General features: G+C 42.8%; 1 protein-coding gene across 4 annotated transcripts; it reads right to left on the bottom strand.

Moving 5' to 3' along the window:
• Positions 1–31,797: 31,797 nt before the first annotated feature.
• Prelid2 (PRELI domain containing 2) lies at positions 31,798–118,860 on the bottom strand. Of its 4 annotated transcripts, none has more exons than XR_008219153.1 (8): positions 118,487–118,844; positions 104,812–104,869; positions 102,331–102,404; positions 99,664–99,824; positions 79,654–79,759; positions 50,138–50,207; positions 36,323–36,371; positions 31,798–34,043 (listed from the first exon to the last, which is right to left on the bottom strand). XR_008219153.1 is itself a non-coding variant. In XM_052742088.1 (7 exons), the coding sequence occupies exons 1-6, from the start codon at positions 118,559–118,561 to the stop codon at positions 50,148–50,150; spliced, it is 534 nt and encodes a 177-aa protein (XP_052598048.1). In that variant the 5' UTR covers positions 118,562–118,844; the 3' UTR covers positions 31,798–36,371; positions 50,138–50,147. The 4 variants fall into 4 exon arrangements, 2 of the variants coding, with proteins under 2 accessions (XP_052598048.1, XP_052598047.1); XR_008219152.1 differs by lacking the exons at positions 31,798–34,043; positions 36,323–36,371 and adding exons at positions 43,815–44,093; positions 66,501–66,586 and having other exon boundaries at positions 118,487–118,860; XM_052742088.1 differs by having other exon boundaries at positions 31,798–36,371.
• Positions 118,861–121,896: the final 3,036 nt, after the last annotated feature.

Raw genomic sequence — 121,896 nt, forward strand, 5'->3', positions numbered from 1 at the left:
GTTTTCCTGGGGGCCCTACTTTTATGATCTAATTTTCACCCAGAGGCTTTATATCCTAATATCATCAGACATCAAGTTGGAGACAGAATTTCAACTTATGTCAGAATTTTGAAGATGACACAAAGATTCGGCTGATAGGAACAGGATATGTGAAGACCAGAGAGTTCAGTAAGAGAATGGCATCTTCAAACACTGAGAATGGAAAGGAGGAAATGAGGTCTAAGTGAAAACCCAGAAGAGAATGTGGTGATATTTCATTTGTGCTGAAATGTGATATTTTATTTGTATGTTAATAAAGTTTACCTGGAGATCAGAGGTCATAGCCATAAACAGAAGTCAGGCAGTGGTAACACACGCCCTTAATCCAATCACATGGCAGGCAGAGTCTCTGTGTGTTCAAGGACACAACCAAGCATGGTGACACACGCCTTTAATCCCAGTACCAATCATAGAGACCTGGAGGTCTGTATAGACAGGCAGTGACAAGGAAGTGATGTGGCTGGGCTTAAAGCCAATGAGAAGGCAGAACAGGAAGGCAATAAAGGCACAGGTTAGACAGGAAGGAGCTCTCTCTTGGGAAGCTACAGCGAGGAGGTAAGCTAAGGTTAGTTGGTGGCTACTGCTCTGATCTCTACAGCTTATACCTCTATGTTGACTCGGTGTTTCTTATTTAATAAGGTTGTTTAGAAATGTGTCTACAAGAGAAGGAGAGCAAAGCCCTGTTTTGTATAAGTATAATCTTTGCCACAGTGTTCATATCCTAGAGTGTCAAGGTACGGTATTTAACACTTGCTAAGCTGAATATTAGAATTACAACCTTTCTATACACACACACACACACACACACACACACACACACACACACACATGCAAATTTGCACATAAGCAAAGTAAAACTGAGTGATAGTGCTGATTTATCCATTTGCTCTTTGAGATTGGTAGCTAACCCAGGCTGCCTCTATTGCCCAAGATACACTGAACAAGCTTGCAAAGCCTCTACATTTGACCTAATTCCCAGGTCAGCTTATGAGACAATGGACTACTCCAAGGAACAGCTACCATCATAGCTGTACAATTTTGTTTAAGATTTCTAAATTCATAAAGAAAAATGTCAAAAACTGTCATTTAAACCAAGCTAGCCCTGACTCTCCAGCACTCTAGCAGCCCACCCACTCTCATCATTACTACAGCCACTTCGCAAGCATCTTTGCTTAAAGGAAAACATCACCGACGGTTTCTTGGCTCTCACAGATTCCAAAAACAGATTCTCATGTTCAGTGAGATGGAATTGTCCCTCTGATTGGCTGCTCATGACAGGCGTCTCACTTCCTGAGGCTACAAGGCTGGACTCAGGAAGCCACACGTAAGTGCTACAGGCCCCTAAAACCTCCCAAGAGGGAATCCATTTGCCTTTTAGAGCAGCCACAGGCATGGAGAGACATGGCCACGTTTCTATTTGTGTTCCTTTAATTGCCACTTGACATGTGAAAAAAGATGATGGAATGACAAGATGTGACCCCTGCGGGTCTAATGGCTATTTACGGGAACCCTGGCATGACCAGCATCTCTATCCACAGCACCATTCCTACCTACCTCCCTCTCCTGTAGACACCAGCCTGGGAAGGATGTGAGACAAGAAGGCCTACATCCCAGTCCCAAAGCTTCCACAATGACTATTTTGTCTGGGGCAACTTAATTATGTACCTGTGTTTCCATTTTTCTACAACACATACTAAAAACAAGTACTTTATTACATCTCCATTCTCCCCTACTTTTAAGCCCAACACTGAGGCTTGATACATAGCTGTTTGGGGGTTGGTTTTTGGCGTTTTGTTTTGTTTTGTTTTATCAGCAGGGCCGTATCAGTTTATTAAACACTGAGGTGTATTTGGTTTTCCATAAACAGCAATTACTTCAAACTCTCCAGGGAATTCTTTACTCACACCCCCAAATCCCTACATCCCCATAATCCAGTCACAAAAGGGTTGCTAACTAGCACATCCCACACCTCCAGGACCCCATAGCTGGTATCCTTTCTCATTTGTTGCCCAAGACACTCAAGATACTCCAACATATCTGTGCTTGTTTCCTTCTGTAGATTCTCCTTACTATTTCCAGTGGCTAACCATGTATATAGGGACCACTGGGTGAAAGCTTCCACATCCTGCAGACAAATACCAATATCCTTCACCTGCTACTTGGCTATCACCTTTGCCTTAACCTGCTCTCATGTCCTCACCTGGCAGAGACAGGAATATTCTTGACAGTAGGTCAAGCCCCAAACGTCCCCCTAGACCACTAAAGCTATGACTGCCTACCCAAGGCCCCAAATCCCCTGGATTCCTTTCCATGTGGCCACTTGTGAAATTTAAGACACCATAAGCCAAGTCCAGCAAGAGCCAGAGAGAAATGGAGATAACAGATGGCTGAGTCAAGGAGAAAAAGAACCATTGCAGGCTAAGGCCAGTTGGGAAGCTTCCTGAATGACACTCCCAAATGATGGGGATACTTTTTCAGAGGCCTAGACATATCATTCTGTGTTTTACAGATAAAGAAACTGAGGGACAATGTAGTTGGGTTTGTTGTTGTTGTTGTTGTTGTTGTTGTTGTTGTTGTTGTTTTACTCTTTACTCTTTGGGGCTGCCATCCAGCTTCCAAACAATCACACAGAGACTTATTCTTCCTTATAAATGTATTAATGCCCGACCTCATCTTGGCTTGTTTCTAGCCGGCTTTTCTCAACTTAAATTATCCCATCTACCTTCTGCCTCTGGGCTTTTATCTTTCTCTGGTCTATATGCTTTACTTCTTACTCCATGACTTTCTGTGTAGCTGGATGTCTGGTGTCTGGAATCCTCTCTCTTTCTTTCTTCTCCTTCATCTGTTCTTTCTTCTCCCTCTTCTCTTTTTCTCCTTCTATTTATTCTCTCTGCCTGGCAACCCTGTTCATCCCTCTCCTGCCTAGCTATTGGCCATTCAGCTCTTTATTAGACCAATCAGGTGTTTTAGGCAGGCAAAGTAACACAGTTTCACAGAGTTAAACAAATGTAACATAAAAGAATGCAACACATCTTTGCATCATTAAATAAATATTCCACAACATAAATAATGTAACACATCTTCAACTAATATTCCACAACAGGACAAGGATGTATTTACAATATAAGTGGCATGCCCAAAAGTACAGGCTTTTGCTACTGCTCTTGGATATATACCAGAATTTAATAGTAAAACCCTATGTCTGAAGATACCACACATGTTGGTTACAGTACATGAAGGAATCAAATTAGTGCTAACCAGTAAGTTTCCTCTCTGCTGGCTAGATTTCATAATACCAGAAGGTGCTATTTAGGCCTCTGCAGGAGAACAGTCTTATCTGGCTGTAAACTCTATGAATACAGTCATGACTGTGACTGGTGTAGTAAGATATGTCCATGGGTGGGATACTGACCTGAATGAAATGGGAGTAGTCAACCACTTTCTGATTGAATTTAAGGTTCACTCCACAGGAGGAAACACATTCTTGGTACTATAAATGTGAACAAGAGCCCATGGCTGGGAGCTCATAGACCCCAGAGGTGGACCTACTATTATTCTGCTAAATGGACTTAGTATGAAATAGGACTCCAAATTTGTATCTCTCTACTCATAGATCGGTGAAGCTGTTGGTCCTCATTCAAGAAGTTTCTGTGTGCAATGGACAATGGGTGGTTAACACAGAAACCCACAACTGGCCAAAGTGAAGAACTCAGCCACAGTGGGGACATCTATGTCATGTCCTCTTTCAAGGTCAGGGATAATCAGGGAAGAGTGGTAGTAACATGGATAGAGCCTGAGGTTGGAGAAGACCAAGGTGAAACTTTCTCCCACACATCACAGGACTTCTACACTCATGGAATCATGGCAGCTGTAGTTGCCCACATAAGACTGACCCAGTTAGCATTAGTCTGGAGGGGAGAGTTCACAAGCCCTCCACCCTAACTGAGGAGCTAAGGACAGGTGATGGCTCCTGGAGTAGGGAAAATGTTTTCTTTAAGGGTGTGGCTCTCTCCAGTGGATGACCTCACATCCAGGAATATATGGCCAGCACAAATTAGATTCAATTGATTATTTTTTAAATAATAATAATAATAGGAGACAAAGTTTGGGAAGTTGGAGAGTGGGGGTGGATCTTGAAGGAGTTAGGGAAATGAGGTTGAATATGATCAAAATAAATTGTGTTAAATTCCCAAAGAATTAATAAAAATACTTTTTAAAGAAAAACATGTGAGCGACCAAGTGTGGCTCCACACCCAGGCACCCTAGCAACAGAGGTACATGCTTAACCTTCACACTGCACACCTCTCATTTGGCCTCAAGTATACTTTCAGCTTAATTAAAAATGACATTCCAGTAAGTGATTTTCATAGCTTACTTGATAAGAGGGAATTTAGCCACATAAAATTTTAGGCAGCATTTACAAAAGCTAGAAAAGAATTTTAATGCGATTGCTGAGTTCAGCAGAGGCTCAGAGAGGTCTCAGAGCCATGAATAATATTACTGGTTTTAAAAGCAACTCTGTTCCTTAAGACGACAGAGCTCTTGATGACTATGCACTGAACAGAACAGAGAGACTGAAGTACAAGCTGAAAGCCCCTGTGCCCAGTCACAAAGTGTTACTTAACAACCAACAACTCTGCCATCACATCAGAGCCACAGTTCCTAAGAGTTAACAACCGATCTGTAAATCATGAGCATCTTAATGAACTGTGTGTCTCGCAGTTTAGACCATTTGGTAGGTTTTATAAGTTTAGACAGAGAACACAAGAGAATACATTATTTACTTCTTTTCACTTATTTATTTATTGGTTTTTCAAGACAGGGTTTCTCTATGAGGCCCTGGCTGTCCTGAACCTCACTCTGTAGACCAGGCTGACCTTGAACTCAGAGGTCTGCCTGCCTCTGCCTCCAGAGTGCTGGGATTAAAGGCGTCCACCACCACACCCGGATGATTTCTTTTCATTTCTTGCTTGAGCTATACACGAATTTATATCCTTAAAATGCTTATTAAGTATTTTAATGCTATCCCTGCATATACACATAAAAAGATGTTTTCTTAAGTGTGTATGAGAGTGAGCCCATGAACTTATGATAATCTATGAATAATATTCAAGTACCACTACTTTACAAAATAGAGCTCTCCAAATTCAGCAATCACACAGACCACTCATCTCATCCATGTCTGAGGATAGGGCCGTGCACAGAGAACCAGAATGGCCAGATAAACCTAAAAGAGCCACTGCAGATATATTTAGATGTCTTTTTCCTTTTCTCTTTTTAGGCTCCTTAGGGGAACCAACAGCTCCCTAATTCGCATGGTCCTGACAGACTGCATCAGGATGCTTTCTGCGACACAAATTAAGACATAAAGAAAACTCTTGACAACCAGCCAAGAAAGCTCACACAAAAAGAAGCCTCGAGGTACAGCAATGCAAAATCCTCTGTTCTTTAGAGAGCTGAGAAGCCTTTTCCTGAAAGCATCCCCCACCTCAGCAGACTCCCTCCCAAGTCACAACCAGAGGCCAGAATTGGCATGTGTGCAGCTCAGAGCAAACACACACATAGGGGAAGAAATTGTGCTAAATGAAGCAAACTCGTCAAACTGCCCATTACCGTCCACAACATCCTTAATGAGACTTCATCAGTTGAAAGTCAGAGAGAAAACTATTTGGGCTACAGCGCTACATTCCCTTAAAAATTTATAAAGGTAGACCATAAGGAAGAGAGAGAGTCATTTACCATACTGATTATATAGTTATTTCCCCTTCTATCAAAAGGCTGCAAATGCCGTCAAATAAAGCAATTATCATATCTCAACCCTGACAAAAATGCCCATTAGTCATGCAAACAGAAAGCTGGTCTATACCAGGATCTATACTTGCCATTTCTTTATATTTCTGACCCATTGACCATCAAGAGACTAGTGGGCCAAGCATTTGGAAGAAGCCATTCAAATTGTCAAGCGAGCATCTATTCAGAGTAGGTATTTAGAGATGTTAAATATGAGATTGGAATCTGTAGCAAATAGTTGAAAGCCACTCAAATGGATTAAGTAGTTGAGTTACAGTTTGGGAGGGTCTTACAATGAAGCTTGCTGGCTCAATCATTTAAGCAATATTTCCAGGGACCCTGGGTGTCTTGATTTCTGTTGTTGTTGTTATGGCTGTTGTTTCAGACTCTGCCTTTTACAAGTCAGCTTCATTATCAAAACCCATTTGATGGATATTCCATAGTAACTTAAGCTACACCATAACAACAAAATAGAAAAATAGCTGCCTCTGTTTCGTCTCACATTTTTATTTGATCCATGAAAAATAACATGTCAGCTCCACTGGCACATATCCACGTCTTGGGATCTCTTTCCTCACCTTGAAATAGGTCATTTGACTCAACAAAAATTAATACGGGAGACCAGAGGAAGAATTTGCAAATCGACTTGGGTCAATCATCGCCTATTTCTGGATCTGTGTGTGGGATCTGTGCCACTCAAAACCACATGACAAAATAGAGGATGTGTTGAGTTTATAGTTAGACGAAAACATGGAAGGGATGAGTGTGGGAGTAATCAGGCAACTCCTAGCACACCTGCTGTCCATGCTTCAATGCTTCCCTGCATAAAGAGATTTTCCAACAAGCTTCCAATTCCCAGGACTATTTCAGACAGAGTGACATTTTACAAAACCACATGGCAAGTTTTACTCATTCAACTTGAGAGAAATGAATCCATAAAATCGTGGCATATTTTAATAACAGTATCCCAAGAATGGGATCCACGGTACCAGAGGCCTCCCCAACAGGCTCTGGCACAGGGTTGTGGCTGCATCTCTCCCCGATGAAGCATCATGTCAAACAGTTTCTGATTCATGCTTACTGGACTGTAACCATTGCTAATTGAGCTTGGAGATTTAGTTACTGGCATTGAACACAAGATATGAGCCTGGCTAAATGATAAGATGCCAGCCCAGATTGGCATGCAGATCTTTTTCACTCAATATCCTTCCATTGATGGATCAAAGCACTCTGGGCACAGCAGTTGACCAGGAGGAGATTCCAATACCTGTGTCTGTCCATTGTCTCCAAGCTGTAGCCTGGCAACACAATCAAAAAAAAAAAAAAAACACACAGAAAGAATTCTTACCTTCCAGTGATCTACCAAGCAATGAGATGGGAAATGAGCAACACAGAATCTACAGACCAAATATAATGTTGCTATCATAACTTCTCTGTAGTCTTATCTATCCAAAGTAAATATGACCTCTGGAGGGAGTCTATACATTTATACTTGAAAATGACTACTTGAACAACTCACTTGATGGCCATACAATTTAATTGCCTACTCTGAAAACTAGTAGCAACATAGTGGCATATCCACCCAATCCATAGTTACACCCTGTCTTAGTTACTCTTCTGTTGCTGTGAAGAGACACCAAGACCAAGGCAAGTTATAAAGGGAAGCATTTAACTGGGGGCTTGCTTACAGTTTCAGATGGTTAATCCATGATCATCAAGACAGGGAAGCAGACAAGCATGGTGATAGAGCAGTAGCTGAGAGCTTTACATCCTGATCCACAGGTATCAGGCAGAGAGAGAAAGAAACTGAGACTGTCTGGGCTTTGGAAACCTCAAACCCCACCCACAGTGACACACCTACTCCAACAAGGACATGCATCCTAATCCTACCCAAACAGTGCATCTGTCAACTGGGGTCTAAGCATACAAATATATGAGCCTATAGGGGCCATCCTCATTCAAGTCACCACACCCTCTTTTCAGTGCCCTCTAACACACAGAGGCGCTGATATGCAGGTTGTGACCATTGTAAGTAAAACCTGGCCAAAGTTGATACACTCATTTTTCTCCCTGTAAGTATATTTTAAAAGGCTAGGAAGTGAAACAAGTTAATCTCTATTAGAATAGTGAGTGAGCAAAATGCCTTCTGTCTGTGAGTACAGAGTCTCAAGATGCTCACAAGCCAGAGTCTCATGCACTGATGGACAGAGGAAGACTATGCAAAAAACAAATGCCTAGAATGCAAAGACACAAAGGAGCTGAGAGGAGACTAATGGTGTCTTTACCACTCTCCTGCCCTTCAAATACCCAAAGGAGTCCTGTCCAAAGTCTCCACAGCAAACCTATGTTCTCTAAACCAAACTTCTTCCCATCAGCTCTACTTGTGTAAGACACTCTTTTTTGTTTGTTATTTGCAAAGAATTTTAATGAACAAATGACATCTAACTCACTGGATGACTGAGAATTAACAGTAATCTATAAATGAAAAGCAATATTAAAAACTAATAAGGGCTGGAGAGATGGCTTAGTGCACTGGCTCTTCTTTCAGAGGACCTAGCTATGATTCTCAGAAGCCTTGGGAAGCTAACAACTGTCTAAAATTCCAGTTTCAAGGTATCAGGCGCCCTCATCTGGCCTATGTGGATACTGCACTCATGTGATGCTTAGATATACATGCAGGCAAAACACCTATATACACACACACAAAATAAATTTTAGAAAAAAAATGAAAACTAATAGACACACTAGATCTGGATAAATGTGCAATTTTTCATTTACAAATGAAATTATTTTGGAGAAAACTACATCCCTGTATAGAAAAGTGTCTCCCGTAAATTAGATAAAGTTAATCAAAAGATGTTGGTTTTACATCCTTAGGCATCAGGGAAATGCAAATCAAAACAACTCTGAGATACCATCTTACACCTATCAGAATGGCTAAGGTCAAAAACACTGAAGACAGCTTATGTTGGAGAGGATGTGGAGAAAGGGCAACACTCCTCCACTGTTGGTGGGAATGCAAAATTGTACAGGCACTCTGGAAATCAGTATGGCGGTTTCTCAGAAAGTTGGGAATAAGTCTTCCTCAAGACCCAGTTATACCACTCTTGGGCATATACCCAAGGAATGCTCAATCTTACCACAAGGACACATGCTCAACTATGTTCATATCAGCATTATTCGTAATAGCAAGAACCTGGAAACAACCTAGATGCCCCTCAACTGAAGAATGGATAAAGAAAATATGGCACATATACACAATGGAGTACTACTCAGCAGTAAAAAAACAATGATATCATGAAATTTGCAGGCAAATGGATGGATCTAGAAAATATCATCTTGAGTGAGGTAACCCAAACTCAGAAGGACAAACATAGCATGTACTCACTCATAAGTGGATACTAAATGGGAGGGAAGGGATGACCAGACTGAAACCCACAACTCAAGAGAGGCTAGCTAACAGGAAAAGACCCTAGGAGGGACACATGGATGATCCTGTGAAGGAGAAGTGGATGAGATCTACATGAGTAGATCTGGGGGGGGGGGGTGGCAGAAGGTGAGGAGTGGGGGAAGAGAACATAGGGAAATGGGAGGGTCAAGCTGGAACAGGGACAGAGTGGGAGGGCAGGGAGGAAGATACCATGATAGATGAGGACATCATGGGAATAGGAAGAGGCAGGGTGCTGGGGAGGCTCTCAGGAATCCACAAGGTTGACCCCACCTTGGTCTGCTGGCAGTGGTCCAGAGGGTGCCTGGACTGGTCTACTCTGGTGACCAGCCTAGCAAATAACCTAGCTGTCATCATAGAGCCTTTGTCCAGTGACAGATGGAGGCAGATACAGAGATCCACTGCCAGGTACCAGGCTGAGCTCCGGGAATCCAACTGATGAGAGAGAGGAGAGATACTGCAGGCGAGGGACGTGGAGATCATGATGGGAGGACGTGCAGAGATGACCGGCCACACTAGTGGAAGCCCATGAACTGTGGACTGGTGACTGTGGAGCCCCCATGGGACTGGACTAGGCCCTCTGAATATGGAAGACAGTTGTTTGGCTCAAACTGTTTGGGGGGCACCAAGGCAGGGGGATCAGGATCTGTCCCTGGTCTATGGGCAGGTTTCTGGAATCCAGTGCCTGTGGTGTGACACCTTGCACAGCCTTGGTGCAGTGGGAAGGGGCTTGGACCTGCCTAGGCTCAGTGTGCTGGGCTCTGCTGACTCCCCATGGGAGACCTCGATTTGGGGGATGTGGAGTTGCGGGGTGGCTTGGGAAAGAGGGCTGGGGGTGGGAGGAGGGAGGAGGGGGTGTTTGTGGATAGTATGTGGAGTGAGTAGAAAATTTCTTAATAAAGAAAAATGAAAAAAAAAAGATGTTGGTTTTATCACCGGTCTTCAAACTGTTGCAACAGAGAACCAGACAGTAAACAGTGAAGCCTGTGAGCATTTCAGCTCAACAAAATTGTTCTACACCCGGGGTGTAGCCATAGATAAATTGCAGATACTAATTTTTTCCAATAAGATTGTACTCGTGGACACTGAGATGTGAATTTCAAATAAATTTTAGATGTCACAGAATATTATTATTTTTAATTTTTTTCAACAATTTACAAATATATAAGGTATAAACTACATTCTTATCTGTGGGACACACACATAAACAACTTTAAAAAATCTTACTTCAAAATGTTAGAAGAATTTACCCTCAAGTGTAGGGATCCATGCCTGTAATCCAAGCACTTGGGAGGCTAAGGCAGAAAGATGAGTTCAAGGCCGGCCAGTCTAGGGGACATAGTGAGATCTTGTCCATTAGGAAGAAGGGGCGGGGAGGGAAGATGAGAAGTTTGTAGTTATATGTTTCAGAAATACTTACTTTTTTCATCATCCGTGTTTCTTATTTTTCTGTGTAGGCAAGTTTGCCATTACTTATGGAATTATTTTTAGGTAAATTTTATAAAGAAGAAAATGGATTTTGAAATGCTGTTCAACTATCATGCCACTTGTGAGTACACATATGATAGACTTCCAAGTCAACATATCTCAGAGATATGTGCGTACCCACGGCTACAGCTACGCTATTCACAAAAGCCAAAAAACAGAAGTCTGGATGCTCATCCACAGAAGAATGGATGAAGAAAGAATTTTGTTCGACTACAAAAAAAATGAAATGATGAGATTTACAGGAAAATGAATGGTACTGAAGATAATTGTGTTAAGAGAAATAAGCTGACCTCAGAAAGAAAATCTCTGTTTGCTTTCTTTCACATACAAACGCTAAATTTATATGGAAGGGGTGTGCGTGTGTGTGTGTGTGTGTGTATGTGTGTGTGTGTGTGTGTGTGTGTGTGTGTGTGTGCGCTCTCTCTCTCTCTCTCTCTCTCTCTCTCTCTCTCTCTCTCTCTCTCTTTCTCTGTCTTACAATGTAAAAAATAATAATAATAATTTGTTTTTTAATGAAGGAACAGACTCAAACAGACAAAGTGTTTTGCCCCAGACAAACTGGAAAGGCAAGATTCAATCACATGCCAAACTCTAAAGTCATGAATATTTATGTCCTAAGTCTTTGAATGTAGCTAATGCTGGAGAGCCTGGTCAAAGCACAGAGCCTCAGACCTCCCTTGCAGACCTGCTTACTGTGTGCCTTCATGCCCCTATTAAGCACCTTCGAATCAGACACTTTGCCACTTCCATATCAGTGCTTCTCTGTCCTCAACGAGAGTTCTGCTTCCATGCTTGTTACAGTAATCTGTACTGGAGGGGCCTAAAACTCAGGGTAGTTAGATAATTTGCCAGGGATTTGCAACCGGTAAGTGGCAGAGCCAAGATTTGTCCCCCTTGCTCATAGTAACATCTGTCCTTCCTGCTTTCATGCCAGGTCCAAAGGTATGTATGCAGAACCATGTAGCCAGCTTCAGAAAGGGCCAGCTGACTCAAGATGTGAGGTTAGCATTAATGTTGGAAAGAAGATAATGTCTATACTATGGTCACCCTGCTTATCGACAGTTTTGCTTGCCAGGGTTTCAATTACCCACAGTTGGCTGTCAAAGAAAGAGAGAGAAGAAAAAGGAAGGAATGGGCAGAAGGGGAGGGCAAGGCAGAGAAAAAATACTACATGAAAAGTTCCACAAATAAGCATTCATACATTCTACATAATGTTCATTATGTCATATTGTTATATATATATATATATATATATATATATATATGTATATATATATACACTAACATGGGACTAGCTATTGTTATTATTGTTATTAATTTCTTACCCTACTTCTTTTCCAAGGTAGCTTTGATCCCAGATATGTCTAGGAAAGCCATAGTACTGATAGAGTTTGACATTAGCCACAATTTTAGGGACCCACTGCAGGTCTAGGAACACACCTTTTGTGAATAAGAAGAACCACTGTGCAAACTTCACCTTAGGATATACTACATTAGGGACAGCAGAAGCAGACACTATAATTGTGTCCCACAGGAATGAGACTTCCTTCATACTCTACAAAAGGAGCATGCTCATTTTGCTTAGGAGATTTATCTATGGGGTGCTGATGTGATGGCGGCGGTCATAACAAACTCGTCTTCTCTAATGAGAGTGGTCCAAGACACCTACCTACTCCACTGCCAGCTACAGAAAAATGATGTGGTGAGCACTGAAGATATGGATGACTTCTAAACAAAGAAAAAACAAGAAGTACTTGAGTCAGAAAAACACAAATACCAATTTGGATGTTCTTGGGTTGATTTGTGCTCAGAGTTGTCTATGACTCAAATTACATGGGCTATCCAGACCTGCAAGAGAAAACGTCAGCTGGGACCTGAGCTACAGACCCTTGAGACCCTGTGGGAAGCCCCCAGCACCAGACTGCATGCCTTGACTCTCCTGTCAGCTTTGCTCAAGGCTGTATTTATCTTACCTGGAAAGATCCCTGGTGCATAATACACAGTTAGTAAGTAGTCACTGAATAACTAAGAATACCATCACTAAAAAGGAAAACAAACTTTTTGAAAACAAGAAAAGAAATGATTACTCAAAAAAGAATGAAAATGGAGCTGGAGAGATGGCTTAAAGAGTAAAGCATTTTCCTTGCAGATGTGAGGACAAGAGTTCAGACTCCCAGAACCCAAAGCAGTTAAGTGTGGTGGCACACCTGTAATCCCAGCACACAGGGAAAGAGAGAGGGAATCCCTGGAGTGAGCTCTCTATCCAAGCTAGCTGAAACAGTGAGCTCTAGATTCAGTGAGAGACACTGTCTCAATACATAGGTGGAGAGCAAGGAAGACACCTGACATGAACCTCAGGCCTCTACATCCATGCACACAAGTGTGTACATACATGTGAACTCAAGTATGTACATGTGCACTTATCTACATGTGCCCACAACGTTGGAACATAGATCTATTCTAGTTTCCTTTCTGTTGCTGTGATAAAGCACTCTGACTTAGAGTAACTGTCTTAGTTAGGGTTACTAGAACTGTGATAAACACCGTAACCAAAAGCATTGTGGGGAGGAAAGGTTTTCCACATCTCTGTTCAATCATTGAAGGAAATTAAGAAAGGAACTCAGTCAAAGAAGGAACCTAGGGCAGGAGCTCATGTAGAGGACATGGAAGAGTGATGCTTACTGGCTTTCCCCTTATGACTTAACTGCACCTATTTTCTTATAGAGCCCAGGACCACTAGCCCAGGGACGGCACCACCCACAATGGGCTGGGCCCTCCCACGTCAATTACTAGTTAAGAAAATGCACTGTGGGCTTACCTACAGGCCATTCCTATGGAGGCATTTTTCTCAAATGAGGTTCCCTTTTCCCAAATAACTCTATCTTGTCTCAGATTGACATAAAACTATTCAGCACAGCAATGCAGGGGGAGAAAAGATTTTTTGGTTTGCACTTCCAAGTCTTTGTCCATAACTGAGTAAAGTGAGGGCAGGAACTCAAGGATAAAAACCATGGAGGAACACTTCTTGGTGACTTGTTCTCAGGCTCATGTCCAGCTAGTTTCCTAATGAATCCCAGGACCACCTGCCAAGGGAATGGTACTGCCCACAGTGAGCTGTGCCCCCCCCCCATATCAATTAATAAGCAAGACAACTCTTCACAAACATGCCTGCTGTGGGATGTTCTGTATGTTAAATGTGTTGTGCTGATTGGTTAATAAATAAAACACTGATTGGCCAGTAGCCAGGCAGGAAGTATAGGCAGGATAAGGAAAGAGGAGAAGTCTGGGAAGTGGAAGGCTGAGGCAGAGAGACACTGCCAGCTGCTGCCATGACAAGCAGCATGTGAAGATGCCGGTAAGCCACGAGCCACATGGCAAGATATAGATTTATAGAAATGGGTTAATTTAAGATATAAGAACAGTTAACAAGAAGCCTGAGCCATTAGGCCAAACAGTTTAAATAATATAAGCATCTGTGTGTTTATTTTATAAGTGGGCTGTCGGTCTGCCAGGCTTGGTGGGACCCGTAAAGAAAACTCTCCAGTTACACATGCCTATGGACCAACCTAATAAAGACAATTACTCAGATGAGACTCTTTTATTTCCCCCAGGTGATTCCAGGCTGTGTCAAGTTGACAGTTAATGTCAAGTAGGACACATACACAACACCCACACCATGTGCACATACAAATGGACGGGAAATAAGTTGAATCCAATGATGTAACCCTAACACTCAGAAGGCTAGGGCAGGAGGACAGAGAGTTGGACTATGAAGGGAAACTGGCCTCAAATAAATAAATAAATAAACAAATAAACAAATAAATAAACAAATAAATGTCAGGGAGGGAGGACAGGAAAGAAAAAGGGACAGAAAAAAATGAAAGACTTTAGTCCTAGCATTTATTTTTTAGCTGTGTGGCCTTGCACGAGTTGCTCCGCTTCTCTGGAGCCCACTTATATCACTGATAAAATAATTTGATGAGTTGGATTAATTACAAGGTCCTTCCCAGATTCAAAGTAATGCTACTTTAATTAGCAGTCAATTTTATTTATTTCTTTTTTATGTGTTTGTGTTTTCTGATTTGTTCTAAGTTCTTTTCAATGGGCGTATACTTTCTATATAGGAAGGAAAGATTTACTTTCAAAGACTTACAAATTAAATTAAATTAAACAAGGACAAGTCCCTCCCAAGTGTGCCCTGCATCTGCATCGCTTTTAACAAAAGCTGGATGAGATGTTTTTCACAGTCTCACCTAGGGGGAAAAGAACTTACAATCATGCTGTAGGGAGAGCTGAAGCCTTCAAAAGCAAGCGAGACTTAAGCTGTTCTATTTCTGAAGCACAAAATAAAATCAAACAAAAAAGGGAAAATAAGCTGCCACTTGGCCAGTGCCAAGTCTCCTCATGCATAAACAGAGATCCATCCAGAAAAGCAGCATTCTCAGTCGGGTGAGACAAATCCCCGTGCTTTGTGGAAAATTCCCCCGGTGTGCTGGCATCAAGGACACTGTCTGCAGTGTGTGTCACTGTGTGCAGCCAGAAAACCAGAAAGGGTGGAAGTATGGCCTGCGCCCGGAGAAGGAGAGTCTGGGTGACAAAACTGCCCTGCTAAGTCCCCTGCAAGCTTGTGGCTGATACAGAGCTGAATGTAAGAGGCTCACCCACCACCACCTCAAGCAGAGCAAGCCCTGGAGATGAGGGCTGGGGTTAGCCCTGCATCTCCGTTCGTCTGTCTTTTCCTGATCCACCAACCTACCTAACTCCAGTGAGACCCACTGTGAGTTGTTGCTACTGTTGTTTTTAAATGTGGTCTCTTGTAACCAGGGTTGGCCTTGAACTTGCTATGTAGCAGAAGCTGTTCTTGAACTCATGATCCTCCTGCCTCCACCTCCCAAGTGCTGGGATTACAGGTATGCATCACTGTACCTATCCCACTTTGAGTCTTAACATGGCATGCAGGTAGGCCCTTTATTCCACAGAACTATGATCCATTGACTCTCTCTTCTCTCTTATCTATGCCTCCCTTTGGAAGGGACTCAACCCTTTTAAAGCGTAGATGACATTTCCTGCAAGCCTTTGGCTGCATTGAGAACTGAGGGCCGGCTTTTCCACTTGTGGCATTTCCAGCTGGTGAGGTTATAGGCAGAGTAGAACTTTGCAGAGCCATCTGAAACCACACACCAGAGCTGCCTTAACGCGCACGAGGGCAAAACTGCCCTTAGTCAGTCGCATGGCTCCAGTCAATAAAATGGAAGAAAGCCTGAGGGGAATAAGAGAGTGGTTCTAAAGACAGGTGCAGGGGCAGAGAGTGCTTGTAATCCCAGTACTTGGGAGACTGGAGACAGGAGCGTGATTGAAAGTTCTGAGCCAGTCTGACTATACAGTGAGTTCTAGACCAGCCTGAGCTATACTGTAAAACCATATCACAAAAAAAAAAAAAAAATGAGAAAGAAAGAGAGGGAGAGAAAGACAGAGGGAGGGAGGGAGGGACGGAGGGAGGGAGGGAGGGACGGAGGGAGGGAGGGAGAGAAAAGGAGAAGAAAAAAGAAGAGAAGAAAAAAAGCCAAAAAGTCAAATGCAGGAGACACACACCTGTATTCTAGGTGCTCAGGGAGCAGGAGGATTGTGGGTAAGCCCAGTCGGTGCAACAAAGCAAGACTCCATGTAGTCCTAGGTCTGGATTTTTGAAGACAATGAATGAAGAATGTCAATAATTACTGCCCAAAACAAACTTAAAACTTCTTGAAGATGGGAATTTTACATGAAGAGACAGGAATCAAAAATAAGTCAAAGAATTTCACACTCCTTGTTCCTGTTCACATACAGTGTTTAGCAGGGAGGTACAGAGCACCTACTCTGCACATAGCCCTCCTCTAGATGCTTGGGTCCCTAGGCTGTGGCCACCACTCCCAGGCTGTGTAGCTGAGGGACACTGTGTGATTGTACAGCGAAGGCTCTATTGTGGCATCCTTTTGGTAGAGGAACTTTCTGATCCACAGAATTTCTGTCCCCAGAGAAAGTGTGACCCAGTGTTACGGTTTCCTTTTGCCTTATTTTGAAAGGAATTGAATAAGGTTCTCACCGGTCTATTCAAAAATTAGTACTTACTTAGTTTTTTATGTTTTGTTTTTGAGAATTTTATACATGAATATTGCATTTCTATAATTTCTACCCTTTCCTCTTTCTCCTCCAGCTCCTCCTGTGTCCCTCTCCAATTCGTTCTCAAATTTATGACTTCTTCTATAATACACACCTAGAAATTAACCTAAGCAATAAAGAGCAATTCCTTTCTACGAAACAGTTTTAAAATCTAGTAAAGACCAGCAAAGGGATGAGAGATGTAGTTCAATAGCAGAAGATTTTCCCAGGATGAGCAAGGCCCTGAGTGGGCTACCTCCATCACCACAAAATTCAAACTAAAATTAAAATGATAGTAAGAATGATGAGAACAAGGGAAAGATCATTTATGATTTGTGTAAAATTAATTATTAATTATTTTAGGGTTTTAAATCTTCCTATCACTAACCTTTAAGTTCTCAAGCTTCAATCTGAATGTATTTGAGAAACTTAAATATATCCTAAGACCACTAAGGGAAAACAAAGGTCCAGGCATAACCAAGTCAGCTTTAAAACATTGAACTAAAACTAGGCACTCAAATATTATGAAATATTCTTATTATTCAATCATAGACGAATGGATCAACGGTGTATAATAAGCAACTTAGAAATACAGTTATGTCTTTGAGTACTTCATCTATTATAAAACATAAATTTTGAAGAAAATATCTGAATGCCCAGTAACATGTATTAGGAAGCCCTGTTTTTTGTACATAGGGAAATAAAACTAGTGATACATTCCCGTAATTTCAATACTCAAGAGCTGAGGCAGGAAGATCACAGTTTGAAATCAGTCTGGTATACACAGAGATCTTGAGTGACTCATCCTGGAGTCACCAGTCTAGCCACAGATATTTAAAACCCTGGGGACCATCTTAACGGTCAGGATGACAGGTCACAGTCCCAAGCCAGCACTACCCAGCCGGGTTTCCCCTAAGGTCCTGAGATGTGTGTTGGCCTGTGCTGTTTTCAGTAGTAAAGGGCATGTACAAAGCCCTGGGTCACTCACACAGCTGGCAAGGTTGTTGCTGGCCTGTGGAAGGTCATAGACTCCCATCATGTAGTCCCCTTGAGAGTTACCTGAGTGTTTTCATAGCATGTAGCTAGATTTTACAGGACAAGCAACCCAAGAAAACAAAACCGGAATGGTAACTACCTATTTTATGTATTATCTGATTGCCACAGTGTTCCCAGGACAACTGTCACTTATCAGCTAAAAACTTGAAAGTTTAAATTAAAAAAAAAAAAAAAAAAGAAGAAGATTGGCAGCTTTAAAAACACTGACTATAAAAGGCAAATCAATTAGAAAGCCACGTTTGTGGTGCTCCTGTCAGGAAAGGAGAAGCCAGAAAGAAAAGTTCCAGCATGAAAAAAATAAATGATGCTTTTAATGCCACATGCTGCAATTCAAAGTGTTCAGCATCCGTCCATCAAGTGACACAGCGGCCATTTTTATAGAGCAGAAACTACAGAAGAGGCACACTAGTACCAGACTGCGAGGACACTTTCAATCTTCCACAGGACAAAGTAACACAAAAAGGGCTACTCGAGACCTAATCCATGTCTTCAGGAAACACATCAGACATTAAACTCTGATCTTGGAGGATGTGTTATCATGCCAAGAGTGACTAGAACATTTGCAAAACTGGTCAAATACTAGGTAACAAAGGAAGCATTGGTATGTGATGGGGAGAAGAAATGCATTAAATAACAATCTCTGATCATAGCCATAAAAGACTAATAGCAACATTTTAAAATAGCAAAACACTTACCTGGAAATTAAATTTTTTTCTTACATCTTAACTGAAGGGGGAAATGCCACCCACCCACAAAAATTTTTATAATTTTGACAATGTCATAATGAAAACTGTACATATAAGAATCTGTGAGAAACATTTAAACTAGTCAGAAGAAAAATAGCTGACATTCATATCAATAAAAATAAAATTATGAAAAAAATAACTAAATTACAAATTTAAAATGTTTTTTCAAACAACAAAGTTAATCAAAAGTCAGCACAAACAGAAAAACCATAGACAAAAGTGAAAGTCTTAGTAGAACAGAGAACTTATAGAAAACCTGGTTGATAAACCAAAAAGCCTGCTTTCTTAAAGAATATTAATAAAGTAGGCAAACTACTAGTTTACTTAATCAAGAGAAGAGTGTAGCTAGACACAAATTGTATACAATAAGAAATGATAAAAGGGAAAACCATTGAAACAGAAGAAAGCTTTGTGGTTGGTATGTGGAATGAATTAAAAATTCCTTAATTAAAAAAAAAGAAAAAGAAAAAAGATACTGAAATTGTACACCACCATGCAAATAAATGTGAAAATCAGTATCAAGGGAGCAATGTTTGAAGAAATACAGGTTGTCTTAATTAGGGTTTCTATTGCTGTGATGAAACACCACGACCAAAAAGCAAGTTGGGGAGGAAAGGGTTTATTTGGCTTATACTTCTGGATCACAGTCAATTACTAGAGGAAGTCAGAACAGGAACCCAAGCAGGGCTGGAACCTGAAGGCAGGAGCTGATGCAGAGGCCATAGAGGGGTGCTGCTTACTGGCTTGCTTCCCTGGATTGCTCAGCCTGTTTTCTTATACAGGACCATCAGCCTATGAGTAGCACCACCACCATGGGCTGGGGCCTTCCCCGTTGATCACTAATTGAGAAAATGACTTTCTGCTGGATCTCATGGAGGCATTTCCTCAATTAGGGCTCCTTCCCCTCTGATGACTCTAGCTCACACAACCAGCCAGTACTCAGGTTATCAGACTTACTCAACTTACAAAGCTAAAATGAGCCAATTTTTAGAAATTAGGAAAAAAAAGTTAGTAATCCTTCTCACATGGACAACACACACACACACATACACACACACACACACACACACACACACAAAGATTTTATAAGAAAATTTTATCAAACCAAACAGTATGGTAGTTTCAGTGTACAAAAATTGTCCCAAAGGAGAGAAAATAAAAACTTTCAAAATCTTTTTATGAAGCAAATATAACATTCATCCAAAAATCTGATTATCTTGATTTTAGATAAATGCCTAAATCCAAACAAATTTAATAAAATTGTAGAGTAATACAGCTTTAAATATTAATGCAAAAATATTAAATATTTACTAAGAAAAGCACAAATCATTACCACACTGTGAAAATAATACATAATGACCAAGCAAGGATATAAGATAAACTTGCTTTAGAAAAATCTGTGGAGCAAGGCCTGGTGGTATACGCTTTTTAATCCCAGTGCTCAAGAAACAGAGGCCCTTGGGTCTCTGTGAGTTCAAGATCAACCAGTGCTACATAGTGAAACCGAGGCTCAGAAAAAAGGAAGACAGGAAGGAAGGAAGAAGAGGAATGGAGAGATGGGGGCAGGGAGAGAGAGAGAGGGAGGAAGAATCGGAAGAAAAAATCTATGAACAAGTGCTAGTTAAAAGTGACCCAGTGGTTAAGAGAACTTGCTGCAACTTGGTTCCCAACACCCATAGTGGGTGTCTCACAACCACCCATAACTCCAGCTCCAAGAGAGTCAATGCCTCTGGCCTCTGTGGACACCTGCACTCATGTGCACATACCCACACACAGGCCTACTCACATACATATAATTAAAAATGATTGCATAAAGAAAAAGAAAAAACTGATGAATACATATATAAAAACACATACAAGCACATGCACACATGTGCATAGCAGTGATTTTGTATGCCATAATCATACTTAACATAAAAATATGTGCTAGGCCGGGCGGTGGTGGCGCACGCCTTTAATCCCAGCACTAGGGAGGCAGAGCCAGGCGGATCTCTGTGAGTTCGAGGCCAGCCTGGACTACCAAGTGAGTTCCAGGAAAGGCGCAAAGCTACACAGAGAAACCCTGTCTCGAAAAACCAAAAAAAAAAAAAAAAAAAAAAATATGTGCTAGAATGGAAACACATGAACTATGAACCAATGGCTGAGGAGTCCCCAAATGAATCAGGCCCTCTGGATAAGTGAGACAGTTGATTAGCTTGATCTGTTTGGGAGGCATCCAGGCAGTGGGACTGGGACCTGTCCTCAGTACATGAGCTGGCTGTTTGGAACCTGGGGCTTATACAGGGACACTTGGCCCAGCCTTGGAGGACGGGACTGGACCTGCCTGGACTGAATCTACCAGGTTGAACTCAATCCCCAGGGGAGTCTTTGCCCTGGAGGAGATGGGAATGGGAGGTGGGCTGGGGGGAAGGCGGGGGTGGAGGGGAGGACGGGAGGGGGGAGAACAAGGGAATCCGTGGCTGATATGTAAAATTAAATTAAATTATAAAATAAAAAAAAAAAATATGTGCTAGATTAGTACCTCCAAGATGACCCCAATGATCCCCATTTTTCACATGCTCACTCTTTGTTGATCCCTCCACGTTGACTAATCATTGGGCAGTCTTGACCTGCACACATCCAAATATTGTAGAAATGCTGTAATGTGGCATCTGATGTCATGTGGTGCTTCCATTCTGTTCTTTCTTGGCTCACTTTGCCCAGTGGAATTCAGTTACCATGCTGCAAAGACACTGAAGCAGTCCTGGAGAGGACACATGGTGGGAAACTGTGGCCTCTGGACACAGCCCAGCTTCAACCTACCAGTTATGTTACTGATCCATTTTGGAAACATCAACCTATCCTCGGATGTTCGAAGCCCCAGTCACCATCCTGGCTGCTACCACTTCCAAAGCCAGAACTGCCTAGGTCAGCCTCTCCTGAACCACTTACTTACAGAAACTTTGGGAGATGATAAATGTATATTGGCTGGAGGTATCACTCAATAGGAGAGTGTTGAGGGCTTGCCTGGCATATGTATGGCCCTGGGTTCAATCCCCATGTCACAGAAAAGAAAAAGAGAATGAATGATTATTGCTCTTTTAAGCCACTGGGTTCAGGCATCATTTGTTAAACAGGTGTAGAAAATCTGTGTTATAACACCAGACAATGGGATCTTCTGACACAGAAATAGTAAAATGAAACCAAACTACATTTTATGAATAAGACAAGCAAATCTTCAATGGAAGCTGGGATGGCTTTACCTGCAGGGCTGAAGCAGGCTGGCACTGAACAAGCTTTCCTGAGAGTACTCTGGATTTTTGTTTGCTTTGGGGAGATGCGCTAATGTTGGTAATTGTCTGCTAGTTGTATACATGGTCAAAAAATCTTTTCCTCCTTATATGCAAACATTCTGGCCTTGTACTTGGCTAAAGGGCAGTGAATGGACTCAGAAAATGCTAAGCCTCTCAGTCTTGCAGTTTGATCTGGCCCTTACGATATATGCAAAGGACACAGGGTGCTTGAGTGGATGAGAAAACCAAAGGCAGAGTGTAGGACACATGTATTCACTCCAATGGATATGTCTGCCTTGGAAAAGTATTTCTCAGTCAACAAGTCTACTAGCAGAGTTAAGTAGAGTCTGGTGCAAAGTAGAAAGGGGACAGACAGACATGAGTATGGAGACCAAATCTATGTCATTAGTGTCTGCATGAAGTATCTCTAGACACTGGTAAAGAATAATCCATTGGTAAAGAGACTCTAACAAAGATGTATCTGCAGTAAAGTTAGAAGCTAATGATGTCTTAGTTCTCTATGTGCCCTCTAAAATGGGTGACCTTTGGGTTGACTAGGGGACAGTGAAGCTAGAGGGTATTTGTTTTCTTGGGTAACAGTTCCCTCTTGCCATTGTGTGTCATTGTGCATCTTGAACCCCACTAGTCTGAGCTTGGCTAAGTCATCAGGGGCTTTTAAACTGTAACTCTTACAGCCTTGTGACCCAATCTGTTGTTTATGGCAAATCTAATGTTTAAGGGTCCACTGTTTACCTGCCCTCTGTCCCCTTGTGGAGGTCGTGTTTCAACAATGCCTTAAACACTACTGAAAGACACAAACATAACTTAGAACCAGTGGAGAGTTAGCCCTTATTCTCAGACAGGAAAAAGTAACAAAGTTAAGAGATTCTTCTCCCCACACTAATTCACACATTTAAGATAGCAATAAAAATGTCAATAAACTTTTCTGCGAAGCTAAATGTGCTGCAATTAAAGTTTGTATCAGGAACAAACACGGATCAGTAGCTACAGAAATACTCTCCAAAAACAAGCTATGTGAAGGGGCTAGCTCCACCAGATACTAAAAACACTCAGCAGTGCTTCTGTGATCAAAGCAGTGTGGAACCCACTCATGAATAAGCAGATAAACCAAGACGCCTGGACCCAGGCACGAAAGAAAATTAACCTCTAATAAAGGCCTTTAGAACACGGACGAAGACCTTTTTTTTCTCCCTTTGTTGATTATTCCTAAATTTATTTTAATTTTTTATCATTTGACAGTTTCCTGCCTCTATGTAATGATTTTTAGTCATTTTCATCCCTTTCATCATTTCCCTCCCCTGAGATACTCCCAACAAGCACCCCGCTCACTTCCGCGTCGTTTTTTTTTTTTAGTGTGAGAAAACACACAACTAAGTCCATTAATCCCACTCTACACAGAAGTAAGTTCAATCTACATGTAAAAACTAAAAGCATGAAATATGGAATTTATCTGTAGCTTGGTATTCTAACTAGGAATGGAAATCTGGTTGCAAAGGGAAAAAAATAAATTTAACCATATGAAAATGCATACAGTTCATGCAAACAAAGTAAAATGACAAGTAGCCAATGGGGTGAAATATATGCAAGATATATCATAAATCCAAAGCTATTGTCCTTAATATATCTGAAAATTTTAAAATAAAAGAGAGGCTGAGTATTATGGCACACACCTAACATGCCAACACTCAGGTGGCTGATGCAGGAGGATTGTTCGTTTGAGGCTAGCTAGCTTGGCCTACAAAGAAGAACCTTGTCCCTAAAAGTAAATAAAGTAAAATAAAGTAGGCAAATTCTTAGTAGAGCAATGAGCTAAAGACACACGTGATGCCTAAAAGGAGCAGGCAGTAATCATAAATCATAGGAAACCATTTCACTTTCACCTGTAATAAGGAATTCACGTAAAATTAGCCTGACATACCATTTCTTTTTCATCAAACTGGAAAAAAATTTAAAAGCTTGGCAACATATTCTTTCTGTTGGCAAGGCTGGGAGGCAGCCTTGCATGTTGCTGGTGGGACTATAAACATCACAACCCTTATGTTGAGGGAATTTGGCAATCTCTAACAAAATTACATATGGATTTTCTTTTTAACTCAGAAATGTCCATTCTAGAAATGTGCCCTGCAGGTACATCTCCAACAACAAGAAAATACATTTGTGTTTGGTAACTCATTACCACACTGTTTAAACATCCAAAAAATTGGAAACAACCTAAATGTCTATATCCAGGCAGTTGGTAGAATAAATTGTGATATATGTAAAAATAAGAGCTGGGCATTTGGAATAAAGAGAAAAAAAAGGAAGATTTCTATGAGTGCAGCCAATATTGATGAGAGACAGAGCAATAGCACACAAATATATTTGTATTTCTAAAATATGCAAATATAGTCCATTACAAAAGAAGAATTGGTTCTTGGCAAGCTCACCTTAGTCATGTGAGGTTACAATTAACACCTTCAGAAATTGAGGTGGTTTGAATGAGAATGGCCCCTGTAGGGTCATATGTTTGAATGCATTAGCACCAGTTAGTGGAAATGTTTAGGAAGGATTAGGAGGTATGGCCTTGTTGGAGAAAGTATGTCATTTCCAGCGGACTTTTGAGCCTTCAAAAGCCCATGCCAGGCCCAGGCTCTCTCTCTGCCTGCAACTTGTGGATCAGTTGTGAGATCTCTGCTATTGCTCCAGTGCCATGCCTGTCTGTCACCATCTTCTGTGCCAGGATATTCATGGACTAACCCTCTGAAACTTTAAGTAAGCCCCCAATTAAATGTTTTCTTTTATAAGTTGCCTTGTCATGGTATCTCTTGACAGCAATAGAACAGTAACTGAGATAGCAGTGGTACCAAGTAATTTGATAAGCTTGTGGCCCTGATTTGACATCTGAGAACACATGTCCTTTGTGGATATACATATATATGTATATATAGTCCCTCAGCTCACTAGCCCATAGATTTATGCATACAGATATACATAACCCATTGATATATACAAATTCATATATATAAAAAATCATTAAAAATATCAGATACCTCAAACTTACCAATGATCTGTAAAACATACAAAATATTACAAAAGATAACCCCAAGGGACACAGAGAAAGAATGAAACAAAAGAGACATAGATGATTGATAGATAGATAGATGATAGATAGATAGATAGATAGATAGATAGATAGATAGATAGATAGACAGACAGATAGATAGATAGAGCTGCGTCTAGTAGAACACCACACTTTGGACTAGAACCTGGAAGTTGAGATCCAGTAAGAAGCCTATATATGGAAGAATTCATGGAATTATGGCTGATAACAACTGTGTAGATTAAGCATCAGTTGCCTTCACTAGTCTTGAGAACCTGACCCAGGTTTGAGAACAGCTATAATTTTCCCACAGAAACAGCTTTCCGCTTCAAGCCCATAGCATGCACCTAAGAAAGGTTCAGGGGTTTTCCCTAAGTTTAGAAGCATACAGCACACAATGAATACGCTGTGTGCTGGCTCTAAAGACTTCTCTCTAGAAGAGCCTCATTTATCTTCTAGTAACATTTCATTGGCCAAAGTAATTCCCATAGTCATGTCTAATTTCAAAGAGTGGGAAAGAAGTATAGTTCTACCATGTATCCAAAAGGTAGGGAGTAGGTGAATTTTAATAATTAGTGTTTATGACGAGTGCAGCCCCAACATGAAAATCTCAGCTACTATGTTTGCAAGAAGATCCATTTGCAGGAAGATCCGTAAATGAAAGCATTTCTAATGTTGCTGAAGCATGGATTTGAATCAAGCATACTGTAAGCAGCCTGTCGGGCAGGAACAGGAATATGCTAAAAAGATACACGTGTGCCTCTGTTTGACATCAGACTATTGAAACAAATGAGCCCAAGAAATTAGAATTTCTCCAGGAATTTCATACTGGGGGGAGGAAAAAACACCTAAACCTGGGTCTGTGAAAGACCTTTTCTCCAGGAAAGAGATCTGCAACTTCTCAGACCCTCTTACAGAGGAGTAGAGGAATGAAACCAAAAAATGGCAGGTCAATGATGTCAAAGGAAACCAGAACTGCCTAATCATGCATAGCTCTTTCCTTCTATTCACAACCAAATTTCACACTGGAGCCTTGATGATGGACTTTGTGAAGGGGGTGGGGATGTCACTGGAACTTTTCGTCCCTCACCCCAATGTGACCACATTAAATAGACCTCCTTTTTCTGCTTTCTGCTATTAATCTGGTTCTTTAAATTGGCTAATTGCAGATGGGTACCCAAGCTGGGCTTGTTCGGGATGCAGGGGCACAATCTCTGACCCTCAGTGTCTCTGATAACAATACTAATGAAAGCAAAGCTTTGTAAGGAGACGCAAGTTTCTAAGCTGTGAAGGAGACAAGATTGCAACTTGGCTGTTGTCAGCTGTAGCATGGATGAGACCTAAGCATTCTTGTGCATAGTTTGGGGCAGTTTTGTCCAACAGTGTGTTCTACATGGATGAGCACATTGTCTCTCTTCATTGTCTAATACAGCAGCAGCCACTAAATACGTATGCATGGCCATTAAGCACTTGAAATGAAGCTAATGTTGCTGAGAACATTTCAATGTAATATAATCTTAAATAATTTAATTTGAATTTAAGTAGCACCCTGAAGCTAATGTTCACTGAATTGAACAGTACAAATTTAGAGCAAAGTTTCTGGACTTCCAGTGTCTCGGATCATCTTCAGAAGATGCATAAAATCATCTAGAATTATAGATGAGATGTTGAGTATGCAGCAATAACTGTTTGTCTTTAATAATACACAGCTACTCAAGAACCAGTGTTAAATAAATTAGGGTGGGTGTCTATGGGGAGAGGGTATAGGGTGAAGATAAGAAAAGGAAAGAGAAAAGAAGAAAGAAAAGAGAAAAGAAAAAAGGAAAGCAAAGCAAAGCTTTGTTCAAACCAAAAATGATAGCAAGCCAAGAGTTGAAGGAAATAACTTAATTCTTTGTACCCAAGGTACTAAAAAGAAGCAAAGATTTCATTAATTTTCAAGATTGTTCTTAGCTTTCAAAGGAGTCTAAGACTCCCACCAAAACTGGAAGAATCACTGACCAAAATCTATTCTCTAACCTCAGAACAGACAGATCCAGAGAGGAGTGAAAATCAGATTAATTCTAGGAGACTTGACATAATTAGGATTGGCAGTTGACTGGTTAACCCACAAAGTGAAATATGTATATGTATACTTATATGTATGTATGTATATGAATGTGTGTATGTGGTATGGTGTGTGTGTGTGTGTGTGTGTGTGTGTGTGTGTGTGTGTGTGTGTGTGTAAGGTCTTAATACATGACTTAGGGCTGGTCCCAAACTCACAATCCTCCTGCCTCAGTCTCCCAAGCGCTGAGGCTATATGTGAGCACCACCATATCTACCAATACTATTTTTATACAGTATTTTATTAATTCTTTGAAAATTTCATACAATACATCTTGATCATATTCACCACACTTCTCCAAGAGCCACCCTCCACCTCTCCAACTTCATGTCCTTTTTTTTTCTTTAAAATGACTAATCAAGTCCAATTTGTGCTGCCCATCTGCTCATATGAGAGAGACAGGTGGGTAGGGCAGGGAAGGGCTTGAGGAGAGAGAGAATAAACACTAAAGTGTGCTTGAGAAAGCCGCATGGAAACCTACAGTTCTATAAATTTATCAAATAGACTTTTTTTTTTTTTTTAGAAAAGAGTTTAAGGGATAATGGTACTCCAGAAAGCCACAGGCTGCAAATGAAAAATCCAGGGCCAGGTGTGTAGGAACCCTCCTCTCAAGCTGTTGGTCAGGGTGTGACCTCCTCAGAGCAATGCATTTCCTTGTCACTGCTCTTGGTTACCACCACAACACCACGGTAAGGCCCTGTCACTGAAGACCCCACACATTTTGTTCACAGGACATGGAGGCATCAAGTTGGTACTGACTAGGGAGCTCCCTTCCCGGTGGCCAGCTTCCACAGCGGCAGAAGGTGCTGTGCTGGCTGCTGGTGAGGGAGGGGTGACTCACCAGCAGTCTTACCTACCCTGCTGTGACCCCTGTAGACTGTAGCAATGACTTGTGTGGCAGGAGAGCTCCTGGGTGCAACTGTGGCCTGTCAGTTTTCTATCCTACACTGGGAAACATTGTTCTGAACAGTCTTTATCTTCCTCTATGTCATCTTTCTTCCATAAATCAAAAGCGTGTTGTATCTCAGTATTTACAGGTTGTTTTTCTAAGTGCATCAAGAGCATACACTTCTGAAGGAATCCGGGTGCAGCTACACCAGGGAGTTTCACAGCTGCCCCAGATGTTCGCCTTCACGTAGCCCACGTTTAATTCAAACGCAATTTTTCTTAATTTAATGTAACAAGTCTTTCTAAAGGAAAAAAAAAACCTGTAATTCATGAAAATAGTCATTCATTCTCTGTGGTATGTCCTTCTCTCCCTGCTTCTTCCCTTCTCTTCTCCCTGGCCCTCCTCCTCCTCTCTTCCCCTCCTCAAGTGTAGTCGTAAACCAAATAATGTCCATAAAAGATGTCCTCGGGATCTTTAACAAGTTACTTGTTATGATAAAGGAGTTTGACTTGAGGAGATTATCTTGGATTATGGAGTGGACCCAAGCTTAGTCCCAGGGTCCTAACTGAAAGGACAAATGGAAAGTCAGGGGACAATTTAAAAGTGCTATGCTGGTGTCTCTGAAGCTGGAGGAGCTGAGTCACAAGCAAAGGTATGTGTGGCAGAGGGTGGGGGTGGGTGGGGAGGGTGGGGAGGGAGGCAGGTGGTAAGGAAGACATTTCAGTCCAGAGAAGCCCATTTCTGCTCGAGTGCTCGAGGAAGGTAATACATTGTGTGGTTTTAGGTCATGGAGTTTGTGATGGTCTGTCAGAGTAGCGACAGAAAAGCAACATACCAGTTTACTTCCCAGGCATTACACAAAATAAATACAGGAACAATAGGCATGATCCTTCTGAAAAAGAACTCTTGGGACACACAAAACCCCATATTTTAGACCCCAAACCAACAGGTTGAAGGAGTGGATTATTAAGAATGCTGTATTAATCATCATATTTTGTAGGAAACTGGAAAGCGTTCTTGAAGAAGTCATGATTAGTTTTCTTTTGTGGATAAGCAAATGAATTCAGAGAATTAATTAAGCTGTCTGGTCACATCAGTAGTCCATGGCAGGCAACAGCCAGCACCTGAACTGTGATCCCTTTCATTGGAAAGGTCTTTTTTATTTCTCAGATGTTAATCCTATTTCATTTTTCCAATAAAATCTTACTTAATCTAACCTGCCATAGCTTTATTATTGTAATAGTAAAAAAAAAATCACAGTAAGAAATAACCACAATGGGTAGTTAATGGGAATTTAATGAAGGGATTTTTCCCATAGCCATATTTCTATACTTATTCAATAGTACACCATGGAAGTCCAGATGACATATCTTTCTCCTCTAGGAAAGAGGACAAATGAGACTGCACTATAATGACATGACATCATTAAAGAACACAGTATGTCATAATCTGAAAAGTTCCACGTTGGTGGACATGCTAACATGGGAGGTGGAAATCCCATGAGGCCCCACACATAGAAAAAGAACTCTAGGCAACTAAGGAATGGTGAGTGGGAAAAAGTCTTCCCCAGGGAAGAGTCCCCTAATTTGCTATCTAATACCAAGTTGTCAGCTATGAAATGGTATACATACAAGTAACATTATACAAACTGAGTAGGTTGTATTTCTATATTTAGGTGTGTGTGTGTGTGTGTGTGTGTGTGTGTGTGTGTGTGTGTGTGTGTGTAAAAACTAGAGAAAAAGAGTCCATGGTCTTGAGAGGGATCAAGGGTGATGGAGTACATGGAAGGGTTTGGAGGGAAGAAAAGAGAGGGGGACACAATGTAATTATATTTTAATTTAAAAAATTAATAAAGGAAAGGCAGGTTAAAAAAAAGAATAAGTTTGTGGCAGGAGACATAAGTCAAACGCCATGCAGACATTCATCTTTTCTATCGAAGGAACTTACTATGCATTTGCTTTTGATGTTTGCTGGAAGTATGACCATGCAGCCATTTAATAACCTCATTCTTGGATAAGCCACATAGCCCCTGTGAATCTTAGGCTCCTCATCTTTAAAACCTCTGCTACTATCTTCAAAAAGTTCCTTCCAGGGACTAGAGAAAATTACACACACATGACACACACACACAAATACTTAATACACTCAAAGATCCTGCTCAGATAAGAGGAATTACCATGAGGAGTGAAGCAAGCAAAACAGTGATTGGCATGCCCGGCAGCACTGTGAGAAGAACCCATCTATTGGCCCCCTCCAAAGTGAAGCTTGAGCTCATCAGAGACTGATAACCTTTTGTTGAAAGCCTTGCTGGCTTCACAGGATTGTCACCTAGGACCTCTCATCACTGCCTCTGATGTCTGGGAAATGCGAGACAAGCATCATTTTAGAAGAAAACAAAATGACAAATTGAAGAAGTCCAGGCAGGTTCCTTTGCAATTGCAGTCTAACACTCACCGCAACTTGTTAATAAATAAAGTTGCCTGGGGGTCAAAGCTAATAGCAAGCCATCTCAGAAACTGGGTGGTGGTGGTGCATGCCTTTAATCCCAGAACTTGGTAGGCAGAGCTAGGTAGATCTCTGTGTGTTCAAGGATGCAGCCAACATGGAGACACACGCCTTTAATCTCAATACCAACCATAGACAACCTGGAGGTCTGTACAGACAGGCAATGACTAGGAGGTCATGTGGTTGGGTTTACAATCAATGAGAAGGCAGAACAGAAAGTCTTTATAAAGACAGACACACAGGAAGTAGCTCTCTTTCGGAGAAGTAGGGCCACCGCGACAGTGAAGGGTAAGGGTTTTTTTTTTGTTTTGTTTTGTTTTTTTTTTTGGTTTTTCGAGACAGGGTTTCTCTGTGTAGCTTTGCGCCTTTCCTGGAACTCACTTGGTAGTCCAGGCTGGCCTCGAACTCACAGAGATCCGCCTGCCTCTGCCTCCCGAGTGCTGGGATTAAAGGCATGCACCACCACCACCTGGTGCATGGTAAGGTTTAGCTCTTAGCTATTGCTCTGACCTCTTGGCTTTCATCTCTGTATTGGCTTTGTGTTTCTTATTTAATAAAACGGTTGGTTACATCTACATTTGGCGCCCAACGTGACAAGAATCCATTAAAAGCCGCTTGCCTTGGCTTGGCGGCAGGTCCCGTTTCCCCGCCTGGGCGGCCCGGCTCCCTAGCTTGGACCCAGGTCGGCTTGGTCTCAGGCCAGACTGACCGTAGCCCCAAGCAGTTAGCTGCAGCTGGAGCTACTTGCTTAAAGCCAGTGTTGCAAACAACTCAGGCCTGCCCTGCCGAACAGGGCCCCTGCCTGTAAAGCCAACGCACATGGTCGGAGCTTAAGGAAGCCGGAGCCCAGGCTTGACTCGACTCAAGTGGGAACACGTGGCTGGATTTAAGCTTTTAGCCAGAACTTTTGGCTATGCTTTCTTGTGCGTACTTGCTCTCTCTCTCTCTCTCTCTCTCTCTCTCTCTCTCTCTCTCTCTCTCTTCACACCTTGGACACTAGGTGGCTGTTTTGAAATTCCCTCAGATTTCTACTGTTCTATGCAGACTTGATAAGTCAATTAAGATATCAGATATTTTAAAGGAAACTATTTAAAAGAGAAATTTTTTTTCCACACACACAAAAAAATGGGTTTTATGTGTACACTGGAGGAGAAGAAAATTGGGCTTTGTTTGAAATTTTAGGCAGTCTGACAATGGAACAACTATATGAGAAGATTAATATTGATCGAATTACGCACTTTATTACTTTTCTTATCCTCATTTTACTATTTAAAAAGATAGTCAATTTAAGTGCCAGGATAAGAGTTTTAGAAAAACCTGTTGAACCTGTTAAAATGAATTATAGAGAAATTCAAATTCAGACCGAAGGAATTAACAGTGAAGTTGTTTCAAGATTGGATCATAAGGTTACAGAAAGAAAGCCTGTTTTCACACAATCACCCTTAATTTATCCGGTAACCGTACAGCAGTTACCTGATCAAGTGAATATACAAAATATTTGGGCTCCAATTGAAATGTTAGATTTACGAAGGTTTAAGGAGGCAATAGTATCTTATGGCATGCATTCCCCATATGTAAAGCAAATGTTAAACATCTGGTCAACATATAATAGGATTATACCACAGGACTGGCAGGAGCTGGCACAGGCTGTTCTGGAACCTGGTCAACGGCTCCAGTGGCAAATGTGGTTCAAGGAAGAGGCAAAAACATAGAAAAACAATGGAAGGATAAAGGAATACAAGTCTCCCAGGATCAGTTTGTTGGAGAAGGCCAATATGCTGCAGTACAAACACAATGTTTATATGATATACAAACCTTAATTCTATGTTGAATGGCAGCCTTGAATGTATGGGACAGAGTTGAGGAACCAGGAAAGAAAACTGAGTCATTTACAAAGGTTATACAGGGCCCAAAAGAATCTTTCACAGATTTTTTTTACTAAGACTGGCTTCAGCAGTAAAGAGAATGGTCCCAGATTCAGAAGCTAGTCAGATAATAATTGAATCTTTGGCCTTTGAGAATGCGAATGCAGCATGCAAAAGAATAATCAGGCCATTAAAGGCAAGATCTGCACCCTTGGAAGATTGGATTAGAGACACACTTAATGTTGAGTCTCATGACCAAGATGATATGTTGGTAGGAAAAGCAATTTCAAAAGGTTTGAGGAATGTTAGATGTTTTGGATGTGGAAAGCAAGGACATTTGAAAAGGGACTGTAAACAGGTCATTCCTAGAAACAATGTTTCTTCAAGGAACACTGGCAACAGAATGCCCCTTCCTTCTGGAGTATGCAGAAGGTGTGGTAAGGGAAAACACTGGACCAATGAATGTAGATCAACAAGGGACAGGCAAGGTAATCCTTTGCTTCAGGCTTCGGAAAATCCCAGAGAGGCCTCAGGCAGGGCCCCACAGCAAATCCACTTCAAACCTTTCCTGCAGTAGTAGAGGAAACCCCTACTCAGAGCAATTAAATAACCAAATGCCAAATTCTGTAGATCTCTGAAGGGTTTGAAGATGACCTGTCTATCTAAAATAGATCTACTCAATTTTGAAAACATACTAATATTACTACAAGTTCTATTATAATGTCTAACTACTAACTTTCATTTCTTTATAACCTAATAGTTGGTAATAATAACATTCAAGGATCAGAAAATTGCATTACATTGTTAAATGAATGGTATAAGTACAATTAGAAATATACATATAGCATTTTCTAACAATATCAATTTCAATATACATAATTTGTACAATCCAATCCAATGTAAAGTATTTAAAACTAGTAATTGTCTTTTTCTTTGTCAGCTTAGTGATATTATTATTGTCCACGTGGAATTGTTGTTGTGGGGCCCCATCTTCTTCCTGGAGACTTCAGTTGGTGTTAGGCCTGGCTGTGATTTCCTGCAGAAACTGATAAGAGACTCGAACCCAAAGACATATATAAGCAGTTAATTGAAGCCTTTTTTCTAGAATTAGTACCAAAAAGAAAAAAGAAAAGAAAATGGAAAAAGGGAAAAGAGAATCAAAGAAGAGGGAGATAAGGAAACAAAAGAAAGCGTTGAAGGAAAGACTAAATTCACCAACTCTGGCTCCTTCACTTATAGACTGGGACTGACAAAGGTGTGACAGGGACCCAGTCCCTTCCACAGGCTCGGAGAGTGTCCCAGAAGAAGCCGCTCCATACTGAGACCTGAAAGGTAGGACTTCCCCAGAGGAAGAGGCTGGAAGACGTCGGATTAGAAAAAGTCATGGACAGAACTGGAGAAATGGCTCAGTGGGGAAAGTGCTTTCGGTACGTGAGAGAGAAGCCGAGTGTGGATCCTTAGCATCCACACACAAGTCAGACATGGTAGCACGTGTCTGCAAACACGCCACAGCTGGGGGAGGGAAGGGGGTAGACTCTCCGGAGTGCTCCAGCTGGCCAGTCTGGTTGAAATGGAGAACTCTGGGTTCAGTGAGAAACTCCTTCAAAAAACAAAATTAGGTAAACAATGATGGAGGAAGAATTAGACATTGACCTCTGGACTGTACACGTCCATGGGTGAATACTCTCTCTCTCTCTCTCTCTCTCTCTCTCTCTCTCTCTCTCTCTTGTCTCTCTCTCACACACACACACACACACACACACACACACACAAAGTCAGCGGTAGAACAACTGTAACCCATGAACAGCATATATAAAACAAACATATGAAGTCTAAAAAAAAAATAGCAGTAGAAAAAATGAAGCAGAGCTGGTGCTTTGAGAGATCAATGGAATATGAAATTGACCAATATCTACCAAGACACGCTTCAGGAATAAAGGGGACTATGGCTAATGACCAGAAAAGCACCAGACGAGCACCCCAAGAAACAAGAGGAAAATGCAGATGACGTGGACCCATCCATCTTGAAAACGGCCACAACTCCCTCAACATGCAATAAAACCCTGGATTTGCCCTCCAACCATGAAGTAAACGAAATTGATCATTTGAAATCTTCTCAAACAGAAATACCAAGCTTCCAAGAACTCCAACAACACAGCAAGCACATGACATTTCCAGGATTTGAGCTCAGCATCTGGTCCTGGGTCTTCCGTCTCATCCACCATGACATGCAGAGTTAACTAAAGAATTTGGTCCATAGCCACTTCTCAAGGGACATTTGGATCCAACCAGATGCAAAGATTCCTAATCTATTACAAAATTTACTTTTCAAATTTGACTTTTAAAAATGGAAATTCAAATCTCAACAGGAGACACTGTTTCAACAGAGAAGCTCGGGCACTACTGACGTTTTATACTTCCCATACATGTATGCATTGTTCAAATAAACAGGGAGGCTGGGTATTCCTGCCAGCAGCTTCCATGCAGTTCACTCAGAAGACAGGTAAAATGTACTTGGGAGAACACACCAGATGGGAGGTCTGTTATCTGGAAAGTGAAGAGCTTCATGGAGGCAGAGCCAGCTCTACCACTATAATTACAAGAGCCAGGAATCAAAATACTGTTTCATTAAATTTCCCTCTTCTTCGGGTTTTCACACCTTCGAGACTAATTATACCGTGGGGTGGTTTGAATGAGAATGGCCCCCATAGGCTCAGGTGTTTGAATGCATGGTCCCCAGTGGGGGGAACTGGTTGGACTAGGAGGGGTGGCCTTGTTGGAGGATCTTGCCAGTGGCTGTGGGCTTTAAAATCTGTAATTCATTGCAGCTTTATGTTCTACAAGGTTAGGGGTTTGTTTTAATATTAAAATTTTGAGAAGAGCAGATGCCTCAAAGGGCTTCTTCATACACATCTCAGAGATGGTCCTAGGTCTCTAAGGGAACAGGTGTCCTATTCTGAGAATCACCGGCCATGGGCCACAGGAAGACTATCAGAGGGGAAAGGTAACAGTCTGCCTGCTTCTGCTCTCCTGTAATTTGTCTCCACAAACCCTGTCCCTTCGCTAAACCTAAAAACATTGTGAACACTCCTTTCTCCCGGGAAGTCATTCTTATACCATTTGACGGAACAATTAACACCAAAGGAACAGGTTACTGGGCCAGTTTCTGACTTCATACATAAAGACTATTCTCTATGCTACACTGGCTCCAGTTGTAATCTTACCCGTAATGTTTAATCTAATTTAAAACTGTAATTAAAAATTGCAGTAAGCCGGCACCTATCACGTGACTGCAAATTTTCCAAAGGCAGATAGCCAGTCTGCAAGACACCAGGAAGGAAACTGCCTTGAACTCTCTTCTGCTGGCTCTAAGGATGTGTTGCCTGGAGTGAGGTGGGGGAAACCAAAAGGGAAGACATGATTGAGCATTTTAAACCTTCCTGCCAGAGCCTGAGTGTCTGAAATGCTATTTGCAAAAGAAAACAACGGACAATAGGGTTCCCTCATAGCCAGACAAATCTAATCAGCCACAGGTATGGCCTCTGCGGGGCATCCCTCACAATCTCCAACATTCCATTTCCATTATGATAAACTGTACTCTGGGGTCATTCATTCATCAAATTCTTTTCTTTCTAGCATTATAGGGGCTTTTAATCTCGAAAAAATACCCATTCACGACCATGTATTGAGAACAATGTTTCAGTTTCTCTTATAGCTTCTGTATAACCCACACCTGAGCATGTTTTTTATATCTTGAATTTCTAGCTATCCACTCCCCTCCAAAAGCTCCTAACCTAAAGACCAGAAAGACTTTTTTTTTCTTTGACTGACAGGGACAACTTTAGTTTCAAAAGATCAGACTACTAACCACATACTTACACACAAATGACAGTGGGCTTCCATCCAGCAATTAATCTCCCCCAAACCTCTAGAAAAAAGAGGGAAAAAAAAAAACCAGCAATGTGTCCATTTCAATGTCTGAACAATTGACAAACATCCGAATGCAAGGAGACACCTGAACTCCAAACAGGAAAATAAAAACATGCAAGCAAATAGCATTTTCTCCTCTGTCATCGGATCTAAAAGTTCATCTTGGCACCAACACAAAGAAGTAATGATTCCATCAGCAACTACCAGATGGCAGGCACGAAATGGCTGTAACCTTCTTAGAGAATGCTGGAGAATGGCTCCGTGGAGTTTAATTTAACAGTGGCTGCCATTTCCTCTCTGCTACTTCTTGCACAGCATGTCAGGCCGTAGTTCACAGGTCTGGCTATGCAGTGACTAAGGTCAACACCATGAGACATGCAAGAGGAGTTGGGAGGCATTTGTGAGACCTCTTTTTTTCTTTCTTTCTTCCTTTCTTTCTTTCATTACCTTGGATCTTGTTTTTAGAAAATGCAGGCCGAATTTCTGGTCATAAGAAAATGGGTTGCCCATCGTGGGATATTTTTTACATCACTTTTCTTCTATTGGTAATTAGGAGACATCGGAGCATCTTTTGTCATTAGCCAGTAAATCGACCTCTTAGTAAGGGACCACAGGCAAACACCGAAGGGAAAGGTCTTCATGAGACTTCCTCCTCAGCTAGCTCCTTGCAGTGCCCACCCATTTAGACCATTCCTCTAACGTTGGTGAGAATCGCTGCCCAGCTTATGACCACCTGTGGTGCCTCCTCCAACCCTGGCACAAGGGCTGCAATGCAGCCATAAACCAGAGTCTTCATGGGTGAGGCCCAGGCATCAGTCATTTTTCAAATTCCTCAGGTGGTCCCAGGTTGGCTAAGGTATGCAAGAAGTAATACATTTGAAATTTCTACAAGTTTCTGTAAATTGGTTTATAGAAAGCTAACTTCTGTTCCTTAACTTCTACCCTAGGTCACCCTGGCATTGGTTTGTTATTCTTGGGATGTTCCTTTCCCACTCTCTCTCCCCCCAAGCCTCCATCTCTCCAAGGTTTTGTTAAAGTTATGGGGTTTGGAGGTCAGCCTGCAATAGTGAACATGGGGTCCCCTCACCCCAGGGAGACACTGTTCTGGCACCGCAGCTCTAATCTGGAAGGCGTCAGACCAGGCTGCTCATACGAGTGTGAAGGTTAAAGAGGCTCACGCCCGAGTGTCCCTTCCCCTTTAACCACTGTGCACTGCAAAGCTCCTGGCTGTGGTAAGATGGTTGGGGGAGGCTGCTCCACCCTTCTGTCTATGCGGCTGGACCTACAAGAAGCTGTCTCCTTCTAAGATGCCACATGACCCACCCTAACTCAGGCACTACCCGCAACCGTGCATCCGACAGTGAGCTTTGGGATTACCAACCTATATGCTTTTGTGATGTGATGATTTCTGCACAGTCCATCTTATGCTGACCTCTCTTTCCTGTGTCCCTTAAACTAATAATCACAACTTGCTTTACCTAAGAAGTGGCAGCATCGGGTCTTATTGTCAGTCGGAACCTATCAGTGTTATGTCAGTATAACAATGCTTCAAGCCTTCTAGTGACCTGCTAGTTCAAGTCCAAAGAGATTTTTATTTTACACATGACAAGTACTTGGTAAATGCTGGATGAACCAGAGTCTACTCCTAAAAGCAAGATCATCACCCAACCCTGGCTCTAGCAAAGGAAAACATCATAGCGTCTAGACAGGCACTTCAGTAACAAGGCACAGAGATCCACTCAAATACATCCAAGTGAAAAGAGACAATGTGCAGGAAGCAGAGCAGAGGTTCAGGCCAACCAGAAGCGGCTCTGCCCCGCCCCCTTCCTCTTTGGTGCCGTCCAGCTCTACTATGGACAGTGGACCTCATTTCTTCCCCCTAAAGACTCCAGTCCTTTGCACTTGGCCTACTTGGGTCAACCACTAATGGTGGCCTCTCTTTATATCTCAGAGAAAGTTTATTGGCTCACCTTGAGGGAGGGAGGAGTGAACATCCTGTTACCTACCACCTTCATCTGAAGCAGATGGCAAAACCCAGGATTGCTACTACAATCACTACACACACATTATGTTGGGAGATGTGATGTCCTCAAGAAAGTGTTGTGGGATATTTTGATCTCACTCTGACACTCCTTAGTCTGCCAATAAAGTTAAACCATGAATCAGAGGGCAAGCCAGAGACTAGCTGACCAGAATTAGCCATAGAGAAGCCAGGAAGTTGGATAGAGAAGACCTAAAGGAGGAAAGGGTGGGACTACAGCTTGGCACAGGTTTTTGGTTTTTTGGGATGAGGAAGAGATGGACTCTTGCTGTGTGTCTGGCCAAAAAGCAAGTCCAGCTGGTTGCTTCTTGGCTTCTCTGATCTAGCAAGTTTTCACGCTCACATCTGATTTTCGAGAGTCTTTGTTGCTAAATAGAACAATAGAGACTTAGTTTAAACCTATACATCACAGCTGAGGCAGTCTGGCTGCCAGACTGGAAGATCTCCAGGCAGCAGCCTAAGTGGGCAGTGGGCCGCTGACTGGGTGGCTGTGGGGCCTCAGACAGTAATTCAAATATCAGATTCATTTGCAGCTGCTAAGCTGACAGAAAAACTATAGTAGTTTTTACCCATAAATACTCGTTGAAAAAAACTGCCTTTATTTCTACAGGACAGTATTTCATAGCTCTAACTCACAGTAACCCTGACTTTAAAACACTTCGTCCTGTATAAAATCCTAGTCGGAGGTATTTCCGTTAGGATTTTAATCCATGTTGTTTCACATTATAGAGCAAAATACATCTGAAAATGCAAACACAGATGGGGAAAGGGTTTGTACAGCAAGAGAAATGAGTTTGAGCCACGTCTCGCCTGCCTTGAGTTCACAGTGTAACAGCTGTGGTTGAAGACAGGAAATCAGAAGGCCATTAAGCCACTGAAATAGTGTCCCAAGTCATGACAGCCACGCTCATTCACTTTAATGTGAGCAAGGCAGCGTGCACAGCCTCATCAGATGCTATTCACTGCTATTTGACACAAACTGTGTAGTCACATGACTTCCCGGACCCCTGGAAAATGAGAGGAAGGCTACTAGAGGCTGACACAGAAATGGTGCAGGAAATGTTGAGGAAAAGGAAAACTCACAAGGCACCCTAGAATCCAAGGAGCAAACCCTGTCTAAACGGGGGCATTCACAAACCTGAATAGGACCCAAAAGAGTTAAAAATAAAATGACAGCCTTGAAGAGCCTTCCTCGATAAGTTCCAGTTACAAAAGCAAGAAATTGGGGGGAGGGGTGATGTAAGTGGCTTTTTAAAAAGATGTGGAGTGTAAAAGAATGGCCTCAAGTTGTTTATACTATGTGCCCCCACAGTGTCTGAGAAATGTGATATTAATTCATACGCGGCACTGTCTATGAAATACACAAAGTAATTCACATGAAAAGAACATAGTAGCTTTTCCATTGGCCAATGATTGAAAACCTAAGAACCCTCCTGGTGAAAACCACTCAAGCTAGCTTCCTTCTTTCTAAGAACATTCTGAGTGATCACATGCGCTGATCAGTGGACTCAACTGATGCAAAACCTTCTTAAAGGGCAGGAGACATAGAGACCAAAAACGCTCTCCCCTCATCTGTCTTTCGCAAAACATAGTCTGTGTTACAGAACCACACATGTCCTGGAGAACTTGCTTCAAAATGTAAATCCAGAGTCCCAACTGGATATTACAAGAGTCAGAGTCTGTCGGAGAAGGGTTGAGCCTGCACTGCATGGTAGCAGAGTTCTGGGGAGGTCTGGACAGTCTCCCCATCACCGTACAAGGTCACCTTGAAGGGAAGGCTCAGCAACGCAGTCAGGAAGCCAGCCAGGTCTGTGAATTCTTGTGCCCAGTGTGTCCAATAAGGCCACACTCCTGACTTTGGCATTTCTCATCCACCTCAGTAGATGACCAAGTGCACACTTTGATAAGATATACGTAATTTTTTAAACTAAAGAATCCTAATTAACTCTAAAAAGATGAAGATTTTTAAGGATTTATTTTTATTATTTTTACTTATATGTATATGTGTGTTTGTATGAATGGATGTCATACGTATGTGAGTAGCTCTCAGGGACCAGAAAAGGGTATCAGATCCCTTGAAGCTGGAATTACAGGAGGTTGGGAGCCTCCTGATGTAGGTGCTGGGAACCTAACTTGGGTTCTCTAAAATGGCAAAAAGTACTCTTAGCTTCTAAGCCATCTCTCCATCCCTAGCTCCGTAATATTTTTATAAATATTTTATTTTTCTTTAAAACTTTCTTTTTAAATATGTGTCTGTCTGGGAAGAGGTATGCATATGGATGCAGTGCCCTCAGAGGCCAGAAGGGGGCATTGGATCACCTGGAATTGGAGTTACACATGGTTGTGAGTTGCTAGGGTGGTTCTCAATCTGTGAGTCACGACCTATAAGACCATCAGAAAACACAGATATTTACATTACTATTCATAACAGTAGCAAAATTACAGTTATGAAGTAACAAGGAAAACAATTTTATGGTTGGGGGTCACCACAACATAAGGAACTGTATTAAAGGGTCGCAGCACTAGAAAGTTTGAGAACCACTGCTCTAGAAGCATGGGCTCAAAAGTACTGGCTGGCAAGCATGCATGGCAAACAGAAAAGTTTGAGCAGTTCAGAATTTGTTGTTGACACTTAAAGTTAAAAGGTTTCTCCTCCTCCTCTCCATCCTCCTCCTCTCCATCCTCCTCCTCTTCCTCTTCCTCCCATTCTTTCTCCTCCTCCTCCATCCTTTCCTGGAAAGGTAAGTATTGCAAGAACCACATAAAGCAGCCATGTGGCCAGTCACAGAAGCTGGGGCTTAGCAGCAGCACTCCCACCTTCAACCACGTTCTACGGCGACCTCAGCCTGCTTCACTCACCACAACAATTGTCAGGACCCGCACACCTTTGCACCAGACACCCCAGCTTATAGGAACCTGGCACAAATTCAGTCTCTCTCTGCCTCACCCTCTTGCTGAAAATTCCTGCCACAAAAATCCTTTCTTGCCTCGCAGATGTTAAAGAAGAAATCAAGAATTGAGCCAGGCGGTGGTGGTGCATGCCTTTAATCCCAGCACTCGGCAGGCAGAGGCAGGTGGATCTTTGTGAGTTCGAGGCCAGCCTGGTCTACAGAGCGAGATCCAGGAAAGGTGCAAAGCTACACAGAGAAACCCTGTCTCTTTCGAAAAACAAAAACAAAAACAAAAACAAAAAAACTCAAGAATTGGCTGAGGCAGGACAGCTGCCACAGTTGAAGTTCAGCCTGGAGTATGTGCAGCAAGTATTGGACCAGCCTGAGCCGCAATAGTGAGACCATATCTAAAATAAATGAGTAAGTAAGAAAATAAGAAGAAAGAAGACAGATAACGTATGCAAATGGCCCAGACTTTGGGCACAACTGAGTTACTTTAAAAGTAGTGATCCCAGGATTCCACATTCAGAGAGTCTGACTTCTCTGTCTGGGGTGCACCCTGCTCTATGAGATGGATTGGAGTCTCCCGAGTAACCCTAACAGGTAGCTAAAGAAGAGAAGCCTGGCTTTGTGAGCTTTTGAGTGCAGAGAGCTGTATTTACTCCAGCATCAACCCCCAAGTAAAAATTTCTTGTCACTCTCATCCATAATAATTCACTTACTTTTGGAAAAGGAAAATTATTCTAATGCCATTTACTAACTGGAAAACAAGGTCAAAATCTACTCTGACTTCTACCATTCAGTTTCCTTCCAACACAACGGAAGAGTAAAATGCTAAGGAAATGAAGGGAAATTATCCCAAGAGATAAAACTCAAACAGCACAAATAGCTCAAACACAATAAGAGGAGGCTCACAGTGGCAGGCTTGTATGCAAAAGCACAATTGCTTTGAAATTCATCAATGCACAAAGCAGAGAAAATTTCAAATACTGAAAAAGAAAAAAAAAGGAACAATTTCCTTAAGTCTTTTCAATAATGGCCTAATTTTTATCTTAAGATGAATTCCAAATTATTACTTCCTTTCAAGCTTTCTGTTAGACGGTATGCATTTATATTTTGGCTTCTCATCATGGGAAATGCAAACTAATGTCATCGAAATTTCAACCACTAATACCATCTACATCACAGCTGAAAAGCAGATGCCCAGGCTGGGTATGTAACGCCATTAGTACAGTGCTTGCCAGCATTCACCAAGCTCTGAGTTCAATCCTCAGCATCCACCCGTCATCCCAGCACTCTGGAGACAGAGGCAGAAGGATCAGGAGTTCAAGATCATTTTTGGATACATAGAAAGTCTGTGTCTCAAGAAAAAAAAAGTAGACAACAAAAAGAATACAGAAAAGCAAATGCTCAAAAATCATTTCACATAATAATAGATCCTATTCAATATTTTATAAACTATCTTAAGTCAGTCCAATAACCTCATTTATACCCATTACCTCATTGCACAATTTTTATTTAAATTAGCTGTGGAAAGGTTTAAAAATGATGTGCACATCCATTAAATAATCGGTAGCAGAACCTGGATTTAATCCACACCAATCTGACTGGCCCCAAACCTGTGCTCTTCAAGCTAAACCCACAGATGAAAGAATCGTGCCTGATTGCTCCCACTTTACTAGTCAAAAACAGAGCTGTATAGTTTGTGCCACATCACAAAACAAGTTAGTGGGAGCCACAGCCAGACTCTTCATACTCTTCACTACATGTTCTTGCAGAAGAACAAGCCAGAGTTTACACGTCATCTCCTAAAAACTGTACTGACTTCTGAGAATCTCAAATATTCATACATAGGTGGCTTAGCTAATCATGGTATACATGTGGTTAGTTGACCATGGTATACATATGGCTTACCTGACCATGGTATAGATGTGGTTAGCTGACCATGATATACGTGTGGTTAGCTGACCATGGTATACATATGGTTAGTTGACCATAGTATAGATATGGCTTACCTACCTGACCATGGTATAGATGTGGCTTACCTGATCATGGTATGCATGTGCTTAGCGGACCATAGTATACATGTGCTTAGCGGACCATGGTATACATGTGCTTAGTTGACCATGGTATCCACGTGACTTGGCTGACCATGGTATACATGTGATTAGCTGACCATTGTATACATGTGGTTAGTTGGTATACATGGGGTTAGCTGAACATGGTATCCACATGGTTGTTAGCTGGTGTACATGTGGTTAGCTGACCATGGTATATATACATGTGGCTTAGCTTCACCACAGCTCTGGTACACTGCCTTTCTATCCATCTCTCTGGAAAAAGGTACCAGGGTGGACCTCTTTATGTGTCCCAGAATCCTCTCCTGGATCCTATGAATGCTGATGCTGACAGCCAATGAGTATAAGGTGCCTTCCCAGACCTCCATCCTGCCCTTGGCCGCCCTGACACCATCACATGAAATCAGCAGAACATCTTGAGGAAGCATAGATATCATCTGATATGTTCTCTCCCTTTATTCATAAGATTGTAAAGAGACCATGTCATAAAATCCAGCTGAAAGGTCTCATCTCCATGAGTCCCATGATTTGAAGCAGGCTCCAAAGTAGAGTGTCAGTCTGTGCTCGGCAGGAAGGTCTGCTTTTCTCTAAGCCACAGATTCTGTGTCCTGAAACTTGTATCCAATAATTGTGCCTATGATGTCGTGGCCAAGAAGGGATTCTCAAAAAAAAAAAAAAAAAAAAAAAGAGTAAACACAGCAGCAGCTTCCCTGCAAGAGAAAGAAATAGGTTTTATCACCTAATAAACACGTCTCACCAATCAATACTTATTTGGCCTCTTTTCTGAAGCAACTCCCAAGAGTCACTTGAATTCTCTCACTATGGATAATTCTTGAAGAAATTGCATTCCGACCTCCTAATGATCTTCAAACAAAGCAAGCACCTCATTTTATTAAGTGCAGCTACCTAGAGGAGCTAGTTCAGAGTGGAACTCAAGATACAGCTAAAAGTGAGGTCTTAATCATCCCGATGAGATAGAACTCTACTGTGTTATCAAACCTCAAAGCCAGTCTCCTGAATGCCAGTGGCAAGAACAAACAGATGTCAGGGCTATTTGTTTTGTTCAAAAGTGACAGGAAATCAAAAATCCATCAAATAGATGTGCCAGCAGCAACGCCACAAGCATATTGGCTAGTGAAATTTATATGCCTCCGTTTTGGTCCATGAGAAAATTACCTAAGCTTCCTACATTTGCAAATGCCCACTTGGACACACGGGTCAGTGAGTTCATGAATGTTACTTTTGATGCTAGGTGCCATGAAAAATGTAGGCATGTGTTACATGAATTTAAATCCTACATTTTTATATTTTTGTGGGGGTAGGATTAGCCCTGACTTGCCTGGAACTCAGAGATCTGCATCTTAAGTGCTGGGATTAAAGGCATGTGATGTAAAAATATGAAATAATATCTCCTCTGGCACATTTGTGTAACTTGCTACAAATTGTCTTTTAAAGACAGAGAACTGGGCTGGAGAGATGGTTCAGAGGGCAAAGGGCCCACTACACAATCGTGATGTCCTGAGTCCAAATGTCCAGAAACCATATGAAGTCAAATGCAATAGTATGTGTGCCTATCATCCCAGGACTCAGACAAGATTGCTCCCAGGCCTGGTATACACAGCAAAAAAAAAAAAAAAAAAAAAAAAAAAAGCAAGAGACTCTATCTTGAATAAGGTACAAGGTAAGAATCAGTACTTCAGATTATCATCCCCTCTCTCCTTCCCTCCATCTCACACACACACACACACACACACACACATGCACCTGCATTTATGCATATAAATGCATACATATACATATGCACATATGCAAAAAACAAAAGAAAATGGAGAGTTGCGGAATTCCAAAGTTGGTACATCAATTGAATTATAAACAGTGCCCATATTATTACCATGCTACAGTGACATTGTCTGTGTTAACAGAATGCCTGTATTTCTATTGCATGTGCACTGGACCTCTCTGAGTGCGTCAGTGACCACTGTTGATGGCACTTTTAATGTCGTTGTTGTTAGCATTTAAATATCTCATCATGCCTTAAGATAGCATGATGTGAGTCTTCACTAAGTGAGGCTGTTAGCACAAATGCAGAGGAGATAAACTGTCAAAAAATAAAGAGCAGAGGTATGATGTGATCCATGTGATAGTTTTCAAAGGCCACACAATCACCACCACAATCCTGGACATTAATTTATGAAACTAACTCAGGAGACAACAAACTTTGCCCTTCTTGTTTCCAACAAACAACAAAAGGAGAATAAAGTAAATAATTTAGGCTGTAAAGGCTGCAAGGTCTCTGTCAAAACTATTCAAGTCTGCTGTTGCAGCTTTGAACGTAGCCAAGAGCACAGCTGTGTTCCAATAAATCTTAATTTATAAAAAGCAGCAGCCTGGATACATTTTACGGCTACAGTGTTCTGAACTCTATTCTCTGTGTGGTCCCTCCTACCCATTATTATATATTTATTTACTTTTTATTTTACTTACATCTCTCTCTCTCTCTCTCTCCCCCTTCCCTCGCTCTCTCCGTGTGTGCGTGCACACATTTGCATACACTGCACATGTGTGCAGGTTATGGGACAACCTGTGGAAGTCAGTACCCTCCTTCTACTACCTGTGGCCACAAGACTGAACCCAGACTACCAGGGTTAGGGGCAAACACCTTCTCTCAATGAGCCATCTTTTCAGACTTTGTTTTTAGTTTCGAAGCGGGTCTCACTCCATAGCCCAGGCTGCTCCTAAACTCTCAGCCACCCTGTCCCAGCCCCCCAAATGCTGGTTCCTTCCCGTTTAATTTTATCACTTCACAACTCAAGAACAGTACACGCCCCACCTACAACTTATTTTCCATAAAGCTATTTTTGAGAAAGGAAGAACGTTCCATAAAAACAGAAGCATTTTAAACTACAAAAGCTTTGTAAAAATTGTCAAGAAAATGGGAAGGAGAGAGAATAAAGCTGTGGCTGGGCTACAACACCAAAGCCTCAAAATTCTCCGTCTGATTTGTAGTGATGATTACAGAACTATTTATTTATACTTCACAAAATGGAATCATCAATTTAATTGTATATAAGTAATAACTCAATGAAGTTGATTGGAACAGCTTAAAGCTTAACTGGTAGTCTTCAATTTACAGTAATTGTAGATGCATATGTAAAGAATATATATCCCTTCCTTTACATTTACTCCTTTGAGAAAATGGGTTATGAATTATGACAGCCTGCTCTATGCGTATAACACAGGAATTCTGTGGCACCAAATGCTACTGTCCCACTCCAAAGTCCTGGCACTATGCAGACCTCGACCACTTAGCTACCTGAGATGGAGTAAGCTGCTTCTTATACACCAGGATAAGCCCAAGTCATAGGTTAGTCTCACATGGTAAAAAGGAAAAAAGACAATCCAAGTGTCCTACCTCTTGATACAACAGAAACATTATCATCTACAAAGTTCATACTGGAGAACTGTGTATCAAGTCATACACACAGGCTAAAATCATCATCATCATCATCATCATCATCTCCAAAGTACTTGAGTTTATTATTTTGTGCTAAGCTGCACTAAGAGATGTCATGGGCTTCATGGGCCACAGGCTGGGCATGACTGAAAGACAACAGGCCACACTGTAAACTTTTTAAATTTACTCATCTTTACTAACAACACTTTACATCCAAACTGACTTAGAACCACAAGCTGGCATGAGCCTTGACTCCTTGTTTTGGGTGAATTTGCTCTAACCTGGAGCTTGTCTACATTACATTCAGATAATAAATGAATGAATGAATGAATAATGCAAGAAGAGGCTTTGATGAAAAACAATCAGAGGAGAATACAGGATGCAAACCATTGATAACTGATATAAAGGTAAACGTATACCCAAAGATGCTAAAAGCCCAGTTACCTGCTTTCTTGGTGTCCTAGCACTTGATTGCCTCCATCATCTCTACCCAAGATGAGCTCAGGAGACCCGCTCTTCCACCCCCCACCCTCCCACCCCAACCCCCGCAAGACTTGGTCAACCAGAACTCCAGGAGTGGGTCCACTAGTCTATGCTTTAAAATCCTCCAGCTGTTCCTGATGTTGACTAAAATTTCAAGACCACTAATTCAAAGCTTGGAAACTAGCAAGCATTGCCTTTCCAAAGTCCCTCATGTAACTTAGAGCTGACTTCAGATCTCACCCCCTGGGTAAGTCGGGATCAGTGCCCAAGGGCACACGCGCATTAGTACTTAGTTAGAGTGGGGTCTATTAAGATGGAAGCAGCCAAATGGAAGCCATTAAAGATGCCTCTACCTGGGACTACAGTAAAGCAAAGCCATTACTGCATCCCTGGGGAGATTGTGAAGATGAGAGCTACCATCAAGGCCACAGGGGTGATGGCTCCAACCATATCTCCATTTAAGTCTATTTGGCCTGTGCAGCTGGTGGACACTGGAGAATGACAGTTAACTATTGTGAGTTGAATCAAGTGGGAACTCTAATCATGTACAAGCTGCACTTGCCTTGATTGAATAGATTAATACATTTCCTGGTATCTAATATGTGGATGTCTTTTCTTTGTATCTGACCATAAGACCCATCAGAAGCTACTGGTTTGTTTTTTTTTTCAGTTGGTATCTTTTACTACATTATGAGATGTATTTAGAAGATCTCATAATGTATTATGAGAGGGCCATAAGCCCTTGAGGACTAAGGGTAGAATGTTACAGTTCAAGATGTCTGGGTGTCACATTGATAAAGGATGAGCTTGTTTGTCCTCGCTGTCAACTGACTGGATTCAGAGGTGGTTGGGACATACAATTCTAGGTGAGGCTGGGAGGATATTTCCAGAGAAATTTATCCAAGAAGGGAAGACATGCCCAGAGTGTTGGTGGCATCATGGCATGGGTTGGGATTCTGAATTTAACATAAATGGAAAAAAGAGAAGACCGAATGAGCACCAACATTCATATCTCTCTGTTCCCTGCTAGGAAAGCAATGGGACCAGCCACCTTACAATCCTGCCACCACACTGTACTCCATCTCTTCTTAAAACATAAGTAAAATAAATCTTCCTTCCAGCTTTGACCTGGAAGTACTACCCCCATTGAGGCTTCCATAACTGTCACACCTACAAGGTGGGGCCGAGACAGGAGCCCTTAAGACCCGAGATCTGGATGTGCCAGCTCTCTTGGTTCCTGGATCCTGGATGCTGGAGGTAGACCGAGCAGAGTTCTCCAGAGAACACCGCCGGACTGCGCTACACCTTTTTTGGATCCTGTAACCTATCCCTTCACTTGTAAGTTACCCCACAAAATAAACCTCCCTTTTAACTATGTAGAGTTGCCTTAATACTACAACCAATAATTCCTTAAAGTTGCTTCTGTGAGGTATTATATCAGAGTAGTGAGCAGAGTAACTAATATAGTCATCCTCACAGACATGCCAGCCTAGAAAAACAGGGAGATGTAGCCAAGTTCTTTATAATTTGTTTAAGGAGCAGGATGGATATAAGAGCAAACCATACCTAGATTCGATTCTAACACTCTGTGAGCACCTACCACGTGCCATGCCTGTACTAAATAAAATTATCTTGTTTAGTCCTCCAATAACATTGCAATCTACTATATGTCAAGTGTATACAGCTAAGTAGTCATCAGAATGGTGGGCGTACAACTTGCAAATCAACAGAAATGCAACTCTCCAACTAGTGTCCATTCAGAGGCATGACTGGCATGCTTTGAAACTCAAGGTACTTGTACATGAATGGTCCTATCATTTCTTCTTTGGTTAATTGCTCTCAGAGTTCATTGTATGCCACAATTAAAACACCAGGTTGTTTATAGAAAACTATGTGTAGAGTGTCCTTTTAAGCTGTCCTAAGGTAATTATGGATTGCTAGTCTGTGCCCTTGACAAACACTCCTAATCACCCAAGGCACTCAAGCCGGAGCCCATGAATTATTCCTAAGGTTCGGATTCCTTCTGAACAGCATTTCAGGCAGTGGAAAGTATATGCTTATTGCGTATCCCTTATCCAAACTGCCTGGATCCAGAAGTATTTTGGATTAGCGAACTTTTCATATTTTTGCAATATTTGCACATATATAATGAGATTCCCTGGGATTAGAACCCAAGTGTAAACACTAAATTCATTTCCTTTTTATATAGACTGTATACTTATAGCCTGAAGATCATTTATATACAATACTTTCAGTTTACCTTGTTTGGACTGCTACCCACCACATAAGGTCAGGTATAAAGTTTGTCACACAGCACTTTAGGTCAGTATTAAAGAAGTTGTATACTTAGGAGAATTCCGTGGTCTTGGGGATTAGTTTCCAGACTAGTAAGATGTATTTGTTTTAGTTGGCCAATCAACACGTTCCTTTTCTGTGATCCTTCCTGCCCCAATTACAGCTTTAAGTCTCCCTTCTTATTGTTCTGAGAACAATAAGTAAGCTTCAGTTAATCCTGAGAGCAGCCTTTACAAATCTCTGCCACCCCAAGGGCCTCAATCATGGCAGATTAGACCGAACAGTTTTAGCGATTTGAAAGCAGTTGTAACTCAGCGCATAGTACAAAACTGCTTTGAAAATCAGAGAGCCAAGCAAATAAAGCTGCTGAGCAGATAACAAAATGCCTGTGAAATAGTATTCTATGGGTATCACTGGGAAACGTACAGTGAAGAGCTCAGGGAGGCTGATTCATAATGCCAGGTTTATAAGCATGGAAACATGGCTTGAGTAAATAATTCTGATTTTGCTTTTGATACTCACTGATGATTCTTTATTCCATGAAGGGGGCACCACACTGTTCCTTTAGCAGCATCTCCATTATTCTAATTCCCTACAGAGAGAAGAAAGAAAAATCAAAATGCCATCTTTCATAGACAAGCACCATTACATTTATCACAACCTTTTCCCTTCAGGGAATCCGGGTCCCGACCATATATATTCATTGAAGAAAAGTGGGCTCAGTCATCCCTGACATTTTTGTAATATTTCACTCAGCAATCCCCCTTCTGCTTTCCCAGCATGTTCTCGGAGCTGTTTAGGAGGTGGGCAGAGCGGGGTTTGGAATCTGCTTGCAACATCAGAAGGCAATCCAAGCCAAGGTAAGCAATGTCTCACAAGTGGCACAGCTTGCCAGAGTTGGGATAATGGCAACTGTAAATGTTTGCTAAATGGCGACAATTGTGCTGGCTTCACTGCCAAGGTTCATGCGTGCTGGTACGGGCAGCAGGTGCTACCATACCCCACTGAGATGCTCTCCAAGATGAAGGCACTCTTTCCCCACCCACAAGAACCTATTATGGACCGCTGCAGGCACAAGGACATCTCAGCCAAGGCACATCATTACCTGAGGTCATGCCCTCTCTCCAGTGCCAGCCCATATCCTATGACTGGTGGATATGAAGACATAATGACTCTCTTCTCTCAATCGCCAACAACTGTGAAGGGTATGCACCCCCATGGCTCTCCGTGGCATAGCTGAGACCTCTGCTGCAGCTGTATCTCAGCCAGCCTCCCTGGTTTCCCTCCTTACAGAGATGCTCCCCACAGCCCTCTCCAACACACTCTATACATACATCCCCACCCTGACACCTTGTTTGATACAGACAAAACCGCTTTCCTGGTTAGAACACAGATGTTCAAAGAGGTTTAAGTGTGCGCCCAAAGCTCTCACGTCATGATGCCAGGGAAAAGCACAGGCACTCCACCCTGGTTTCAGCCACACACACCAGTCTTCTGCACTGTACATTCCATGACTTCCCATGCCACCTTGCCCACCCTTGTTCTTAAAGGAAAGAAGATGGCAGATACCCCTGTCCTACTTTGGAGACCAGTTCTGCAGGCTAGAGATTAGCTTGCAGGGAAAGATGGGGTTGAGGCATAACTATGAGGTAAGGTCTTAAAGACTGCACAGCTGGATCCAGAAAGAAAGGGGCCTGCTGTCCACAGAGACTAGAAATGTCGAGAATCGTAGCAATGAAAAGAACTTTAAAAAGGTTCCCCAGGCCTCTCCCAGAAAGGCAGGTTTAATGGGACTCGGGTGGAGCCCCAGTGTTCTGTACCTTTGACAACCTCTCACATGATTCCCTTAAGTTCAAGCAGGGCTGGGCAATGTTGAGTTGGCCTACAAAAGAAGGGCTGGGACCCACCACTGGTGCTTGTGTGAGACAGGAGACAAGGACTGGAAGGAAGCAAAGGCATCACTAGTGAACACAATAAAACAGAGGCTTGGAAAGTGACTGCGTGGCTGAAGTGCTTGACGAGAGAAGATGGGGACCTGAGTTCAAACTCCCAACACATTCTTTTAAAAGACCAAACAAACAAACAAAAAACGGTGACCACACATCTGTATTTCCAGCACTGGGAGGCAAGAGAGCAGAGACAGAATTGTCAATTCTAGACAAATCCATGGGCTCCAGGTTAAACAAGAGACACATCTTGAAAAGATATGGTGGAAAATGGTCGAGGAAGATGCCTAACAGCAACTTCTGACCTCCACATGCATGCATATACATGTGAACCTTGTGTGCACATTAGCATACCCACATGAACATGAACATACATCATACACACACACACACACACACACACACACACACGCACATGCACACGCACATGCACACACACACGCACACCTTTCACACCAAAGCAGAACAAATGAGATATGATTCTGAAAGACCTTCCAGCTCTGCCAGGGCCATCACCCCAGACAATGCTGCAGTATTAAAGGATCATGACAGAGGCTAAGAAGAATGGTTTGTCAGATGAACCAGGAGAGCAAACCAAAGGACCAGTAACAGTCATCTGAGCCAGGAGACTTGGACCCTATTTACAGCTCACAGCCTTTCTAAAGCTGGGTTCCTTCAGATGGTCACTTTTACCAAGAAGTGCCTTTGACTACCAAGGTCAGGGACTTTGAGGCCATCTACTTCCAGTATACCAACTAGGGTTACTCACAATAGAGATTACAGGCTCCTCAACTCCAACAGTGACTTCCATCAGAATTCCAGTGCCAGGGCCTGGAACTGTGCATTGATAACACCCTTTGGGAGATTCTGAAATGCAATTTCCAAGGATTTGTAAATAGTAGCTTTGTAACATTTCTAAGGTCCCCTCCAGCTCTGCCCATCTGGGCATGATGAAGCAGGCTCTCTGTAATCACACCTGGAGATGTTCTCTCAAACTTTACTTTGAAAGTTAGTCTCCTGTTGGGGCCAGAGAGATGGCTCAGTGGCTAAGAGCACTAGCTGCTCTTTGTAGGGGAACTGGATTCAATTCCCAGCACCCACATCAGGCAGCTCACAACCTCCTGCAACTCCAGCTCCAAGGGGACCCTACACCCTTTTCTGGTCTCCTCAGACACCTGCACTCACATGCATATATGCTCACATACACATATAACTAAAAATAAATCTTAAAAAACAAACAAACAAACAAAAAACTAGTCTCCTCGAACACTGGGGAAGAAGTGGGGACCAAGGGTACAACAACTAGTAAGATAAAATCTACCAGATCAGGATAGTGTTCACTTCCGTGTTCATTTATTCAACAATACACCTGACTAATATTTATTGTGTGCCTACTATGTGCACTGGATATTAAATGGTAAACAGCTAAGAAAAAGTCCCTGCCCTTTACAGGGAATTTTCTTTCTTGTTTCATTTTTTTTTTCTTGTTCCAACAATCCCTCCTAAATAATTACATGTCCTCTTGTTTCCAGAAAGAATAAAAACTGCCACATAAATTCTTTTTTCAAACTTACATTTTTCAGAGTAGCTGTACACATCTGGACAGTATGTCTTTAAAACAAGGAAAACACGTTCTTTCTTGGGAAGAGAGAACTAACCCGTAATCCATCTCATCCGTCTAAATTAAGACCTCCACCATTTACCAGGCCACTAATTGACGTAAATAAAGATTCCAAGGTTTGCTCTGGGAATTCAAAGACGATGTTTATTGAATCAATTATGTTCACAATGTGACAGTTGATTTTTCTTTCCCTCTCTCCCCCTCTCATAGCACTTTACTCTTAAGAAGAATGGTTAGATATAGAAAGGGGAGCGTGAGGGCAGGGGAAAAGGCTTATAAAGTGAATTAAGAAATAGAAAACTCTGAATAGTAGGCTAGCCATTATTTGGCACCTCTCTTGGTAAGGAGGGGCCAAATCAAAGCCCAGTCGATAGTACTTTCAAATAAAGTTCATTCTAACACTCAAATCTCACCCCAGAGATGCGACTTAAAGAGGCTAAATTTATACCCCTTATCACACAATGAGGCCTGCATGCAGAGTAAACATTAAGTGCATCCACCTTTCGGATATGCTTTAAAAGCTTTCTGGGCTGACAAACCATAAACCCGCTTGATTTTATTATCTCTCTGCCCTCGGAATGGTTTTTCCTCTATTACTAGGCCATCTTTCCCCATTTGTCAATGCACAGGCAAGTAAGCCATCTCAGGGCCTCATGTCCTAATGTCAGGACAGCAATGCCTAAAGGTACTCCCATTTAGTCTCAGAGCCTTTCAGGTTGGAAATCCTTCACAAAAACCCTTCTCTGTTTCTGAGAAATCACTGATTATTACTGCAAGACCAAACTGTGTCTTCAGGAGAGGTAGAATCAAAGATGGCTAGATCTAGATAGGGTGTTTATTTTATAATCAAGTTGATGCTCCCTTAATGAATGTCTGATTTACCTGGGAGGCTCCAAAGGGAGTCATATTAGACCTTACAAAAATTACAGACACCGGAGCAGTTCCCCAAAGGCATACCCATGCCGAGCTCCTAATAAGAGAGCTGCTCACTTAATTATCACAGTAATAAAAATTGTGTCAAAGACCCCACTGGAAAGAACTTCCTTCTTGTGATTCATGGCTTTAGAGCAAATACTGCCTGAGCTAGCTAAATTTTTGTCAACTTGACACAAGCCAGAGTCATCTGAGAGGAGGGAACCTCAATTGAGAAAATGCTTCCCTAAGACTGGCCTGTAGGCAAACCTATGGGGCATTTTCTTGACTGGTGATTGATTGATGGAGAAGGGTCCAGCCCATTGTGGGTGGTGCTATTCCTGAGCAGGTGTTATTAAGATATAAAAAAACAAACTGAATAAGCCATGAGGAGCAAGCTAGTAAGTAGCATTCCTCTATGGCCTCTGTTTCAGTTCCTGCCTCTGGTTTCCTGCCTTTAGTTCCTGCCCTGACTTCCTTCCATGATGGACTGTGATGTGGAAGTGGAAGCTAAGGAAACCCTTTCATCCCCAAGTTGCTTTTGGTCAATGGTGTTTTATCATAGTAATAGCTAACCTAATTAAGACACTGTCCATAGTACCAGCTGCCACTGTGTGTATGAGGCTTCATCTAGCAGCACAGAGATCCAACAGGACATGATGGATCACTCAGGATAGGACACAACAGGACACACACTCAGAGGTCATGGTCTCATGGAAGAATGAAAAACAACTGAGAGGCAAGCCAATCTCTGAAAAGTGTTGCAACTTATAGAAAAGGGGAAGGAGTGGTCAGGTACACAAGAAGAGACAAGTCGGAAGAACAACCAGAGGAGGAGAGATATGAGTAAACACCAAAGTAGCTTCTGAGCCACAGACACCAGAGAAGGTAAGAGGGACCCCAAGAAGGTTAGGAAAAAGCCTTGGAGCAGGGAGCTGCATAAAGCACTTTCGCTGTTAAGCAATTACCACAGGAAACTGGACAGAATAGGGAAGGAAACAGGATGATTATACAACCCATCTTCCAAGTTCCTGGTTCCCCACCCCCCCACACACACACATATTCTCCTTAGCTCCACTTCTTCCTGGAAGAGACAATAGCACATAAAACCTCCTATGTAGCCACAAATGACACTGTAATCAGCTAATGACTCTATTGGAGACATTTGGGTCATATCCAAGTTTGCTGTGAAACTTGGTGCAAAATTTAAAATTCTTTATACCTTAACTCCCTCCTCTTTGAATAGAGATAGCAACATGGGCTTGTTTTCAAATTTGGGTAAAATCATGCCTAATCTGATTACCATAATTCCTAGCGTTAAAATGCTAGTTTATGGTAAACAGCCTGCAATTAAATAGCTGTGCTTCCCCTAAATCTTCCTGTAATCCTGTGAGGCTGGAGGCATAGCTTCGCTGGTTCCCAGCATGCACAAAGCTCCATCCCCAGTACTGCTTAAACCATATGTCTGCAATCCCAGCATTCAGGAAGCTATGGAAGGGGGATCAGAAATTCAAGATCATCTTTGGCTACCTAGCAAGTTCAAGATCAGCCTGAGATGAATTCGATCCTGTTTAGAGGGGGGTGTGGCTGATGAAGAGGCTTAGCAGGTAAAAGCACTTGCCATGAAGTCTTGACCACTCAAGTTTGATCCCTAGAACACAGGTAAAAGGTGAAGAGACTACTTCACAAAGTTGTCCCAACCTCCACGTATACAGCATGGCATGTGATACCTCCACCCCCCAACTTCCACTCCAACACACAGAGAATTATAACAAACAGGTAAACAAACAAGGATGCATGCATCTTGTGGAAGAGGACAGCCTTGGGACACAGGAGACACAGCATCACTGTCCACTGAATGAATGCACTAGTTAACCAATCAATAATCAATTTATATTCCTACCACTTTATATGAGATGGAAAGGTACACACTTAAGTTACAAGTTTAGCTTATGTTTCAATCCCAGCACCTTCGGCAGAATTCAACACACAGTAGGTGCTCAACGCGGATGGGCTGTAAAACTTACCAACATATGACTTACGAATGCTAGAATAATGAGTTTAGGAAGAACTGCTCTGAATGAATCTGCCTCATGTTCAGCATCCATGAAGTGGAAGTGGGAGATTCAGCATCACAAGAGCTGCTGCAGAGATGAAGGGACCAAATAAGGAAAGGATGAAGGCATGAGAAGAAGAAGAAGAAGAAGAAGAAGAAGAAGAAGAAGAAGAAGAAGAAGAAGAAGAAGAAGAAGAAGAAGAAGAAGGAAGAAGGAGGAGGAGGAAGAGGAAGAGGAAGAAAAAGAAGGAGGAGGAGGAGGAAGAAGAAGAAGGAATGATGGAGAGAGAGCCAGGAGCACATACCAGGTCTGGAGAAATATGGATTAGTCAACAAATATTGAGAAAGAGAGATACTTTTCAATGTGAAACTTTGCATTATAAAATCATGGGCCACTTAACAGAAAGCTTTGCATCAAATTTAGTTTAAAAACTTCATTACCCTTCCATTAAGATGGCTTCTATAGAACTTGTTCAGAATCATCTTGTTAACAATGCAGAATTCTGAAGACATGAATAAAGTAAAGAAATAACACTTGGTTACCTCAACTCCCAACATGACCTGTGGCCCTAATCATACTCATCAGGCTCTGTCTGGTCTGCTTCCTTCCCAGTCTTCCAGCCACAGCCCTCTGCATTCTCCTCTGACCATGGACACGACCCACATGCCTGCTTCCTACTCAGAAACATATCTGTGCCTTCTTTCTTACCCACTGTTCTCTCTGAGGAACCCCAGGTCTTTAAGTGGCAGTCCTCCTGCAGCATTCACAGCTCAGTTGACCTACCCCCTCCTCAGAGAATGCCTACTCCTGTGGCCATCCCTGCATATACAGCCAAGCCAGTCTAGGTCCAATCTCCACATGCCACTATCTCTATAGTAACCATATAGCAATCCTCAAGCTTCTAAAATATCTGTCACCCCCATAAGACGGTATATTTCATGAAATCAAAGAAAGAGCCCATGTGTGTCCACTGCTGAATCCCACATACACTAGAACCCAACAGGATGGGCTTCATTTGTGAAGGAAAGGAAGGAGAGAAAGAGAAATGGAGGAAGGGGGGATAAAAGGAGGAAGCTATCTGTATCCAGTGTTCTCATCAAAATATGAGAAACACTGAGCAAAGCTCTCTAGAAAGAGATACTTTATCACAATAAAGCATCTTTTAATCTGATGCCCAATTCTTTTCAACTTAGAGCTACTTTCATCTGTAAAACTGGAATAGCGCCAAATAACAATAATAAAAATTTATTAGCCCATGCAGTGTGCCAAACACTGTGGGAGAACCTTCCCAGAGCAAAGCTCCTCTACCCTCCCTCTGCACTAAAGGATTGTTATTTGTGTTTGGGGATGACACCAAAGCTCAGAGACATTAAACATCCCATCCAAACCCACACAGTAACTAAAATTCAGAGCCTCCATTTGACTCAAGGCAATCAAGCAGAAGAGCCTAGAATCTGGCTAGGCTGGAAGTTCTAAGGAAAGTGTGAGACCCCTATTACAATGCTGGATGTGTACCAAGAGCTTTTCTCCCTTCCCTGTTTGACTATGGCTCAAAAATTCTGATAAACAAATCAGACATTTTAGTCCTGTTCCCAAACAAAATGTCATGAATTTTAATATCTGAGTCAATATCTAATCATATCTACAAATTATCTCAAATACAATACTTTTCAAGTAGGAATAGTCAGATATAATATACAGCTTTGATATAATTTTCCCAATAGTAATTGATACATTCTTCAGTAAGATTGATTTTTATTTTCACTAATCACCCCAAATCTTTAGGTATAACTGCACAATATTAACTGCTACAATGATTCGCAAACCTCCGCTTCACATTATTAATCTTTCTCTCTCCTGAAGGAGAATATTCGATTTTTACAACTTGCAACAGGAAATAATATGTCCCCAAATAAGAAAATCTAAAACTTGGGAAAGATCTTATATTTTCTGAACCAGAAAGAAAACCCTCAACAAGGGGTTGAAAATGGCCCATTTGATTTAGAGAGCTCGATAGCCAAGTATCAGGAGGAAAGAGGACACTGTCATTTTCATGGCCCCCTTTCCTCTTGAGCCCCACCTGACAAGCATCAAGTCTCTAGTGTGCTTCTGTATTTACGTTCTCTCTCCACTGTCCAACATGACTCGATCTGTCTCAATTTTGACTGTCTAGAAGTGTGAACTGTACACGGTTTTATTCTCCTGACTTGAACTTCATGTGAAACACAGCTTTCTTTCACTATTCATCAAGGCCAGCCTCTCACACAGAGCCACACCCCACCTGAGACCATCCCGCTACTGAACACTCATCTCTGCTTAGAAGTCGCCATTCATGAGGCACATTCACTCATGCCATCTGTGTCTGTCCTAATAACAAGGCATTCTCTCCTATCCTCCAGCAGAGTGGCTTCAGCGCCTGGCACCAGTGGACCCCATTACCTACTCTTGTTGTGACAAACTAAAAAGTAACAAGCCTTCTATCGAGTCTCTTTTAGTAGAGTTTTTTGTTCCTGTTCATCAAACTTGAGCCGAAACATAGCTTCTCCATTTTCCTTCCTTACTCTGAGGTAAAATAGAGAGCCAAAGTGTCTGTACATTTTATCAATGAATTGTCTCTAACAGAATGCATAAAAATCTAACTGTTGCCCAGGAAATAAATAAATCCAACAGATTCCTAGATAATTCTCCTTTTGCTTTTATTTCCACCCCTGCCCATCACCAGGCTTCTGTGTAAATCAATAATATTTGCATGCACGTCTTCAAATTAGGTGTTTCCTTTGAACAAACTATCATTTCCTAAAGCCATACATTAGTAAAAAGCCCAGTTTACGAAGTCTCAGCAGCATCGGCGTTACTGCAGACGTGTTATGGGCTGACTACAAGCCTCTGTCTCACCCACATCTTTAATGTTCTCCACAGTCTTACGAGGTGAGCTGCTTTCACTCTCCTTGTCTCCAGGGAAGGAAAGAGTCTCAGGTAGTGAGAACATAAGGCCACACGGTTATCGAGTGGCAGGCCTGGAATTTCACCCTGGATTTCTCCAGCTCCTTGTAACAATGAGCACGCACCTCAATGAATTTGTTTGCTTGCCTGCGTAGAGAGAGCAGAAGAAGCATTTTGCTTTGCAATGCTATCTTTAAGAATTAAGTGAGACATCTAAAGCCACTTGCATACAGCACACCTGTGTTAACAATGCTTAACCTTCCAGTCTCCCTGTGGACTAAAGACAAGTGCTGACCTCTGCAGATGGAGCTGGGGGAGGGGGGAATGATGGGGAGGGGAAGGTGAGGGGGGGATGTCTCTCTCACCACAAAGCTCTCTTCAGTCAGTGTCCAGTGCCTCACAGAAAACGCCTCCAGCGACCCACCTCGAGCAGCTTTACATTCACAAAGTGTAGTTCACCCCCGTAAAAAGACACTGGTGCTTCTGTGGTGGCTGACACACAGCAGATGGTAAGCCAGCCTTCCTGAGGTCACAGCACTGGTCAGCAGCAGGAACACAACTGGAATCTGGGTCCACTGAAGAACTGGTTCTCAGCAGGTGGGCAAAGCCCTCTGCTGTACCACGCTGAGCACACAATACTCCTGGACTCATCAAATTCTCACGCCCAGTCTATGAGCTAGTCACACGGGTAAGTGACACTCAGAAAGGAAGTTCGTCAGTGGTATGCTTAGCTAGAAAGCAGCAGAATCTAGTGACTCTCTCAGTTTCCTAATGCCTTTAAAAGGTGTGTGTTCATGGCCTAGCATGGTGGTACGCTGCTATAATCCCAGCACTTGGGAAGTAGAGGCCATGGGATTAGTAGTTTAAGGCCAGCCTCCACTTCACAGCAAGTTCAAGACCAGCCTGGGTTCCACAAGATGCTATAGAAGGGAAAATGGGATGGGATGGGATGGGGAGGAAAGATGTGTTTGTAGCTTTCACCTTGTGTCATGTCACTTACTTCCATCTACGTGTATGTGGTCTTCATTTTCTAAATTTAGGAGAAGCAGAATGAGAACAAACCACAAGCAGTGTTTGCAATATCCTCAGAGCAAAACATCTCACCACACCTGGGCTCTAGAGAAGTCAAGCACACCCACAGGAAGCATTTCTGCTCCAATAAGTTATCTATGTATAGAGCGTCTTGGTCAGCTGTCCAACCAACATTTTATTTCCCACTTGCATCGGTGACTTTTTGTTGCTGTGACAAAACACCATGACCAAAAGCAACTTCAGGAAGAACAAACCTGTTCTTTCTTACAGATCCAGAGAGAATCAGTGATGGCGGGGGAACACATGATAGAGCAAAAACTAAGAGATCACACCTTCAACTCCACACAAAAAGCAAAGAGAATTGGAGGTGGGGCTATCAAGTCACAAAGCCTGGCCTCGGGGACATACTTCCTCCAGCAAGGCTCACCTAAAGGTTCCCTAAGATCCCCAAACAGTGCCACCCACTGGGGACTGAGTACTCAAATACCTGAGGTTATTGGCTATCAGGGGCATTTCTCATTCAGAACACCAAATCACTAAAGGTCTTTTGGTGCTAACCATGCCCATCATTTCTTGGGGGACAAAAACCACAGATGAGCAAAGTGCTAAGTCCCTTTTTGGAGCTACAGTGCCATAATTAACGGCAACATACTCATGATGGTGGTCTTCATCATACACTCTGTAGAGGGGCACAGGAGTAAGCCGTGGAAAGTTCCAGAAGCAATCATTTTAAAGTTCTAAGCATTCCACATTTAAAAATCAACCAACTTAGAATAAAGACAACATTTAGGAAAGCTCTTGTGGAGAAACTCATGTGAAATCCTCAAGGTGGGGGACAATTCTTTGATTGATTTACCTCATTTGGAATTCAACTGACCAATTCAGCTTCTTTGGAAAATAACTGTTACAATGGTAGATATTTGTTAAAGATAAAAACAAAATCTTTCTATAAAGATTTAAAGGTGAATGACTACTAACTTTGCTTGTTTGGCTAGTTAGTTGTCTTTTGTTTGTTTGTTTGTTTACTTGTTTTTGTTTTGTCTTATTCTGTTTTGTTCTGTTTTAGATACAGGGTCTTGCTATGTAGCCCAGTCTGGCTTTAAACTTGAAATCCTCCTGCCTCAGTCTCCCAAGAGTTGGAATTATACCTGCATATCACCACACACCTCTTGTTCACCTCTTGCTTTCAAAAGACAAAAGTCAGGCAGTGCTTATGCATACAGATATTTAAAAATCCCCAGGTCCTGTTAGAAATTAGTAAGCGGTAAAGGAAAGTTGAAGGACCGGTCACAATGGTGACAGGCTGACGGTTTGGAAAAGTCACTCCACCAAGTCAACTAATTAAGCAGGCAGTGTTTTAACTGATTAATTCCTAAGCCTCTGCTTAGTCTCAGATATATCTCTACGGATTAATAACTCCCACGTGGATGAAGCTCTAAACCTATCTTTGATGTGAAAAAATATTATGAAATTCTTTCCTTTGATAAAGTATTTAAAACTTTTTCCTTTGATAAAAAGGTATTTAAAGAAATTACCTTTAAAACCAAAAATGGAAAGCAATCCCAGCTCTTGTGGAGAAACTCATGTGAAATCCTCAAGGTGGGGGACAACTCTTCGGTCTATTTACCTCATTTGGAATTCAACTGGCCAATTCGGCTTCTCTGGGAAATATCTGTTACAATGGCAGACAGAAAGACTTGGGCTGCTAGGAAAGTAAAATGGGGAAATGGGGTGGTTGTCTATCTTAAAGCCACTTAGCCTAGGGCTGGGGGTGTAGCTCAGGGTCAGAGCACTTGCCAAGCAGGAAGCCTTGGGGTTAATCTTCAGCACTGTTAAGACCAAGACCATAATTTTTTTTTTTAAAACAGAAACACAGCAATAATAATTTTTCCTATTTAAAATCAGACATGTATGTAGCCTGCTCTTCAGCGTAGCGACTGAGATCTAATAACTGATTTGAATATGGCACTAAGTGTTGGCCCCTGTGTGGTCTTAGGCCTGTCCCTTCTCATCTATTACATACTCATGAGGGTACCCCCACACACACAGATAAGTGTTGAGCCATCTGAATGAGACAATGCATGCAAAGTACTCGGGCTCCAAAGTCATCACCTAGAGATATTTGCACATCCATGTCTACTGTTTACTATTTGTGATAGCAAAGGACCAGCCTAGAGACCCATTCAACAGCTGAGTGGAAAAAGGAAATGTGGTACATACATACAACAGGGTTTTACTCAGCCATAAAGAAGAACAAAATTAAGCATTTTCAGGAACATGGATAAAAATGGAGATCACTTGTAAGCAAAACCCAGGCTCAAAAAGACAAATATTGTATGCTTTATCTCATATGCAGAATGTAGGTTTAAATTATATGTATGTGTATAGGTATATGTTATACAGACCATAAAGTAAAAGGGAGACCATCAGAAGGGAGGAAAAAGTCTAAAGGGGAGATAACAGAGGGTCATGAAATATGTGCGACATAAAGGCAGAAGGGGGAATTATTTACAGGGTGAAAGGGACCCAATAAGAGGATAGAAAAGAGGATGAGGAGAGAAGATTGTGGTGGCCCAAATAGTAACAAAATATATACATTCCCAGGTATGAAAATGCCACATTGAAAACCATTCCTTTCTATACTAACTAAAAATCAATAAATAATAATAATGGCAATAAGTAAAATATTTTTTTTACCATCCCATTGGTTCTGTATTTGAAAAGAAACTACTTTGCTTTAATATTAACTCAAAATAGAATAGAATCATAAAATTATTACCAGTTCTGGAAAATAATTTAATAATGTGTTCATTAAGTCAATAAGTATCCACTGAACCCTGAGAAACTTTTGGATCCTGAGGGCAGAGTAGTGTGAAGGTCTAGACTTGACTTTACAGGCTCCATCTTAAGAAAAGGGCCACCTAGACTTGACTTTACAGGCTCCATCTTAGGGAAAGGGCCACCTAGACTTGACTTTACAGGCTCCATCTTAGGGAAAGGGCCACCATCTCAGACCACCTGCTGTACTCAGTCTCAGGAAGAATCTCAGGAATGTGCCATGACAACTTGGACAGATACAGGGCAGTAAAGTTTAACACAAGATCCAGATATTCCTGCAGACATCCTGTCTGCGATTTATGGCCCTTGAAGATATCTAGATATTCCTGCTGAGCAGTCCAGATTATCCTGTTCAGCGGATTGTTGTCCACCAAAAGTCTAACCCAATGGTTTCAAATGTGGTTTCCCGCCCAAAGTCTAGACCAATAGTTTCATAAAATCACCTTGCCGCATATCCCTTCTACCCAATCCCAAGCATGTAATTCCCGGCTTGTGGTTTTTCCCCTATAAAAACTCTCTACATCTGGGCTCGTGGCCGCCACCACATTTCCTTCCATCTGCCATGCAGTGGCCCAGGTTGAACCTGAATAAAAGGACCCTTATGTGCTTGCATGGGAAACAGGCTCCTTGGTGGGCTCTGGGGGTTTCGTGAAATGGATGCAACAGTAGTGCATTCCATCTGGAAGTCACTCAGCAAGAAACATGCAACTTTACAAAGCCCAGGGAAACGATTGCACATGTAGGAGTTCTTCAGTTAATCTTTTCTAAGACAGTATTACAAACACGGAAGGTTCTAGACTCCAGAAGTTTCACCTTGTGTCTCTTTGCGACATTGTAACATTGACTAACATTGGGAGTTAGAAATAACCTCAATGCTCAGTACTAAATAGCAAAGTAAGCTATAACTACTTAATGAAGCTTATGTAGTTAGTATAAAAGGCACTTGTGATGAAAATGTTATTTGAAAAAATATGTATAATTGTACTAATAATGTGGACATCAATGTTTGAAATATGCAAATAAAGACTAGATGAAAATGTACCAATTTGTGTTGTTGGCTTGTTTTACTGTTTTGTTTTGGGTTTTCTGTTTTGTTTTGTTTTTTGTTGTTGTTGGTGGTGGTGGTGTTGGTGGTGGTGGTGGTGGGTTTTTGTTTTGTTTTGTTTTTGTTTTTTGCCAGTCTTGCTATATAGTGTAGGCATGATTCTCCTGCCTCAGCACCTTGAGTGCTAGGATTGCATGCATACACCACTAAGCCCGACTCCAAATTATGCTTTAATGCAATGATCCCTTATGGTGTGTTTCCTGTATGCCAAGGTATTTTACATGCTTCATTACACTTGCCTGTGATTCTCACGCTCACGAGGTAGACAGCATTATTCAAATGTCACCCAGAGAAAGGTTGGGCTAGAAGACGAGGAAGGGCTCCGCTGTAAACCCAGGTCAGGCTGACTTCAAAGGCAGGCTCATTATAACCACTAAACATTGTCTGCAGTCCTCTAATGGGGAAAATAAGTTTTGGCTTTTAACTTCCTTGCACTTTGCTTTTTAAATAATGACAATACAACAACCGATCATTTGCTTCGCGCCAAGTCCTGACCTGTGGTATTTTACGTAACTCATTTACTCCTTCCAAGGACTCTAGGAAGTAGGAACCAATACAGTCCTCACTCTGCCGATGAAGAAAATGAGGCGCAGATTCTAATGGCTTGTCCAAAGCCACACAGCTCTTCTGGGCAGGGTATTGCCACGGATGGCTCTCCAAACAATCCAATTTAAAACATGTACTAGTTATTCAGTTCTTATTCTAGTCATTCAGAACCATTTTTAAACAAGCCTCATAAAAAATTTTGTAAATGTAAAAGATTTTCAAAGTCTTTGGGAGGAGATGGTCACAATTTCTTTACATTTTAACCATTTCAGATATATCTAGAAGATTACAAACTAATAAAAAAAAAATGTCGATTTTGTTGTTGTTTTTGTTTTTTGTTTCTGGAGACAGGATTTCTCTCTGTGTAGTCCTGGCTGTCCTGGAACTCACTCTGTAGACCAGGCTGGCCTCATACCCAGAGATCCACCTCCTCTGCCTCCTAAGTGTTGGGATTAAACTCCTGCACCACCACTGTCTGGCAACAGTCAAATTTTTAACAAATGTAAGTATATTTTAAAATAATAAAAGCTGCCAGGCAGTGATGGTGCATACCTTTAATCCTAGGACTTGGGAGGCAATAAAAATTTTAATTATAGCCTTTAAATTCTATTTACCTTGGGAATCAATACAAAAGAAGTTAATTAACAGCAAAATGAATTAACTCATTTTCCTTTGCTCAGGAAATTTGGAGAAAAATAGAAAAAAAACAGTTGAGGACCAGGTATGATGGCTCATGCCAGTAATCCCAGCACTTGGGAGGCTGAGGCAGGAGGATCAACATGAGTTCAAGGCCATCCTAAATTCCAGGCCCAGTTAGGGTACACAGACACTGTCTCAAAACAAAACACAAACGATAACAAAATGCCAGGAAGAGCAGGGGACAGAAGTGAAGGCTGAGAGGGAGAGAGGATTCTAGGCAGAAGGGTAGAAAGAAAAGCAGTGAAAGACATCTCTAAAGAAAAAGGCAGCTAAGGACCGAGGTGCATCAAACGACAAATCCCAGACAGCAAGGAGAATTAAAAACGAACAACTTGAAAGTGGCAAAAAGACATTACTCCATAGCCGGGCGGTGGTGGTGCACGCCTTTAATCCCAGCACTTGGGAGGCAGAGCCAGGCGGGTCTCTGTGAGTTCGAGGCCAGCTTGGTCTACAAAGCGAGATCCAGGACAGGCACCAAAACTACACAGAGAAACCCTGTCTCGAAAAACTAAACAAAAAAGACAACACTCCAACAAACTCAGGGTCTCTAAACCCAATTCTCCTTTTCCGTGGAACAGGCAGACACACACGGAAGGAAGCCTCTTCCACAGCACCATTGCCGAGGTCCCAAAACAAGCAAAGCACCCAAAAGGAACCAAAAGTCCCCACATCAGGGAACCCAGGGAGCTTTTCGTTAGCATGTCACAGGGTACAAGCACACCATTGCCTGTGGACAACTTACTGGACCTACCGGAAAGAAGTGAAATTACCTTTCCAATCCAAGTAGCCATTCCTACACTTCTGAATTCCCAAGCTGAGACTGACTGATGGTATTTTCTGATCCTTTTGGTCAAACTGAGCCTTAATATAGTGCAAAGAGCCTACTTGAGGACAAGCTGGAACTTACAAGTGTTCTTATTGAACCACAGCAAATCTGTACCTCAAAAGCACTCAGTCCACACAATGTGCATGCACAAACCCTGCTCTCTTTCTTTCTTTCTTCTTTGTCTTTTCTTTTTTTTATTTGCTGTTGCTGCTGCTACTTGGTGCAGGCCATTTCTATGCCTGTCTCAGGTTTATATCGGGTAGGTAAAGATTTATGGTGGCCACAAATTCTGTTTCCACTGTCTTTTTATATATTTGAATCTTGTACAATGGACAAAGAGAAAAAGCTCGGAAAACTCACACACTGGTGGGAGATTTGATCCAGAACAACAGCAAGAACTCAGCTCCCGAATGTCCCAGTGCCTGACTGAGTGGAACAAGGGAGCACTGAAAAAAAGAACGTCACGGTAAGAGCTAAGACAGCAAGGCCACTTTCTCTACCGTCTAACAAACGTCAACTTCAAGGTCACAAGTAACCCGACGCTGTTGGAGTCGGGTCATTCTCTTGTCTTATCTCCTCACCTAGACTTCTGTCTTCATACTGGCAGCTAAGAGAGTGGGTTCCGAAATCACACAGCCTGGACTCAAGTTCCAGTATTATATCTCCATGCCCACATCTGTAAGAGGGGAAGGCAGGAGTAGCTGCAGTAGCTGCGGCCTCTTTTCCAGGCTATTGGGAGGATAAATGTTTGAGAAACTAGGAAGTGTTCGGATCACGGTGTGCAATCAGCTACTATCATGATTCTATCTGGTCTCCCCTAGAGTTTCTAAACTGCATTTATGGGAGGTATAGATAAAAAGTAAGTCATCTTGCTCTATTACTGGGACCAGCATTTCAAAAACCTACAAATATTTATAATATGTAGCTTGGCTCATATGAACAGGCCTGTGATACAAAATTATAAAGACCCTGCCATGTGCTCATGGCCACTTCTGCTAAGCAGTGTTTTATTAGCATGTTTTTTTTTAATTTTTAGTATTTTATTATCTCCGCTACACTTAACCATCTACTTTTTAAATGAATTATCTCTGATGCTCTTTAATCACTACATAGCTAAAACTATTTAATTCTTATGTATGCTTAAAGACTAACAGATAGGAAAATGTTGTTTAGAAATAAGGGGAACTAGGAAAGAATGAAAATGCATATAATTTTAGAATTTAAAATGTCTTAATTCCATCTGATTTTACAGAAAATGATAGTTTAATCACAAGTGAACCAGAATGAACAACATGGCTATCAGAGTTTGGTCACAATAGGTCCTGGGTTCCTTAACTCACGGCCAGATCAGCATGCCCATTGTACACCATGTAAACATGGTCTCTCCTACCATCATACACACAAGGACCCACACACACCCCCAAACCTCAGGAAACCATTTCCTAGCCTTTCAGACAAGCCTTAAATTCCCAGCTTTCACCTTATTTCAGAAAAAACACATCCCAAATTTCAGCTGACCAGACTTATGAGAATCCTGAAAGCTACCACACTGAACGAAGTCTATTACAAACAGATGAATTCAAATGAGTAAACCAGGGATCTGGGATTCCTAGGCCTCACAGTCAAGGCAAAACAAACAAACAAACAAACAAAACTATTATGACTCACAGATCTCTGACCCTGAGATGTTTTCCCCAGGAAGGCAGTGTTTCAGGGGACTCAAGCGACAACAGACTGAGCGGAGCGGATAGGGAGGGCCATTCAAGAAGACAGACAGATGTAGAAGTAAGTTGTTATTCTCACGGCATCAAATGAATTACTGTGACCTGAAGTGGTCCAGTTGAGGACTCAAGAGTGGGATTCAAAAGCATTATCACCAGACATGAATAAGAGCTGGGAAGAGACTTCCGCAACTGAAGAGAGAGTATATTTCATCTGGTCTTTCAAGTGGCTCAAGTAACATAAAGAATACTAAAAGCATGCACATGAGCAAGCAGGAAATGGAAGTCCTAAGTCCTCAGTCTATGTGCTACCTCACAGATGTCCTCATGACATGCCCGTAACTTTAACTTCTGCGGTTAAATGACACTAGTTCTTGCTCTGTTCCTCTCTCTTGGGATTACTGACTTTAAAACATCCCCTTTTCAAGAGTTGTGACTATCTCTGCAAGTGTATGCATGGGACACACAGTTCTCACTTAAGGAACTCAGCATTCACACAGCACTCACATCAACGTCACACAGCATAAAAGCCCAGGGGGGAATGAGGCCAAACGATGTGGCATTGGCAGAATCAATAACTGTTATCATTTCCAGAATAGATAATCAGAGGGTTAGAGCTGGCAATTTTACTTCTGCTTCACAATTCTATGAGCTAAAAATAATCAGGCCGACAGTTCTAAGACCCCAAGCCATTCATTCAATTCAGACAATCGTAGTACTGAACTGGTAGAAGAAGCTATAAGCTGGCAGAATTATTTTTGGAAAGGAACTTGATAATATGCACAGAAGGTCTTAACCCAAGAAGCAATCAGAAATGTACAGAAGTATTTATACTCAGGGATTTGACTCAACACTATTTCCAATGTGGAAAACAAAGAAACCAATAATAAAAGCTATTATACAGCTCAACATCCCTAATTATCAGGGAAATGCAAATCAAAACAACTCTGAGATACCACCTTATGCCTGACAGAATGGCTAAGATCAAAAACACTGAAGACACCTTATGCTGGAGAGGATGTGGAGCTAGGGGAACTCTCCTCCACTGCTGGTGGGAATGCAAGCTTGTACAACCACTTTGGAAATCAATATGGCACTTTCTTAGAAAATTGGGAATCAATCTCCCCCAAGATCCAGCTATACCACTCTTGGGCATATACCCAAGGAATGCTCAATCATACCACAAGGGCACTTGCTCAGCTATGTTCGTATCAGCATTGTTTGTAATAGCCAGTACCTGGAAACAACCTAGATGCCCTTCAACTGAATAATGGATAAATAAAATGTGGTACATATACACAATGGAATACTATTCAGCAGAGAAAAACAATGACATCATGAGGTTTGCAGGCAAATGGATGGATCTAGAAAAAATCATCCTGAGTGAGGTAACCCAGACTCAGAAAGACAAACATGGTATGTACTCACTCATAGAAGGATACTAGATGTAAAACAAAGATGACTAGACTGCTACTCACAACTCCAGGGAGGCTACCTAGAAAACAGGACCCCAAGAAAGACACAGGGATCGCCCAATGACAGAGAAATGGATGAGATCTACATGAACAACATGGATGTGAGTGGGGGTAATGAAGGGCAAGGGTCGAGAGAAAGAAAGCTTAGGGGAGCGGGAGATCCCAGCTGGATCAAGAACAGAGAGAGAGAACAAGGAATAAAAGACCATGATAAATGAAGACCACAAGAGAATAGGAAGAAGCAAAGTGCTAGAGAGGCCCACAGAAATCCACAAAGATACCCCCACAATAGACTACTGGCAATGGTCGAGAGACAGCCCGAACTGACCTACTCTGGTGATAGGATGGCCAAACACCCTAACTGTCGTGCTAGAAACCCCATCCAATGACTGAGGGAACCAGATGCAGAGATCCACGGCCAGGCCCCAGGTGGAGCTCCAGGAGTCCAATTGGCGAGAAAGAGGAGGGTTCGTATGAGCGAGAATTGTTGAGACCAAGGTTGGATAAAGCACAGGGACAAATAGCCAAACAAATGGAAACACATGAATTATGAACCAATAGCTGAGGAGCCCCCAACTGGATCAGGCCCTCTGGATAAGTGAGACAGTTGATTAGCTTGATCTGTTTGGGAGGCATCCAGGCGGTGGGACCGGGTCCTGTACTCAGTGCATGAGTTGGCTGTTTGGAACCTGTGGCTTATACAGGGACACTTGGCTCAGCCTGGGAGGAGGGGACTGGACCTGCCTGGACTGAATCTACCAGGATGAACTCAATCCTCAGGGGAGTCTTTGCCCTGGAGGAGATGGGAATGGGGGGGTGGGCTGGGGGGAAGGTGGGGGGGGGTGGGGGGGGAGACAAGGGAATCCATGGCTGATATGTAAAATTAAATTATAAAATAAAAAAAGCTATTATACAAAAAAAGGATATTATGCAAAAAGTACAAGGAATATGTACTGTTAGATGTAGCCATGCACACCTGTAATCCAGTGCTTGGGAGGCAACGGCAGGGGGCCTAAAACTCAACTACAGCATGAGCTATGAAAAGTTTAAGGCAGCTTGGGCTATTTGTGAAAACATACCTTAAAAATTAAAGAACAAAAAAATACAGAAATATGTGATGACAAAGAAAAATGTTGACAATATGGCCATAAATGAAAACATTGGGCTGAATAATTTCAACCATTTTAAATCTAAAAACGATTCATCTATACCTATGCAAACAAGAGCTACATCAATAGGCTAAAGGGGAATGAATGCATTATTAGAATTATAGTTTATATTTCACTGTATTTTGATAAAATATTTGTGATTTAAGAAGATAACTAAAATGTTTTGAAAGAAACAACACAAACTTTCCTTTACCATTGTATATCTACAATCGTACTTGAGCCTGGGAACACAGCTCACTGAAAGTGTGTTTACTGAGCATGTGCAAGGCCATAAGCTTGATCTCCAACAGCACACACACACACACACACACACACACACACACACACACACACACACAGAAGAAAGGATGAAGGGACTCTGGGTGAACAAGCAGTGTTTGACATGGGCACAGCCATAACGAAGACTCCAATACTTCAGACCCAAGGGAATGGCAAAGCCTTTCTTGGGTCTGAGTACAAATGCTGACAATGCATTTGGAAAAACATACCCACCATGGCGTTCTCCTCCTGAATGTTTAAGGCCTGGAGACTACTCCCCTACAGAAACTGCTCCTACAGAGATGAATCAGATCTGCCTCCTTGTTCAGTTGAATATAATAAAACCTGCCTCCTTGTTTATCTGTATGTAATAGCCCTGCCTTCCTGCTCAACTGTATGTAATAAATACACTGAGCTCTCAGAGTGCTGTGGCTTCTTCATTAGAGAGCCCAGACTACCTGATCCCAACTTTTCTATATCTGTTTGTAAGTCATTTCTTCATTCCCTCGTTACTCCTAATCAGGGTTCTGGGACCCACGCCAATAATTAAGCAAAAGAGAGAAGCAATAACATCTAGAGCCAAGTTCGGTTAACTGTCAAAAGATTTCCAAAGACAACTAAAATCTCATCTAGGTGGGTGATGGGGACCCACACCTGTAACCTGCACTAGCAAGCTCAGGCAAGATTATGAATTTCAGGCCAAATAATCTACATAGCAGTTCCGAGCCAGCCAAGAATGCCACAATAGAGAGATTCTTGTCACAACAAAACAAAACAAAATAACAACAAAATCTTACTCAAGTACTGAAAAGGCAATTTACAGGGCTGGAGTGTTAACTCAGCTGGTAAAGTACTTGTCTTGCCGGCATGAGGACCAGAGTTCAATCTCAGAATAGACGTATAAAGCCAGGCATGATGGTGTACACTGGTAGTCTCAGTGCTGGGAGCACAAACAGAGGGATAGTCCTGCTATTCACTGGCTTGACAGCCTTGCCTGCCCAGGGAGCCCCAGGTCCCAGCGACAGATGCTGTGTCAGCAAACAAGGTGAATGGCATCTGAGGTGTAACACCAGAGGTTGGCCTCTGCCCTCCACACTCGTGCATATACATGTTGTGGGATATTTATACACTGCGTGAAGGTGTAGTGCTGCGATTGGTGTAATGAAAAGCTGAATGGCCAAAAGCTAGGCCAGAGGTGTAGGTGGGATTTCTGGGAAGAGAGAGGAAGTGGGAGGAGGAATCTAGGCACTCAAGGGAAATGCAGAGAGGAAACAGGAGATGGAAGAGAGGTTAAAGCCACGTGATAGAATGAAGATTAATAAAAATATGGGTTAATTTAAGTTATAAGAGCTAATGGGACAAGCCTAAGCTAAGGCTGAGCTTTCATAATTAATAATAAGTCTCCATGTCATTATTTGGGAGCTGGCTGGCAGGACAGAAAATGGGTCAATACACATACATGTGCATGTGTGCCTGCACACACACACACACACACACATTTATTTAAGTATAATTACACTTCTTGTCAGAAAGCATCTTTTAATACTAGTGACTATTGAAGTTTAATATATGCCAAGCATGCTCACAGACTTACTAGTCCTTTCCAATCTCCATGGAATAAACAGATGAAAAGCTGGGGGTCTGGGTTGTAAAGTGTAACATTTAGAATATCAGACCAGTGGCCAATGAGCCTTTCTGTAAAGCTTCACACTCACTCACTACACTGAGCATACACCCAGAATCCCATTTCATACTAAAAAAAAAGTCTTTGAAAAGCACAGCACACTCTTTTAGTTCAGGAGTTGATACTTGTATGTGGTTATTAGGGCGTCTACAATTTGCTTTAAAGCACTTCAGCATGCACAAGGTAGTCCTATGGCATGTATGTGTTACATCCTGTCATATGCTAAGGACAGCCAGTGCCCTCACGTGGGCCTCACACTCCCGTGGGTGGCATGACTATCCTAATCATCAGTCTCACTCTAGAAATTTCAGTTATCTTTACCCTTGAAAGGAAATTAGCACAAGGCATGCTAAAACTGAATTTTCACTGGTGAAATTGGTGGCTGATTAACTACCATAATGTGCATTAGAAATAGACTCTCGTTAACGCAATGAATGGGACTTAAGATACAGGGATCAGCTCAAAATGCTGGAGATTTTCCCATCCTTGCCTGACCATGGAAGCTATCCACCTCAATTAAGACCATTCAGGACCAGCTAGTCCTACAGCAGACCGCTGGTCCAGAAGACACTGGCTGCTTCACTCTGCCTCCTTCTAACTGCTCTCCTTATTATGAAACTGTGATGCTCAAACAAACTGAGGAGCTGTGTGCATATTCTGACTCTAATTTACATACAGAGAATGCATTTTGGCTTCCCAAACCCACTGCCTCCTCTCGTTGACACCACTCCCTTGAGAAAGGGCATCTTATACTACAAAGGACATGATCCTGAGGAGCTTTGCTTCCGCCCCCACAAAGTTACCACCAGCTCCTGCACCCCACCCCACTTCCAAAACGGCACAAGGCAAAAAGGCAAACCGAAATCACAACTTTGGGGCGAGCTACTCCCACATGGCTTCTTCTTTTGAGGCTGGAATTCACTTTTCACTTCTCCACAGAGGCTTGGAAGATAATATGGGTGATAACGATCTTGCCATGCAGTGTTCTTTTTTTAGCCAGTTCCGTCCCTGTGGTTAGGGACAGCTACAAATGCCGAGGAATGCCGAGTTCTCATTATCCGACCGCACAGACGTGCTCTTTCTTTAAGTGTGTGAACTACATTTTTCAATGTGTGATAAAATAATTTGTTATCTCAACCACTCTTGTAGAAGGCTCCATTATTAGTGCCATCCTCATTCTCATCACACTGATCAGAAGGCTAAAGCAGATGTGGCATTCAAGAGCGTGTGAAATATTTGTTACAGAGACAGCTGTAGGCAAGTCAGACCATTTGAACATGACTTTAAAGGTCTGGCTTGGGCATGCTATATCTAAAAAAATCTGAACGTGACAGTTTAGGGTGTGAGCTTGTTACTCTGGATTTTTTGAAAAATCCAGTTTTACAATGGATGATAATTCCCTACTGTCAAAGAAATTTTGGTCTAATACATGTGATCCAAAATAACATTTGAAAAACCCTGGCTAGGTGGAGTATGGTGCTGCACACACCTTTAATCCCAGCACTCAGGAAGCAGAGGCCGGTGGATCTCTGTAAGTTCAAGGCCAATCTGGTCTGCACAGTGAATTCCAAGACAGCCAGGGTTATGTAGGAAAGAAAGAAAAGGCCTGGCTACATCTGGCTGCATGATTTTTTTCAAACTCACTCTATTGGTTATTTATTGCTGTGTAACAAATTACCCCAACTTTGCAGATTAAAACATGTACCCAGTATCTCTCTGATTCTGTGTACCAATGGTCTGTGCTCACATTCCATTACACATCTATGTGATGTCTCTCAAATTGAGACACATGCCATATGTTCTCTAGTGCTCAATGGCTAAGAACTTAGTGTATATGGACTCTCTCTTCAGCACAGGCTGGAAAAAGATACCCAGTAATGGAAAAATTATAGCTGCTATGCATAAAGCTGTATGAAAAAAATGGACCATCCTCACCACTTCTATTTAACATATTATTAAAGTCTAGCAATTAGACAAAGAGGAAGCAATAATTGTCATTCAAACAGGAAAGGAAGGAAAGAAATGTGTGTTTGTCGATGACATGATCTTACCATGTAAAGATCCTTAAAAGATTCACCCCCAAAAAGATGTTAGAATTAATAAATTCAATGAAGTTTTAAGATACAAAGTTAATACAGAAAATGATAGTACTTCTTTATATGGGCAACTAACTAAAACACTTTGAAGAGAACCATTTACAGCAAATACAGAGAAGAAAGTCACTCACAAATAAATTTAACCAAAAAGTTCAAAGATTGTGTGTGTGTGTTTCTCTGTCTGTCTGCCTGCCTACATGCCTGTGTGTCTGTATGATGTGTGTGTTTGTCTGTCTGTGTCTGTGCATCTGTGTGTGTGTCTGTATGTGTGTGTGTGTTTGTCTGAATGTGTACATTTGTGTCTGTATATGTCTGTGCATCTCTGTGTGTGTCTATGTCTGTGCATGTGTGTCTGTGCTGGGATTTTTGTGCAAGTGTGTGTGCAGATATATGTTCGTGCGGAGTAAGAAATGAACCCCCAGTGTTGTTCCTCAGGAGCTGTCCACCTTGCTTTTTGAGACGAAGTCTCCCACTGGCCTGGAGCTTACTGGGAAACTAGGCTGGCTGGTCAGCAGGTCCCAAAGATCTACCTTTTTCTGCCTCCACAGCACCAGGGACTAAAACCTAGCTTTTTTATGAGTTCTGGGGGTTGAAGTCAGGTGCTCATGCTTTTGTGACAAGAACTTTACTGACTGAGCAAAGGATATCTGCCCCTAAAACTATAAAAATGACCAGCCCCTACTCTTCTGCTGTTCCATGTTCTTCCATCATAACCCGGCTCCCTCTTCTTACATTCTTTTATCCTCGCTGTACTCACATCCCCTTGTTTTGATTATCCTAGACATACAACACTGCCCCCAGCACACACATGGTTCAAGTGCAGAGATTGGAGATGGGACTGTAAGGGTTAGAGACCAAGAGCACGCTCTGGGGTCAGACAAGCTTTGGATCACATTCCAGTTCTCCCATTTTCTAATTTAATAACCTTGAGAAAACCGTCCCATTGATTGGCACCTCGGTTTCCCTTTCCCTGTGCAAATGAAAGAGAACAGCAAATCCCATCTCACTGAGTTGCTCAGAGAGGCGGACAAGCAACACACGCGAGGCCTAGAGCTTGTCATCTGCAACTCTCATCCTCACGAGCTGCCTTGTTAATACCCTCCTCGGACTCAGAGTGCTGAGCGTGAGCACGAAGCCAGGCTTTACCCACTCCCAGCATCAGCAGGTGTTTAATCACTGTCTGCCATGCTTTCCAGCCTCAGCAACATGCCCCAAACTAAAGCTGCACAAGGCACAGTCTCCATCCTGTGAACGGTGTCTCGTATCTATGTGTCTCCAGCACTCTACCCGATATGGTCATCAAAAGATGCTTGTGGGGTTGAATAAAGTTTAAAATGTAGTTATGAGCACAATTCATGTTCACATGGCTGGCAGAGGGTGATGATAATAAGAAAGTATGACAGAGAAGCTTGTGATTGTGATGTTTTTAACTCTTAAAAGCAAAGAGAACATGATTTATATGTGACCTGATTGTTTCAACTTAAAGACTCTCATAGTTTTCACTCATATCTCCAGGAATGCGTAAAAACACCTCTTGGTGGATGAACAACCTTGGGCAGAGGAACTGCTGCCAGGTCACAAAAGTGATGGGCTGGTACACAGCAGCCCGCTTAGGTACAACCTGTACCACTGCCTGGGCATGCCTGAGGCTTGGCACCCAAGGGAAATCAGCAACGCTGATAACCACTGCATCCAATCCAAGGAGAGGGTGGCTTCTGACGGGTGTGTGAAAGCCAGCATGTGTCCAAAAGGGCCCCAATTGCAAACTGCACTGGAATAGCGAAGGAAAAGGAAAAAATGCAATTGAACAAGTCCCTGGAGACCCAGAAACACAAGTGACCTCACCTCCAGCCTGACACCTCACACCACCTGACAGCCTGGCTTTAATTTATAAACATAGATAGAAAGTTTGAGTGTCTAGTTTTGCTTTTACTAGGGGGAAAAAAAATAGCTATCAGATCCCCCTTTGATACCACTAAACAGCCTCAAGGATAAAGTCCGAAAGTGAAAATACAGTCACCTCACACACACACACACACACACACACACACACACACACACACACACACACACACACCGGCAAGAGCACTTGGGCAGAAACCCGTGATGCAGACTCGGCTGTGAGGTTTACCAGGAAGGCAGGCTGGCCCTAGAAAACAGCCTCGCGTGGGTAAGAGGTGAAAGACACTTAAGCATGGCTGCCTTCTAAAACCCAAAAAGATAATTAAACTTAGCCTCTTCAGAAAGCAAAGTTAGAAAAGAGAGCGGGAAAAATATATTCTCTTACTTCCGAGCATAATCAAGAAGAATAAAGGACTCATTGGGTTAAAACATTAGAGTCACCTGGTTTTGTTGGCTTTGTTCCCGTGAATATTCCTAAGAGGCCAACAATGCACCGCTCTGCATTCTACTTCCTGCCTATTCACTTGGGCACACACACACAGGAGGCACTACCCAGAATATCACAGGTTAGGGAGCAATCAGGATCAAGACTGAGAAAGCTGGGGCTGAAGAGATGGCTCAGTGAGTAACAGTAGTGACTGTGCAAGCATGCGAACCTGAGTTCAGATACCAGCATCCACATAAAAAGCTGGCCATACGTGTACACACACACATATCACACATGTGCATGCCTATGACCTAAACTTGGTAGGGAGGTGGAAGACAGGAGGATGGCTAGGTCTTGCTGACCAGCAATCTAGCTTCAGGTTCAGTAAGAGACAGAGTAAGACACCTAACATCCTCCTCTTCTGGCCTGCACAACATGTGGGGGGGGGGGGGGGATAAGAAGGAGGAGGAGAGAAAGGGATGTGTGTGTGTGTGTGTGTGTGTGTGTGTGTGTGTGTGTGTGTGTGTGTGTCCCTCTTCTCTTTCCCATTAGGGTACAGAGTACAGCATGTACTGTGAGAACACTGTAGAAACAAAAATGCTTTGGGAATAATTTCCCCCCAAAGCCCTTTCTCTTGAGAAGTGACCTCATCCCCAATCCCCACGGTCACGGCAGAGAAGAAGGTCATGTTTGTACAGCTGTCATTCAACCCCCTGGTCCTGTTTGACCTGTTTGCAAACAAGGGCCTCTTTGTCCAGAGACATAAGAAAAAGAAGAAAGACATGGCCATTCTACTGGTAGAAAGAAGAGAGATGCAGTCAGTCTCTTCATTGGCTAGAACTCTATTCAATACGTACACCAAGACAATGGAGACCCACATTCCACTAAACAGAGAGAACCCAGGCTGACTGAAGAAGAGAACTACGAAGCACACACATCTCTACAGACCAGGAGGGCAGGACTGGAGAAGGAATCCTACAGGACTGGAGAAGGAATTCTACAAGAGTCCTCAGAAGCTCCACCACAGTGCAGCTCTTCCTGAAGCCAGCAGCCAGCCTCAGCACCCTTGCACCATTCCAATGAGCAACCTCAAGTGTGTTCTGTCACTTGCAACCAATAGATACGAGAAGCGTAGGACACAACGCAAGTCTGTCCTAGCACAGCCATTCATGTGAAGGTCACTGGGCTGAGAAGGTCAGGGCTTTACCGCCTCTACCTGGGGCCTCGAAGAAGAGTGAACATTTGCCAATGAAGGATGGGATGTGAGCCTCCTTGCCAATGAAAGATGGGATGTGAGTCTAGAGCCTACACTTCACTACTTCTATGACCGAATAAATACATTCAACCCCTGGTCTTAGTCAGGGTTCCTAGTGCCATGAAGAACACCATGACCACAGCAACTATTATAAAGGAAAACATTTAAATGGGGCTGGCTTACAGTTTCAGAGATTTAGTCCATTATTGTCATGGTGGGAAGCAAGACTGCATGCAGGTAGACATGGTGCTGGAGAAGGACCTGAGAGTTCCACACCCACAGGCAACAGGAAATGAACTGAGTCCCACACTGGGCATAGCATGAGCATATGAGACCTCAAAGCCCGCCCCCACGGTGACACACTTCCTCCAACAAGGCCACACCTACTCCAACAAGGCCACACTTCTAATTACATCACTCCCTATAAACCAAGCATTCAAACACATGAGTCTATGGGAGTCATACCTATTCAAACCACCACACCCACATTTCACACGGCACCTAGCACAAGGCAGGTACTCTCCTGTAAGAAGAAAGAAGATAGTGGAGACGATAGGAGTATACTGGGTGTACTTATTGAATCATCTTTCACCAATAAAATGGGAATGCAGACCACTTCATGTATCTTACAGGATCAAGATATGATTAACAACTATTAAAAGGTTCAGACTGATGACAGATAAAATACAAAACCACTTGAGTGAATGAACAACATGTATTTATCTAAAGTGCAGCAAGCTATAATTTCCACGATGAATACAGCCTGCTATCTGTTTTCATAGGGACCACTGGATAGAATTTTATTTTATTTTACAAATGACTATGTGTAGCCAATTTAATAATAAGAAACCTCAACTTTTAAATATTATCTCTCCCAAAAGGGATCCCATCCTTTTGATGAATAGACTTGTGTGTAAAACAATTATACTTAATTATTATTATTACAGCTTTCCTAATACAGGATTTAATAGATGAACAAGGAGTCAACTCAGTCAGAGACACAGTGATAAAATTAATTTTCCCACCAGGGGCATTACTTTGAGATTGCAGTTTTGCAGATAAGAGGGTGGTGCTGGTATTTTTCTTTTCTTTTCTTTTCTTTCTTTCTTTCTTTTTTTTTTTTAACAAATGCACATATTGTGGTCTAGCAGAAAACAAGCACAATAATTTCTCAGTGAGTGAAAGTGACATCACATCTTCTAGGAGTTCCACTACTCCCTTCCAGCCTAGGCTAAACCAGTCTGATCCATGAGAGAAACCACCTCAGCTAGGCCAAGAACACATCGCTAATCTCAACAACCCAGTGCCGCACTCCTTAGAACATATTCAGACTGGTTTAGCCTGGTTAAACTTTGGATTTAAATAACAATTATTAAGAGAAATTTTGTGGATATATTTATTCATTAACTCCCTTTTTTTAAAAATATCACCTCATGATACTCTTTTATTCTGTCCTATTCAATACCCAACTGATTCCTCCATGTTTTCTTAAAATTAATGTTAGTTCAAAGTACAAGCAAGCTTACCTTCTGGGCTCCATGTCTTAAAAAGGTACTAGCAAAAGTTTCCAATATGCAGTTGAGAAATCCAGCCCCTGTGATCGAAATTCTGCCTCTTTGAATAAACTCTGTCCTGAAAAAAGAAAAAAGAAAAAAAAATCTATATACACACATAAAATTCATCTCCATGGCTATCTGCATAAAATAAAGCAAGCCATGAGTGTAGGATGGACACTCAATGGGAAGAAGATCCTGCTAGGCTGGGAGAGGGAAAAGGAAAGGTAATAGGGCATCAACATGATCACAATCCATCTTTTACTCGCAATTGTCAAAAACACTCATCTTTCATGAGACTTTGCATTCTGATATATAAATTATAGACACTTTCAGTAGCATAATTACCATCTAAAATTAACATGAAATAATATCCATAATAATTGAATAATTACTGTTAAAACAAAAGATTCTATTTAAGGTTAACCTAACTACGTAGAGTTTATACAGTACAAACAACAATCATTTGAATTAAAGAATATTCATTTCATGATGCAAAAATGCCTCTTCAAGAAGCTACTGCAACCATTTTGCTAGAGTGATATAGTTTCTAATTGCCTTCCAAATACTTACTTCTCATGCCCATAGATTAATGCAGCTCTCATCCCTTACCAAAGAAGCTTTTGCAGCAGATGGAGGCCATCCCAAAGAACCACAGCTGGTCGGGGGGTAGGGAACCAGTGACTGTGGAGTTTCCATTCGTACACGGGTCGTCTATAGTACAAGCCCTGTCCCAAAGCTCGGGAAACATCCGAGAAGAGAGGCAGAAAGATTGCAAGAGCCAGAGGACAGGGAGGACTGCTGTCCTCTGGACATGGTGAAGACGTTGCACCCAGGAACCCTCAACCCCTATGGCTGCCTACACAAAACCTGCACCAGATCACACCAGTCAACATTCCTGCATGGGTGGGGAAAGGGTTCATGAGCTGACAAGCTAATGATGACCCACAATGTCTGAGAGAGTCAGTTTTCATCACCGACAATCCCCCTGATAGGTTGTCCATGCCTAAGTGGCCAGCCATACACCCATGAACGTATGGTCAACACTGACTGGACTCAGTAGGGTGTGTGTATATGTGTATATATACATATATAATTACAGGTGAGAATACAAAGTTGAAAGGGAAGGAGGGACATAAAAGGAGCTGAGAGGATGCCGGGCAGTGGTGGCGCACGCCTTTAATCCCAGCACTCGGGAGGCAGAGACAGGCGGATCTCTGTGAGTTCGAGGCCAGCCTGGTCTGCAGTGCGAGATCCAGGAAAGGCGCAAAGCTACACAGAGAAACCCTGTCTCGAAAAACCAAAAAAAAAAAAAAAAAAAAAAAAAAAAAAAAAAAAAAAAAGGAGCTGAGAGGGATGTAGATAAGATTAAAATGCATTGTACTCCTGTATAAAATTCAAAAATTAAAACAATTAAAAAAGAAATTATCACTCTTTGGAGGAGGGTTGCTGCTTTCCTCATGGCAGAGTCTCACTAGGTAGCCCTGGCTGTCCTGGAACTCTATAGACCAGGTGGCTTTGAACTCAAAGAGATCTACCTGCCTCTACCTCCCAAAGGGAGGGACTAAAGCTATGCACCACCACGCCCAGCTAGAAACGCTTAATTTGCAATTGAGGGGACTACAGTGCAGTTAATATCTAAATACATGTATTTCATGGCAATCCGGACCAAGAGCCCCTCTCATTATATGACTAACATGAACTCACTCCATGACAATAAATGCAGTTAGTTAGTTCCTCTGCTTAAAAGCAAAATGCCTCTTAAAAATGACATCTGAGACCAGTTTCGGCTTCCTGACCTTAAATAAATTGTTTACTTTCTATAACCAATTTCCTCCCATGTACATGGGACCATAATATCACCCATTTACAATATTATAAAAAAGGAGTTTACATGTATAACAGGGATATGCAGAATGACTGACGCGTGCTAAGCATTTGCTAGAAATTCTAGCAACGGTTGCTAAAGAGAGGCAGGCAGGCAAACGCGGAGACTGCAAAGCCAGAAGTCTGGAATAGGTACTGAGTCCTGGCCCAGGAGGAACAGGGAACAAATGTGTTACCATTTCTATCATTTTAATTATCAAAGCTCTACCAGTATTAATTATCCCCATCTCATAAAACAGAGATTTGGGTTACACTTGAGAATGATATAAGATGGCTGAACAGGAAGCCTCCAGCTCTCACCCCACCCCCCATAAAGACAATGACTTAACAAAAATTTACAAACAAAATTGCCTTTGTGAGACCTCCTGAAACCAATTAAGAGGTGGAAGAGTATACCCAAGTGAGGACAGAGCCAAGAATAGTCCCATCAAAGCCAGTGAAGTGCGCTGCTTTTCCTCACTGTAGGAAGAACCGTCTGTAGCTGCGGCCGAATTACTAACATGAGCAGCTGAAGGAAGGAGAGGTTCCTACTGGCTATTGCTGGTGTTTGTTGTGAGACTCGGTGTTATATAACCCAGGCCGGCCTCAAACTCTGTGTGGTAGGGACTGGCCTTGAAATTCTGATCTTCCGTCTCCAGCTCCCAAGGGCTGAAGTATAGGCATACGCCACTGTGCCCCACTGGAAGAGAGGTGTGTTTCAGGTCCTGGCTCATGGGATAATCTGTCATGCTGGGAAAAGTCTGGCTGCCTGGCCACCCCGGGCTCTGTGCCATTGGGAGGCAAACCAAGAAAGGAAAATCCAGGCACTCAGCTAGCTTTCTTCTTTTTCCCTTTTTTCTCCAGTCCAGGACCTCAGCCCAGGGGATAGTGCCACCCACATTCAGTACAGATTTTCCCCAGATTAGCTTAATCCAGTCTGGAAAAGCTCTTACAGATACATTTAAACCTGTCCCTCACTACTGCCCCTAAGTGATCCTTAATCCATCTGAATTAGCCATCACACTCCAGATAGCTCCCTCCCAACTAGCACAGTGGGGCAGAATGGGTGGAAAACTACAAAGGCTTGTTTCTCCCACAGAAGAGAAAAAGGAGATAAATGTGCATCGATACTGTGGCTCTAGCAGGCCTTGCCTGAGGACGTACTCTGGGGAATGGAAACAGTATACTTGGATGCTTGCTGGTCACTGAGAACTAAAGCCAGCACAGCATGCTGATACAGCCCTTAAGAGTCTGTGGAACCACCAGCAAAAACGAGAGGTTATAGGCTCGGCTCTATGACAGGGCAGACTTCTGCATCTGAGAAATCACATATACAGTCCCAGAGATGCTCAGAAGAAGTTTGAGAGGCTGGCACACTCCCAGCTGAGCTGGGTGAGCCAGCCCATGACAAATGGGAGAGGTGGTCGTTGTTTCATAGAGTCAAATCTCTCTGAAAGATCACAGGACGGACACAGGAACACACACACACACACACACACACACACACACACACACACACACACACAAACACACACACACACACACACACAAACACGGCGGGGCAGTGGGGGAAATGGCCCAGTTATTGAAACAAATAAATGTCTAGAAACTCACCCTAAAGAAACAGGCATATGAATTACCTGACAATTAATTTGAAATAATCATTTTTAAAAATGTCCAACTAGACATTCAAACAACTACATAAACTCGGGGAACTGAAACATGAACAAGATGAGACTATCAACCAAGACAAACCTCTTTAAAAGCTGAAAGCAACAGCAGCAAGGGACTTGAGGACAGGCTGTTCCAAAGAGGAAAATGAATGAAGAGACATGGTGAGAGCTTTGGAGGCCTACGGAGGCTGTCAGGTGGGCCCACTCACACACTGTGGAGTCTTAAAGGGGAAATCAGTGCCAGTGGAGAAGGGAGATTATATAAAGCAATAATAGCCCAAACTTCCCAAATTTAAAAGAAAAGGAAATGTGCATACAAATTCAAAATCTCAACAAACTCCAAGTGGGAGACGTCTAAGGAGATCTACACCAGACACATTATACGTGTCAAAAGTCACAGGGGGAATATCGAAAGCACCAAGAGTAAGGTAACCTGCCACATGCAAGGAGCTTCCGGGAGGTCTGCAGTGGATTTTTTTTTTTTTAAATCAGAAACTTTGCAGGCCAGAGGGAATTGGGTTGATATATTCAGCACGCCAAAAAGAAAAACTATAAACCAAGAATTCAGCAAAACTACCTTCCAGATATGAAAAGGAAATTAAGATTTCCAGCTATACAAAAGCTGAACATATGCATCTCCACTAGAGAGTTGGGCTATAGTTAACCTGGCCTAGTTCATTGTTTGAAACCACAGACTACATAGTTACTATATGCTAGATATTACATATCATATATAATCACAAATATATGTAACATATATATTTACATGTATATGTGATTACATGACTCTATATTACATATCATATATAAAAAATCACAAAAATATGTAAGTATAGTATATATATTTATAATGATATGTAACATATAGCATATGTGATATCTATATATAGATACATACCTATGGCAGAGCTAGTGAAATGACCCAGTGGATGAAAGTGTTTCCTGGCAACCATGAGGATCAGAGTTCAAATTCCCGGCACCCACATTAAAAAACTAGGTGCAACCATGCACACCTGTCTGTAACCCCAGGGCTATGGCAAGTGGAGGCAGGAGGATCAAGGGACCTGACGGTGGCCAGCCTAGTTCCTGGTTCAGAGAGAGAACCCTGTCTCAAGGAAACAGGGCAGAGAGTGATTGAGTAGGACACGCAGCGTCTTCCTCTGACTTTCACACACACACATGCCCATACCCTCACACACACAAATATACACATTCACATCACACACGTACACCTTACGTGTACATACTACACACACACAAAAAAAAATGGCAGCCTTGAATTTCAGTTTTATAAAAATAAAACACTCCTTTTTAAAACAGTGCTACTAAGAAACATTTTCAGTTAAGGCACCTGCTAACTTTGGGCTCGCCCTTCACTTCAAATCTCTTAAGGCACCACTTAGTTTTCCCTTCCCCACACCATACTGAAAATGAGAGGCTCTTCCGGGACCTCACTGTGTAACAGGAAATGAAAGGAACAAGTAAGTGAGTGACCGAATAAGCTGATGGCAAAGCATACCAACAGAGAAAACCCATAGGGCCCGGGCACAAAGTAGCAGACAGTCTCTGAGGAGCCACACCGTCCTGGTTTGCTTTCTATTGCTGTGATAAACACCGTTACCAAAAAGCAGCTTGTGGAGGAAAGGGTGTATTTGGCTTAGTCTTTCTTCCACCCCACAGTCCATCATTGAGGAAAGTCAAGGCAGGAACTCAATGCAGGCATCTGGAGGCAAGAACTGAAGCAGGGACCACCGAGGGATGCTGCAACCTGGCTTGCTCACCTTCCTTTCTTATACCCCCCCAGGACCGCCACTTCAAGGACAGCAGTAGGCTGGGACCTCCCACATCCATCATGAACCAAGAAGATGCGGCACGCACTTGCTGACAGTCCAATCTGATGGAGGCATTTCCTCAATTGTGGTTCCTTCTTCTCGGATGACTCTATTTTGTATCAAAGTGACAAAAAGCTAACCCGCACACACACATTATCTGAAAATGCCCATCTGTGGCACAAGGTTTATCCATCCCATGATAGTCTCAGGAATTGCATGATATGGGAGATAAAAATGGCAAGGAATGTGAACCCCAGATTGAAAGGCGCCTCGGGCTTTGGAGTCAGATTTTATCCGGAAGGAAAGCGACTTCTCCCAGCACAGAGGAACTGACACAGATTAAGAGCTGTTGGTCCATCAGTGACTGACTGGTAGCCTTGCTGAGACCACTGATGCCTGGAAACAACTCTTTACACCCCATTTGCAGCACAGTCCTTACACTTCATGAAAGCAACCACATTTGTTAGAGGAACTAGTTACCTTTGCAATCCAACTACTCAGTACAGAAAGTATTTTCTCAATTCTCCCTACCTTCTTACATCTTATGGAGAAGAGAAAAAGCCCAAGTCTCCTGGGCATATGTTCCTGTGTGTACATACATATGTGTGTATACATGCACTTACACAAAAAATATTCTGAGAAACACTGGACTCAACAAGATGTGATTTTAGTCAATCTAGCAAGCGTGGCCTTGTCTTTTCTGTTTCTTTTCCTCGATGCTGAGTATTAATGCAAGCCACGCAAGCTCTCTGTCACTTAGAATCATCTCGAGCACATACGCTCGCCCTTGTATCTAACAGCAGTACCTACATTTAGATCAAGTCACAGCAAAAATCTAAACCTTCAGCCTCCTCTCTCCCTCCCTCCCACCTCCCACCTTCCTCTTCCTGCTCCTACACACTGCACACACACACACACACACACACACACACACACACACACACACACACACACACGAGTTACCCCACCCAACCTAACACATACACCTCTGTCTAACCTGCTTCTTAGATTTAAGCTCATTTAAAATGCTTTACTCATGTAAAACTACACTCTAGTGACATTAATCTCTCCTGTCTTTATTCTGGATTAGTCGGAGCAGACTTCTACAATGACTTTAATATTTAAAGATGAGAAGTTGAAGAGTCTCCCACTCTTTGGGAGAGATTAGCATTGAGTCCTCTAGCAAGCGTAGGGGAAGGGATTAATCAAAGTCTCTCTCATATCATATTCTAACCAACAGCTCTTTCTGCCAATCTGAGAAGTGAGTCCTCAGGAAAGCGTGCTCAGGGTCTGTCCACCTATCAGAGACCAGCAGGGCAGTAAAGAGGGTCACGTCCTTGCCATCCACAAGATGAGAGTTCACCCTACTATACTTCAAGACTGTAAGAGGAGAAAACACTGCCCTCTCAGTAACTCAGAGCATCGTAGCACTTTCTCCCTGTGACACACGACTATCCTGAATGTCTCTTGTCAGGACGAGCTTCGGTTTAAATGCCTCTGAAAAGCGCAGCTGGCCGTGCAGCATACTTTAACCACAGCTGTTTCCGTCAGCTTTGTGTTCATTAAAGAACAGGAACGAACTAGGCCTGAGCAGACAGCTCAGTTCCTAAACTGCTTATTGCACAGGTGTGAGGACCTGAGTTCAGATCCCCAGCATCCATGTCAAGCTGGATGTGGTAGATCACGTCTGTAACCCCAATGCATCTATGGTGAGTTGGGAAGTGGAAACAGGAGAACCTCAGGAAACTCCCAGAAGCTCGTGAGCCAGGCACCCCCGTGTATAAAGTGGCAAACAAGAGATCCTTTCCCAAACAAGATGGAAAGCGAGGAGGCCCAACAACCAAGGACGTCTTCTAACATCAGTGAGTCACCCCCTAACACACATGCACACGCACACATAGGCATGCACACACACATATGTACACACGCACAAACACACACAAGCACACACAAGTTTTAAAGGAAACAAAAGAGTGGTGGAGAGATGTCTCAGTACTTAAGAACACTGTCTGCTCTTTCAGAGGACCTGGGTTCGATTCCCACAACATTCTATAACTCTAGTCCCAGGGGTTTCAAAATGCTGTCTCCTGGCCTCCACAGGCATTGCATGTATGTGGTGCACAGACATACATGCAAGCAAAAGACCCATACACAATAAATAAATTTTAAAAGAAGACACAAAAATAGGATGGACAGACTGACTGAGATGTAATGTTAACTAACAGAATCTGGGAGCATTAGGATTAGAGCTGCTGCTTATTTATCATACTCTCCTGTGGTTAGCAAATCTTATATGCATTACTTTGACAATCACATAAAATTAATAGTAAAGCCATGACTATCATTTCTATAGAATAAAACATTCTGAATAGGTTCCGTGCAACCAAGAACCATTTTCAGCAAAGGTGCAGCTAGCATGGGCTAGCCCTTCATTTAGTTACCCTGTGGCTCTCCGTACCTACACTCTGAAAGGCTGGTTCTTCCTCCCTACCCCACACGTGAAGTGGGTGGTGTTTACGTCAAGAAGCATGCAGCGAGATTCAGGTTTTCCTCCTGTCTCCCTCTCTGTTAAGCCTGCAGACGACTGTATCACACTCACCTTACACACATTTTTCACACATTTTTCACACAATTTTCAAAACTCTCTATGGCGACAGTGTACATCACACCCTGGACAACACACCCTCGGAGGCTGATATGCTTTGTAAATTAGTTTCTCTATGTAAATAAGAAGACACTGTAGTAAAGAGATGTTGAATAACTTACCCAAGGGCAGAAGGGTTGATCCCAGGCAGATCTGTCACCCACAACCTCAGAGCCTTCCCCTTTCTCTGCCCCACGGACTGACATTAGTCTAGAAGATCACCAGCCACAAGTGTTACAGCACCAATACCTCGTCAGTCAGTCTCTGGCTATGGTCAGTTTATGTCAACTGACTCCCAGTCAGCCATGCCTTTCTCTCCCTTATTACTGCTACTGGCGGATTTCTCACATCCCTTTCTCTTTTTACGTCCAAGGCAACCGCCTCCCCGCTGGGGTCCTCGTCTCTAGAATCGAAATTCTCTACTCCAGCCTGGCCGAAATCAGTGATCACCTCACTGTCTGTTTATGGAGGTGGGGCACATAAAGCCGGAATGCTCACATACTGACTTATACATCGCTAGCAGTCAAATATCTGACTAGAGAACACCAAACATTTTTCTAAGTGGAGTATCTCTTTTTTTCTCCATTACAGCCTCAATTCCAATCACAATAACTAGTATGCGGTAAGAAATCACTAAAATGCATTAGGAAGGGAAGGAAAGAGGAGAGGGCCAGAAGAAAGGTGGGAAAGGAGACGTATTTGGAGATTACTGTGTCAAGAAAATTGTCCATCTGCTAAGGTCAGTAGAGGGCAGCCTTCACCAGCTGAGAGGCAAGTCAATGACAAAGTGTGTGAATGAGCCTGGCTCACGGAGGCAGTACCAGGATGTGAGCTGCTTTTTGTTGGTACACAGACATCATTCAACATACCACACACCAGAATCATGAAAAAGAACACACAGTCCAAATCTAGGCACTCTGAAAATTAACAGCAGTTTAAACAACCAAGACTCCTATTTTGCCAGAGTGCTTTTTTTTTTTTTCCTTCTTCTTCTAAATTTGGGGAAATAAAAATCAAGGGAAAACATGGATGAAACTAATCCCCAGAGCACAGGGCCACCAACTTGGAAAGCTCAAAGGGGCAGTTTCCAGAAAAGCAAAGTTTCCTAATGAGATCCTAGCCTGGAATACTGGCTGGCTAGGTGTGGCAAATCTTGTCTAATTATCTTCATGATGGAAATTTAATTAAAGTGCCTTTGAAGGGAGGGGAAAATGTTCCACTGGTGTCATGATGTAGTGACATCTCAGTTCCAATCAGATTTTAGGGCCTTCTGTAAGCACACAGAAAGAAGGGTGACCAAAGGAGATGGGGTCTTCCAGTCAGCATGCTCAGTCCCTGGGTAACCCTGAATCTAACACTACTACAGAGACACCCCCCAGCTGTCTTGCACCCATCACACCAGATCACGTGGCCTCCCATGCTGTTTGGCAAAACTAATTTCGGTAACCATGATCCCTGGAGACCCCACGCAATCCACAGAGCTCTCAAATGCAGAGTTATCAGCACTTGAGTACCTACTAAAGTTGTATTTACAAATGTGATATAAATTAAAATGTAACATAAGCAAGCAATACAGGCTATGTCTACTGGACAGACAGACAGGCACAGCTTCAGGACAGGGGTTAGTGAGGCCACTCCTGAAATCAGACCTGTTGGATCCTCATCTAACCTTGCACTCGCATCACATAAATAAATCCCTGAAACTTTGTCTCCTCTGTAAAATGAGATTAACATTTGCTACTTGAATTGTCCCAAGGCTGAATTAAGGACATCTGTATAAGGTGCTCTAGAGCACATGCACTCGCTCAGATCCAGGAACTACCTGCTCAGGGGATGGCACCACCCACAGTGGGCTGGCCTCTCTCACATCAATCATTAATCAAGAAAATGTCCCTACAGACTAACTATGCGCCAAACTGAAGGGGGCATTTCCTCAATTGACGTTTGCTCTTCATGTTGTCAAAAAAAAAAACTTGCATTGGGCTAGGTATGGAACATCCCTACAAGGCTCATATGTAGAAGGCTTGATCCCCAATACGATATATAGAGGTGGAGCGTTTTGGAAATGATTGCACCATGGCAAGTTTGAGCTAATGAATGGATTGATCCCTTGACCCATAACTGAATGGGTGATTGGGAGGCAAATAGAAAGGAGGAAACAGGACGTGGGGACCTCTGAAGAGTATAACTAAAGCTCATTCTCTCTCTCCCTTTCCTCTTTCTCCCCCACTCCTCCCCCACCTCGCCTCTCTCCTCCTCCTTCCTGGCTGCTGTGAAGCAAGAGGCTTTTCTCTTCCATGCCCTTCATCCATGATGTCCACACCCCGCCACAAGCTTGATTGAAGGCAATAGGACCAGATGGCCATGCCCCAGACTCTCTGAAATGGTAAGACAAAATAAATGGTGGTTCAGTTAAGTCAGGTTTTTCCTCCGGTATGCTGTCACAGTGACAAAATACAGCCCAGCTCTGAGGATAATCAGGCTTCCAAGCTGATGAACCTCCTGACAGGCACATCTGAATCACTGCACTCCTCTTGATGGTCTTGGGGTCTGTGAGTTCTGCACTACATCACTCACTGCCTGGCTGATAAAACACTATCATTTTAATATTCTGAGTATTTAATTTATTGTAGATAGATGCATAACGACCACAAAGAAAGAGATGCCCCCATGGTGTGTGTTCCCTAAGAGCAGACAATACCACACATTTTCTCATGCATCAGGCTCACTGGAGTCTCACTTCTTCACCCCTTCCCTTCATCAATCATTCCTCTCACACACATTCAAGGGGCTGCTGAGAGCTTCCTATGCTTTTTAGTGGGATGTTTTCACTGGGAAATGTTTGCTGTTTGCTGGAGAAGATTATCAACTTGTCACGCTTTACAAGATTAACTTGAACTTTGCAAAATAGGGATAGAGTTCTAAAGGGGTGCCGGCTCTGTATCTGCTTATCAGTAGTGCCATAGGACACTGGCTGGTTATCAAAGTTTCCAAAGCTACTGGGCAGATTCACCTGGAGCCTCTACAAAGCTAGACTCACTGCAACACATCTATACTTCTTAATTCCCCTCTGAACCTTGGAGTAAGACACAACTCTAAACCTACGGAGGATTAAAAGTACCAATGATGTCCACTAAGATATTTCAAAAGCTTTCACTTGTGAGTGCCACAGAAAGTTCTCTTGGCTAAAAATCATTCTTTCCATCTCAGTTATCACCTCTCCTTCCAATCAAACAGCTTACTCCACTTTTCCAACATAGTGCCTTTTAAGAGTCCCCCAACATCAGAAACATTTACTCACCATTAGTGACAACTTGCACTTACTCCGTGTTTATACCCTCCAAGTGTAGAGTCCCTCTTAGGATCTTACTAAATCTGAGCATCACTGTGTGAGGGAGCTCAAGCCAATGTTTCCCAGAGCAAAGAGCACACAGATGACCAAGAGCATCAATGAGAGCTTCCCATATCAGTGCACGAGACTCCTTCTCCCGATCCCATCAGAGCTTCCCAAGTTCTACCCTCTGCCCAGTAACATCTCTTTCCTCTCCCTTCCACCACTCCTAATTTGGACCAGATGTACTACCTGAATCCCATTAACATTAATCATTCATTTGTCAAAGGGCCAGGAGCACCTTCTGTGTGGCATACACTGTGCTTGACTCTGGGTTACAGAAAACCATGACAAAACCCTCACAAGACAGGAAGTACAGGTAAGGAAATCAGAACAGACCCTGACAATGTGAACACAAACATCAGAAGGCAAATGGGGTCCTTTATGAGGGCAGTCACTCTGAGCCCAAATAAGGCTCTACCCAGATGTTGAGTTTGAATAGAAGGGGTCTTGTGGCTCAGCTGTCGTAAGTGGTGATGAACTCAGCTAATTGTTAGATCACCCTCTGGTGTCCCGGAAGTCAAGGTCAATATGGGCAGGGAGAGTTGCATCTGCAGCTGAGTACAGGAGCACTCACTCAGGCTGTTAGGTAAAAGCACCCTCAAGTCCTGCAGCACCAGACTGAGTCTTAGAAATAATTGCCAAGTAAGTGAATAGAGACAGAGGATGCTAATACTTGGGGAACCATGAGCCTGGAAATAAATCGAAAGAGGGCAGTGCCAGCCTTAAAATCTCACAGAAATCACCCAACTGCTACATCTGCTGCTGAAAACAACATAAAAAAAATCCTGAAGAAGGAGATAGATACACAAACAAACTGCCCAACAAGTATCTCTCGAAAGATATAAATCATACTATTTGTGATTTGTTGGATAATTACTTGAAACTTGACTCTTTCAGCCAAGAATCTAAAACTGAAAACTTCAAAGGTTACATACCTATGTATTAGAATGAGTAATATTCACCTGGGGATCCTCTATAAAACTATGAAACCAGACTGTTCAACCCATTAATTTAATCTGTTTGTAAAATTTCATGTGTGCTTTCAACATCTTTTGTACTCCGTTCTAGGAGTGGTTTCACTGAAATTTTTATATATATAAAAAAAATGAACCTTCAACATTCTTGGCATATACTCAGCTGAGCATTTTGAAGTCAGATGTGAGGTCTTACGCCATCAGAGCACAAGGATGGAGTGTTGGACATGGGAAAGTTCAGATATCAGGAGCTGAGATGCTACATTGAATGTGGAAGAATCATCGCCTCACTCAAAAGCAAAAAAACTCCACCAAGGAGAAACTGAAGATACAGATTAACTTGCCATAAGAATATAGTTGTGGGGTGAGGAGCAGAAGGCAAACTCCTCAAGACGACAACTGTCATCTAGAACAGCGTTACTTAGGTAAAATGTCAACTACTAAAACCAAAGCAACCCTACATCTACCACGGTCTGCGACAGGATAATAAAAGTCTATTGTAAAGGAAAAAAGAACAAATTAAATTACTCAAAACTAAGTGGGTGTACTCAAGGACTCACAGCAGCTATGGTTCTTAGCATTCCACCATGGATAGGGGAGGGGGTCCATGAGGTCCCACCCCTCCCAGAGGATCCACTGACAGAAAATGGACATCAGACAAGGAAGACACAGTCCTCAGTGGTGTGGTCACTGATTGCCCATCCTATGCTCATGAAAACAATCCTAATTTAATTCAGTGGCACACACAAACACACACACACACACACACACACACACACACACACACACACACACACACCATGAAAGTGGCAGGGGACTTCTCAGGAAGAATGGTTTCAGCAGGAAGGAAAGCAGAATGAGAGTTGGCAACGGTAGGTGAAAATGACCAAACTTCATTATTATACACATATGAAACTGTCAATGAATTAAATTTTTTAAAATTATTTTTTAAAGAGCCAGAGAGTTGTCTCAGCAGGTAAAATTACTCTGCCAGGTCTGACACTCTAAGTTCAATCCCCAGAACCCACACAGTAGAAGGCGAGAACTAGTTCCTACAAGGTGTCCTCTGACCTCCACATACATGGCACGGCACACATGCACTCGAGCACACACACACACACACACACACACACACACAGAAGAGACATCAAAAAATTTTAGTTACAAAGGAAGAACTCAGACCTAATAAATGTATTTAAAACAGGTGTAATAGTGGTTAGAATACATAAGTATCACTGCCAAGCTGCTCCAGTTCTGAGGTCACAAAGGTAAGGGCAAGAGATAGTTAGCTTACTCGACCTTCGTAGCCAAAACTGTAATTTCCAAGTGGCAGTCACAGGCCACACATGGATGCTGGGCCCACAAAATGGTAATGGCATACTAGATGTCAGAGGCCCATTAGAAATTTCTGTAGAATATCCCTTAACTATTTATACTAATTATATGTAGATATGATAATACTTTGGACATACTAGATTAAATCAAATATATTACTAAACTTAAAGAAGAATCAGTTCAAACACAAATACTAAGAAACTAATAAGCCTATCGCAGAATGGAGGTTTTCAGAAAGCAGAAATTATATTTTTTTTCTTCTTTTTTTTCACTACCACCTTCCATTTTCCTAGTAAAAGTTCATTCCCACAAGAGATGATTTTAATTTTGTTCTGTTGTTGTTTTGTTCACTTTTCTATTTTCTGACTTGTCTTGAGGGGTCCTAAGGGCAAGGAGAACATCAGCCTGGAGTCCCTTGAGTCCAGAGACTCTGACATTCGCCAACACACTCCACATGGCATCCTGGACCTACACACACCAGTCACTGTACAACAGAGAAGACGACATCGACGTGGGGGATTGGCCAGGGGAAATACATAAATCCCTGAACACACATCTTTCCTGGACTTACACCTGGCTCTGGACGTAAGACAGCAGGTTCCCAGTCCCATCAGTCTTAAGTGGGGAAGTGAGCACTTCTGGGGATGGCGTACTGAGATAACAGAAAACCTAAACATGGAGCAGAGTCTTGCAGGATAATGGTAAATAGTTCTAAGCATAATTTCTGTTTCTCTGTTTTGAACTATGCAAACTGAGGCTACAGCTCAGTGGTAGAGCATCTGCCGGGCTTGTCCAAGTCTTCAGTAACACACATTCATATTTATTCATTCTCTGTCTTTCCATACATACACATATCCATACTACAAATTAGAATTGAGTCATAAAAAAATTCTTAGATCATAGATGACAGGTTGGGGTGTAGCTCTGTTGGTAGAGTGTTGGCCTAGCACCAAGTCCTGGTTCCATCTCCAGCACTGCATACACCAGGGGTAGTTGCATAGGCCTGTAATCCTGGTACTTGGAAGGTAGAAGCAGAAGAATTAGAAGTTCAAGGTCATCTTTGGCTACATAATGTATTCAAGACCAGCGTTGGTAACATGAGACCCTGTCTCCAAAAAAGTAATTAAATACGTGATAAAACATACAATTGCAGAGATTTCCATTATAACACTGCAATAGCTAAAAGTTCAGAAACCTAAGAGTCAAGTAAGAACAGACTAAGAATAGTAGAATGTAAACAGTATGTAAAAAGTATGCCCAAACACCCTAATTGTCGTGCTAGAAACCCCATCCAATGACTGAGGGAAGTGGATGCAGAGATCCACGGCCAGGCCCCAGGTGGATCCAATTGGCGAGAAAGAGGAGGGTTTGTATGAGCGAGAATTGTTGAGACCAAGTTTGGAAAAAGCATAGGGACAAATAGCCAAACGAATGGAAACACATGAACTATGAACCAATAGCTGAGGAGCCCCCAACTGGATCAGGCCCTCTGGATAAGTGAGACAGTTGATTAGCTTGATCTGTTTGGGAGGCATCCAGGCGGTGGGACCAGGTCCTGTACTCAGTGCATGAGATGTCTGTTTGAAACCTGGGAACTATGCAGGGTCGCTTGGCTCAGCCTGGGAGGAGGGGACTGGATCTGCCTGAACTGAATCTACCAGGTTGAACTCAATCCCCAGGGGAGTCTTTGCCCTGGAGGAGATGGGAATGGGAGGTGGGCTGGGGGAAGGCGGGGAGGGGGGGCTGGGGGGGTGGGAGGGGGGAGAATAAGGGAATCCGTGACTGATATGTAGAATTAAATTAAATTATAAAAAAAGTATGTAAATAAGCATGATGTCTAGTCTAGTTCATGTGATTTGTTTCCCAGAATTAATATTAGTTACCAGAGTCATAGTCTTGCACCTTTTCCTCATAATAAGAATTATTCTTTTCAGCCAGGCAGTGGTGGTGCACGCCTTTAATCCCAGCACTCAGGAGGCAGAGGCAGGCAGATCTCTGTGAGTTCGAGGCCAGCCTGGTCTACAAAGCGAGTTCCAGAAAAGGCACAAAGCTACACAGAGAAACCCTGTCTCAAAAAAAAAAAAAAAAAATTATTCTTTTCATATAATTTTTTAAAAAAACATAAAGTGAAAAGTTTCCTGGATTATCTTGGCAAATTGTAATTTAACTGACACAGACAACTTTTAAGACTACCCAATAGCCCAAATATAATACCAAATAACATTAACAAAAAAAAGTACTAAAATAAAGAGGATGAAATGAAAGACTTACTTTGCATGCATCAGACAATGCCACCCTTTAACGCCATCTGCATGCCAACAACAGAGCTCTATTCTCTGGCCCCAGCTTTTAATCCCAGCCATCTATGTCCTGTGTCAGCTCTGGGCATCAGCCAAGCAAAAACTATGGCTCCGTGGCTCTCTCTCTGATGTGAATAAGACATGCTTCCTTACTCATCCGGGAGGCTGTTGAAACATCCCAGCATCACTGATGTGTGGCCAGAGCTGTGCAGGAGGAAATGACATGGAAAAAGGCTGGGCCCTAAGAAAGGCTTTTACATTGGGGCAATTAGTTACTTGAAGGTTTTATTATTTTCATTAAAACTGTAGCTATATAATAAAATTTTTCAAGCCACACAGAACAGTCATAATAAAACACAGTAAATTATCTTCTGAAATCACATTATTCACCATAATGGTTGTCGTTAATATTTAGTGATTGTGATGTCTTACTTTTGTTTCAAAATCTCTCTTTGGGTGCTAAAAAAGATGACAGACACCAAAGAAGCTGAGGCAGGAGGATGGCGGGAGCCCAGGAGTAAATAGCGAGACACTTGTCTCAAAAACAAAACAAGGAGACTGGAGAGAGGGCTGAGCAGTTAAGAAGCACTTGCTGCTCCTGCAGAGGACTGGGTTTGGTTCCCAGCACCCATAGCAGCTCACACACATCTATAATTCCACTTACGGATCCAATGCCTTCTTCTGGCCTCTGCAGGCAGGAGGCACACATGTAGTTCACATATAAACATGCAGGCAGGGCTGGAGAGATGGCTCAGCCGTTAAAGGCTAGGCTCACAACCAAAATAAACATGCAGGCAAAGCCCCATACACATAGAAATATAAAAATCTTTCTTTAAAATCTGTTTTCAAGGAATTGATTGTGGTGATAGTGTTCCCCAATATATTGGGCACCTTAATAAACTTATCTGGGGTTAGAGAACAAAAAAGCCGCCAAATAGAGACCAGAAAATGGTGGCACACACCATTTAATCCTTGTACTCTGGAAACAGAGATCCATCCAGATCTCTGTGAGTTCAAAGCCACACTGGAAACACCCAGGCATGGTGACACACGCCTTTAATCCCAGGAAGTGATGGCAGGAAGTAGAAAGGTAGGTATAGAAGGCATGAAAACCAGGAACTAGAGTCTGTTAAGCTTTTAGGCTTTTGAGCAGGAATTCAGCTGAGATCCACTCGGATGAGGACACAGAGGCTTCCAGTTTGAGGAAACGAGATCAGGTAAGGAATTGGCGAGGTGAGGTTAGCTGTGGCTGGTTCTGTTTTTCTGATCTTTCAGCGTTCACCCCAATACCTGGCTCCGGGTTTGTTTTTATTAATAAGACCGTCTAACAATTCATGCTACAATTGATTGTTTCTCACCCATTGTACTTGTAAAAATTAAATTGTGTTAATTAACTACAGCCCATGTTGTAGGGAAGTAAACTCTGCTGAGTGCTGTTATGGAGTGCAAACTTGTATGCTAACACACTGCAAGACAATACTCCAGAATCTGTGTTAAGAACCATGTGTCTATGTACCCCAAAATTTATATGTTGCCATTTTCATTTTATTGAATTGAATTGCATTGTATTTTTGGTGCTAGGGATGGAAGGCCTCATGCATGGGAAACAAGCTGTGTACTACCCGGATGCCTCCAGCCTGTGTATTGAAACCTTAACCCAGAGTGGGAAGGAGTTAGGACACTGGCCTTTGGGAAATAAGCCAAATACATGATTCCATGAATGTAGAACTCAGCCATGGAATCCTTCCATGAAGAAAGAAAGCAGATCACATGTTCTCCACCATCGGGTTTTTTTTTTTTTTTTTTTTTTTTTTTTTTTGGTTTTTCGAGACAGGGTTTCTCTGTGTAGCTTTGCGCCTTTCCTGGAACTCACTTGGTAGTCCAGGCTGGCCTCGAACTCACAGAGATCCGCCTGGCTCTGCCTCCCGAGTGCTGGGATTAAAGGCGTGCGCCACCACCGCCCGGCTCTTTTTTTGTTTTTTTTTTTTTTTTTTTTTTTTGGGACCACCATCGGGTTTAACAGGAGACAGGCTAGAAGCAGGCTCACAGACAGTAGATCTGCCAGTGCCCACAGAATGGTCTTCCCAGCCTCCAGAGCCATGAGAAATTCACAGGTGTTGCTTGAACAGCCAAGACTGTGGTATCTAATTACGGCATCTCAAACTAAGATTTCCTGGAACTCAAATTGTGCGTGTCCTGAAAACCAGCCCACAGTGCTTTAAAACTAACATATCAGGCATACAACCACTGTGGGGATCCCTGTAAGCTTCACGGACACAGGAAAACATTAGCGTGAGGTAAAGAAAGATAATTGGTTCACTCAATGTCGTTAGCCAACACCGATTCAAACTTCTGAAGCCTGACACCAGGCCAGTTTATTTAGACACATTTTAAGTCTAGTACGATTTTGGAAAAAAGTTTCCTGGTAACAATTATCCCAGTCCCATGTGGTCAATAAATCTTAAGATGTGGCTACACAGAAACTCTTTTGCAAAACATGCATGACCTCCACCACAAATGATTGCTTAAGGGCCTAGGATCTGGTGTGGTCTCTGACCAAGATAGTGTAGAGGTTAGCAGGCTATAAACTACATGTGACATCTCCCCTGAGGATGGGTTCTATGGACTGAGAAACAAAGATAAAGATAAAGGTCAAGGGAGGGAGAGCCTGCAATAAACATTCTGGGTGAGGTATGGCCCTAGAGGTGGTCACCAAATGTCACCAGGTTATTGACAAGATCCACTCTCAGCCTTCGGGATGGAAAGCAGAGATATTCATTCACTCCATTGAGGAGATAACCCTGCATGATTAACACTCTAGGTTTCTCCAGTGCTTATCTGCGAGCCCTCTACACACCACAGAATCCACTTAAAGTCACACATTTCAGGAGGATTTAGTATGCCTGCAGGGTTAAGCAGCAACTGTGTACATATGTATCATATGTACAGTTGTGTCGCTACTCTGTGCTAGGAAAGGTAAATTTGATTGTTTATAGATAATCTTGCAACAAATACAACACTTAAAATTTTCACTGAGTGAAACACATATCATGTAAGAGTCACATTCAGAGGACATACAACTCATGGATGTGCTATTCTCCCTTTACAACAAAGAGAAACTAGAGACCAGCAGAGTATCTACCGTTGTGGCAGTAACTAAATAAAATGTAGTAAAGTTGAATCGCATGCAGAGGAATAATCTAGCTCTACATGTATCAGATAAATAAAGCTCAGAAGCAGTCTAGTAAACATAAAAGATAAGTGTACAAAACTTGGATGACATAAAAATCATGCATGTGGGCTAGAGAGATGGCTCAGAGGTTAAGAGCACTGGCTGTTCTTCCAGAAGTCCTGAGTTCAATTCCCAGCAACCACATGGTGGCTCACAACCATCTGTAATGAGATCTGGTGCCCTCTTCTGGCATGCAGGCATACATGCAGGCAGAACACTGTATATGTAATAAATAAATAAATAAAAAATCATGCATGTAAAAAAGACATACAAACTAAGCAGGTTGGGTGAGCCTGTGGAGAAGCACCTCCTTAAGTCTACTTGAATTGACAGGTGCTAGGCAGGCCCACCAGCAGGGTCACATGCATGAAAACATCAAACAAAATATTTTCCTTATTTAAACTCTGTTGAATACCTGGATTGACTTTAAAGGTCCAAAAAGAATATCCAACAAATTGGTGACATTCATTGCCTTTGGCAAGAGTAAGAAAATACCAGAATTTGGAGAGCACTTGGAGTTCTGTCATATTTTCTCCAAAAGAAAACATATTCATCTATTACATGATTAAAAATAATGTAAAATATGAAATAGACAGAGACCATAAGTATGAAATCATGTGCTGTGTATGGATCCCCACACCCAACACACACACACACACACACACACACACACACACACACACACACATACATACACACACACACACACACATACACACACAGGTGATCTTACCAATTTGGATTCTCCACACTTTCCCGGAAGACAGACTCTTCCCTCATGGATGCATACTGTGTCCACGTGAGACAGTGACTCCGAATAGCCATGTTCCTTTCCCGGAGACTGAGCCACGATTCCTCTTCTAGCTGGACATTAGGTACCTTTAAAATACTCACCTGTCCAACAGAGAGAGGACAGCATTCTCAATTTAGGAAGAGCAAGCTACATGAAGACTGCCTAGGGTAGATCTCAGCCTCACATAACAAAAGGGACAAGTGGTCCTAATGTAGGGATGGCACTTCAGCAACACCCCTCAGTCTCAGATAAGCAGACACACTGTGGCCTCACTACATGCTGCCCAGGGTTTGCAAATGGCCCAGGATTGATGTAGACCACTAAACAAATTATCAGCTGCCTTGTGTCTCCTCTGGGGCAGGCCTCCTTGCGTTGATGGATCCTCATCAGGCCCACCTACACGCTCCCATGCAGGGCAGTATCAAGAGAAATACTTTCCTAGTTGTAATCTCTGTTCAGTCCCTAGAAATCGATGCTTTCCCAGGTGGAGAGGACAAGGAAAGCTACAAAGGCAGAATTGTACAAGTCAGAGCCTTAAATTATTTAAGAATTGAGATACAAGACGAACTTGAATGCCTTTTTAAATAATAGATTCAAAGTGCGTATATGGGGCAAAGGCAGCTATGAACTCTGGAAAAGCCAGTGATAATTTGCCGCTGAAGCGCAACACAGCTTCCCATCTGCAAGTCAAAAGAGGTTCATCTTCTTCGTGGTTCTAGCTTTCTTTCCACTAAGGGAATAACTGTTTTAACCCACGATGAGGAATGGATGGGAGCTGCCTTTTTTCCTAGCATAAGCACAGCAATTTAATCTGCAAGCTAATCCTTAGTGCCCAGATTCATTCTGTATCACACAGGGAATCTCTTCTGAGGCATTTTTTAAGTGCCTGTCAAGATGCTCTCCTCTTATGTATTCAAAGACCCCCATCAAAAAATCCTGCATTGTGAATGAAGGGCTCCATAACTGTTTCAAGTACTGAGAATAAAAGACAGCAGGTGCTCAGCCATAGATGGGGCATCGATAGCAAACACCTCCAGGTTCAGGGAACCCGGTGGAAGAGAGGAAAGAGGGAATGCAGGAGAGGAGTGCTGTAGAAGGCTGTCTTACGGACATGACATGGCAGTTGTACCTATGAACTCACAAGGGCTGTGCTTACCTGCATAAGACCTGCATAAGAGCAAGCCGGTTAAAAATCCAGCATAGACAGCACAGACAGGGGAGGCTTAGCTGAGGAATTATTGCAGTTGAAGTCTACTAAAGGAGGGAGAGCTACTTTTCTTTGGAGGGGTACCCATGCCCCAGTGGATAACTACAAACCCAAGCACATGTGGGCAACACTAACTACTTTTCTTTGGAGGGGTACCCATGCCCCAGTGGATAACTACAAACCCAAGCACATATGGGCAACACTAACTACTTTTCTTTGGAGGGGTACCCATGCCCCAGTGGATAACTACAAACCCAAGCACATGTGGGCAACACTAACTACTTTTCTTTGGAGGGGTACCCATGCCCCAGTGGATAACTACAAACCCAAGCACATATGGGTAACACTAACTACTTTTCTTTGGAGGGGTACCCATGCCCCAGTGGATAACTACAAACCCAAGCACATATGGGCAACACTAACTAGACTCAACGATTTAAAAATTATAATGCTAGAATAAAAACAGGAGAACATGAAGTTGGGAGGGAGATTCTGAAGGAAGTTGGAGGGGGAAGGGGGTAGATAAGATCAAGACATATATGTATATGTATATATATGTGTATATATATACATATAAGTATATATATACACATATATATACACATGAAATTTTCAGAATAAATAAAAACCATTTTTTAATACTTCTACAGCTAGGCATGGTGGTACACACGTGTTATTTCAGAACTTAGATGGCCAACTTTAGGAGGATTATCCTCAGTTTGAGGCCAGCCTGGGCTACACCCTAAGTTCCAGGCCCACCAAGGTTATGGAGTGAGGCCCTCTCTGAAGAAGAAAATCCATGTATGGTTCAAGCCATGCAAATGATGTTTTCAACTTACCTCCGTCCAACACAGAATCATCAGAGTGCTTAAGGGTTTCAAAGAGAGAAAACAATTTTCTATCATGAAGATTCCAGCATCAGTGACCTTATTTCACAGAAATACACACCAAAAGGCTTGCACAGGGCACTAAGAATATTATGCTTCCAGAGACAGCTGTTACTTCTGACAGTGCATTGCAAAACGAAAGTGTGGACTTCCTAACCGAACGTGACACTAATACAGTCTTCCCACTTCTAATTGTTCCTACCTATTGCTAACCACAGACAGAAGAGAAAAGACAACACTTGGTTCAAAACGCCAAAAGTGCCTGAAAAATAATCATCAAATCTCCCCACATCCATGAAGAGCCCTTCTCGGAAAGGACAGAGATGAGACATTCCAGAGGCATCTGCCAAAACTGGGATGGGCATGAAAGAAATATCTCCCCTACAAAACCATGAGACTGGGGAAGTGGGAGATTCTGACACTACTTTAGATCAGAAAATGCTGTCTTTTCCTATGACTATTAAAACTCCTCAATTTTGTACCCACTGTGATTAAACTCTGAAATGAATTTACCTTTCTTAAAATTTCTGGAACCACATTCTGACAGATAGCAATCCTCTTTCTATAGATGAGTCCTGTTGATTCATCTAGAAAAAGAAAATTTCATAGCCAAAAAATAATTAGGGAAAAAGCGTATTCTTATCTAAGAGTCCATAGAGCTTTTTAACTCAACTTCAATTTTCAATATGTAGAATTCTTACAGATAAAGTTTAACACAAAATTAAGTTTTCCGGGGGCTGGAGAAATGACTCTGTGGTTAAGAGTGCTTACCACTCTTACAAAAAGTAAATAAGTTTGGTTCCCAGCACCTACCTCAAGCAACTCATACCTGCCTAGAGCTCCATTTCCAAGGAATCCAACACATCTAGTTTCCTCAGACGCCTACATCTAGGCACACATATCCCACAGACATATACAAACAAAATATGAAATAAAATTAAAAAATTTTAAAAAGCATTCTCCTTTTCTGATCCGTTTTCTAAGCCAAATTACAAATGCTCGAGAGATAATGGTAAAACAACCTCAAACACAGTGCTAAAGTTGAGAAAATGAATCACAAACGGACCACCACTCTGGGCGATCAGTGTCAAGCATCCAGTGGCAGTGGCCAGTGGCCACCTGCTCCACAACAAGAGGATGGTAACGGATTCCGCCACCTCCTGGACCACACTGTCACACAAAGATTTCTGAGTGTATCACTTAAGCCTGTAACTAAATAACTACACGAGTCATATTCATAGAGGAATGAAACCCCTGTGACCAGAGCATTCCTGGAGGAGAGTTAAAACTAACGATAATAATGACAACAAGTATAAGTTAGATGAGAGGAAACAGAAAAAAAAAGACAAACTGTGAAGTGCTGTCCTTTCTCAATGAATTACTAAGGCCCAGACACACGGCGAGGTTCCTCAGCGCTCTGAATACAGCTTTCCTAACAACCCCTGTTGCAAACACTATGGCCACCAGGAACCTGCAGTCGGGAAACAAACGCTCCACCCCTAGCAGCCCTTTGGCAACCTCAGACAGTGTGAGCAACACATATATTAAAAATGGAGTCCCTTCTGGACATGGTGGCACATGCATTTAATCCCAGCCCCTGGGAGGCAGAGGCAGGTGGCTCTCTGTGAGTTCTAGGCTAACCTGGTGAGCATAGTAAGTTTCAGGTCAGCCAGGATTAAATAGTGGGAAAAAAAAAAAATGGAGGCAAAGATGACATCCTGAAATTCACAGGATTGTTTTACCATTTGACAGACAATGACTTTCAGCCTTTTAAAAGTTAGGTCATGGGGGAAGTAACAGATCTAGGACTCAAAATCAGGTTTGTCTCAGGCCAGAAAGCAAGCTCGTCCCATACTATATACAGGTCCATGAGAAAAAGCTTTTACAGTCTATTTCTACAGCTGCAGGTATGCAGAAAGCAGCCCCATAAATAAGACGGTTTCATGTTTATGCAGCACAGCGGAAGCTGCAGCCACATCACCAACAGCAACACCCGTGGTTTCTAAGGCTGAAGAGCATGCTGGGCCAGGCTCTGGATATCTCCACAGGCTTGTGCATCAAGTGCGCACATCATCAGAGCTCCCAGTACCGCCCACGCTTCAAGTTCCAACACTAACAGTTACAATGCCTCCCCTGAAGAAGGAAATGCAGAGATCACCATAGACCCCCGAGGTGGAGCAGTCAACATTTTCTGAAAGGGGTCATGGGGTATATAATTTAGATTTGTGGACCATATGGTCTCTTTTGCAAATACTCAGCTCCTGCTATAACTCAGATAAAGCAGCCATCAATAACATACAAACAGAGGGAGTGGCTAATGTGCAACAAAACCTTGCTTACAAAAACACCCAGCATGAGCCATAATTTGCCAAACCACAGTATGGTTTACAATGGTTTCATTGCTGTAAATCTAAGCAATTTACAGCAATGTCACATGCTATTTTTTAGTAGTCTGGGCTAGCCTTGAATTCCTCATTCTCCCGCTTCCACCATTCAATGGCTGGGATACAGACATGAGCCGCACCATGCCTGGCTTCCCCTGTGTGCTATCTACAAATGTTTTGCCATCTAGAAATTGACATGGGACAGAGATACAGCCAAATGAGCTTGGGCAGGTCAGTCTCTCTGTGCTTTACTACCCTGCACTAAATGGGAATAATCTTAATTCCTACCTCAAACATCTTTCTAAACATTGAACGAGCTAATCAAAGTAAGATGTTGGCACACATTAAGTACTTCAACATGTCACCTGCCCAGCCTCAGTCTTACCATCAACTATAATTTAGAAAGTGACAAGAGCCCTGTAATAGATAGATGTAATAGATATACATACAGGCAGGCGTGCGCACGTGTGCATGCGCACGCGCGCGCGCGCGCGCACACACACACACACACACACACACACACACACACACACACACACAAATACATCCTTTACAAAGTCAGTATACTTAATGAGCATAACTAAAGTGCAGGCATATTCAGAGAACTTACCTTTCTTTTCTTCCACAGTTTTTACAGAGATGACATTTTTATCCATGGGGTTGGGATACTAAATGAAAACACATAAAGAAAAGTTAGCATTCTCTTTTGTCAACATGAATCAGCTGATAGAAATGATGACAGGTACCTGTAGGACCAGTAAACATCTTCCAAGAAACATCTATGTAAAACCCAGTTTTAAATCAAGGATCTTCGTTTTACCATTTGGACTCAAACAAGTGAGGCGGGCTTTCATGAAATCCAGGGACAATTTATTTAGTTTGGGGGGTGGGGATCTTGCCCGCATATGCAGCGTGTACCATGTGAGTGCTTGGTGCCAAAGAGAGGATCAGAGGGCATCAGAATTCCCAAGAACTAGAGTTACAGATGATTATGAACCTCCACATCAGTGCTGGGAATTGAACCCAGGTCCAACAAGAGTAACAAGTGCTCTTAGTCAATGAGCCATCCTTCCATCCCTAGGAAAACCTTTAGATCCTATCTAAGCCCTGAGCAGAGATGAGAATGAGGTTGGAATAAATAATAATAACAACAACAACAGCAACAATAATAATAGTGATGAACCAGGCTAACATCAACCAAGAATGTTCTTGGAGCCAGACCTGGGTTAAATGCCTTAATTACACCATCGTGTCTAACTCTAATAGCTATTCTGTTGTGAAGGAGTTACATAATATTATCCCCAATTTTCAAAAGTAGGAACTGGATGAAGACTGGATTGATTCAGGAATTAAAAAGGCCAGTCCAAAACAGAGAGAATTCCTTTACTACTACCCTGGACCATGATCTAGTGATTGTGTTAGCACCTCAGGCAAATGATAATAAAAGGATAGGATGTCAGGCACACAGAAGACATTCAATAAATAATTTATTTCCTTTATTAAATTGCCCTGGAAGACAATTTAGATACACCAATGTTGCTAACATCTACCACTTTTAACCTACTCAATTTACATATATAGTCTGTTAATTCTCAAAAGCATACCATGGAGTTATTTTTTTTTTCTATTTCCTATATGGAAGATGAGGCTTGGAAAAACTAAATACCCTGTTAAAATCGTTAATAATTACTGCACCTGGGATAATGTAACTTACCCCGGATATTGTCTGGCTACCTCCACATCCATTGTGAAGTCACCTCTGAGGTACTCTAACCCAACCTTTCCATTACTCAGATGTGGGGGGAGAGAGAGGATATGAATCTCTCAAAGCCACAGGATAAAGTGGCTTCTAACTGGAGACTGATGCTCTGGGCTATCTCCTGCCCCCTCCCCAGATCCCCAGCTTCATCACGTGATCAAATGGCATCTTAACACACTGAGTAGAAGCCAAGTGCACTGCCCAGGCTGAGGTGGGAAGAGGAGTCCTTTGCCTACAGATCTTGAACTTCAGGACTCCTGAATCCTTAGAAATGAAATATAAAACTCTAGCAGTATGGGTCTCAAAGAACCAAAATTAAGAAGGAAGAGGCATTTGTGCATGCATTCACTCAGTTCAGCCCTTGATGGAAAGGCTCAAAATTACAATGACTACGTCCATGAAGCTTAGCCCTCTGGAGAGCAATGCTGGTATGAGAAGGATGGGCTGAGGATTCTGTTCCTCTACAAAGGAGACTTCCTGCACACAGCTCCTTAAACCATGAGGATAGGTGTGTGAATTAGCCTTTTTACACTAATGTAAAATGAAATTGTTTCCTTTACTGTATTCCAGCTTGTTCATTACATATCCATAAATGCATTCCAAGTAAGTGTTAAAGTCATGCTATAATTGTAGGAAGTTAACTAAACTAAATTATGAAGGAAAACAGAATGCATCACCAGACAGGCACAGTAATAAAACTTTCTCAGTGCTGATTACATCACTAAATTATCAGTGAAATTCTTACAGGTTAAACTACCCTACTTCACACTTCCATTTAATTTTCATTTTACCTAATGAAAAAGGATATTCATTTAAATAATAAGGTCCCTCTTCATCTTGTTTATGATTAGACAAGTAGGAAGATGAGAGATAGATAGGTAAGTAGATAGATAGATGATAGATAGATAGATAGATAGATAGATAGATAGATAGATAGACAGACAGACTTTTATCTTTGAGTTTTAGTGCCATGAAGAGACATTATGGCCACGGCAACTCTTATGAAGGAAAACATTTCATTGGAGCTGGCTTACTGTTCAGGTTTAGTCCATTATTGTCATGGTGGGAAGCATGGCAACATGCAGGCAGACATGGTGCTGGAAAAGGAGCTGAGAGTTCTACAACTTGATCCACAGGCAGCAGGAAGAGACAGTGCCTGGCTTGAACTTCTGAGACCTCAAAGCCCATCCCCAGTGACATACAACAAAGCCATACCTCCTAATAGTGCCACTCCCTATGAGCCTATGGGGGCCATTTTCTTTCAAACTACCATAGATAGATAGATAGATAGATAGATAGATAGATAGATAGATAGATAGATAGATAGATAGATGGATGGATGGATGGATGGATGGATGGATGGATGGATGGATGGATGGACGGATGGATAGATAGACAGACAGACAGACAGACAAACAGATAGCCAAATACTGTTCCAGACACTGAGGATATAGTCGTGAAATGAAAACCATGTAGCCTCTTATAAAATGCATACATTACTTGAAGAAACAAACAAAAGCAGTAAATAAATATGTCAGATCTGCTTAAGAGAAAATAGGACAGGGTGATAGGTAGAAAAGCCCGGAAGACACAGTGGAAAACACTTAAGGGTCACTCATTTTACAATCCTTGCAAACAGCTGTAGGAAAATGGAACTTCTAATAGCTGAACATGAGACCATGAACTGTTCACTCTAATAAATATCATTCGCAAAATCTAAGTTGTTTTCCTTCATGAGTTAATAGACATAAACCTCAAGTTTCCATAAAGAATGGCAAAGGAAATTAGAGGTTTGTGTGAAACCAGCTGAATACATGACATGGATGGTGCGAATTTTAACGCTTTTCAGCAATTAAAAGTGTATTGAACCAAGGCTCTCTACCTGGCATTACTTGAAATAATAGAATGCCATCTTGTGGTAACCTATATATCCATGTTTTAATTCTTACACACGAAATATGTGAAAAGCCTGATTCTAAGGGATTAAGAGAGGAGAGGCTGCTCCGAGCTCATACTCGGAGTCCTTCCCTCCAGCCTCATGATTTCTGAACATCTATTCTAACACCACGTGACTATGGAACTGATCGAGCCAGATCCAAATATACACTGTGCCCACTCTGAGCATGTTATATAGTGGCTGCTCCACACGACCTCATTTAGTTCTCTTCCAAACAGGGAAACATACTAGCGAGTATTATGATATGAACTCTTCTTGTTAAAAGTCTCATGTGTAAATCCTGCACACGAACAGAGATGGGCCTGCCCATCCCCACTCCATACCAGACACTCCTGGGAGCAACATGGTCTGTTGACCCAGTTTCTGCCAAAAAGCCCTCGTCTTTTTTGAGCCTTGTTCAGTGGCTGTGTATATACATCAGGTGCACTGTATTTTATCAGTGAGTCTAGAGATTTCTCAAGGTACATTTGGCTTTGTTTTTTATCTTCTTTATGATTTTACTTCCTTCACAGAAAAAGCGGGCAGACTCCTTTCCCAAGATATAAGTCTACCGCAACACAAACAAAGGTAAAATGCATACTTCTAAGGTTGTCACCCATCCCTTTTCATTTTCCTTTTTACATATTACAAGAGACCAGGCCGGGCAGTGGTGGCACATGCCTTTAATCCCAGCACTCGGGAGGGAGAGCCAGGCGGATCTCTGTGAGTTCGAGGCCAGCCTGATCTACAGAGCGAGATCCAGAACAGGCACCAAAGTTACCCAGAAAAACCCTGTCTCAAGAAAAAAAAAAAAAAAAAAAGAGGCCAGAAACCATTTGAATGGAGGTATCTTGAATGGGTAGATAAAGCTACTCCTAGAATCCATAGGTTATTAAATGAAATCCCATTTCCAGGGATGGGCTACCTCCCTACAATATCCCTCGGGAGCCTCCAAAATCACACAGGTGGTTGCCACTGCTGTTGGCTGCCCACCAGAACTAGATGGTTAGACCCTGTTGATGAAGACAGCACATGCTCTGGTCTAAGGACACTGGGAAATTAAGCTAGAGGTGAGCTGGATGCTCCCTCCCTGATGACTGGCCCTCACAGTGTCAGCAGTGCTGAGACAGCTGTGGGGAAACTGTCCTCAGCTCTCTTACTCAGCTTTGGACCCCGAAAAGCTGTCTTGCTGAATTGCCAGGCAAGATGTTCTTACTACTGAAACAGCAGCAAGTCCATTATGGGGTAACCAACGCCCCCCCCCCCTTTTTTTTTTTGAGACAGGTTTTCTCTGCTTAGTTTTGGTGCCTGTCCTGGATCTCGCCCTGTAGACCAGGCTGGCCTCAAACTCACAGAAATCCTCCTGGCTCTGCCTCCCGAGTGCTGGGATTAAAGGAGTGCGCCACCACCGCCCCAGCAACCAACTACTTTTTAACCGGACTGGAAGCCTGCTTCATAGGAGAGAACTAGTGCTTAGTAATATAAGCCTAGTCAAAGTCCTGTGGCTGGGGGCTGGAGAGATGGCTCAGCGGTTAAGAGCACTGACTTCTTCCAGAGGTCCTGAGTTCAATCCCAGCAACCGCATGGTGACTCACAACCATCTGTAATGAGATTTGACACCCTCTTCTGGCCTGCAGGTATATATGCAGACAGAATACTATATACATAATAAATAAATAAATCTTTTAAAAAAAAAAAAAAGTCCTGTGGCTGGAGAGGTCATGCGTCCAGAAGAAAAGCTACTGCTGTTGTTTGCTAAATGGATATGCTGTGTTCGTTAAATTGGCTTCTAAATAATTATGTTTATTATTCCCATAGATGAATATTGCTGTCACCTCTGGGTGCAGACCCTTCTTTTTGTAGTAAGTAGTGGTTACTGAGGAGATATAACTGCTGGTCAAAGTGCTAAGAGGGAGTGACTGTTGAATGCTCAGCCCTAAACAGACATCTATATCACCTCCTTCAAGGCTCAGGGAACACTGTGAAAGAGGAGAAAGTAGGAGCAGGAGAGGGGGTGGAATGTTGTAGAACAAGGTCTCCAAAGTAGAGCACAGCTGTTGCACTCTTAAATTTATAGCAGCTGCACAAGATTGGGTCTATAGCCATCGTTCCATGAAGAGGGGACACTTACAATGGCTCACCCTTCCCTCTCTGAAGGTCTATAGACAGTTAAAGGTTGTCGTTGTGGGGGAGGGGGGCGTTCTCTTCAGTGGTGTAGCTATGGGTGAGATATCCATACTCCTGTAGATAGGCCCTATCCATGCTCCTGTAAGCACCCAAATGAAACTCAGTAACCACCCACCCATCTCTCTGTCTCTCTACCTCTCTCTTTCTCTTTCTCTCTCTCATACAACACACACACACACACACAAGCACACACCATGAAAGGGGGGGAACTAGTTGGGAAGAGGACGGGTATCAGCTGGTGTGGGAGGGAAACAACAGAGGGTAATGAGTTTCAATACGATAAAAATACATTACATATGCACAAAAACATCATAATGCAACCCATCATTACATATAACTCATACATGCTAATAAAAAGTTGTTTAAAAGAGAGGCCCAAAAAGCCACATGATGCCAAGTTTGGAGAAAGTACATTAAAGCAAATTCATAATTATTAAAGTGAGAGGCCAAGAAATTGAGTCCATCTATTATAGGAATAATATTTAGTGCACTTGTGGGTGGAGCTTTATGAGGCTATAGCCTCTACTTTTATTTGCTGAGGGAAAGTTCATCATTCAGGAAGTATTCTCTTAAGAGCAGGAAGTTATTAAAGTATCAGCTCTCTGAAAAGTTCAGAAGTCAATACCTGCCTTTTGAAACACAGCCCTCCTCACCATAGTCAGTATCTTCACTGTGGACCTGCTTTTGAATGGGGTTATCGGAGAAAGCACGAAGAATAAGGAGGACCTGTAGAATGCCTGGCCCATTGGCACACACCATGGTCTGCTTGATCCACTATAAGGGGATCTGCTACCCACTGCTCCCAAACGTGTACGAAGGGCCTTGCTGTGTGTTCAGCTACACCGAGACATCACCGTACACTGCCCAACCTTTTCATGGTCTCCATAAAGTAGCCCACTCCGGAAGAAAAGCAAAGTTGGCTTGTTACCAAGATCAACGAGTCATCAGTTAATCAACACTGTCTTGATCTGCCTGGTATGGAAACCCATGCCTGTGGATTGCAGTACTAGGGAGGCTGGGGGAGGAATACCAAGTGCCCAAGGCCAGCCTGGGCTACAGAGGAAGATGTAATTTTAACAAATGCACTTTGCCCCACATTGTATGTCTATATATACCCCTGAGGAAGCTTGGTACAATAATCAATATGTTCCTCTCTGCTCCCCCTGACAGGAAGCACTTTCAGGACAAGGTCATGTTTTATTTATTGTCAAAGGGTGCACAGACTTACCATGAATAGCAATTAATAGGCACATAATGAATATGTAACTATTAGCACTTTGATAGATAAAAAAAAAATCTTCTTTCACACACTAAGCCACAGCCTCCCCTGGATGAGTTACTAAGCACGCTTTAAAATTTAAATTGCACTTAAAAAATAATTTATCATGCAGATGTGCACCATTATTCATGCTCACCTTCTCCCTTATTGTTCTAAGTTGGTAAAGATTTCTGCAGACTGCTTCCCCCCAGCTTTCCAGGTTCACATTCCTGAACAAATATAAAGATCTCCAGAATTTAGCAAGTGCTTTGGAAGCACTTATCAAGCCCCAGCATTAAGCTAGGTGCTTACATGGAAGTGCATGCATTAATTAATAGCCCCCAGCAACCTTAGAAGATGGCTATTAACCTTATTCTGTAGACGGGGAAACTGAGGCACGGAAACATGAAATGACCTGTCCACACCCCCACCACCGTTGGCACTACAACCTGACTTGAGAGCCATACTCCTCGCCCCCACCTTCTCCTTCATGCCGCACCTCAGCTTGCAGGAGAGCCTAGGAATGGAAGATGAAAAGTGTCACCCAGCACAGGGCATCAAGATCATCTCCAGGCTCTGCTTGACACTGAGGCCTAACATCAGACCAAACCACTGGTTTGGGGGAATGCCGATCCTCCTAAATACTTCTGGAGCTCCATGGGGAAAGATGTGCCGCCCATGTAAGTGTCAGACTGGCAAGGGAGTGAAGATGGGATCAGAAGGAAACATTATTAATTACCCAATCAGTTTTCTACTCTAAATGGAAATAGCCATTCATAAATCCCCTTTATGAGCTTAGGGGTAAACACTGATCCATTCCAGGCAACATGCCGCTGGAATAAATAAAGCCTTAGGTCACGGATGGAAGTGAAATTTATTTCACTCTATTTTCTTACAGTATCCCAGGAATGTTTCTGGACCCTGTGTTGACTTTCATCTGTCGGGGTTTTGGTTCGTTTCCTTTTGTGAAACAGACAGTGGGGGTTTCACTGTGTTGCCCAGGCTGAACTCGGCCTTCTGAGCTCAGGCAACCCTCCTGCCTCAACTTCCCAAGTACTGACTTTAGTGGAAAACTGTATACTGTGAACCACAGGAGGGTGAGCTTTCTTCATAGATCAGAGCATGTTGAATGTTTCCTGTGTTCTAGAACCTCTCTGGGGGCTTGGGATACAACAGAAACAGCTGGTACAAATCTCCATGGAGTTTACCCACATTCTCAAGGAGCAAAGTCAACCTCAACAAGTCTGCAGTGAGAAACCTCAGGCTCTCTGGCCTCATTTGCACAGACATGAAAATCCACTCATCACCACAGCTCATTTGCATCTTTAGGAATGACTTCAAGCCAGGCGGTGGTGGCACACGCCTTTAATCCCAGCACTTGGGAGGCAGAGCCACGTGGATCTCTGTGAGTTCAAGGCCAGCTTGGTCTACAGAGAGAGATCTAGGACGGGCACCAAAACTACACAGAGAAAGCCTGTCTTGAAAAGCAAAAAAAAATTTAAAAAAAATTAAAAAAAAAAAGAATGACTTTAAATTCCAGGTGGGTGACATGTAAGAAAATCCCTTAGCTCCCAGCACATGAGAGACAGGTCAATCAAAAAAGCCTGCACGAGCCTCCACGAAGAAGGATCTTCTATGCCACACATTTGTCTACACAACCTTCTATTCAAACAGAAGGAAAACACTAAATGATGAGTGCTAGAAAGGTAAGAACTGGACAGCTAGGAGGTGGTGATGCACGCCTTTAAGGCGGATCTCTGACTTCAAGGTCAACCTGGTGGCTCAGAAGTAGTTCAAGGACAGCCAGGGCTACACAGAGAAAGCCTATCTCGGAAGGAAAAAAAAAAAAAAAAAGAGTTGTATACAGAGGGAACCAGGGGACCCAGTGACACCGTGAATGAAGTCGTCACAGAAAGCACAGCATAGCATCTGAAGGAGCCATGCTGGGTCTCCTAGAAGAGGAGGAGGACACTACTCCACAAGTATTGTGTCCTTTGTTTTCTAGGTACCACTCATCTTTGAAAGCATGCGGCTAATGTTTTGCCCACAGCAGCCAACAGACAGGTGTAAGGAGATCAGATAATCTTCGGGTTTTAAAAATAGTAGTGAATTAAAACTTGGAAGGCGAGTCTGGACATACCAAAAGCCACAGATCAGTAGATTCTATTTAAAACACAATGTCCTCAGTTCTAAAGCAGCTTCGCCCACCATTGTGCAAAATCAGATTAAATGTCCCCAGAGCTTCTCACGTGACTGTCCCTTCGGCCTATGGCTTTGCTTTAAAAAAAAAAATCAATTATTTTTTTCAAAAAAAATCAGCAGCATAAAGACCAAAAAAAAAGTAAAAGCCTATTTTGCCCAAAATATAACTCTTTCCACCCAAGGCTTTATAAGAAGCACATGCCTGTCAAACTGCTACATTTTTGATCCTCACAACCAGCCTAGAAGGTGGTGGCATCGCCATGAGAAGAGGAGGCTGTGTATACGGCTGAGCATGCTGCTCGTTGCATTGGAGCTCCCCATCAGGCGAGTCAGTGGACCATATCCACCCTGAGGAAGTCATTCCTTTTTCAGAAAATACATATTTTTATAATTCTTTGAGACCTTCACACAGTGAACTTTGATCATATTCACCCGACTCCTCCCCTTAACTTCTCCTCCCAGACCTACTCCCATCCTCCTACCCACCCCAAGTTCATGTCCTTTTACTATTATTATTATTATATAATATCCCATCCACTCTAAGTTATACCGTCCATATAGTTAGTTGTAGGTGTGGGGGCATCTACTGAAGTGTAGACTTACCAGGAGCTACACCCTTGAGGAAACTAACTCTTCCTCCCTGAGAAGCCATAAACTGCCCATAGGCAATCAGTTAGGGAGGCTCATGAACCCCTTTCCACTCCATACTAGAATGCTGAGTGTCTAACAGCTCTTTGACCTCATTTAGGGAAGTGTTTTTCTGAAGTAGCTGGTGGCTAACACAGAAGCTCACAGCTAGTCAAATTGAAGAGCATAAGGGACTGTGGAGTGCACAACAACACACACACACACACACACACACACACACACACACACACACACACACACACACACCAAGGCTCAGAGAGACCATTCAAAGAGGGGATAGAAAGACTGTAAGACCCAGAGGTTGGGAGGACCAGAAATGTCTTCTGGACATAACAGGAAGTTCCACTCATCGTTCACAGTAGCTAGGGCTGCCTACACAAATCCCTTTTTGTTGATATTTTGGTTTAATTTATTTGGTTTGGGGTTTTCTGGGACAGGGTCCAGCTAGGTAGCCCAGTGGCCACAAGTGTGTGATGACCATCCTGCCTCAGACTCACCATGGCTTGGGTTACAAGCATAAATCACCACACCTGGGTCCTTCCATAGTTCTCAAACGTGCCAAACACTTAGCTGATTTATAAGAACTGCATCAGACGCTGACTGGATGTACTTATATAAGTGACCTCAGCCACACCACATGACACACTAAATCCAACCACATGAGCTCAACCCACAGAATCACCAGAATTAAAAGTCTGTCGCTAGGCAAGGCCACTAAGTTCTGGAGTGATTTGTTGCAGAGAAATGGCTAACAATGGCTGTGTCCCATCATCACACATCTAAGCTAAGCTTCATGTTAGATACAGGGGTCCACCCAGAAGAGCGGACCCTGAGAGGCGGTAAATGAACCAAAGGGCACCACACCCAGCAGAGCTGAGCCTTCAGCCACTGCCCTCCCCACATCGTCTCCTGTGTTAGGGCTGGAAGGACAGGCTGCTGATGAGACATGGGCTTCGGATTCTGTTGGGCTGAGATCCTGGCTCCGCTACCTGCTAGCTGGGGGAGCTTTTCTGAGCCTCAGTTTCCCTACGATGTGAATGAGTCAGTCATGATGACTTCTTAGGTTGCTTGGAGGAGTAGAGATGACACTATTATTCAGAGCATATACCCACAGGTATACACCCATACACATATATACACACACATATACATATATACATACATAGACACATACATACATACATGAATGTGTGCATAGACATACACATAGAGTGAAAGAGAGAGAAAGAGACAGAGGGAGGAAGGGAGGGAGGGAGGGAGGGAGGGAGGGAGGGAGGAGGGAAGGAGAGAGAGAGGGAGGGAGGGAGGAGTCACTTGCCAAGAAAACTCCTATCCATGTTTCAGCAAACCTTTTATAGCTGTCACTTTTCTGAGAAAGCCTACCTAAAGGGCTCCATGTGGGACTGCTGCAGGCCTCCCCACCACCCTGTATGCTCCTGGTGTGAAGTATGCATCACCCACTGAAATTATGCTAACCTCGTCGTCGTCGTCGTCATTAAATGTTGGTCTCACTCTCTAAAACCCATCACCTTTACCTAAAACCAGCATGTGGGTGCACACTACAAAGAAGAGTGTGTGCAGTGTGGTACACAGAAGTCATCTCTGACCTTCTCGACGGCCAGTGAAGCCTAGATCAAGTATCCCTCCATTCTGAGAAGGCAGAGGTCTCCCTTCATGATGACAATCCCTCCCCAAGAGGCAGTTACAGTCTGCATCTTGACTGCTCCCCACAGGCTGTGTGTTAATGGTTAGGTCCCAGGGCAGTCCTATTGGGTGATGGTGGTGGACCCTGGAAGAAGTAGAGAATTGTGGGAAGAGGCCCTAACGCAGTGAATACCTGTCCTTGAGTTGGATTATGGGACTCCAGCCCATCCACCCTTTTGCACTTCGCTCCCTGGCTCAGACCCAAGCAGATTTGCTCCACCATGGGCTCCCACCAAGAGATGTTGCCCCTCCACAGGCTCAGAACGGCAGGGCAACTGGGGTGGTGATTTTTTTTTTTTTTTTTTTTTTTTTTTTTTGTCAATTTAACACATAGTAGCATCACCTGGAAAGATGGAACTTCAATTCAGGAATTTCATCTTTCAGACTGGCCTGTGGGCATATCTGAGGGACAATTCCTTGATTAATGATGGATGTGGGAGGGCTCCGCCCACTCTGGATGGTGCCATCCCTGGGCAGGCTGAGCAAGGCATGGAGAATAAGCCAGTGATGTCCCTCCATGCCCTGTGCTTCAGTTCCTGCCTCCGGGACCCTGAGTTGAGATTCTGCTTTGGCTTTCTTCAGTGATGGACTGTGACCGGGGAGGGTAAGATGAAATGAATCCTTCCGTCCCCCAAGTTGCTTTTTAGTCAGTGTTTTATCTCAGCAACAGAGGAGCAAAATAGGACAGAAATTGGTTCAGAACAGTGGAATGTTGCTGTGATGCACCTGACCATGTTGTTTTGGGGGGGAGAATTGTGGAAGGATTTTAGAGCTTGGGGCTGGAAAAGGTGAAGTGTTCAGAGCTCCATGAGCTGTTATAGGAGACCGGAAGAAAGGTAGCTGAGCGAGCCCGGGAAAGTAAGCCAGTAAGCAGCATTCCTCCACGGTCTCTGCTTCAGTTTCTGCCTTGTGCTCCTGCCTGGACTTCATGCAACGATAAAATGCACCCTGTAAGCTGAAATAAATCCTTTCCTCCCCAAGCTGCCTTTAGTCCATGTTTTATTACAACAGAAATCCAGCTAGAACAGGTCATTAGGGACCGGAGCCTTCCTAACAGTGAACCAGTACAGACATTATCCCCAGTAATTATTTCATCATGGTGGAAAAGCGACCAACACAAAAAGCACTAGGTAGCCACACTCCAAACTGCCAGTCTGAATGAAGCATGGGGAGTCAACTGTTTCTTTCATGTGCCTAGAAGCCTGGCCTAAGACAAAGTCTACACCAGATTCACTCACTCATTCATTTCTTCATTGATTTCTTCAGACTTTTGTGGAGGACCTGGCAAGTACAAGGCACTTTCTAGCTTCCAAAGTTCAATGAGCTATTCCACAAAAAAAGAAAGGGGGCGGGGGAGAGAAAGAAAAAGAAAGGTCTCCATAGCAACACTGTAGGAGTACCTACTCAACCCTCACTAACTTGGGTCCCCAGCTGTGTCTCCCTCAGTAATGGAGGCCCCTCCTGTAATGGAAGCTCTAACCATTTTCCCAGCACTCCCTGGGTCTAACTAACTTCAGGCTATACAGATCCCATGCTACATGCCGAGGGCAGCTGCAATCATGCCAAGTCTTGATCAACACTGTGAAAGCTGAAGGGACTTTAAAGACATATGGGTACAACTCCTCATCTTATAGACATTAGATCTTGGAGAGATGATCTCTGACCAGGGTCACCCAGAGACCTAACTGAACCGGAAACAGATTAGTCCAGGGTCTCACCACACAGGCCTAGGTGACAACCAGTTCTCAAGGATGTGTTTCACTTTTACTGTTAGCCTGAGGCACAGTCCTAGGAGGAACCCTCATCATGAGGGCCATAGAATCCAAAACTGCAATATTATAAGCAGCAGTATTTCAAAGACTTATAACCATCGATGCTTGGATAAACACTCTTTAAGAATTAATTATCTTGGCCGGGCGGTGGTGGTGCACGCCTTTAATCCCAGCACTCGGGAGGCAGAGCCAGGCGGATCTCTGTGAGTTCAAGGACAGCCTGGTCTACAGAGTGAGTTCCAGGACAGCCAAAGCTACACAGAAAAACCCTGTCTAGAAAAACAAACAAACAAACAAACAAAAAAGAATTAATTATCTCTCTCGAATCCACACGACAACACTAGGAGTATGCACTGTTTTTCTCAACACTACAGATTGCAGGGAGTCCCACAGCTACTTAGTAAAAGAGAAAGTCTTGGAACACTAGAGTAATGCTGAGTTACCAAGATCACAGCTTAAAGGGCATGCGTAAGGAGTGGGTGATGACTGGAAGGCCATACTAGACTGTCCACCCAGGGAGGCCACCCAGAGCCCACCCTCTCTGCCTGAGGCGGGCAGGATGTGGACGTGATGCCCGGCACGGCACCCTCCGGTCCTGAGAGCAGCCTTCGAGGAACTGAGCCTCCACCCTCCCCTGTGCATCCCAAAGAAGCACGCGCCCTGGAGAGGGACCTGGAGAGTGGGTTTGGATCCCTGTGCTTTGGGGTCCTGTCACCGCGCGGCAAGGCGTAGGGGGGAGGACGGGGGGGGGGCGGCGCGGGGGGACGCAGTTCAGGCTCTCGGCAGCGGACGCACCGCCCAGGTCGGAGGGACTGGTACCTTTCGGAGGAAGCAGGCGACCACCTGCTCGAAGGGGTACTGGAACACCTGGTGAACGTCCACGGTGACCCCCATGTCGCGCGCACCCTCCTCCAGGCGCCTCGCCGCCGAGCTCTGGCCACACCCTGTAGCCAAAGGGGCGTGCACTTTCTCTCCCCTTTTCAAACTTCTCAAACTTTATTGTCCCCCTCGGAGACAAGGCTACAGGTCACACCCGCGTTCCCTTTCACTTGTGCCTTATAAAGATATCACCGGAGACGCCCCAGACCCCAGCGACCGGGAAGCCAGGCTCAGTCCACGTCCCCACCCTGGCCACGCCTGCCCTGCCTCTGAGCCACCCGGTTATACCCTGCAACCCTGCTCTTTGCAGCCAGAATTTTAAGCCATCATTGCCGGAGGTCACAGTTTTATCCTTTGTTGACAGAACCAAATAGAAACAAGGTGTAATAAATAGGAGAGCCTCTGCCCTGAAACCGTGGGAGTGTGTGGTGTGACAGCCCTGCTCAGATAAGTCCAGCGACACAAAGGCCAGCGTCGGCACGCTTCGCTAATCTGGACGGCTGCCTGAGGGGTGGGGCTGGGCCTCTGGCGAGGAGGAAACTGCCCTTCTCCCAGAACCATCTAGGAAATAGAGTTGGCCTATGTATCCAGCTCTAGGAAGTTCCTTGGCTAAGGTTAAGTAAGCACCAACCAGAAAAAAGCACCAGCCAGCAAGAAAAGGGATACAGAAGAAATGTTTTCTTTCCTCCAAAGAGCAGTTGTTACTAGAAGCAAGTGTTACATTTATTCACTAAGTTATTCACCTGTTTCTGCACACGGGTTGTGTAGAGCTGTAGACTGTAGACTCAGCAGCGAATTCAAACCGTCCCTGCTGCTGGGTAAAATGAATGAGGCGTGGGCTGACACCCACTCAATAATGTAGGCAAATAAAGTCCCAGGGCCTAAGACATGTTGGTGCTAGGTTGAACAGGAACATTCCCTAAGGTGTTGACATCCACGTTTGCGTGGTCTATTCGGGGTCACTCTGGGAGACAAACCCTGTTATCTGAACCCAAAACTATCCACCTCAAGGGACCTTGGTTTTTCTTCCATCCCCCCATTTCTTGCTATTTTTTTCTGTGTGTGTGTGTGTGTGTGTGTGTGTGTGTGTGTGTGTGTGTGTGTGTGTTGTTGGGTTTTTCTCCCCACCCCAGCTTTTTTTTTTTTTTTTAAGAGAGAGGGGTCTCATATAACCTTGCTATGTTAGTAGATTACCATGAATTCCTGGTTCTCCTGCCTCCACCTCCAGAGGCTATGCTTACAGATATATACCAGCATTCTCAACTTTTTACGTGGTGCTGGGGATCGGGCTCAGGGCAAGTACTCTTCCAACTATGTTATATGCCTTCAGGCCCTCCAAGGGGCCTCTGAATGGTGTCAGGCCAATGCTCTATCTACAAACAAAATATCTCCAATCGCCGGGCGGTGGTGGCGCACGCCTTTAATCCCAGCACACGGGAGGCAGAGCCAGGCGGATCTCTGTGAGTTCGAGGCCAGCCTGGGCTACCAAGTGAGTTCCAGGAGAGGCACAAAGCTACACAGAGAAACCCTGTCTCGAAAAACCAAAAAAAAAAAAAAAAAATCTCCAATCTATGCGCTCCCTCGCCTCCCTTCATCCCAGACCACCATCGCCTCCTTTCCCTACCCGGTTCCCAGGCCGTAACCTGGATGTTCTCCTCATAAATAACAGGAAACATTTCACCTCTGTCCTTGTGAATGAATTCTCCTCAGTTATTTTAGAATTCTCCACACTTACTTTAGGGACACTCTGCCCCCCTGGCTTCCAAATCCAGGCTGGGTACACAAATACTTAACAAGTCACCCTCCCTTATAAGGCAAATAAGTCCTTTCCTCTCTAAGTTGCCAATTCTTGTGATGAGAATACTACTGTGTTTAAAGCTAATCTCACTATGTATAAAGTTGGGGATAGAGCACAGGACCGGCAGAATATCTCCACCATCCACATAGGGTTAGTAAAAGATAATATCAATATATATAATGAGCAAAGTGACATCATTAAGAAGTGATGCCTCCCTCTGCCTAAGCAAGACAACTGTGTAGCTTGATCTTCTTAAGGAGCCCCCTGGCAGTAGGATCAGGATCCATCCCTGGTGCACGAACTGGCTTTTTTGGAGCCCACTACCTATGGTGATACACCTTGCACAGCCTTAATGCAGGGGGAGGGGCTTGGACTTCCCTCAACTGAATGTTCCAGGCTCTGCTGACTCCCCATGAGAGGCCTTACCTTGTGGGAAGATGGAATGGGGGGGGGGGGGGTTAGGGGGGAAGGCTGGGGGACAGGAGGAGGGAAGAGAGGGAGATCTGTGGTTGGTGTGTAAGATGAAAAAAAAAGTGATGCCTCTTGAATATTTACTACCCTTTAGAATATAATTTCTTAGCCAGGCATTGGTGGTGTATACATTTAATCCTAGCACACAAGAGGCAGAGCCAGATAGATCTCTGAGTTCAAGACCAGCCTGGTCTACTGAGTGAGTTTCAGGAAAGTCAGAGTTACAAAGAGAAACCCTGTCTCAAAAACAAACAAACAAATATATATATATATATATATATATATATATATATATATATATATATAATTTCTTAATTATAACTGCAAAATAATTGATATTTAGTAATAGCTATGTTTGCAGCCAGCCCCAACGCATCACTAAAGTCTCCTACCTTCTTTCCTACTTGAGGGCATCCCTCTAGCAAGGGTCCTTTCCTGTATCATCAGCATCCACACCTACAAGATCATTACAAGCAGCACACAAAAACACTATGATTTCTTCCACCCTAAAACAAAACAAGAAAGCACCATTAACTCCCTGTATCCCTCCAGACAGCTCCACTCCAATTTTACTCCTTGGGAGAGAGGCCTGTGATGTCCTAAGCCATTCTCATAGCTTTGTCCTCCACCATTCCACTCAAACTACACTCGTCAAATTCCCAGTGACAAAATCGCTAAGTCCCATCATTAATTCTCTGTGGTCTGTTTTAATTCAAAACAATTCCTTTGTACTCCAGTTGAATATCTTACATAACAAGGATGTGATAACTATTTTTCTTTTAATTTTTAGTTGTATATGTTTATTATGAATAGTATTGTATTACATAAGGTCATTTTCATACAAGTGTGTATCATGCATTGAGCAGACTCTCCATATCCCGACCTCCCCCACTCTCTTTTATTCTCCTAGCTGTTTCATTTCTACTTTCTTTTTTGTTTGTTTCGTTGTTTGCTTGCTTGCTTGTTTTCAAGACAGGGCTTCTCTGTGTAGCCCTGGCTGTCCTGGAACTCATTTTATAGACCAGGCAGGCCTCAAACTCAGAGATCCACCTGCCTCTGCCTCCAGAGTGCTGGGATTAAA

The sequence above is a fragment of the Peromyscus californicus genome, unplaced genomic scaffold (genome assembly GCF_007827085.1).
Source record: "Peromyscus californicus insignis strain IS unplaced genomic scaffold, ASM782708v3 Scaffold_17__1_contigs__length_78620276, whole genome shotgun sequence".
NCBI classification, from domain to species: Eukaryota; Metazoa; Chordata; class Mammalia; order Rodentia; family Cricetidae; genus Peromyscus; species Peromyscus californicus.

Coding starts and splice junctions, on each gene's coding strand:
- Prelid2 (XM_052742088.1), bottom strand. CDS start 118,561: ATGGGGGTCACCGTGGACGTTCACCAGGTGTTCCAGTACCCCTTCGAG. Junction 104,870..118,486: donor TCGCCTGCTTCCTCCGAAAG/GTACCAGTCCCT, acceptor GTTTTCATTTAG/TATCCCAACCCCATGGATAA. Junction 102,405..104,811: donor AACTGTGGAAGAAAAGAAAG/GTAAGTTCTCTG, acceptor TTCTTTTTCTAG/ATGAATCAACAGGACTCATC.